The sequence below is a fragment of the Sphaerodactylus townsendi genome, linkage group LG01 (assembly GCF_021028975.2).
Source record: "Sphaerodactylus townsendi isolate TG3544 linkage group LG01, MPM_Stown_v2.3, whole genome shotgun sequence".
In the NCBI taxonomy this organism is placed as follows: Eukaryota; Metazoa; Chordata; class Lepidosauria; order Squamata; family Sphaerodactylidae; genus Sphaerodactylus; species Sphaerodactylus townsendi.
In genome coordinates this window covers 88,322,728-88,465,596 of record NC_059425.1, presented here as the reverse complement: position 1 = coordinate 88,465,596, position 142,869 = coordinate 88,322,728, and the positions used below count along the sequence as shown (strand labels likewise).

At 42.6% G+C, this 142,869-nt stretch overlaps 6 protein-coding genes across 17 annotated transcripts in view; 3 read left to right on the top strand and 3 right to left on the bottom strand.

Annotated features, from left to right (window-relative positions):
* Positions 1-25,977, top strand: part of FAM120B (family with sequence similarity 120B) — a 58,038-nt gene extending 32,061 nt beyond the window's left edge. For 2 of the 3 annotated variants that reach the window (XM_048486782.1, XM_048486774.1), the window contains exons 8-12: positions 14,065-14,271; positions 17,847-17,955; positions 19,628-19,792; positions 25,315-25,380; positions 25,934-25,977. In XM_048486782.1, the coding sequence (XP_048342739.1) occupies positions 14,065-14,271; positions 17,847-17,955; positions 19,628-19,792; positions 25,315-25,380; positions 25,934-25,947 (561 nt within the window). In that variant the 3' untranslated portion in view covers positions 25,948-25,977. The remainder of the gene's footprint in view (positions 1-14,064; positions 14,272-17,846; positions 17,956-19,627; positions 19,793-25,314; positions 25,381-25,933) is intronic. The other variant, XM_048486790.1, reaches the window with a different exon arrangement.
* A 37,043-nt stretch (positions 25,978-63,020) lies between these two features.
* Positions 63,021-69,561, bottom strand: PSMB1 (proteasome 20S subunit beta 1). The gene is made up of 7 exons (XM_048486763.1): positions 69,453-69,561; positions 68,096-68,330; positions 67,438-67,545; positions 65,218-65,299; positions 64,579-64,708; positions 63,857-63,963; positions 63,021-63,315 (listed from the first exon to the last, which is right to left on the bottom strand). The coding sequence occupies exons 2-7, from the start codon at positions 68,203-68,205 to the stop codon at positions 63,130-63,132; spliced, it is 723 nt and encodes a 240-aa protein (XP_048342720.1). The 5' UTR covers positions 68,206-68,330; positions 69,453-69,561; the 3' UTR covers positions 63,021-63,129.
* On the top strand, positions 68,647-81,547 carry LOC125427385 (TATA-box binding protein). Of its 3 annotated transcripts, none has more exons than XM_048486750.1 (8): positions 68,647-69,158; positions 74,071-74,297; positions 76,258-76,577; positions 77,928-78,015; positions 79,330-79,421; positions 79,730-79,897; positions 80,375-80,469; positions 80,796-81,547. In XM_048486750.1, the coding sequence occupies exons 2-8, from the start codon at positions 74,244-74,246 to the stop codon at positions 80,873-80,875; spliced, it is 897 nt and encodes a 298-aa protein (XP_048342707.1). In that variant the 5' UTR covers positions 68,647-69,158; positions 74,071-74,243; the 3' UTR covers positions 80,876-81,547. The 3 variants fall into 3 exon arrangements, with proteins under 3 accessions (XP_048342707.1, XP_048342690.1, XP_048342699.1); XM_048486733.1 differs by lacking the exon at positions 68,647-69,158 and adding an exon at positions 69,545-69,684; XM_048486742.1 differs by lacking the exon at positions 68,647-69,158 and adding an exon at positions 71,733-71,876.
* A 412-nt stretch (positions 81,548-81,959) lies between these two features.
* Positions 81,960-89,439, bottom strand: PDCD2 (programmed cell death 2). Its single transcript, XM_048505238.1, has 7 exons — positions 89,434-89,439; positions 88,107-88,578; positions 87,024-87,266; positions 85,821-85,973; positions 84,124-84,239; positions 83,346-83,462; positions 81,960-82,182 (listed from the first exon to the last, which is right to left on the bottom strand). Exons 1-7 carry the CDS (start codon positions 89,437-89,439, stop codon positions 82,024-82,026), a joined length of 1,266 nt encoding a protein of 421 aa, XP_048361195.1. The 3' UTR covers positions 81,960-82,023.
* Positions 89,440-91,339: 1,900 nt separating this feature from the next.
* On the bottom strand, positions 91,340-116,846 carry GNPAT (glyceronephosphate O-acyltransferase). Of its 7 annotated transcripts, none has more exons than XM_048486654.1 (16): positions 116,707-116,846; positions 113,940-114,128; positions 110,350-110,526; positions 106,330-106,459; positions 105,819-105,946; positions 105,069-105,144; positions 104,762-104,913; positions 104,015-104,145; positions 103,036-103,259; positions 101,388-101,633; positions 100,088-100,167; positions 98,049-98,189; positions 95,206-95,308; positions 95,026-95,119; positions 93,855-93,916; positions 91,340-91,930 (listed from the first exon to the last, which is right to left on the bottom strand). In XM_048486654.1, exons 1-16 carry the CDS (start codon positions 116,755-116,757, stop codon positions 91,887-91,889), a joined length of 2,028 nt encoding a protein of 675 aa, XP_048342611.1. In that variant the 5' UTR covers positions 116,758-116,846; the 3' UTR covers positions 91,340-91,886. The 7 variants fall into 7 exon arrangements, with proteins under 7 accessions (XP_048342611.1, XP_048342601.1, XP_048342630.1 ...); XM_048486644.1 differs by having other exon boundaries at positions 113,940-114,131; positions 116,707-116,845; XM_048486673.1 differs by lacking the exon at positions 116,707-116,846 and adding an exon at positions 116,476-116,563.
* A 57-nt stretch (positions 116,847-116,903) lies between these two features.
* On the top strand, positions 116,904-140,125 carry LG01H1orf131 (linkage group 01 C1orf131 homolog). 2 transcript variants are annotated; one of them, XM_048486721.1, is made up of 7 exons: positions 116,904-117,145; positions 120,828-121,102; positions 128,552-128,608; positions 133,467-133,562; positions 137,518-137,604; positions 138,800-138,852; positions 139,772-140,125. In XM_048486721.1, exons 1-7 carry the CDS (start codon positions 117,040-117,042, stop codon positions 139,899-139,901), a joined length of 804 nt encoding a protein of 267 aa, XP_048342678.1. In that variant the 5' UTR covers positions 116,904-117,039; the 3' UTR covers positions 139,902-140,125. The 2 variants fall into 2 exon arrangements, with proteins under 2 accessions (XP_048342678.1, XP_048342672.1); XM_048486715.1 differs by having other exon boundaries at positions 120,828-121,186.
* The last annotated feature ends 2,744 nt before the right edge of the window (positions 140,126-142,869 follow it).

Below are 142,869 nucleotides of genomic sequence, written 5' to 3'. Positions count from 1 at the left end.
GCGAAGTGCAACCCTCTCTAGGGCAGGCTGACTCCACAGTCTCAAAAAACAGCTTCTCCACTGACCAACACCACCTGGGTCTTGTCTGGACTGAGCTTCAGTTTATTGGCCCTTTATTGGCCATTACTTTCGCCAGGCACCTGTTCAGGATTTCCACAGATTCATCTAGTTTAGCTGATAAGGAGAAACAGAACTGGGTTTCATCCACATATTGGTAATACCTCACTCCAAATCCCCCAAAGGACATCTTGCAGTGATTTCATGTAGGTGTTAAATCGCAAGGGGGATAAGATACACATCATGGGGATAAGCAGTCTTCCCTCATCATTTTCTGGAATCGGTTGGTCCAGCAAGAGCAAAACCACTGAAGCACCATGAATAAATTAAGGTTCTTACTCCAGTTTGTCAAGCCTCAGATTTCTCTGAGACAAATCCTTTATGGAAAAAGTTAACACTTCTGTCCTGAAGATGGTTTGATGGTTTTAGTCCATGAAACCCTTCCTAAAGCCATTCAAACTCTTATATTAAAAATAAAAATAAATTAATCCACAGTGTTGTGTACTTTCTCTCCAAAATTTTGTGTCATGGTAAATCACAGCTCAAAATGTGGAGAATGAAAGCCACCAACCCTTCCCATTGGTCTTCATAATCAGTACTGTGAACTCTGTTCCTACAAGGTACAGTACAAATTATTTGTCATGAGCTCTCTGCAGCTATAGTCACCATCCCCTTTTCCTCAGTATGCTCATGAAGTGTGGAATATAGAAAAGGAACCATGGGCTCATCCCACAGAATGAGAAAAAAGATGTCAACTGAGAGGTAAAGTAATTGGTGCACAGTGGATTATTCCGTTCACTAACCAAACTCCTCTTGGTCAGTAAAATCTCTGTACTTTGTCTCCACAGTGACAAACCAAGGTCTGTGCTCTTCACCCAGTAGAGACTACAGCCCAAACAAACAAAATGCAGCCTCTTCTACATCATTCCTGGTGGCTGTTTCAGTTGGAACCACTACCCCCTGCTTCTCCTGTAATGTTCACCACCTTGAGAATGTGCACGCTAGAAAGGAAGTTTTAACACATTTATAGTACAATCCTGAGCACCATCAATGGGCATGGCATTGCACTGTTAATGGGGCACTTGCTTCTTAATTGGAAAGTTCCCTCGGCCAGTACATTAACATTTTTACACAGGTTGTATCTGGGTTCCCCATTCTGAATTTAATCAGATGGCAGCTGCAAGTGTGTAGAAGTCTGATTCAGGTTGAGGAAATGGTGGTGGTGGGGAGCTGGGGGGTTAAGCCAACACGCTTAGGCCTGATCTGAATCATTACCCCACACATGTGGGAATTTCCTGTGAGGACTTCATAGCTGACAGGCGAGAATATTTGACTAAATCAAGAATGTGAGAGAAGAAGGCCAAGCAGCCAGCTAGCTCAGGGGTCTGCAACCTGCGGCTCTCCAGATGTTCATGGACCACAATTCCCATCAGCCCCTGCCACAGTGGCAGGGGCTGATGGGAATTGTAGTCCATGAACATCTGGAGAGCCGCAGGTTGCAGACCCCTGAGCTAGCTGGTTAATGAGAGATTCTACCTGATGATCCAGAGGAGGGCAACCAAAATGGTCAAAGGTCTGGATTCCATGCCCTGTGAGGAGCAGCTTAGGGAGCTAGGAGTATTTAGTCTGGAGAAGAGCAGGTTAAGAGGTCACATGATAGCTATGTTTAAATATTTGAAGAGATATCATGTTGAAGAGGGAGTAAGCTTGTTTTCTGTTGCTCTAGAGATAGGACAAGGAGTAATGGATTCAAGCTTCAGAAAAAGAGATTCCACCTAAACATTAGGAAGAACTTTCCACCAGTAAGGGCTGCTTGCCTCAAAGGGTGTTGAAGTCTCCTTCTTTGAAGGTTTTTAAACAGAGGCTGGATAGCCATCTGTTAAGAGTGCTTTGATTGTGTATTCCTCCATGGCAAGAGGTTGGTTTTGATGGCCCTTGTGGTCTATTCAACTCTAATTATACCTGGGGTCATAACATGTGTAGATCTTACAGAATTAACAACACATTGCAGAACTGGAGATCAGTCTGCACTCCTCAGCTAGTTTTATAATCTTTGTAGTCTCCTAAACAGTCACACAGTTTTTTTAAGGAAGTAGTAGAATTGTCTTGCCACATTTGTGATTCAGAACGATGCTGCTTTCACTGAATATGCAAATGTATGTAGCCAAATGACATCTTGAAAGTATTAAGTTCTGCTAAGTTTGTTTGCATAACTTCTCATTTCTGCAGCTGGGTTTTAATTATTTCACATGATGGCAAAAGAACACAAATGCCATAATAAACTTGAATCATGCCATTTCATTGAAACAAACAGTACTTTTTGACACAGAATATAAGGAGTTGTACAGCATACACAAGACCTTCAGTTATTTTGATTTGTTATAATAGAAGATGAATTTGCAGTAACAAGAGCTCTTCTACTACTGGTTTACATAGAATGCATGACATGATATTTCAGTTTTCACTGTGGTCCAAACAGACTATACTATGGATAGTTAAATGTACCCAAGATTAGTAGTTTTATTTTATATGATGGTGTATTTCTGGGTCTTCATAATTGACAGCTTTTCATGTGCACTACATGTAAGGGAAGGAGGTTTTTTGGAAATAGAGGAGGCTTCTTTCGCAGCAATCTTGTGGAATGTTGGGTTGCTTTGAACAGAACCTAGTACTTTTTAAATACTGCTGATCCTGATAGCAAAGTAAATGGGCCACTTGCAAGTCATGTGTCTGTGCCATTTCCCATTGTTCATTGGTGCATTTGCAGTGGAATTCCAAGCATGTTCCGTCTGCCCTCTGTGTACTGTTGGTACCTGCCTTGTTCCCCCCCAGGTAAACCAGCCTTTTTTCCATGCCTGTTGAATTCATCAAAGAATTGTATTGCAAAACAGGATTAGCATTACATCTGCATAACCTAAAAGAGAAAACAAATACTGTAATTAAATCAGCACATCTTCTAACTGGAAATGTTTCTCTTTGTGGCAAAGTAATGTATGTGACACCAAACAGAAGATTTTACATTTAGAACCTTTGAATGCCTGGCTTTATGGTCTTCCACCATAAAGACATAAAACAAACAGAGCCTGAACATGACATGTTGACATGTGTTTTATAGGTTTGTTTATGAGTACTTTTGTATTGGTTTGTGAAGGAACTTTTATCTGAATTGTGTTTTTTTTTTCTGACTTACATATTTTTTATTCTGGCTCTGACTTAGGTCAGAGGCATGTTTGTGTATATGTGCACATACATACAAAAAAATGAGTAATCACCCATAGTCTACTCTAGAGGTTCCTTGTGCATTTTGCTTCTCTGATGTACAAAAGCCATCACATCCATCCTGTTGCCCAGAAGTATTATTTAAGTGGGCTTGTTTTCAAGGAGCAGTGCATAAAATGTTTTGTTTAATTGTATTGGTTGAAAAATGAATATCATCTAAATTGACTGTCAGATCCTCTGAATTCAGAATTCAGATCCTCTGAAGATGCCAGCCACAGATGCAGGCGAAATGTCAGGAGAGAATGCTGCTAGAACACGGCCATACAGCCCAGAAACCACACAGCACCCCAATAAATATCATCCTTTAAAATCCCTTATAAAAATAATTATTTGACCTAAAATAACAGATAAAAAGTATCACAAAAGTAGCTGCAGTTGCCCCAATCACCAGAAAGATCTGGCAGCAGCAAGACCCGCAAGTTCTGTCATTGTGAATCTCTTGCATCATTCAGTGATCTCTGTCCAACCAAACCAGTGCACAGTGTCTAAAAAAATCCATGGCAAGCCTCTTGTCAAGATGCAGGGGAATGAAATGACTCATGTTGATGGGACCTGGTTAAGGAAAAACTTATGTTTCCCTTTGTGGATCTGGTACTCCACATCTGTGACTTAGGCATAGAAAACTGTGATGCACCAGTGACCAGATGATATAAGTTGCTGTGGAATTTGCTGAAGCCATAAAGAAGTACAACGTACGAATTAAATGCCATGACCACGCCCAAAGAGAAGAGAGTAGAAGAATTCAAGCTGATCAGACATGGGGATCTCCAAATGGGGCAGTCAGAAACATGGGGGGGGGGGGGGCTGGCCACAGTGTTCCAGGAAACCATTATCTGCCAAAAAAAATATCTCCCAGCTGGTATGTGGAAGGGCAAAGGTCAGTATATGACAAAACAAAGAGCAATGCGTAGCACACTAGAGCTGCATAATTGGCTTACAAATATATATTTTTACTTGTCCTAACAACAAATATATATAAATTACAGTGCAATCTACAGATCAACAGGTGTATATAAAGTAATATCCTTACACTACTCAGTGTCAATATAAATTAATAAAACATGCGTCTTTGAGGATATTGGCATAGTCCTCCATGTTTTCTATGCTTTCCTACTTTTTCTACTTTAACATTTTCATTTCTTATTGTAGTGACATAATGAAATTACTGCTGAATCATTTCTTTGTTACTGCTGAACCATTTCTTTGTTAACAATTAGATAGTCCGTGGTGCTCATTCTCCCCCCTGACCAATAGGTGTATTCAGCTGGGTAATCTAAGTCAACCCTCCCATTCATTATTCTTAAATCCAGATTGTTTGTCATTTGAGCTAACTTATAGCCGGTGTAATTACATTTCTCATCTTTGAAACGTCTGCTGTAAGGGAAAAGGGGGGCATCAATATCAGGTACACAAGAGTTATATTTAAAATAAAGCGATTGGTCATCCAAACCCATTCTTGCGTTAAAGTCCCATAATAACCAAGGCATTTGAGTGAGCAATCATCAGCTCCGCAACATAGTTTTCTAGGCCCCTCCAATCCCTTCGGGGATGAGGCGGCCTATAAATTTAATAAATCAAATCAAATCAAATCTGACTGAGATATATTTTTGGCTGGAGGGAAATACACATTAATAATCAAGAGCTTGAACCTATTGAACCAGATTTTCATGAAAGGATATCAATAAGGAGTTACCTTTCAATTTGGTAGAAATTAATATGCACAGGCCTCCTTTAGCTCAACCATGAGTGGAGGCCTGGGCAATGGAGGGTGCAGCTCCTGAAAATTCATCTTAGTGAAGGTGATCAGTCCTCCATGTTTCTTGTGCTAAAATAAAATCAAAATCTAGCAGATATCTAAGTGTATCATTTTTGCACCATCTGTTAGTCCATCCCATAACATTCCAAGAGAGACGAGAAAACCCTTGGCTCCGAGACAATAATTCACTTTGCTTTTTCTCCTCCAGTCAGTCCACTGAGATAATATATAATTCCCCATTAACATCATTATAGATACAACCATTTCCTAGGCCCTTACAGTATGTCATAAGATGATAGTGTTTATCCAGGCCTGATTTCTCCCCTTCTACACCTGTGGAGTCTTCTCTGTCTTGGGGGAGCAGGGTCACCATTGTATCTTGGGCCTCCCATGGAAGGGCTGGATCACATTTCTTGTCCAAAAGCTTCTTTCTGAGATCAGTCAGTCTATCCACTATTATTGTCTGATCATTTGTTGGAAGTTTGGAAAATGACTGTATGAGGTCCTCTTCTATTTTGTTATCTAAATTAATATGATTGCCAAGAAGGGATCTCTAATTGTTCCATCCAGTTAATGAGGTCCTTAGTGTTATGGCTGTTTCTGTTATCTGCATAACATGTTTGGGAGTTTAAGTTAAATTTTCCAGTGTTAGAGTGAAAAAGTTGTGATATATTGGTATTTTGGAATACTCTGCTAGTATATATGCCCTTCTGTGCTAATCTTTGTTTCATTTTCAGCAGCTGTGTTGGAATAGATGGAGACCTGAAATGTAGTATCACCTTCTGGGTCTGCCTTGGGCCATAATGTCTGTCAAGTTCAAAATGCAGTAGGCGCCTCCCAAGTAGACTGCTTAGGTGTCTGATTGCATTATTCTTAGTGTTTTATCTGATTAGTTGATCTTTGTAAGGGAGGATTGTCAAACACAGTTTATTAGGTTGCAAGACCAAATTCTGTGTAGACTTGTGTCTGGTTTCATTGCCCTTTATGAAGCTCTTGTGATTAGTAGCAGTCGAGATCTGCATGTTATCTTTATCTGGTTGTAAAATTGGAGGTTGCATTAGTGCTTGATGAAGGTTGGCCATTTCGCTCTCAAGCCGATTCAAAGAGTTAAAAATGACCTTGACAGTTCTGGCAACCCATAGCAGTATTTTGGGACACTCATTTAAGCAGGTGCATGCATTTTCATCCAGGGCACTGTCTGTAGAATCTTTCCCTCCATTTCCCTCCAAGTCAGCTGAAAGGCTGGCCTCCTTTATTTCTTCATCACGTAGTCAATTAGAGGAGCGTAAAAGTTGGAGATTGGGAATCCAGACAGAGCCAGGCTGTCATCCTTACAAAATTCATCTATTTTAGTTTGCTTATTGACTGGTCCGCCTGTGTTTTCTTCTGTGTCATTTCCATCTCTGCGTCTCTTTCCCATAATGCTGGTTAGTAATCTTATGCGCTTGGCAGAGGTGCTTGGCAGAGGTGTGTTTCAGAGCAGGAATGATGGATAAAGTTGATTGTGCTATGGAAAATAACTCAACTCCCTCTCTGTTGATGGAATGTCAGTGGGGTTCTAAGGAGGAGTTAAACAATTCTGAACAGACTTTCTATAATGCCCTATCTTACGTCTAATGTTAATTATCTTACGTCTTTGTCTAATGATAATGATAGCCTACAGCCTACTACGCTATAATGCCCTTTCGCGTTATTATACTAATGGGATCTATAACAAAATACCCAAAGAGGGTAGAATCTGCAGCTGTCAAATAGGAGGTGTTGAAAATTCAGAACATATATTATTTGAATGCTCATTTTATGATGAGATTCGTGGGATGCTTCTCCCTTGTGACCAGGCAAACTCCTTTTCGAGTAAGAAAGAAAGGATTAAAATACTGTTATCTGATACTAATAACAATCTAACGTATTATGTTGCCAAGTTTGCCTGGATATCTAGCAAAATCAGGAAGGTCTGAGCAGAGCTTACTGGCACTCAAGCCAGCTTTAACTTCTTAATCTTCACCAATCTATTAGCTGGACATGTAACCCCAGTGACAGAATGGGATGACCCAGAAAGGCGTCCAGTCTGAAATGTAGTAGAATGCTGCAAAACTCCATGAGGCTTGGAGGAAGGCTAGCACTACCAGGCTGGGACCTTGATTGATTTTGTATTAAGCCCTTAACAACCTTGTTTAAGGTAACCGCAATTTTGTTGGGAACTAGTGGGAAGGTTGATTTTTTTTTTTGCTATATTGTAAATGTTAGAAATTCTAGAGTCAGGGTGTTTGTGTATGTAAATGGTGGGAGTTTTCTGGGAACCTTCATCTATCTTGAAGCCCAGTCTACCAAGCCTCAGAAGTTCTGTTAAACCAAATCCACCAGCAAAGAAGTATTAGAATTGGACTTGGCAATATCAGTAGGACTGTAAAATAAGGACTTGAAAATGCAAACTTAACAGGACTGCAAAGTGTAAATGTTAAATGTTTTAAAAGTGTTATTTGTTAAGTAAAGTAAACTGTTTTGTTTAAATTTGGTTCTTTGCAACTCCTTCCAAGTACTGCCCCACAGAACCCACAAGCTGAGGTTACAGACACACCACTGATTAGTCAGAACTTATGTCTTGAATCTTCCGATGCCTATCATATGCAGGAGCAGCAGTGGCAGAGGAGGTTAAGAGCTCGTGTATCTAATCTGGAGGAACCGGGTTTGATTCCCAGCTCTGCCGCCTGAGCTGTGGAGGCTTATCTGGGGAATTCAGATTAGCCTGTACACTCCCACACACGCCAGATGGGTGACCTTGGGCTAGTCACAGCTTCTCGGAGCTCTCTCAGCCCCACCTACCTCACAGGTTGTTTGTTGTGAGGGGGGAAGGGCAAGGAGATTGTAAGCCCCTTTGAGTCTCCTGCAGGAGAGAAAGGGGGGATATAAATCCAGACTCCTCCTCCTCCTCTTCCTCCTCCTCCTCTTCTTCTTCTTCTTCTTCTTCTTCTTCTTCTTCTTCTTCTTCTTCTTCTTCCTATCTGTTTTAACCTATATATTTTTGTAATTTCTGCAATTTTATGATTTTAATTTTTTGTACTTTGCTGGCCAATGACCCTAAATAAAACTGATTGATTGATACTGCCAAAATTAAACAATTTGTGCCCAATCTCACCATGAAAAATCGCTATCCTTCATTTGCTTTGTTTAAATCTTTACTTTGGTCAAGCTAATTAAAGGGTTAATCTGTAAAAATGTAATTATTTGCTAATGACAATCTGTCAGCTGACCTGATGAACTGAGAATATAATTGTAGTGCTCTAGAGTAGAAACAGGAACCCCCAAAAAGTTATTATTAGGTGTTTTTGGGTTCCTGTTTCTACTCTAGAATTATTATTATTATTCGGTGTTTATACCCAGCTTTTCTCCTAAACTTCCAAAGCAACTTACAGTTTTTTCGACCTCAAAGATAGCTTACAACCTTCATCCATCACCGTATTTTCACAACAACCTTCTGAGGTTGGTTAGATTAAGAGAGTCTGACAGCCCAAGGCCACCCAGCAAGCTTTGTAGATTTGAACCTGGGTCTCATTGCTGTTTGACAAATGATTTAAACTCTCTCCTTCAAGCCCAAGTGTTTGTATATCTAATTTGGCAAAATATTTCAAGTGTCTCCTGGCATGATTGGGAAGTCTAAAGTAATTTGAAACCCTGTATCTAAAGGATAACTTTCCAGTAAAAAGTACATGGTACTCTAGGCCTTGAAAAAAATGTATTTTGGCTTTAGGAACCAGTGACATTTTTCAGTCTTATTTTAATGACCATATTTTCAAATTATTCCTGCGTGTATGTTGCCATCAAGTTGCTTTTGACTCATGGTGACCCTATGAATCAGTGTCCTTCGGAACGTTTTATTGTTAGCCTTGCTCAGATCTTGCAAACTGTGGGCTGTGGTGTCTTTTATAGAGTCAACCCATCTCACAATGGGTCTTCTTTTCCTGCTGCCTTCAACCTTTTCTAGCATTATTGTCTTTTTCAATTACTCTTGTCTTCTTGTTATGTGACCAAAGTGTGACAGTCTCAGTTTAGTCATTTCAGCTCAGTTTAGTCAATTCAGGCTTGATTTGCTCTAGAACCAACTTATTTGTTTTTGGGGCGGTCCAGGGAATCTGTAACACTCTCTTCCAATACCACATCTATGCTTCATTAAATGTGAAGGACACACATGTTATATGAAAGGCTTATATTTTAAAAGCTCTAAAATGAACATAGGAAAGGAGTGGTTACCACTTGCGGGGGGGGGGGTGTTAAGGGCACTCCTTGAGCTGGAGGAACTGAGTACTGTGATAGAAAACAACCCCATGGAAGAAACTTCACCAACTATCCCAGCATCATTTGGGTCCTGGTAGACTACTGGGAAGCTAGGACTGTAAATTGAAAGAGATTGTGGAGGGGCAGAGTGACATCCCAGATGTTAGGAATTGACCCTTTAGGCATACTACCCTTTTCTACACTTATAGTGTAGCATATCCAATTAGGCACATGACCAGATGGTCCTGGCCCACTCTGACCATCAGCTGGTCTGCACAGCAGGTTGTGTAATGACTGGCTTCTTCCTTTTGTAAGGAAAAGGCCCCTATCATTTCATGGTGCAGGACTGAATCAGGAGTGCTGCCACTTCCCTTTGAACTATAGAAGTAAATGTAATTGATTTGGGTTTGATTAACAAACATGGTTCTGTTTGTAGTGAGTTTCTCATTCTGTTTTGATTTTCAGGTTCTTTTCAATGGAACACATAAATGTAAAGTGATATTGGGATCTTTGTTTAGGTTCCCTCTAGAGTTTTGGCTTACAGTAAATATCAGTTTCGTTCAACAGAAGTATCACTTTACACAAATCTGCTCCTGAAACACAGCAAATAAACTTTTCTGAGTATATAAACCCTAAACTGCTGAGCTGTTTACTGTTAAATATTTACCACAAAGCTTTAGGGACATTTAAGAACTGGTTATTCTAGTTTCATCCTCTCAGTGGATACCTTAGTTGGGAAGGCCCAGCTCTTCTGAGCCACACTGCCTTTGCTTGACTAATCAGGAAGGACTTAACTTAAGCTGTGGTCTTTTTAAAATTCATCTTAAGGGTGTTCTAAAAATAAATAGTATTTTCCATTCCAGCAAGTCAAGGTGGGCAGAAACATCATCTTCTGTATAAAGCTGACTGATGCCAGCTAAAGTTACCACTTCAAGGTGGCATCTCATTTATTAACAAGCTACAGTTTGTCAGCATTACGACTGTCAATTCAAGTCAGCTGGTGCCATCAGTAGTAAATAGGCTCACCAGGAAGAATGTAACCATTTAAATGTGTTCTTGTTCTTGGCCACCAGTGTTCACAGTGAAATAATTCTGTTATGTTGACTTAAGCCGTTTCTGCATGGGCCGAAATCACCGATTTCAGCCCGGTTAAACACCGTTTTGGGAGGGAGCCTTTGCACAGGCGCTGCCATCAAATCCATGCAGCATCGCTCCTGCCCCCCCAACACCAGATAAAAGTCCATCGCTTATGTGGAGGAGAGGGGAATCAAACCCAGTTCTCCAAATTAGAATCCAGGGCTCGTAACCACTACACCATGCAGGAAATCAGCCAGTTTTAAGGTACCATTGCAATAATTTGGAATGAATGGCAGTTGCTTGAGTAAGTCAGGCTTTTACTTAATTGGCTTTAATTGTTGTTCTTTAACTGGTGTAGGATTACAGTTAGATATCTAATCTGTATATGCTGTTATTTTGTAGTACACTAGTACTTTGGCCCAGTACACAGAGAGAGAAAGAGAGAGAAGAAGAGTTTGGATTTATACCTCATCTTTCTCTCCTGTAAGGAGTCTCAAGGGAGTTTATGAAATCCTTTCCCTTCCTCTCCCCACAACAGACACCTTGTGAGGTAGGTGGAGCTGAAAGAGTTCTGACAAACTTTGACTAGCCTAAGGTCACCCAGCAGGAATGTAGGAGTGCGGAAACACATCTCATTCATCAGATAAGCCTCTGCCACTCAGGTGGGAGGAGTGGGGAATCAAATTCTTCAGAGTGGGGAATCAAATTCTTCAGAGTGGGGAATCAGTTCTTCAGATTAGAATCCACCTGCTCTTAACCACTACACCTCACTGATTCCCCATATAACATATAGAGATAGGATACATTCTCAAGTAATCAAGTCTTGGCAAAAGAGGAAGATAAAAGTGTTTATGCAGCTTGTACTCTAGTACTGAGAAGCAAAAATCCCACAAAATACACATCACATTGGCCATATCTGTCCCTTCATATGTTTCTACTTTAGCACTGGAGACTGAGGGAAAAATCCCTGGAAATGAGGGTTATGTTGCCCATTGGTCTAAGAACATCAATTCTTGCGATACTGGTCAAATACAACATGTGGCTTTATTCAAGCGGTGTAGCAGAAAACAAATCCAAAAAAAGGAATAAATTGTGTAAAATATTTAGGACACCATGTTTTCTATCATAATATCATAATAGTCTCCTATGTAGTCTGCAAATTTTTGACTGAAGAAAAACTGGGGCTCAGTTGGTAGAATGGAAAGCAGGATAGCAGCGCAAGAAGCATTGGAAGCTTTGCATTCATCAAGGCTGCTAGGGCAAAAGACAGACCAATTTAGAAGGCCAGTCTTAATGCTTTCCAGATAAACCTGCCCCCCTGCTTTCAGTGTTCTGAGCACAGAACATTGTTATTCAGATAATGCAGTCATTTAAAATTGTTGTATAATCTGTCCTTAAGTTTTGCTATTGATATAGTTGTCCTCCCTACTCTTAGCAGTGTTTCCTTTAGCCCTTTGCCCACCACAGAGTTCTAGTTGTGGGCCTGTCTAGCGGTGACATTCTCTTAATTCTATCATGTGGAGCAGTGACGAAGGGAGAGGAAACTGCGCCCGGGGCATGAGCTGCCTGTGCGCCCCCTCCCTCCCCCACTCCACCCCTGAAATGCCCCGCTTTCGGCATGTGACAGCAATGGCGGTGCCCGGGACAAGCAGCCCTAAATGTCCCCATTGCTGCTACGCATCTGATGTGGAGTTTGTTTGGTCAGTGTTTTTGTGATATATTTCAAAGGTATTTTTCCCTGTTTGTCCTAGAAGAAATGTGGGAATAAAATGGATTTTACTAAGTAGAATAGCAGTGGTTGTCATTTCTCTAAAAGGTGGAAGAAGTTAACCAAACAAATCACATTTCTGATCAGTTCTTCCTTCCAGCTCAGATTGGGGATATTGAGTCATTTCATTTTTTGGTTTCATACTATTTATTAACACTGCTAGTAGAGTTGTACCCAACATTTAAAATCTGCGTAGTTTTCAAGCTGCTAAAACGAAGCCTGAGACTTTGGTTTGTAGGACTCAGGATCCAAAAAACCAGTGACTAAAAGAGCAAAACAAAATTCAGGGAAACGGGGTATCGAAGCTGTCTACATAACTACCTGTGGGATTTTTAAAAATTAAAAATACAGTGCAAAGTGCCTTCAGCTTCGTACTGTAATTAGAGATAGATTATTTAGAACTTTGGAACCTACTTGGAAAAATAATTAGTCCTCCAATATTAACATCTCCCATAGAGGCATACTATGATAAGAATGTGAGAAAAAAAGTAATGATGGGCATGCCTATCTAAAGCCTGAGGCTGCCTGGAACATTGCCTCTGCTGTGCTGCCAAGCAGCCTCCAGACAGCTTTCAGGAGAGGCAGGAAAAAAGAAAAGGTCTCTGACTCACTGAAAAGCCCTCCATTGTCTGAAATGACCTTTCACCACGTGAAAGGATAGCATAACTCTGAGACTTGTGCCACGGTGTTCCTGGCACCAAACCCCAGGTGGAAACTGATTAAAGTCTGCTCCATCCCTGGAAACACCCTTGCCTGCAACGCCCTCTACACACACACACACACACACACACACACACTGGTGTTCAATCAGACACCAGCATAGCTCTGCGATGGCAACTACTTTTGAGTTTTGCCACCACAAAGCTGTGGGCAGCCGAATGTCAGCATCCTCACCCTCTCCACTGGCGGGGGCATCCTTTGTGCTAGCAGTGGGGGCAAACATGCTGGTGCGAGTCTGCAATACATCAAAGCAGCAATGTCCCCCCTCCCCACAGGTTGGGCCTTTTATAACAAATAGAGATATGATAAATTCTCAAGTAATCAAGTCTTGACAAAAGATGAAGGATAAAGGCAAAAGCAATAATAGTGATCTTATGGCCTTCAACCAGTCCCTCAAGATTCAAAAATGACATCCACGCAGCAAGAGGCATAATGAGAGAATTGATTGAATGTGAAAGGGTGATAACCCAGAAAAATATCATTTAGTAGGATGAATTTATAAGCTATTACTTTAATGTGAGGCATGCACAATTTTGAGGAAGAAATATCTCTCCGACCATAAAAAAAACCTTATGGACAAAGGATATCAAGTTTACAATCAGTCAAATATTAAGTGAAAATTGATACAAGAGGTTTTATCAATGGTATATTACTCAAAAGGATATTGAGAAGAATTATAAACAGAAATGTTGGAAATGTAAAAAAGTGGATGGCATTTTTTATCATATGTGGTGGAAAGTTTTTGCAATACGCCAGCGTTGGGTTGAAAGAAATACAAGGTAAAAAATCCCTGGAAATCTGGGAAAACTAAAATTCGCTATGCGAAGTCAAGTAAGCAAGACATTAAGCATTTTGCCAACAAATATTCCTTAAAACTTGGAAGAATTTTTAAAATTTATGAATATTTTTGTGGGATCTAATTTTGAAAATGTGTTTTTTGATTTTTTTTTTACTGTCTTCTGGTACTTTTTTCTCAGGTTGGCTAAGACATTGTGCCGATTTATAATTACAACAATTGAAAAAAATTCACTTTTTTTCAAAAAATAGAATGTTCTTCTGCTGTACTAAGTTTAATGAAATGTTATGCGGCTACCAAATTAAGGCTTGTTCCTCGTCTTTTTGTTTATTTTAACAGCTTGCACATATTGATTCGAGAGCTGTACAGCTTGGTTCTCTTTTCGTCCGTGGCCTGGCCACATTGATTATGGGGAATGGTGCTTGTGGTTTCCCCTTCAGAATGGACAATTTAATGCCATGGCATGTATTTGATGGAAAACTCTTTCAAGAGAAATATCACCTGGCTCACAGAGGACAGCCTTTACATGAGCTTTTGGAAGGCAATGTAAGTACCAAGACTTGGTTTGAGAGAAACATTCTTGTTTGAAAAACGGGATGTGAACTCCTGGGGTGGGATAGCTGCACTTCAGCTGGAGATGGCACAGCCATAGCTCAGCTGTGCCAGTTCCAAAGAGGCTTGCTGTGCCACGGACAACAAGCCAAGAGCTTTGCTGCCCTTTCTCCCATTAAAGTGGCCTATTCAGCTCAGTTTGTTACACTACTGATTTTCTTGGTATAAGTCTGCCTTGGCAAATAGCGGCATTCCCAGGCTGGAAGGATTCAGAAAACCTGACTAAAGCTGGCCCCACCCCTTGGAATGCCACCTTTGGCAGTAGCAAATGTCTCCTTCAGCAATAGCCGAGCTCCTGTGCTGGAGGAACGCTGGAACAGCAGCTGCACTTACGCCTGGGGGTCACACTGACATGCAGCTGCCCTACACCAGCATAAGTGCTTTTGCGCAGGTGTAAATGTTCCTTGCACTGTTGCAAGTAGCATTTACAAACAAATACAACAAATGATAAACCCTTTAATCGGCATATATAGCGCAGAAAGATTTACACCCAACACTTCGAGTGCCCTTGCCACTCCTCCTGAGTGCAGTTTCGTGGGCCCTTCAGGATTGCGGACCCCTGCAACTTTCTTTACCAAGCTATTTTTTATTCATTTTTCTGGTGCTTTCTGGTCCTGTGCATCTCCCACAGTTTTCCTGCTCTCATTTCCTAACAGCAATAAAATTGAAAATAACTATCAGTTGGCATTGTGTCAGAATCCCAAAAACTGAAACAAACTCATGTATAAGAACAGCAGTTTATTGAGTATTGAGGATCTTCTCTGGTCATGCCAGACCTGAGGCTTTGGGCCCGCCAAGAAAACCCAGTAGTTAAAAGTTAGCTTGCACCCCCCCCATCCTGGGAAAGTTTTACCTAAAAGTTGCAAATGTGAGATAATAGTAGAGATGGCCAGGCACTGACCTTGGAGCAGCACCTGGCATACAGTATATACCATCATATTAAAAGACAGTTGAAAGTCAGTTAGAAATGCAATTAACCCATTCCACCATCTCCAACATACAGAAAGCAGCCATAGCAAAATCCCCATAATAACAGGCCTCCTGACACATTGCTTCCTCTGTTCAATAAATAAATAAGAGTGCAGATTTGCTTTCCTCCGCCAATATAGGGAAGAAAAGCAGCATTAGCTTTCGATACTAAAATAGTGTACCGTATTTTGTAGAAATTCATAGATAGAGAATTATATAGAGAGACTTTCCGGACAAGACCATCGATTAAAGACCTGCATTTGGATGTCACTGAAAAGTGTGGGGAAAGATGGCATATAAGTTAAGTAAAATTAATTAATTAATTTCCCAGCCAAAAAGTTTTCAGTCATGAGAGCAAGCGGTGCTTGGGCCCATTGTGAACAAAGGGGAGTTGTGACAATGCCATACTGTCTGGTATATCAAAATGTCCTGTTGGGGATCATGTTGTTTATGGTCTTCTAGCAGCTGGAAGTTATGTGATGCCATCTCCATGCATGCCATCAAAGCACTTAACTTGGAGGCAGCCAGGGGCTAGGAACCTTCAGCAGGAAATATGGCCAAAACTATAATTGACTTAAAGCACCTTGTTTGGTTTTGCCCAGGTGAGTGCTCAGAACTGTATTTTGCCAAGACAGAATTTGTGTTTATTATGAATCTGCTAAATAAGGCAAAGAGGTTTTCAATTTCACTAACAAGCAGCATAAACCAGTGTAATTCCTCAGGAAGTGTAATGGGGGGCGACCATGGTGGTGATCCAGTGGACTCCACCTTGACCAGTAAGAGGGTAAGTTGTCAGCAGAAGACTGGTAAATTGTGAAAAAAGAGCAGACAAGAGACTGTTGGAAGAGAAGAGCCAGGTGGGATAAAAATCTTGTCCAACCTGAAAGGGCACATCAACAACCAGTCGCCTGCCTAGGAGATCATTGAGGGTACACAGTACTGCCTTTGGTCTCAAGCAGCTGAACTCTCAGAAAAATAAAGGAAGAGAAAATAGGCTGAAGGGCTTTATTATCTTGGCTCTAATTCTAAAGAACCTGTAAGAGGAAAAACTCTAACTCCTCTATTGTGACTGGATCTAGCTCCAGCTGACAGCATCCCCCCCCCCCACACACACCCCTTTCTGAATTTTTGCTAATTTCTTCTTTCCGTTGCAATTTGTGTCCTCTCCCAGTGGTTCCTGAGGGTCCTTTGATCCCCAGGAGTAGAATTTCAGGGTACTCTGTGGCTTACTGCTGCTATACCGCCCAGGCTTCATATCACCAACAATTCTTAGGATACAATTAATTTCTCTTAATTTGTTTAAATCAATGTTAAGTAAGGCTACAGCATAGTTATTATGGCATGATGTCTCTGCACTGGATTTTGCCTCTGGCTGTCCCTGAAGAGATAGGAAATGAAAGCAGATAAGTACCGTATATACTCATGTATAAATCGTCCTGAGTATAAGTTGAGGCACCTAGTTTTCTACTCACAAAAAAACTGTTCATGAACGTATGTCATGTATAGCAGCTGGAGGCACAGCTGCACATGGTTGGTACGCCGCCGCCTCTGGCCCCAGGGAGAAGGCAGCCAACCTTTCCCCTGGGGGGCAGGCGGTGGTAGACATGATTTCCCCGATCGAGTTCCCCTGCCGCCCCATCGCTGCCTCCAGATATTTTGCAGTGCAGAACAAACTTACAGGCTTGAGAAGAGGCCTGCTGTCATGCCCTCCATGCTTACCTGCTTGACCTGATTTGTGGGAACCTCATTTCCTAGGGTCTCCCTGGGAAAGCCAGCCCCAGCCGGGCCATTTCAAGGCCTGGAAGCCAGCTTCTGTTCTGGCACATCTCCCCTGCTGCCATTTGCCAGTGACATTTGCTCTGCAGGCTCCAACTCTTTAAGCCCCTTTTCTAGCCCAAATGCACATAATTGTACTCAGCTGGTCCTGCTGATTCTGGCAATAGATAGTTTAAAAAAAACCAAATTATGAAGAACTATATTTGTAGCTATTCAGACACACATAAGAGAATCTTACATTTTACACTGCATGGGTCTGCTGCCCATTGAAAAGTAATAGGTTGACCTACCCTCCACGGGCTTACAGAAAAAAATAAGCTAGTCCATGGAGGCCAGATCAACCTGGTGCTTTTCAGTGGGTCATAGACCCATCTTCAAGCCTGGGGCTACCTTCAGCAAATGGTGGCAGAGAGAATCCCTTATTGCCTCAGGCAAAATGTCATCAGGTAAGCCAAGCTAGTGAAACTGACCAGAGACCAAAAGTGCCGACAAGAAATGTTTCTTCTCTGACGCCTTTGCTGTCTGGAAAGCACCAAGAAGCCGCCTTCTTTAAAGACGTCCCCTGGACATCTTATTTTGGGTGTGGGGCTTTTAAAGATGTTCCATACATCCCATGTTCTGTGTGGAATGAACCTGTGGATTCTGCAGTGTGGTTTGTGCAGCTCACAGGTTGGTATGAATTTAACAGAAGTTGAGCATCTCATTGGAGCTGATCTCAAAAAGAGAGTGAATTTGCAATTGTTATTTTTGCCTTCTGTCTGCAGGAATCTTGGCTTTCAAAGTTTCAGAATTTGATGTCCCTTATTTGCAAAGTATGCTCAGAAAAAGGTAGAAAAATCCAGAGCAGACGACGAGAGAACAGTTTTGTGCCAGGTAGGTTTTATATTAGCTCTTCTAATAAATCCATTCTATGGACAACATCTTGGGAGAAACAAAGTACCAATGAAGTTGCAAAGATGTAAGTCATAATCCAGTAAACAAAACAGATTAAAATACACAATTTACCAATTTAAAAACATTCAGACTTAAAACATGCAAGAATGAAAACATCTAGGATCAGTGTGGTGTAGTGATTAAGAGTGGTAGACAAATCTGGAGAACTGGGTTTGATTCTTCGTCCTTCGACTTGAGTGGCAGACTCTTCTCTGGTGAACCAGGTTTGTTTCCTCACTCCTATACATGAAGCCCACTGAGTGACCTTGGGCTAGTCACAATTCTTCAGAACTCTCTCTGTTCCACCTACCTCACAAGGTGTGTGTTGTGGGGAGAGGAAGGAAAAGTATGTGTTGTGGGGAGAGTAAGGAAAGAAGTTTGTAGGCCACTTTGAGACTCCTTACAGTTGAGAAAAGCAGGGTATAAAATCCAAACTCTTCTTCTAAATCCAAATCTTTTCAAACACACAGCAAAATACAGTGGAAAAATTCACCCTCCCCTGAACATCCTCTGGAATCCCACTGCCTAACATGTCTTCCTAAATGTAGCAAGGGAAGGCATCCTCCTCACTAGGGATGCCAGGAAGGACCTAGGGATGCCAGGGATTCCAAAGGGGACCTGGGGATCTCCCAGAATCATAACTCATCTCTAGGCTACTGAGATCAGTTCCCTGGAGAAAATGGATGCTTTGGAGGGTGGACTTGTACCGCCCTGTCCTCCCCAGGCTCCACTTCCAAATCTCCAGGAGTTTCTTAAACTGGAGATGGCAACCTTACCCAATACCCCACCCAAACTTGTGGCAAGGGAGGACCTGGGAACCCTATTCCTCACCCAATCTAACAGGCCTTTCTGAAGGGCTGGGCCTGCTACAGAGAAGGCCCCTAATCTTGCTGTAGCTGTATGGATAGTTCGATAGTAAGGGGGGGAAAGCTGTCTGAAGAACGTAGCTGGTGCAGGAGATATGATTTGGGAGATATGATTTGATAAATGTGAGGACCCTAAGCCACAAAGCACTTTAAAATAATAACCAACTCTTGGGATTGGGTCAGGAAGCAAACTGGTAGCTAATTGACACAACTAAATAAAATCCAATAAAATAAATACACACTTGAGTTGTGTGTTTTGAGTGGCTGTCCCCAGAGAGCAGCCTTTCCGCTGTATTTTGTACTGATCAGAGCTTCCAGAATGCCTTTGAAGGCATCCTAACCTAGATCACATTGCAGTAATCCAGTCTGGAGTTTACATTAGCCTGGAACAGCATAGCCAGGTCAGCAGAATCTAGGTAAGGGGTCAACTTGCAAGCTAGATGTAATTGAAAGAAGGCACTCCTAGGAACAGCGACAGCCTGCTTATCCATTGAAAACTCTGAGTCATGGATCAGCCCCAAGCTCTTAACTTGATCTACCATGGAAAGCTTAACCCCATCTAAGTTTGGTAAATCAACACCAGCTAAATATTCTGTCTTCCCAACCTCTGTCTTGTCTAGATTAAGTATGTTTCTATTACATGCAGTACAGAATAGGAATGGCTTTGTCATCTTCATTAAAAAAAAAGATTGTATCTAGCCTGTACTGAGAAACTGAGAATTTTAGATTGTCTTTTTTATTTACAGCATCAAGAGGAATAAATTATTTTTCAGAGAGAAGAGAAAGAAGAGGGGCTTCTCGCTTTCAGATCTCAGATAGGATTCCTTCTCAACCATATCATCATCCAAACCAGGGATGCCCATGGAGAGGACCTCCAACGCCTCCTTATTCATATGAATTCCGTATTCCTGGTAACTCTTTCCCCTGCGTACATACACATTTCATAGAAGAATAATGTTCCACAGTCCTATAAATGTATTTACCATAACCTTTTACTTTTTTCACATACAGAAGTTAGATCCAATGACCCTTCTGCTAAGTTGGATCCAATTTCATGAAATTTCCAAGAACTGAGAAAGCATTTTTGTGGTGGTGGAAGATTCAGTGGAAGAGAGTCACTGAATCTAATTTGGCAGAAAACATCATTGGTCCACCTTAGTATGTGTTAAAGACTTGATCTTAACCAATGTCATACACAGTGAAAAGCAAGGCTGTGCAACATCATCAGTTAAGGCTGCCAAGGATACTTCCCTTCCAAGTAGCTGGGGTAGACCTGACTGATGATTCTTGCCAGGAGAATGCATCTATGCTCATTCTCCTGGATCTGTTAGCAGATTTTGGTACTATCATCTATGGTATCCTGGAGCAGCTGTCTGGATTGGGAGTTGGGCCACCATGGATTTTCCTACCTAGTTCGCCTCTTTTGAAAGTCTTTATTGGGTGACTACTGCTCAGTCCTATGTGGCATTTGTGTCATGGGAAGTCCCATGGGGGCTTGATCTTGTCCCCATGCTGAGCACAAAATCTAAACAAATCTAAGTTGGCAGAGATCATCTGAGGGTATGGAGTAAGATGTAAACGGTATGTGGATGTCTCTCATCTCTGTTTCTCTCTAATCGGGATGCTGACTAGTTGATAGAAACACTGCTGTGCTCTGCTGGAGGCTCAGGTCTCCTTAATGGCATGATGCGCCTTTATCAGCTTTGTCTAATATGTCAGCAGTGGCCATTCTATGCTGTGATCTCACCTAGGTTAGGTTGCTGAAATATGTTGTACATGGTACTGCCTTTATAGGCTGCCCAGTAACATAGTCCAACATGTAGTGGGCCTAATTGTTTTTGAGGATGGGATACAAGGATCATATCACCTTTGTACTGAAAGATCTGTACTGGCTACCTAGGCATTACTGCATATAGTTCTGAGTGTTAGTACTTTTAAGGCTCTGGACAGCTTGAGGCCAGAATACATAAAGCACCTTTTCTCCCATACTGTCCAGTTCACCTGTTAAAGCACTACTCCTTGTGCCCCACCCACAGAAGTAATGTGGGTGGTCATTAAAAATGGGGACTTCTCTGCAGTAGCATGCCCCCCCATTAGTGGCATCTTAATTATGGGCTTTTAGGTACCAGCTCAACATGTTTCTGAGTACCTGGACTTTTAACTGACCTTTATCTCTTTGCTTTGGCTTCTCAATTTTATTTTGTTTGTTTTTATGTCTGCTTTAATGCTTATTTATTGACTGATTAATTAATTTCTCTGCTGCCTCTTTGGGCCTTCCTGATGATGTTAACAAAATAAAACAACATAAAAACAGGAATTCAACCATGAAGAAACCACTTGATTAAAAAAAAAACACAGCATGATAGTGCTGCAGGTTTACTGGTTTCTGTCTTAAATATTGTTGCGAAATTTTATCACCACAGTTTTAGACTTGATGGCCAATTATGCAGAAGGTGTTTGCTGTGTGGTGGAGGCGAGTGTCTGCCACGGCAAGAAATACGTCTTCTACAGATTTATTTCCTCTAGCCTCGCTTTCACTTTCCACTCTCTCTGGGACAAGCAAATCCACTTACAGCAGGATTTTAATTTTGCTTCGCTGCTAGAGCAGGACAGGTTTGCCAGTGGACACTGTTTTGCCCTGGACCTTTTCCCTCTGCCCACAGCCAGCCTCTCTAGTGTACTGATGCTGTATTCAAGACTTTTCTTTAACTGTTAGCCTTTTTTATGTTGATATATCAATCTATCAATAGATTATTAAATTTATATATCAATCTATTTATAAAGTTAAAGATAAAAATTAAAGATATTTAAAATTAAAGCACACATGCATGATAGAGGAGCTGTGAAACATTGCCCCCTCCCCAGAAACAAGCAAAAAGTCAGCTAGTGGGTCATGCTTGCCCCTCTGCAAACAGGGCCATTGGTAATAATGCTGAACATGTCCCCAAACAAAGACTCCCCTGCCAATTCTCTTTGAAGTCATGGGGACCTCATGGTTTGTAATTGGTCAATCTTAACCAGCTTTAATTTTTATACTCATTTTGTTTCATACTGATAAATGCCTCAGGCAAATTCTAAACTGCAGGATGTAAATATTTTAAATTACTAAATAAGGATAATTGCATAATCATATCATAACTACCTATTTCCATTCTCACTGAACTTGTACAAATAAGTCACATAATCTTTCTGCATTTGCTATGTGTTGAATTTTTAAGGAATTTCACTGGCATGTCATCGCTATTGCCTGTAGTTTTAGATTCTAATTTGTTCCAATTCAGAAAACCATGATTGAGTTTTTGTGCTGGATCTTTATTTAATGGTTCTTGAACCTAGTTAAAAGGGAACTTACAAATGGCAAGAAAGCCTTTTTCCTCTTTCAAGGCTGGGTTTTATTCAGAGTTTCAGTGAGACAATTAAAGTATCACACTTAATTGTCTATAATTTCCCCATCCCCATCTCTTCTAACAACAACAACACCTCACAGCTCTTCTGGCAGCCCTATATTAGTCCTCTTGTAAAGATCTAACTTAGAGCATCTGTTAATTTATCTACTGAAACAACAAAACTTTGCTCATATTTAGTGTATCTTTGAAAAGTACCAGCTAAAATTTCATTATCTAGTATTTTATCTTACCCTCAAGGAGAGAACAAGACCAGCTGCAATATCTCTTTCTGAATTTCAAAAATGCATGTGGGTTATCTCATGCTTGAACCTAGATTTCAGCCCAAACATAAGCAGATATGCAGTGATAAACAGGCTGCAGTGACTTTGTACTTTCAGCTGAGCACATAGTACGAGTTGCAGTATTCTTTCCTTTATTGTAGCTTTCAGGTACTTGTGGATTAGGTGAATCAGCCCTGATTGTTGGATAACATTGATTTCAGTTAGGGTATGAATATTTAAGACTTTGTGGTTGTAGATTCCTTAAATATTTCCCTCTGCATTTTCTCCTAATTAATCAGAATTCTATACTAGTCTTAAATAAGTAGTTTATTCTTCTCTTGTCACACATTTCCTTTGTCTCTTTATGAGGCATCAGTTCAGAATTGAGACAAATAGCAGCACCAGAGGTGTGAGTTGTCTATGCCCTATTATATTCTCTGTTGTGTCTGGTGTTAAACTTCTCATCTTATTAGAACTGTAGATTTAACTATTTGCATCACTTATTAAGGCAGATCACTGAAAATGTTGGTTGGAACTAAGGTAAGCCTTTCTTAACTCCTTTGCAGCTGTTTGTTGAATGTTGTTAAAAGGGAAAGAAAATTATAAACATTGTTAGAGATAAATTTACTTGCTGAAGTGTGGCCACATATGAAGGTAAAACTTGCCAAAACTTGCTGCTGAATGGGAGAATACTGCTGGGATCACACTCTGTAAGGGCTTTGACTATATTTCAGGCTAACTAATCTTATGAGAAGAAAAAATGAGGGTAGCTCCATGAATGTCACTTTTGGATGAAAAGCAGAATGGGAATGGAACTTTCTAACCACCACTGTCACATTCAAATCCTTCTGAATATTCATAATCCATATCGTAATTGGGTCTATCATTAATAATACAGAGAAGGAAGGCATGGTACAGCTTGATCTCATCAGATCTCGGAAGGAGGAGCGGTAGGAAGGGAGAACAACATCCATCCATCCATCCATCCATCCATCCATCCATCCATCCATACATCCATCCATCCATCCATCCATCCATACATCCATTCATCCATCCATCCATCCATCCATCCATCCATCCATCCATCCATCCATCCATCCATCCATCCATCCATCCATCCATTCATTCATTCATTCATTCATTCATTCATTAGATTTCTAAACGGCTTTTCCAGAGCTGAGGGCAGTTTACAGTACAGTAAAAATCACAACAATATGAAATTAAAAACCAATACTGATTCCAATATTACAGTATTCAGCACTGTGAATCAGAAGCATCAACTTGGCCAGCAGTTACATGGAGGGTAACACACCAAACCAGTGGCCTCAATCTGGAGGAAATCCACTTGTCAAACGAAACTTGTTATGCAGGCCCTGCAGAATTCGCTGAGATAAGTCTGACAGTGCATGGATTTCCCAGGCGGAGCATTTCACTGAGGAAGCAAGAGCTGCCACCAAAAGTAATCTAAATATGATGTAAGACCTGACAGACTTTACAGGGTCCGGCAACCAAAAAACTGCCTGATGGGTGTAAGGCAACTATAGGCGAATGTATGCCAGGAGATGGCCACTCAGGGATAAATTGGGCTCCAGGCCATATAGGGCTTTAACAGTAATAACTAACATATTGAATCTCACTTGGATCACAACTGGCAACCAGGTGCAACTGTTTCAATAAGGCAGAGAGTGGGTGTCCCATGGCAATTCTGTGGGGACACTCTTGCAGTTACGATGCAGTTTCTGTATCGATTTCAAGGGTATCCCCTATTACATATATGGATTACAATAATTCAATGTGGGAGTGACCATGGCATGAATTACTATAGCAAGGGTCCGGCCTGGAAAGAGAAATGGGATAATTGACAGGCATGGCAAAGATGAAGAAAGTTGATTGTACTCCATCACTGACACTCCGCCCAAAAGCCATATCTATCAATGTAAGCTTGACACCGTCCAGAGTCAGGTGCAAAGGTCCCTCGAAGTCCCAGGCTGGGTCTAGTGACATAACCTCCATCTTAGATGGTTTTAACTTCAGCCAAAGAAGACTCTGCAGAAGAAGGCAATGGCAAATCACTTCTGATGCTCACTGGCCTTGAATTCATCTTACCAGTCACCATGGTCCCTTCCGCGACATGCAGAATAATGTACCTTCAATCTAATTTCAATGCATCTCTTTGCAGCTGTATAAAATAGCAAAATCCACTTGCAAACAGTTGTGAAAGTGGATTGAACGCGGCATTATCTCTGCATAGTGTGGAAGGGACCCATGAGTCAATCCGGCTGAGACTTGATGGCACTTTTCACACAGGATACAAAATAACACAATAATAGAATAATAAACACATAACCATGATCATTAAAATATAGAGATGCTTAAAGAACTTTTTTGCATGTAGGATGTTAGTTTTATTGTATGTTGTGTCTGTTTCTTCCTCTGTGGGTCCCCAAACTATAAGCATCTTTTTCATCAGATCGCGGATCAGATGTTGGTTTTATAACCACTGTGATGCTCAATGATAAAAATGCATTCTCATCCCATTTCCCATCCTACTTTTAGCATCATATCCCTGGAAATGTTTTGTGACTTATGATAAACCTTTGTAGGATATATATGTGAAACAAAAAATAGCAAAGAAATTGTAATAGTGGCTGATAGAGACATGCTGCGCTTTCAAAATTATGTGGACAATTTCTGAAATACTGTAAGGGTGTAATCTTTATTTTCCCCGTTCTCTGGAATGCTAAAAGCACACTCTTTGCTTCATAGGTCCTGGATATAGGTCACGACGCTTCAACGTCCGGAAAATGGACAAAAGACTCCAGTTTGCCTCTCGTAAATATCTACTACAGAGATTAGTGGAAAAAAATATTGAATTCATTAATTATTTTAAATTAAAAGTTGAAAATACTCAACATGTTTTTTTAATATCTACACCCTATAAAGACAACTTAACAGCCCAATCTAGATGGGAAGGTGAATCCCCTTGAGGAGGAGGAGGTCACGAGGGGTTGCATCTGACAAATTTGCCTCCCTCCACCAGAGTTACAGGAGGCACCCATGCTGGTGGAGGAAGCAAGGCCAAGCCAACTGCCCTCAGCCTCTTCTGGTGGTCAAATGTAAGTCCATTAAGCCCCATGGAGGGCTTCTTTCCAGCAAGAGGGGATGGCTTTACATCGCTTCCCCTGTGCCACCTTAGATTGCCAAAGTATCAGTAATGGCTGGCATTTAGAATTGACATCTGTTTGCACATATTTGAAAATACTTTGCATACAAGAAGCTTATTTGAAACAAATAATCACACAACAACTAACAGGCAAATATTCCCAGAGGTCCTGTGTGTTCATGGTTTTTATTTTTAGACTCACTTCCAATTTATTTGTCTTTAGATGGCCCAGATAACTTTCTACCTGAATGGAATTAACCAGAAAAAAAGTAGAAGACAGCAAAATGTTTTGATAACGTATGATGATAACAAATCATCAGAATTATTTGACTTCTTTGTACTGCAATAAAAACACAGCAACTGTTCTGGAGATTAAAAGTGCTATATATTTTGTTCTGATCTTACAAGTTAACATATCTCTCATTAGTGATTGCAGAACAGAATACAAGGCTCCCTCAAGGAATGTAACAACATTTGATAAAACATTAGTCAGACTGGGAACAGGCAGCAACCCGGGTACTGTACAGAATCAATTTGGGTTTTCCATCAACAATCAGTATGTTCACTAATGAAGCATCGAAGGGTATTCGAGGCAAAGTTCCAGATGGCACAGAAGAGGGTTTAACAGCAAAAGCTGTGAGAACAACTTTCACTTTCAAAAATTACTTTGATCCAAAACAATCAAATTCAACATCAATAAAGCTAAATTTTAACCTTTATTATACTCGAGAAGGTAAAATCTTCATTGGAAACAAAGGAAAACTGTCTTCATTATTCCTAGTCTTTTCTGCCTATTTTGGTGCTTTCGATGAAATTATAGTTTTGTTAATAACAAAGTAAAGTATTAGTTGGACAACTCTGAATGCATTCCCTAACTCTAATAGCAAAGGCTGACCTCACTTGGACAGGCAGCCCCATGTAACAAACCAGTCATATTATGAAAAACTTTTAAAACCCAAAACACTCATTAATTTATGGATTTCAAAAACCCAGGAACACAATAACAGCAATATCTGCAGGCATCACACAGAGGGACAGGATAACACAGGATTAGTGCCATAGCAATACTAAAGGCAAAGTCTTTATACACCATCAGAGAACAGGGAGGCAAAGCCAGAGCCAGGAGAAAAGTTTCTTTCTTCCTGTGACTTCCTAAGCTCCATCTGGTCCAATACATAAAAAGACTGATAGAAATATTTAAGTGGCCATGAAATGACTCTAGGAAAAAATTTCACAGAATTGTATTCATTTAAAGATATAGAGATAGTGCCAGGAAGTATGTTGTATGGTTTAAAGTAGTATTCTCCTGACGCTAAGCCAGAGTTTGTGGCTGGCATCTTCAGAGGTGATCGAAGATGCTAATACAGAGGATCTGAAGATGCCAGCCACAGACAGCTAAACGCCAGGAGAATGTTGCTATGAACACGCCATACAGCCCGAAACCACACAGCACCCCAGTGATTCCGCTGTGAAAGCCTTCGGCCAATATGTATATACTCTTTTTTTGTCATTAACTCCAAAATGGCTTTCATTTCACAGACAGTACTAGCAGACATTAAAAGCATTAAGAAGACAGGGTTTTTTTTGGTTTTTTACAACCACACAGATAAGCATGACAGGTTTTCATAATTTTTTTAAGTGTAAAGTTAGAAGCAAGTATAGAGAAAGAAGCAAGGAGGAATGATGCAAATCATCCAGTGGAATCCTGCACTGTCATAGTATTGCATTTTTATATATATATAAAGCATGAAAGAAAACATTTTGCAAAAGAAGATATACATAATAAAAACCCCTGAACAAATGGAGATAGATGTGCTCTGTACATGTCTGTCTCTAAGGAAAGGAGAAGAACAAACTAGAAGGTCAAAGCACTTTCTGTCAGTACATGAGTCCCTCTGACAGAGAAGTTTCCGGTGGACTTGAGGCTGATAGAACACTCTGCCTTTTAGCTGAGTAAGATGTTTGTATACAGTTTCATCCACTCTTCTTCTGCTGCATCCAGGTCCAGGGGAAAATAAGTTTCTTTCTGTGCTTTTAATATCCCAAGAAATGGTACTTGTATGCTTGGGGCATCCAAACATTTGGGAATACACTGGCTGAAATGGTTTTCTCCTGTCATTATCATTATGATATTCTTCCTCCCTTACATGCATTGGCCAAAGTAAGTCTCTTGGGTTGACTTCCCATGTCTTTCAACATCAGCCTCTCAGGATCCCAAGTGTCTCTGCTCTTTGTCTGTCATGTCATACTGGCATGAGCCCTTTCTAGCTGTTAGTTACTTTGAACAAGTTCATATGCAATTAGCTCCTCCTCCTCTGCATTCCTGCCACTTCTCTCCCCACAAAGTCTTCTGGATCTCGGCACAGTAGCCCATTTTGTACTGCCTGCCGCTAGCTAAATCTCTGTTCATGGCCACAAGGGGATTTTCAATGGATGAGAGGAGAATTTGTGCAAGGTGAGAACTGGCAACTTGGTTGGTAGACAAGCCCTTGCAGAATTACAGGATCATATAACCCTGTAGATAGAAAGAATATTAAAATACATGTAAAAGGCTGCTGTCTTAAAATACTCGCGTGTCAGTTCAGTTGAGCTCTCCGTGAATTACTACCAAATAAACATGTATAGATTTATAGTGCCAACCTAAATACAGTTACACCCCTCTAAGTCCACTGAAGTCTGTGGAAAGTGTTATTCTGTTTAGGGTGGCACTATTGTACAGTCAGCAGCGTAAATACTGAACAATATTCAATATTGCACAGGTGCTCTGTACATCCAGGTGGTGCCCACTGTCATGCCTCCTAGCACATTATGGTTACAGTTCCCATACAATCTCCATTTCAGTAAGACTTACTAAAGCCCTCCTGTTGGATTTTATCTTGTTCCAGGATTGTTTCTCTATACTGAAAAGTCCCCTATACTGAAAAAGACTTTAGCACTTCCTCCCCAAATCATTTTGCTAACTCTTTTCGGCACCTTTCCTAGCTTTACAGTATTCTTCAGCACTGTTACTGTTTTGTTTTCATATTAGTCTGCCATAGTGTAGACCTGAGCTAGGGTTGCCAGCCCTGGCTTGGGAAATTCCTGGAGATTTGAGTGTGGTACAGGAGAAGGGCAGAGGGTGGTGAAGGGAAGGAGCTTAGCAGAGATGTAATTTCGTAGAACTCACCATTTCCCCCCAAGCCGGCTGATCTCTGTAGTCTGGAGACCCCTTGTGATTCCCAGCTGGGCAGAATCTCTTCGCACTAGCCCCAGTGTTGACCACATGCAAAGGGCATTGTCATGGACCAACGCCCTGAGCTTATGTTGTCCTGTCTTCTTTTGCAAATGGAAATGAGATCAGATGCATAATTGCTGTGTGGACACTTTAAACAAAGTCGTAGAGACATGTTAATATACTTATATTGAATATGCTATGGCAGTTTATGTCTGCAAGTGAGGCTGAAAGAACACCTCTACTGAGCAACCGCCAATCCCAAATCATGAATTTCGTGCCAGAGCTCTTAGTTAAGAGGTGTGTAATTTTGTGTAATTTCAAACCTCACTCCACATACCATGGGAGAAGAGAGAAGCAATGCCTGGAAATCTTGCTTTGTGGCAATCAGCACATACAAATAACATGATCAGACTACATTATGATCTACCAACAAAGTGACGGTGACTGCTTAAAAACTGGTTTGTGAAATGCTGGCTTAGAAATTCTGAAATCCCTTCTGTGGCCCGGCATAGTGCAGCCGCCCCCCAGCCTGTATCTGAAAAAGCAAAGGATCATTCCCATTTTGTAGCGACGCCCTCTTATTAAATTTTACCAGTAAAGCAACAATCTTGCCACAATGGAGGAACAAAGCTGCCATTTGACCTAGAATACAATTTTCAACTAATTAATAAAGTGACCATTAGCTCATGATGTAATAACAGGAGTAAAGGAGCAAATTACTGTGCTAATTCACGCTTGCTAAGGGTAGTTACACACTGTCATTGTATTGCAAATGTCTTGAGGCTCTATTCTTCTTCTCTCTTTCACTAATACTCTTAAAGTGCTCCCACCAACACTTGTCTTTCTAGACCCTTTGCAAACAGGTAAGAATTAGCCCTTCAAAGATCAATCAGGATATAATTGTTGCTAACAAAGTGCCACCTGGTGAGAAATGTTACAATATACCATCAGTACAAAGCATTCAGTCTCTTGGCTTTACAACTACTGTAAAGGAAGGGGTGGGGGGAGTTGCCCCCACTGTTTTCGGGCACCTGCAATGCTGGTGTTAATGGCTTCAAGGCAAAGAAAAATGTGCTCTCTGCAGTGCAGGGCTGAGTTCGCTTTTGCCTTGCCAGTATCTATGATCAGTTTACAGTGACCGGAGCAGCAGTTGCATGTTCTATACCAAGAGTTTTCCAGTGATGTTAGCCTCTTCAGACCTGAGACATTTTTAATGTTTAATGCAGTTCACTGCTCAAAAGAAAAAATGGGGGGGGGGGGGGGGTTTACTATTTTTATTTTAAAGATAAGAATAGTAATAAGACAACAGTAAGAACATCAAAAACATGTCCTCTGGGGATAAGGCGGTCTATTTAATGATGATGATGATGATGATGATGATGATGATGATGATGATGATGATGATGATGATGATGATGATGATGATGATGATGATGATGATGATGATGATGATAAATTGGTGAATTAAAAAAAGAAAACCAAAGCTCCTTCTGCACAGGATTTCCCCCCATGTGGAAAGCAGGGAGTTCCTACATTTAAAGGAACACACCAACATTGTGTTTATTCTGGAGCATGCTCCATGGCATTCCTCTCCATTCATGGCATAGACCCTCTGAACCAAACTTCACCAAACCGGGGTGGTATCATCAGGAGAATCTCCTAAAGGTACCCTGAATGTTTGGTGCTGCTCGCTTAACAATTGCACCCCTGACAACAGACACCCCCCCCCCCCAGATTTCCCCAGATTTTCCTTTTAAATCCACCCCTTTGGCATGGATTTAACGGGAGAATCTGAGGTCCCCTAGTTTAAATGTTGAGTGATGCTGTTTCAGGGTGGGGGAGAATCCACCCCAAAACAGCATCACTTTTATTTATTTATTTATTTTATTAGATTTGATGAACCACCCACCCCCGAAGGGCTCTGGGCGGTGTACAACAAAACAACAACTAAAAACAATAGTGCACAATAATTAATTAATTAATGATTAAAATTCATAATCCTAACTCAGCATAACATAAAGCAAGACTTAAAACTAATAGAGGTGATATTTTCAACGTTAGCTTAACCAACCCCAGATTCTCCCCTTTAAGATGGATTTCAAAGGAGAATCTGGCTCCCTAGTTTAAACACCATTGAAAGTGATGCTGTTTGGGGGGGGTGTTCCAGCATCACAGCAGCCGTCCATGCCCCCCCTCCTCCCCGAAACTCCCAGATTTCCACCGGGGCTCCATTCCCCTAGCTATGCCTCTGCCTGGAGCGGAGGGCAGAAGGGTCTGCCAGCTGAGAGCCCAGCCGGTGGGGGGGGGGCAGGGCAGGGTAGTCTGCCAACCCTGGCCTCGGAGAGCTGCCTCGATCTTGTTGCCACAATTGATACAGTATGTGAACTCGAAACTCCTTGGCTGTCTTCTGGTCTGGACCACTTAAGACTGCTCGAACCCACCGATGTTGGACCACTTAAGACTGCTCAACTCCACCGATGTCAACAGAACTCTGGCTGCAGCGTTCATTCTATCACTCAATTCTTTTGATTTGTACCCCTCCTGGCTGATAGCCAGTGGGAAGTGCTGTGGGACTTCTGTTGAAAATTATCAACTTCTCCTTGAGCAAGGAGAATTTTCAGGAAGCAGCGAGGCAGCGGTCCAACCCACCTTGAAAGACCATCTTTGATCCTTAGATTCACACTACCACCCAGTTTCAAATCTGTTCTGGGTAAGGTAATTAAGAGTACAGAGAAGCTTCAGACTTACCTGATGATGCTAAGGTGTTGAATCCCTTCCAGTCTGGCTTCCATCACAGGATGGAGACCATGCTGGTAGCCATCATGGGATGAACTGCCTCCAACTTGATAGAGGTGGGTCAACACTGTTGGTCTTATTAGATCTGACCGCAGTGTCCAGCATTGTCAATCATGACTTTTTGGTCCATCGCCTTGCTAGCATAGGAATTCAGGGGTCAGTTTATCTTGGCTGGCCTCCTTCTGTGGTCAGAGTTGCAGGTGGCATTGGGGAACGGGTCTAAGCAGCATCACATAGAATGGAGTGCAGGTCTATGCTCTTCCTAACATTGTTTAATATCTATATGCGACCCCTTGCTCAGCTGGGGTGGAGTTTTGAGCTTGGGTGTCATCAATATGCAGATGACACCCAGTTCATTCTTACAATGGAAGGTCGGCCAACCTCTGCCCCTGAGGCTCTCCAGCATTGTTTGGAGGCCATGGTGGGTTGGTTGAGAATGAGCAGACTGAAGTTGAATCCAGTGAAGACAGAGGTTCTTTGCCTTGGTCGGGGAGAGAGACCTAAGGATTTCTGGCTGCCTACCCTGTTTCCCGGAATATACATTATCCCAAAAAAAATAAGACATAGAGGTTTTGCTGAAGTGCAAAATATAAGGCATCCTCGAAGTAAGACATAGCAAAGTTTCGAGCCGAAGTATGCCCGATGAACAGAACACAGAAAATAAGACATCCCCCCCGAAAATAAGACATACGCATCTTTGAGAGCGTATTCTAATATAAGACACTGTCTTATATTCGGGAAACACGTGTACCTAAAATTAAAACTGTCTACATCAGTAGCCCGGGTGACTCTGACCTGGCTTAACACTGAGGAACAGGTCACTAGGACAGCCCAGACTGCAATTTTTTCATATCTCTTTGTTAGGTACCTGCATTATTCCATACCTCTCCAAACCCGACTTACCGTAATCCATGCAATGGTCACTCTTGATAATAGACTACCGTTACCACTCTACACTGGCCGCATCTGGTTCCTTTGATCCGAAAACTGAAACTTATTGAGAATGCAGCAGTGAGGCTACTTACTGGGGCAGCCAGTCATGATCATAAAACACTGATCATGAAAGAACAGCACTGGTCAAGTACCATGTTAATTGTGTTCTCGGTGGGATGCTAACGTAACCGATACACTCATTCATATTATTCTTCACTGCCCCTACATGAAGAAGTCCAACACTTGTCCTCCTGAAAATTACTTGAAAACTGTACTGGACCTCGGACAGCGTGGATCGCGGTGAAGCTGTTGTTGATGAACAGGAAGGAAACACAACTCACGATGCATTTATTTTTATCTACCATAATGGCTGACAGATCCTGCTACACCTATTCCAACATCAAGCTAAAGACATAAGATGCTCCTTGTTGTAAACAAACTTTTAACCTACACATGATTTTAAAAAAAATATTCCCTTTATATTATTTGTAAAATGCCATGGGCTAGTTTTTTTTATTTGATTTGAATAGACCAGAGAGGCCATTTTTGGCCTCTAAGGGGAATAGGATGATGTGGAGGGGAATTTTGTTCCGCCATCTGTTTTGTTAACTATTCAACATTATATCATTGTTATTGGTGTTTTTATAGTCCTGTTGTTTTAAATTTTGTATGGTTTCATTTTAGATGTTTTAATGGATTGTTGCTAACTTGTTGTGACCTGCCCTGAGCTCTGCAGGGATAGGGTGGGATATACATTTGAAAAATAAATAAATAAGCTCCCTCTGTCCCCCCTGCCCCACCCCTCCACGCAGTGGAGTCCACAATTCCAAAGCACCCATTTGCACCAGAGAAACTGATCTCTGCAGGAGATCTCCAAACCCCATCTGGAAGTTAGCAACTGTAAGAACAGTCCTAGTTAGTATGGAAAAAGGAACGTGAGGTTTCAGTGTCACTGTGAGATGGTATATTGGTAAAATCACCATCATGCCTGTGAGCAAGGCCGTCTTAATGCATGAACAGGCTAGGATGTTGCTTTGGGCCTCACAAGTGCAGGAGCCCCATGCTAATCTATGTATGTTGTGATTTGTTGTGACAACAAATAATACTATATTATACTAAATTATAAATATTTGTTATTGGAAAATGAATATTTAGCTTGTGTTTTCCTAATGATAATGAACAATATTAAAAATTTTTCTAAGGGGTTGCATAGGTAGGGAGCCCAATTCACTGCTTTGGCTGAGGGCCTATATCGCTATTAAGACATTCTGCCTAGGATGAGGGAGGAAAGGGAAGAATGGCAAGGGCACTGGCAGTAGCAAATGGTATGTAAAGAGTGGATTGTGAACAGTCCTGGAGCCTCTAGAGACTCTTGGGAACAAGGAATGGCGGGGGAGGGACATGGCACCATGTCAAGCAACACTTTCAGAATTTTTCCAATCTCTATAGTTGTCCGCTAATATAGTTAATCTTCTTCCTCTCCAGTCCACCCTTACCTCTCTACAAGCCTATCGCTAACGGTTAGCGAAGTGGGTAGCATGGCCAGGAGGTTTTCTGCTATGTGCCAGTTATGGCAGAGGCGTTTTGTGCCCCATTTGATGCAGCCTAAATCACAACACAGTAAAAGCAAACAGTAGCAACCAAAACACAAAATGAAAGTAAATAAACCTTTTCCTGTCAGAACTATACACAGATCGCATCAATTCCACTAACTAAATAAATATGTGTACATATGGAAATGTATATATCCATCGTGAAAAACAATTATTTCCACCCTCTGCTCCAATTTTTAAACAGTTACCAAATCATGTAAGGACATGATGACCTCATATTTCATGAACATTAATTTTACTAAGGAGACTTTGATGCGGTACCTTATCAAATGCTTGAAGTGCAAAAGAGAAGTGGTTGTAATTAGTGGCAGAGCATCTGCTTTGCATGGGAGGTCTCAGGTTCAATGCCCAGTATCTCCGTTAAAAGGACCAGGCAGTAGGTGATGTGGACACCCTGCCTAGTAAAAAACACGCCAATCTACAGCCAGTATCACTGAACTAAGGGTCTGATTCAGATAAGTCAGCTTCATGAGTTCAAATGAAAGTTGCTACAATTGTTCATTGCTTCATCTGTTCACACTTGTTGAGATGATCAAAGAATACTAAGAGGCTGGTGAGGCTCTCAGTGTTACAGCAGCCTGGGAGTTCTTAACATATGAACACCATCCTCTCACACACACTGGGAAAGCTTTTCAACCCACTGAATATTTTTTTTCAAAATCTCAGAATCTTTCTTTACAAACCTTAAAACATCAATAATGTATATTAGGGTATGAGTCTTTAGATTTTTATTTTCCCCAGCTGTCTACTCCAAGAACATGACTGTGACTGCCTGAATGGATTATAGGTACAAGCAGTTAAATAAGTATTTGAGAGAAGCAATAGCAAGGAGTAAAGCAAAAGCAAAATAAGAGTAACTCAAGAAATTATTTTATTCAGAAAAATATTTCACGACATCACAAGCTAAAATAGCATCCTTATGAACTGCTATGTACTTTGTAGTTAAGCAGATAGATATTGAGATTTCTATCTTCAGTTTTGCAGAATCATGGGAACCTTAACCTTTATTGTATAGGCAGAGTAGATCATATTCTAGTATGTACTTTTACCGCTAATAAATGAAGCTTTGGCTCATTCCGCCATTACGCAGCTAATCCACTTTCAAAATTGCTTTCAATGCTCTTGAAGTTGTGCGACAGCAAAATCCACTTAAAACAGCTGTGAAAGTGGTTTGAAAACGCATTATTTCAAGGGCATGAAGGCTTTATGTCAGCGAAGTTAGGGCCCAAATCATGTAGCTGTCTTACCAAATTGGTGTGGCTACCAAGTGAGCCTCCAGGCCAACCTACTTGTTGCAGCTCAATGCTCGCCACTTAGTAGGATTCCCAGCAACCCACACTTTAATATCTTAATTGAGCTTAACCTATCTGTGCCTAACCTTCCTCACTCAGTCCACTGAACGTTTAGTTCAGAGGTCTCCAACCTATGGACCTCCAGATGTTCCTTGGATTCTACCATTCCCATCAGCTCTAAGCACCGGGCTGCTGACAGGGCTGATGCAAACCATAGTCCATGAACATCTGAGGGTCATAGTTTGGAGACCCTGGCTTAGCTTGTTCTTTCTGGGCCACTCCGCTTCTTTAGAGCATCCATTTTTGTCCTTTTCATCTCTCCGCTGCCAGCTTGAGCAGCTGCATATATTGATTTATGTACTTCCATGCTCCAAAATTCTCCATAGTGTTCTATGCATACATAATGCATTACAGCTTACTTTTCAAAAAACTTCTTTATCCCATTCTTTTGTGTTTTCAAACAAGTCTGTGGAATTGCTCACTTGAAATGCAAAATCTCTCTGTCTTTACTATTCCTTTACTGACTTCTAGCTTTACGGATTTTTCAAATCCAGAAGGGTACATATCTTGGAAACACTCAAAAAAAACAAAAAAACCTATTGAATTGAGTGTAAATAAAGTTGAACACGTGCTGCCCAACAGTAATTTGCCCTGTTTCCATGCTTCTACATTCAGTCTTGTTATATTAGAAAAACATTAGAGCCTTCAGCAGATAGAGCCCTGTGATACCATGGATATAAAGTCCAAAAAATAAATAAATGAATTTTAAAAAATGATAATGAGAAGTTGTTTAGTCTCTATTTGCTGTACATTTCCAGGCCATCGTGCCTTTACTATATATATGACTGTTCACATCCCACAGGCCAGGGCTATCCCCTTCTCATCTTCTAAAATAATTTTAATGCTAATAATTCTATAAAAATATGCTGGACTAAGAGTGAAGTTGCCGCTGGCCTTCGCTCTGTCTGCCTCATAATAATGTTGAGTGTGTGTTGATGCAAAATATTCCCCACATTCCTGCACTATCAACACATCTTGTAGATCAGTTCTGAAAGTCTGAATATGTAATATATGATGAACGCCTATAGATGATGCAGACCTAAAACAGCACATCCCACTCTAATGCATTGTTAATGTTAAAATGTGAGCATTTTGACAGTAACTTCACATGATGCTTCAACTTGATAGCAATTGCTTTGTAAAGAAGAGAAATTTGATTCCTGGCGCTATTGTTTGGCAACCCCATCCTCCCTGACAGAAATTCTAATTGCTCGCCAGCTGCTTATGATCACCTTTGAAAATCATGTTTATAAGGATTTTGGCAGCAAATCCGAAAGTTGGTCAACCACTTTTATTCTTGTTAGGGCGGTTTTTAAAGAAACCATTCACTTTTAATGATAAATAAGGCATGTGTGATGTGTTAAATCCCACAAAGTTATCCCCTAGGAGAGTGCCATGTAATTTACATTTTGAGAAACAAACACATCTCTCTTTGGGATTTTCCTTGTTGGCTCACACAATATGCTATATAGCATATTAAAATTTCATGTTATAGCAATATAGCATATAGCAAATTCTATGCTATAGCAAGAGAGCCGAATGTTTCTACAGTTCCATGTTGGGAAGATCCAGGTCTTTAAAAGGCACTTTCGGCCTTATTTTCATAGAGTACGCTCTCAGTTTTATTGTTGCAACATTATCAGGAAGACACTCCGGACTACTCAGTCTTTGGGATATGTAGCTTTGAAGGAAACCATTGTTGTTGTTTTCCCAGTCAAACTGGAAGGGGTAAGTCAGATGTATTTGTAGCTCAAACTGCCATTGACCCATAGAGCATATTTCATTAATTAACTGCATCAGTTAATTGGTAGCCCTGTAGAAATCTAATACACCCCAATGCTGTTTCTCCCATATCTAGTAGTTAACTACCTTGTGCGTCGAGGATGAGCTGTAGATGGGATGCTGTGGAAGAAAAAGAAAAACCAATCAATGACATGCCAAGAGTTCAGGCGATGAAAGACCGTGTTCCTTTGCCCGTATTTGACCTTTTCGCCAGTTCCATAGAATCCTGTTCGACTTTGGGGACTTTCCGGGTCCTTTCTTAATAGTCTCCTGCTTTGGGTTTATTGTTTTTGCGAATTCTGTAGACAGGAGATTCTGGTTTCACAGTGAAGCAATTTACCAGCCAGCTTCATTTTAGATTGTCAGCCTGGTCACTCGTTGGGTGTTCATCATCTGCAGCCTGAAGGTAAGTGAATTGTGTGGTGACAGATATAAGCAGTCACTCTTGATTTTACACAATGCTTCATCCATGCTCACTTTTACTATAAGAATAAGGGATTTAATGAATTCATCCTATGTACCTGCATTGGCTCCATTACTGGTGATATTGAGAGGTAAGCGCCCAAAATCGTTCCCTACTGACATAGAAGATGGATGGAAGTAGTCTCATTAGCATTAGAAGTGCCTGTGAAAATCTCCCACACATCATTGGGAGAAAGGCAAGCACCGTGACACCTATTAGAGCACATCAGAGAGCTGCTATCTGTGAATATTTTAGTTACTCTTTTCACATTTTCTGCTCCTACAGCTGTGTAGGAGAAGGAAAACATGCCTCTGGTTGGCAATCTTCTTCCAGTCAATGTTGTTTTGGGAATTAAAGACTCCTCGCACACCATTCACCAGCAACAAACACATGCTCACTCATCTTTCTCGCTAGAAGCCCTTCGGTTTTCAATACGAATGGCAACCGCATGCCATATTTCAAATCCGGCCCCAACTTTCGCAACCAGCTTCCCATAACCTTCCAAGCAAACAGCATCACAAAAGCCAAACCCCACACCATACCAAGATCTGTTCAGTCATTGCAAGCCTAATAACCCCACGCTTCCACACCTAAAACACCTGCGTCAGCGCTTTTTGGATACTGGCACAGAAAACTGAAGCCTAACCTTAGCTGCCTATCAAATATGAAACAAATATTACCTCTGCTGCAGGCTTTGAAAATCCATTCAGGTCTCTGATTTTCACAGGTGTGATGGTTGTTTTAAAAAAATATTTTATCCGCAGAAATTGGAATATTTACACAAATGCATTTTTTTTTTAGGGGAACACAATTGCTAAAGTTGTAGAGAGAGTAGGACACCTAGGACTTGGCAATCCCTGTTAATTAGTGTCTTTGGAAAAACCTGCCTGTGATGAAAATAAAACCCCTGTCGTTAAACCCACTGCATTTCCTTTGTGGCTGAATGCTGCCAAATAATGTTGTACCCGGCTTAAGTAAAATCTAAAAACCCGTACCAAAGCGTTAGTAATTGGTTCTGAGCAGATTCGTTATTCACTTTTCTTTCCCGCTAATCTTCCTGTGAGCTTGGTAACAATGCAGCACCGCGAGAAGATGGTGGTTATGCCAGGCCGCAGCCTCGCTCACCCTTCCATCTGTGCTTATGTCAGTGCTGCATTTGGAACATATGCTGCCTGTTGCTCACTGACCATCTGTTAGCCGGTTTGATAAGTGTTCCGGTTACTGCGCACGCAAACCATCAAGCAGTGGCAATGCCATTTCGTCGGGTTTAATTTTATCCCTGCGTTAGGAAATGCGTGCGAGGAAGGCGTAAGGTATACTTGTATGCCCAGTCGTTCTGGTACCAATTTTCAGAGACCCAAAATTAAAATAATAAGAATTTTATAGTAATTGTCTTTGTGGCGTCCTGCGGTCCTGTGATTAAAACAATAACTGGTTCTAAATCAGAGCAGCACGCGCTTTGTGCGTAAGGGTCGCGTAGAATAGCCAAAAAAAGTTGGTTTCTAACAGTAACATTTTTTTGTTTGTTTGTTTATTTCAATCTCATAAAGCAGAACAACAGTTATCATCATCTTCGTGAACATATAAAACTAATGAAACTTTACAAAGCAAATGACTTCATGACTTCGCCTCTTCACCTGGAAACCCATCAATTCTATCCATGGAGGTAGAGCTTTTGTGTGCCGTTGGAGAAATATCTTCGAGTTCAAATCCATAATGTTCGACTAAGAAAAAAAACGACCAACAAATTCCCGTCCAGGTTAGGTACATAATGTTCCTACATCCTGGCGAACAACCTCGCAAAATGATAATAAGTGGAAAGTGGATGATGATGGATGAGAAAGGGGAAAATAACTTTCAGTATATCTTTCGGTGGAAGCAGACCACGAAACCCCATTTCAACATTCACTTTCTTCAGTGTAGAGTCCTACGGCCGTTCTCGGTTCTCAACCCAAGTGCACTGGTTTGTCTAAGCCTACCAGGCTCCACGAATACGCATCACGCAAGCCATTAATGCATTATTTAAAATCCGCATGCCACCGTGGCATGCCATTTGATCGTTAATGGGCGCCAGGTGTCGCTGGATCTCCTTGCGTGGACCTGGTCAACGCTCAGCAGCTTCCCTCCATGCTGCTCAGAAGGGCACCATGATCGCAGGGTTGCTCTACCCTCCCTGCCTCCGCCACAGTGTTGGAGGTGTGGATTGCATTGCATACTATATGATTCATGCTGAAGTTATAAACAATCATAGTGGGATGGGGATTCTTCCACGCTAACGGCCATTGCATATCGCCTGGGATCAGTAAGGTTTCTCCTTGGGAATGAGATACAACAGCAGCCATACCTTTAAAAAAGATCATTCTTCTTGATTGCTAAGATCAGATGTATTGATAGCAACTGGGCGTAAAAAATGTGATCCTCTCAACATTTATTTGTATGCGGTGTATTGTTCAGGGTGCCATCAAGCTCATTTTACAACCTCATGGAAACCCTATGAATCAATGTCCCTCCGGAATGTCCTATTGTTAACAGAAGAAGAAAAAGAAGAGCTTTGATTGACCTTAATCTTCTCTCCTGTAAGGAGACCAAAACAGCTTACAAACTCCATTCCCTTTGCTCCAAATGTTGCGCAGGCGGAGCTGAGAGAGTTCTGAATGAACCGCATCTGCCCAAGGTCACCCAAGGTGGCTCATGTAGAGGGAGAGGGGGAAAACAAATCCAGTTCACCAGATAATAGGGGTCCGCTTTCTGCTGATGTGGGAGGGAGTAGGGAATTAAACCTTGTTCTCCAGCCATTAGAACTACAAGCAAAGCTCAGAAATCACCTACCACATTACCTGCTTGAGGCCAGTGGACCCAAAGCAGCCTTTGTAATCATTCCTCCTCCTCTGTTTATCCATATAGCAAGCTTTCCTGCAAGTAGGTTAGGCAGGAAAGTGCCTGATGGGCCCGCCGGTCACTCGCCAACATCCTCATGGCAGAGTGAGATTCAAGCCTGGGTTTACTCAGTCCAATGATTGAACCACTCAAAATCCTAGTAGTTTCAGTGGAATTTTTCTTTTAAGATGTGCCTCCCTTTACTATCCTTTATTTGTCAGGAAAAAAATGTTCTTTTATTTCTGCCTTGCTTAATTTCCGCCCTTTTACAGATTAATTGTTTCATGCTCTTAAGTAGTGTAACCTTTGTGAAGGGTGTTATACATAGTTTATATTTACATTGCTAGTTGGTAATTCCTATTAAGTTCTTGAAGGATTTTAAAATTCAAAAGTGCGTGGCGAAAAATGTGCGGGCTTTCAAGGTACTATAATATAATATAAAATGCCACAAGTACTTTAACAATGATACGTAAGCGTTTAATACCTTTTATTCATTTGTATCCCACTTTTTATTCCCTGTGTAGCACCCACAGATCAAACTGTTAGTCATAATGTTTTAAGCATTTTATAAGTAATTGAACTGAGATTGATAATTTTACCCAGGGATGCTTTGTCATTGCTACTTTGTAACAACATATTTCTACCTATTGCTGCCAATTACTTGTTAGGTGTCATGGCAATTCTGTACTGGGTCACCATTTATTGATAGATTCGATGGTTTATTGACAGATTTATTCAGATTACCGGATAGATCAATAGATATTTGAGACTAGTAGCACCTTTGGTGACCAACAAGAATTAGAGTACAAACTTTGGTCAAAGCTTCCTCAATTGTGGATGCAATGTTCTAGGAAGGGCACTCACTTCCTACATTTAAAGCTGCCAGTGACAGCGATTTTAAGATAATGGTGGAGGGGTTAGAAAGTACCTTAGATGCTTCAGTATGACAATATGAATCAAGAGATAGAGAGAGATCTGATTGATGAACATTGACTCTGGTGATTGCTCAAACTTTACTAGAAGATATGTTCTATTTATTGGTCGGCTAGCTTTCAACGTCGAATCACTAGTGCTTGTATTTCCGGTGTTGTGTTAGAGCAGCATTCTCCTGATGGCTAAACTTCAGGAGAGAATGCTATGAAACGCCATAAGCTGTTTCCTCCGAAACCACACAGCACCCTATGTTCTATTTATTTGTTGTTGATGCTCTTTGAGGTCTCTGTTCAATTTTGCTCCTTCCCTTTTCCTCTACTTCTGCCCTTTGTTTGACCTCTGTCTTCAGATGATCCTCTTCTGCCACCACTTTTACTGATCACTCTCCTCTTTGCCTTCATGCTGGGTTCATACACCAGGTGCTCAATTTTATTTCTACTCTTTCTCTGCCTCCCCCTATTATTAGAAGATACCATTTGCCAGACTCCAATTTCATTTTGTCTGGCCACAAGTTGTCTTAGATGTGATAGCTATTACAGGATTGTGCTGTATATGCACAACTATACAAAGGCGCATCAGCTAATGGGGACATAAGTATCCCATGCTTGGCTCATGCCATTTGATCAAGGGGCCTGCAGCCCCTCCATGCTCAGGCAAAGCCCACACAGGTCGCTCCTGCACTTCCCCTCTCCTCCTTGCTGACAGGTGTTGCCCTGGGCATCATTTCCCTCAGCATGCTTCTGCAACTACTGCAGTTTCCTAATATATATTGTGCGTCTTATATTAATTTTGCTCCCAAAGATGCGCCATGTCTATTTTCAGGGGATGTCTTATATTTCAGTATTCTTGTCTATCAGGCATGCTTCCAAGCAAAAATTTTGCTATGTCTTACTTTTGGGGATGCCTTATATTTTGCACTTCAGCAAAACCTCTGCTATGTCTTTTATTTTCCTCGATGTCTTATTCGGGGAAACAGGGTATATGTTGCCATTTTGTGCATTTATGCCCCAAATATACAAGCTAGGAATATATAAATATCAACAATGTAGATGAGTCAGCTTTAAACAAATGAACATTCAGTAGTAATAGTTCTATTGTGGGAGAGGGAGTAGGACTTAGACATTATACAATTCTATCTGAATTCCATAATGGCATATCCCAATGTAGTTTCTGGAACTTTTTTTAAAAAAGCAATTGGGAGGGGGGATCAGGAGCCATGGTGCTATCAAAGGAAGGTGGAGACATGGGGCTAGCCAAAACTCAAACCCTTGATATAGTTGTGGGAGTCACCTCCTCACCCTATACCAGAATAATCCCAGTGCAATGAACTGAGATATCAGGAACTGGTGACAAACTCTTTATTTGAAGTGCTGTTTTACCTCAGGTATGGATAACTGTGTATTATAGCCAAGTCCTCCAATATTCAGAACTTAAACAGGGTCGCATACGGAAGGACCACCAAGGAAGACTCCCTGCAGAGAAGCGCAATGACAAGTCAACTCTGCTTAATCACTCAGCCTTGAAAACCTACAGGTACAGGGTCACTAAGTCAGTTGTGACTTAATGGAACTCCACATACGTATACACATACAAATATGCTGCAAAGTAGATATTTATTATTAAAACATATTTATGATAACATTTCCAATTTTCTATTTCTGAAGTAAATACGCATTGTGATATGACTAATTGGGTCTCTTCAGCTTGATCCGCATCAGAGTTTGCTGTATATATGATAGATAGATATTTATTATTACGGCCTTTTGCCAGCCAATATTTAAAATCAGAGTACATGTGAATACATAGCACTCCACTTATACAAAAATATAATATAACAAAAAATCCATTATAAATCTACACAAATAACATTAGCTTCAGGCATTATTACAGTCCCCATCACACAGTGCTCTTTGTTTTAATAAGGAACTACGCTTGTTGTGTACCAGTATGCAAAATTTAGCTACCTTCTGTGAGATGGCAGAAACACGATCTTCTAATAATATTCTTACAGAATTCAGATCCTAGTTATCTATGAATGGATATACATGACGAGTTAACAATGGTTGATCAACAGCTTCCTTTTCACCTCTTCATAACTTGCAATGCAGTAAGATATGTGACATTGAGTCTAATACTTCTGAGCCGCACACACACAGGTTCCTCCTGTGCCTTGAATGTTTTAGAATCGTCCCATCAGATTAGCTGATGGGAAGCTGTATATATGATGTTATACTCCAATCTGTAATCATTTGCAGCAATAAGCTAGAAAGATTAAACTTGTGAATAGCTGCATAGTTCTCCAACATATATTTTGAATTTTGAAGCAGACAAATTAATTTCGATCATTCAGATTTTCATCTAGTTTATTGTTTCTCATCCTCATTCCAGTAAAATATCTAGGTGTGGCTTACCCAGTCAAGTCTTATATGCCTTCTAAAAATCCTACTCTCACATATCAAACCAGGATTTTCAAGCCAAGCAAGCTTTCACATTATTGCCTCTTGATTCTGCCAAGCAGTCAACTCAGGACATCTTTATATGTTACAATAATAAATTAATCTCATTTAACATTTAGTCTGTAACTTAATCTGTAAATTCAACTAAAAAGGAAAGTGGTAGAAACCCCGGAAAACGGCCTGAAAGAACAGGAGTTTTCTCAAAGGATACAAAATATTGAGCAATTAAATTTTTTAATTAAAGAAGGGAAAGGAGAAAGGGAAATAGCTAGCCTTATTGTGGGAAATACTGTAGGTGGATTTAGAAGTTGGTTTTATGATCCAAGCTGAACTGCGATGGAACCTACTTTCACAAGAGGGAGAGTTTCACACTTCACAAAGTCACTTTTACACTGTTTCCAGGATGATAACAAAAACATTTCCTCCATGGAGTTCCACACTAGTTTTCCCATTTGTCTCTGAAACATTTCCAAGAAGCTTTTTCCAAATTGTTTCGGAAACACTTTACCATGTTGTTTTGCTGAAATGTTTCCAAGCTAGTTTCCTCATGGTGCAAAACATATTTTAGAAACATTCTTTTCTTGCCAAAATAGTGGGTTGCTATCCACACACCCTGTGTATGCTGCCCAACTTCCACTTCAGAGCTTGCTCGCTCCTCACCATTAACTGCTTCACCCCCTCTCCTCTCTTAATTTCTAGTTCCTTGTCGCTTTCTGTTTTTTTTCTGTTTTGGGGACCATAGAATCAGTGATGCTATATTTTTTAAATGGCAACTAGGAAACAATCGCTTGAGGAGGCAGGGACTGCAGAGAGTGTGATTGTTGTAAATGATGGAGCCGGGTGCAGGAAAGGCCAGAGTCCACTGGATATACACGCTCTCTAATTTAGTCATGATTACAACTCAAACATAGAAAGAGGCTGCTGCGCTCACTGAAAAGAGCTAAGTCTCAAGACAGGTCAGTTCATCTCTCTCTCCCTCTCCTTTCACAAACAAGCAAATATACCCACGCCATTCCACACACAAGAAAGACATTAAAGTCCTCCTCTTACGCACATATAATCACACATTGGCAGCACACAGAGAGAACACTTCACATAAATGGTGCTATAGAACAGAAGTAATTCACCAGGAATTTTATTAATTAATTTATTAAAATATTGATATGCTTCCTTTCCTCTTGGCTCAAGCAGCAGCTCAAAGAATATAGATCATGAAAGTCCCTTCATTCCATGTTAACATGAGAAAATGATGTATCCCTGTCATTTCTCGTATTGGCATAGTTAGGAAAACCCTGATTTGGCTACTTGGAGATTTTTTTGAGATCTGTGCTTGTGAGCGATTCTTTAGAACATTTGGTTTGAAGCAGATCCAGAGATTATTGTCTTTTTTGGTTCATCTTACCTGACTTGGCATAAGTACTCCAAACAAAGTTGTCCCATACCTATAAGAGTATATTTCTGCCCTTTCAGAATTTGCAGGTATATCCAGTGATGTAAGGAACACAAATCCTTCCTTCTGGATTTTACTTTGTAATTTAGCATATCCATTAGTTCCCAATACTTACTAACTGCATCATGGCTCTCACTATTTCTGTGTCTCCCTCAGAGGCGTAGCACCAAGGGGTTGGGGGGGGGGGTTGCACACGATGCACCAGGTGCAGTTCCCCCTCACTCCAGCCCTGGTGTCCCTTCCTTTTTTTTTCTCATACAAACATGAAATGCTTTTGGTATTATTAAGAAAGCTAACTACAGTGTGATTGATCCAAATGCAATTTAGAAAGAATTCATTCAAAAAAGTGTGCTGTCCTCAGACTGGAAACAGTTCCAGTAATCTCTCAGAATGTTAAGGGGGATGCTAAATTTATAGGAACTAAGCACAGAACTCAACAGCCAGGTTTGACATAATATGTTGTGGCAGGCTTTAAATGAAATGAGTTCAAGCCTTGAGAAGGGCTCCTATCAAAATGAAATATACAGTTCTTAAATATTATGGGATAATATATTTACTACAATATTATACTTGTTCATTTGTTATTCTAAGCCAGCTCTGAAGAACATGAAACATATTTCTCAGAGCTCACCCAAAAGCCAGACCCAAAGTCCCTCTCTATTCCCTGTATGCATTTTTTTTTGCTTAGCTTCAGCAAGGGCTAAACTTTGCTCAGGACAAGGCCTGGAAGGGAGAAAGAGGCAAGATGAAAGAAGGACTTTTTTTGTTCATAAGATGTTGTGTGCCACAGCTATACACTCTGCTGCAGGGGTGGGGGGGGGGGAGAGAGAACAGAGAGATCCCAGTGCCACCTATTGCTCCTCCTGGCAAATGGCAGATGACCAGAGCCCCCTGAGAGTTTATAGAATTTACAACACTAATCTAAGAACTAAATGGACATCAAAGATGATAACAACTTGCAATATTAGGCAATATACATATATTTATTAGAATGTCCTTGCTTGTTAATTTATATTGGAATGTCATCTCACCCTGTCAGAAATAGCCTGATTGAACATAAATCCAAGATTCATAATAAATATCGATGCCCTCAGTCCAGCATTTTATGGACAAAGGACATGTTGACACTGATTTTAAATTTTGTGTACTATATGCTTATAAGGGGTCCATTTATAACAGTTAGATGTAAGAAAACATCTTCTTAGGATAGAAGGTCTTAGGGTTCATTCACACATTCTAAAGTCTCCAGAGTGACTTCACTTGTTTTTTATAACGATACTGTTTATTTACTCATGTTTATCTCTGTGATTGTGGATGTTTCATTTTCAAGTGTACCCTGCAAAGAAAAAGAAAATAGCAACAGATGGTTAGAGTTCACATACATGAGTTGTATCTCTTTAATATCATGTTGCCTTTTAAATTAAACAGCTGTTTGTATTTTACAGTATTTGTAATGCTGGCACTTTAGTTGTAAGCATGAACAATTTTTCTAAGCATGTTCTAATTGCCTAGCCTCTAGAAATACTGGGATTTGTTCTGCCCCCCAAGTGAATCTGTTTTTGGTGCCCTGAACTTGGCTAGGACAGAGTGGGGGCAACACAAGCCAGGTTCAACAGTTCAACAATAGATTTATTACTTAGGAGAATCAAGACCCTAACTCCTCCCTTGGGTCTATCTAAATCAGAGTATTTGCTTGTCTTGAGCAGATTTGAAGCTGTAGACAGAGGGCCTTTCCCCACTTACAGTAAGCCCCGCGCTACTTGAGGAGAGTAGCACGGGGTTCCTCCTCCCTCCCCACGGCAGGGGCGGCCACAGCGCAGCCGCGCCGACGCTGCCGCTGTCGCACCCCCTTAGCGCGCGGCATCCCACCCACAGGCCAATCTATGGTGCTCCTGATGTTCATGGACTACAATTCCCATCAACCCCTGCCATCTAGAGCACTGTAGGTTGGCCACCCCTGGTATAGGCTATGCCCTTCTCTCAGTTCATGGCAGGCATAGGTGGGTTTGTTAGATTTCTCCATTCCCCTTCATGAGATGGAAATGTAACCTACAAGGTATACTGTCAGGGTCCCCCTCCAGAGTACCGCGGGGGAGCCCTGATGCCTTCCCTCCAAACCCTACCCGGGGTTCTTGTTCCCGGCCTCACCCCTGTTCTAGGGAGGGGTGGTCAAACAGTGGGGCCTAAACCCCCTCAGGGCCCGCCTGGCCTCTCCACACAGTTCCCCTTGGAGAGCCTGTTCCTCCCACAGGACTCCCCTTTGTTTCCCCGAGGGAGCTTGTTTGCTCCACAAGTCTCCCTGTCACAGAACTGGGGGGCCTGTTCTCTCCACAGGCCTCCCCCACTCCCCTCCTGTCCCTCAGCTGGCCCTTCCCAACCTCTCCTTCTCCTTCCGCTCTCCAGCCCCTCTCTGCACACCCTTCCTTCTGCCTCCTGTCCCACAACTCTCCCAGCTGCTGCTGTTCTTCTCCTTTTATCCCCTCGCCGCCTCCCACACTCCTTAAAGGGCCCTCTCCTTGCCGGCTCTGCCTTCCTCCAGACCTCCGGGCCCGCCCTGTCATGCCGGACGAGCCCGGGAGGGCCGCATCGCCGGCGCCGTCGGTGGGCCGAGCCGCGAAAGTCCCGCGAGGCTCCCTCCTGGGGAGCGGCCGGCCAGCAAGTCCCTCGGCGGCAGCGCCGAAGCGCGGCGGGGCGTCGCTCCCTCGTCGCCGGGGCGAGCCCGTCCGGCCGTCCCCGGTCGCTGCCTCCCCCTCCGAGCCAGGACTGGCCGCATGGAGGCTTAGTACGGCGGGCGGGCCGGAGCCCGCCGGAGCGTCCAGCGCCGCGCCGCCGGAGGGCTCTCCCGCCCTGACTGTCTGCCGCCGCCCGAAGCCCTCGGCCGCCCAATCCAGCCGCTGGGGAGGCGGCGGGCGTGGCGGCGAGGCGGCCGTCGAGTCCGTGGCCAGCGGCGGCGGTAAGTCCGGGAGGGGGGGGCTCGCCGCTCCCGGACACATACTAAACCCCCCTAAGATTGTGCATTGCAGGGGAATGCATTCAGGTGGGTAACCTTGTTGGTCTGAAGCAGCAGGGAAAAAAAAGTTGAAGTGGCACCATTAAGACCAATAAAGTTTCATTCTTAGTATAAGCTTTCATGTGCAGGCACACTTCTTCAGTTACAGTATCTGAAGAAGTGTGCATGCACATGAAAGCTTATACCAAGAATAAAATTTTGTTAGTTTTAAAGGTGCAACTGGACTCAAAACTTTTTATTGAAGAGGAAGACTGCATAATAGGGACAAGTTGTCTTTTAAAGAACCTTGCCCACCACTATTGACCTTCGGGTCAGGGAACACTTGTTAAGTCGAGGGAACGTGCAACTTCTGGTCTAGGATGTTTTATCTGTGATGGCTCTTTTCTACAAATGCAGCTCATCAGCTGGAAACACTGATGAACAGGGCCTACGAAAGATCTGAGAGACAGAGCAGAAGTGGTCATTTGTAGGACTGCCCTACAAGACACAAAATAGATTCTCTCTTTGGGAAGAGGGGAGTTGAAAGCTTTAACTGCTTTGCAGACATTAAGGCTGGGCTGAAGTATAGAGCTAACCATACCTTAAATACCTTCTCATTGTAAAAATTGCCATTAAGTGTGATGTCTCTGCCATCAGAGAAAGGGAAGTGAAAACCACTGGTTCACACTGATGGCAGGGACTGGACTGTATTTATTTCTGAGATTTGTGTGGCCTCTTTGCCCACCTGGGGAGAGCTGTAGCTCCTTGCTTCCAGAGGTCTTGAGTTCAGTCCCTGGCATCTCCAGATAAAGCATCTCAGGCAGCATGAAAAGCCCCTGCCAAAGGCCTTGGGCAGATGTTGCTGGCTCTGTCGAAAGCAGCTACAGCTATGCTCATGTGCCTAAAGGCTCTGATGATGATTTATTGTCTAAAAACCAGCATCACACTTCAGTTGAAAACGACATGTTTAATTATATAGCACAATCAACTGGGAAATCATGGCATGTACTGCATCAGATCTACACAAGAGGAATGCTATGTGGTTTTCAGGAGAACCTCCGAGAGGATTGTTTCCATATTTATACATCATGGAGAATCTTGAGACTTTTGTGCTCATAATTTGAAATAATAATAAGAAGAAGAATAGGAGTTTGGGTTTATACCCCACCTTTCTCTCCTGTAAGGAGACTCAAGTTGGCTTACAAGCTCCTCTCCCTTCCTCTCCCCACAAAAGACACCCTTGTGAGGTAGGTGGGGCTGAGAGAGTTCCAAAGAACTGTGACTAGACCAAGATCACCCAGCAAGAATGTAGGAGTGCGGAAACGCATCTGGTTCACCAGATAAGCCTCTGCCACTCAGGTGGAGGAGTGGGGAATCAAATCCAGTTCTCCAGATTAGAATCCACCTGCTCTTAACCACTAAACCATGCTGGCTTTTCCAGCATATTTTTATCTGCTGTAATTCATACCATTGGTCCATTGACTGAATTTGAACATAAAACCGCCTTATACTGAATCAGACCATTGGTCCATCAATGCCAGTGCTCAGATAGGCAGTGATTGTCTGAGGTCTTTCACCGCACCTAGTCTTTCAAGTGGAAGATGCCAGTGGCTGATCCTGGGACATTTGCCATGCCAAATAGATGCTCTGCTGCTGTGACATGGTCAGTGGGATTAAAAGGATGTAACTCAGTTTAGGACTGTGCTATCGAAGTGTCTTTACAGGGCCTTATTTTACCATTGCAAGGCTCTACTGTACAGTTGCCACATCCAGTTCAGGCGATGGCTTCACTCACCGGCCCACTACACTTTCCACTTTTGAACTTTTCTGGGATTAGGTTGACCATCAAAACAACAGAAAGATGGGTTCCATGCAGACATGATCTGTAGGTGCCTCCAAAGCTCACATCTCAAACTATCAACCATTAATATTTGGATCAAAATCAGGAACCCTGAGTTTCCTGAAAGCATTTCTAATTGGGTACTGTGGAAAATGGCAGGGTACTGGCCCAATCTACACCGTTTTCAGGATAAAGATGACAGGAGATTTGTGAATTCATCCGCCATTCCTTGGACCGCCTTTTTTCTAGAATGCTCTGTTTGGATTTGCCTTGGGTATAGAACTAGGTAGGCACTAGGACCCAAGCAGGGCATTCTAGAACAAAGATGGTCCAGCAAAGGGTGGATGAATTCACAAATCTTCTGTCAACTTTATCCTGAAAAGGGTATAGCCAGAGGTGGGATTCAGCCAGTTTTGACATGTTCTCTAGAACCGGTAGCTAAATTTATAGCTAGTTCGCTGAACCGCCTGGGGCTAGCTGGGACTTCCTTCCCACGGAGGCCATCTGGCTGGCTGGGAGGCGAGGATCCTCATCTTGTCCCCCAGCTAGCCAGGCAGCCTCTGTTCAGGGAGGAAGCCTCTGCCAGCCCCCAGACCAGGGCTGGTTTCTGGGGCTTCCTTCCTGCCCTCAGAGGCCACCCGGCCGGCTGGGAGGCTAGGATCCTTGCCTTGTCCCCCAGCTAGTCAGGTGGCCTCTGTGCAGGGAGGAAACCTCTGCCAGCCCCCAGCCAAGGGCTACTGTCTGGGGCTTCCTTCCTTCCCAAGGAGCCACCTGGCTGACTGGGAGGTGAGAATTCTCACCTCATCCCCAACCAACCCGGCGGCCTTCATGCAGGAAGGAAGCCCCAGCCAGCCCCCAACCAAGAGCCTTGACCTTTGGGCAAGCGGGCATGAGCCTTGGGGTGTGTGGCTGGGGCTTCCTTCTTCCCCACGGAGGTTGCCCAGGACTCTCAGCCACTGCCCTAGTCTGAGAAGGCCATTGCAGCATGGCCAAGAGGCCTGGGGAACCTCACACCAGAGCTGGAGGCTCTGTAGGTTGCCCAGGCCTCCTGGCCGTGCCGCTGTGGCCTTCTCAGACTGGGAAACCTCCAGCAGGGCTCCAGTCTCCAGCCCAGGTGAGCGGCCCCTTTGTGCCAAGCCATAGCCGCCACCTTCCCTTGCCTCCCCTCAGCCCAACATGGAAAAGGGGGGCGCAGCAGCCAGGTAAGTGGGTGCTGGCAGGGGAGAGGAGCATGGCAGCGGGGAGCATACAGCAGGGGGGGCACGAACCAGTTGTTAACAAATTAGAATCCCACCACTGGGTATAGCAAAGCTCTTCTTATGAAATACCAAGAAAACTGCCATCAGATAAATCTACCCATTCTGTTGTTTCTAGAAACTTGGCAATTCCCCTGCAGTATGTCTGTGACAACTGTTCTGGTGCTAACATCATGGAGTTTGTCCATAGAAAGGAAATAAGCACATGTTATATAATCAACAATTTATTAATGTATAATCCAAAAAACCAAACATGTTGGGTGAATAATGTTAGAACTAGTTGGCTGATACATTTTCCTTGGACATACGATAAAAATAAATAACCCCCACCCCCTACCAATTAAGCCCAAGAATCATTTGTCCCCCTCAGTTCTGAAGCTAGCTTTGGCCTTTGCACCATAAGCATGCAAATTGGTACAATAATGTAAAGAAAAAAATTGAATGTGGGTGATATCCAAATAAAAATGTAAAATTAATGTGTGAAAATATACTGAATTTTAAGAAGAGATGAGCTGCAAGTCTCACTCGTTGTGTAAAATGGGTTTGGCAGAGGTAAGTTGGTACCACAGCTGACATCACTGAAGTAGCATACATTCATCAGCCTGTTTTGTTGATGACAAATTTATGTTGCAAATTTGAGATCTACTAGATTTCTGACCTGACCCACTTTTTGGCAGTTCATTGTAAAAGATCTGTTGCATTGCCAGAAAGGCAAAAGTCTTTTTTGGATAATATTATCTGAAGTGTTTTTGAGAATCCCACATTCTTTTTTGTGCCATGAATGAATGTCATCAGTGTAGAGCAGAACAGGAAGAGAAACTGAATATTTTAACCAATATAGAGCCTGCATTTACTGTCCAATGTAAGGCAAAGTGTTATGAAAGATCCCCAAGCTGGGCAAAATGGGGAAGCAAACAAAACGGAAAGGAGCTTTTTGAATATTGGACACAGTGCAGAAATGTTTCTGAATGTCGTTCCAGCAACTCAACGCTGCCATCTGTTGCCTCTCCTGATAGTGCACCTGTTTCAAATGACCAGATTCTGGGCAGAATGTTTGAATGGACTTCATTTAAAAGCACTATTTCATTTCATTTCATTATTTGATTTATAACCCGCCCTCTCCCCATAGGGCTATGTCCAAGATGGCATGAGTATGCAGTCTGTGCAGCTGTATTTCTGATAGCTCATTTATACCTAATATTTAGCATCAAGACCTGGCTCAGACATGCATGGACATCATTTTTCTACCCTGATCACTGTACATTTGTGAATGGTTCATCCCTTGATGACTACAACATCAAATATTGGCTTGCAGGTGTGAATGGGCCACCACAGTTAGAACTTTGAAATGGAGTTACCTTAGTCTTTCAACCACTTCCTATCAAGATTTCAGTAAATTAAGTGCAGAGAAATCAGTGAGGTACATGAATGTACCAGGGCTTTTATGACTGTCAGTGAGTGTTTGGGACTGAATCCAATTAAAATGTTGTGTCTGAGGAAATGAGATGAGATCTGAGATGCTGTTTGCAGAGTTATATCTGTGCTAACCACTCACTGACACATGCGAGCCATCGCTTGACATCATGAATTCAAGAACAAGCTACTTATTATCTTTGCTATACAGATGCTATAAAAGTAGTCTTCCTTTCTTCTTTCCTTTCTTTCAAAGCTCAAATGACAAACTCCCTATTAATAGCAGCACATTTTATTTATTTATTATTTATTTTCACATTTCTACCCTGCCCATTCCCCGCAGGGCTCAGGCACAGTTTTGTTGGGACTGGCAGCAGGATCCATGGTTATTTCTAGACATCCACTTTATCGTTCAGTGCCAAGGTTCCTTCTCCAAGTCCCTTCAGCACTTTCTGCCCTCAATCCCCAACTCACTGTCTGGGCCTGAGCACCCCTTGTGGCTCCAAACTGCTGACTATCTAAGGCCCCTTTCTGCATGCCACTGCTTCCCATTCAAAAATGCACTCACATGTCAGGGTTCTCCCCATACTCCCCAAACCATCCTACTAGCCTAACTTCCTTGTAATTCTAACTACCCTCTCCACTAGGGTTACCAGCTTCCAGGTGGTAGCTGGAGACCTCCCATTATTCAGCTGATCTCCAGGAGATAGAAATCACTTTAGGAGAAAATAGCCTTTTTTGGAAGGTGGAATGGATGAAATTATACTCCGCTGACATCCTTCCCCTTCCCAAACCCCACCCTCCTCAGAGTCCACCACCAAAATCACCAAGTAGTTCCCAGCCCCCTGGTGACAACCCACTGCTTTCCCACATCCATTCCCTACCTTTCCACTTGATCACAAAGCCAGGCAAGTGGCAGTGCCCCATTTGACACTGTAGTGTTTACATTCCCCTAAAGTGTTCACATCTCTTGGCATCTGCACTGCTAGCAAGCAGTGACTGCTATGATGTTTCTGCTGTGAAAATCACTCACTGTCACTGTGGGATGATTAAGACAAGTGAGGAAAGCAAACTTTCACCAGACACAGCTGAGATGAGGCAGGTGGCAGCTGGAGAGCATTTTAACACCAACTTCTTAGCTGTTAACTGGCCAGGAGATATCATTGGAAGTGAAGGACTTGCGCTGCCTCTTAACCTCAGACATCGGAGGGGGACTTGACTAGTGAGTCAGAGAGATAGAGCGGTCAAGTCACAGCACATCCTTTCTCTACTGCTCTGACATTATCCCTTTGATGTGTAGATTGTTCCTCTAGGAACTCTTCCTTGCACCTATCAAAAAAACCTCTGCACACCACTTCTCTATCTTGCAACAATGAGGCCAGGCAGGGCACATCTCCCTCCATGCTAGTCAGTAGTCAGGCAAGTTTACGAAACTGTATTTACTCTATCCTATCCAGAAATGAAGTTCCTACAGTAAACAAAGTATATTAGTTTGAATAGACAAAAGGCTCTGAGTTATTTTGTTCCTGGAACACACAGCTCTGCTGCCTTATGCACTCTGTGAAATTACTGGATCTATTCTAATTAGATCTTAAGGGACCAAGAGCCTTGAATTCCAACAATGCATCCCACACTGGGGGAGGGGCGGGTATTCTAGCAAGTCAGCAGCCTCTGACTTGCAAAGTTTTGAGGTGCCCCCTGCCTTCATCCTCAACTCAGCTCTCAAACATGTTTGAAACAGGTATGTGTTCCTTACCTATCTCAATTGACCCTGCCAGCAGTATGCCTCACCAGTTGCCACTGAAACAAACAGAAAGCAAAAACACTGATGATGTGGCATGCCATGTCAGCCCTTGCTAAGGCATCTTGCCTTGCCTGAGATGCAACCCCTGAATCCTTGCTGTTACACCAGCTACATTCAAGAAGGTTTGCAGGAGCAGTGTGCTTAATCCCATTGCCCATAATACAAGCTGCATGGTGGTTTGTGCCACTCCACTGCAGCGGCCGGCCTTTGCACCCCCTTCCCCTGGTTTTGCAAAACAAAATAAGTGATTCCACCTTTCTTTCACCTTCTTGCTGCAGGGTGGGGGGCAGAGAAGAAAGGGGAGGTGGGTTGGAGCCAAAATTTGAGGGAGGTTTTTTCCTCCCCAAGCTACTCCCCGGGGGCTTCCCTTCAGCTCTGGTGGTGGTCTCAGAATCTGGGAAGGGGGCTGCTTCCCACTCCTGGACACCAGGTGAGGGTGGCCCAGTAACAGCCCCACAGCCACCACCACCACTCCCTGGACACAGCCCCCCACGTGACTAAATGGCCTCTGCCTAGCCCTAGGGACATGTGACTCCACATGTCCCCGTGGGCCCTACACCACTGAATTTCAGCATACTGATTTGGAGGGTAAATTTAAAAGATTTGTTGAATGTTTCAACCTAGACTGGAGATCTGTAGTTGGCATCCCGTGAACAAGGAAGAACACAATGCTATTCCTATACCAGATGGCTTCCTTAGGAAGATGATCCATTAACTTAAAACAAACCTATTATCCAATTAAAAAGAGGGGTTTCTCAGCACCGTGTTTCATAACTGTGATGAGTTTGCTTTGGTGTTGACATAGGACAGGATGACCTAAGTCATTCAGGCACTATTAGCTAGATTTGATAACTTTAATGGCTTGATGTTTGTTTGAGGAGCAGTGTTGCCAGGTGGTGGAACTAGTCCTATTTAATGTTTTATGGCAGCAGGCAATTGCTGAGGAACATTTTCGTTGCACACTACATATAAGTCACTGCAGCAGTAATGTAACATATAAGCCATTGCAGCAGTGATGCAAAATCATGCACAGTTACTATACCATTTCTTCAGATAAGCCATTTGGCAGGATGTTGGCCTGAATGTGAGAAATAACGCCCTCGTGTGCATTGCCATATGCCTCCAGAATGAAAAATACCACTTATAATCTGAACGTTTGGGCTGAGTTGTCATCAATATGTGAATCTAGTCCTTCTAGCTGCTCCCAGAAGGGAGGCTTTAGAACTCCTGAGCCAATGGCTGGACGTGGTTTTGGAATGGATGCAGTCCAATAAATTGAAGCTTAATCCTGACAAAACAGAAATGCTACTGGTGAATGGAAGATCTGGTCCTATTGCTGGATAAAGATATGGCAGTTGTGGCCAGGAATGTCTTTTACCAGCTTTGACTGGCTTTCCAGTGCATAAAAGATTTGGCTACTGTGGTGCATGCCCTGCTTATATCAAGATTAGATTAGATTACTGCAGTGCGCTCTCCATAGGGCTGCTCTTGAGAAGTGCATGGACACTTCCATTGGCGCAGAATGTTGTTGCCAAAATGCTTACTTGGAAGAGGTTGTAGGGACCATATCACTCCTGTCTTGGCTTTCCTGCACTGATTTCCAGTTTGTTCCTGGGCAAAGATGATGGTGTTGACCTTTGAAGCCCAATACAATCTGGAACCAACATATCAGAAGGACTACTCACTCCCTTATGAACCCAACCATCCATTGTGGTCATCTTTCGAGGTCCTCCTTGGATGCCTAGCCTTGTGAGATTAGGTGGGTGGCAATATGGAAATGAGCCTTCTTAGTCTTGACATCAAAACTCTGAAAGCCTTTCGCCAGGAAGATTTGTCTGTCCTCTTTCCTTGCCGTTTTCCACCAGTGGGTGAAGACTTTTTTATTTTGTTTGGCTCTCTATGAGTGATTTCTCTCTCTTTTCTCACCAAATGTTTTAATAGTTATTTTTTGTTTTTGTACTTATTTTAGCTCCGTTTGTAATTGTTTGAATGTTGTCGTTAATGGTGAATGCTGACTAGAGTGACTGTACATGTGTAAATTACAGAGGGGTTGGTATAATAGGTTATTTTCTAACCCTGGAAAGAGTACTGCAATTCATCACAGATGAATTGTGATTGATTTCTTGGGAAGTAGACATTTTCCTTTGGGCTTAGTACTCCAATTATCACATACATGTGTTTCACTAAAAGAAACTCACACTAGTCTTGTATGTGATTCTCAATTAAAGCTCAAAAGAGACAGAAGCAACAATCGGAGAAATGTATGTCCTCTGAACTTTGTAGGAACTTAATTCTGTCAGTTAGAACAAAGTGCCAATATTTCCAAATATGGAAATCTTTGGTTGTCTTTTTGATTTATTCAAACCAGCTATTTTAAAACATATTTAGGTGATTTATTCCCAGAAATCTTTGGCTTGATAAGGATTCCAGGAAACTAAAACAACTCATTGGGCAGATGCAACATGAATTTTGAAATTATAATACTGGAACCAATCCAACCAAACTGCTACAGCTAGAGCAGGGTTTTGAAAATTTAATTGCAAGAAAGGAAAAAGAGGATAAGATTCATGGTTGGAATGAGAACGTGTCTTCTGGAAAATGATAAATGGGGCAACAAAATTCCATGCTATATACCTTTATCTGAATGGAAACATTACTTTTTAACATTGTTTTTTAATCTGTTCCTTCCCAGTATTAGATGAAGGGAATGAAATGCCAGAAGTCCTATAATGGCCACTGATATCCACTAGGAGGATGTTAGGGAAAGTACCTTTTCCATAATGTTATTCTTTTTTTATTGCCTGCTACATGTTTTACATACAAAAATAAGTTAGCTAACTTAATCACTTGAAATAAAATTGCAATTATCCAATCCACAGCACAGTTTAGATCAAGGGTATCAAATGCATTTGTTTCAAGGACCCAATAAGCCCTTTCAAGGGGCTGGACCTGGCCCCTCAGCCACATTTGACATTCTTTTATGGATAATTAAGAGAATTAATATAGTTTTGGTTAAAGTATTTATTGTAATGGTATGTAATATAATTTGTATTTTTGAATAATATATTAAAAATGAGTATCTTCTAGCTCACTGCTTCAGAGTCTTGGCTGAAAAAAACTTAACTTAAAAGGAACACTACTGCCATCTAGTGGTCAACTGTGTCACTAAGTTTGGACTGCTGCTATTAGGACTGCTATTAACCAGTTTTGAGAACTGATTTCTACAGTATTACTATAAAAGACTTGGTGATGAATTACTGATTAATCCAATCTCTGTAAAAACGTTGGAGGCTGACTGGGTCTTTTCTAAGTCATAATCTGTAATCCAGGGGACTGTAAAATATGCAAAACTGCTGCAACACAAATTAAGGATAAACCAGCACAGGGCACTGCTCACATTATCTAGCGTACTACGGGCCACACAAATTATTGCACTTAAACCATTCCAGACCACCAACCATATGGTAGACGTAAGAGAGAGACTAGAAAAACTAGTCATACCCAAGGCACAGAACCTGAAATGCAATTTTACATTGATTAAACAAAAAAAGATGCTGGATTCATTCATTTTAGTCCTTTTACTAGACCAGCACTTTGTCCTCCTTTAGATTACTGTGTCAGCCTCAGCATGTTTGGGGCTGAATCCATCTCCTCTTACAGATGGCAGGATGAGTATGATGGAAAACACAGGAGATTGTGGGTTAGGTTTTCTCTTCCTCATGCAAAAATTTCAGGTATTTTAGTGCTACTAATCAGCACTCTATGCTTAATTTATTTCACCAAAACATCAATGCGTATGTTCATGGCTAAGATATATTCTATACATATATTCACATTTGTTGTTTCTTTCTCAGAATGGAAATGAAAAATTTTTTTGCATCAAAACTTACTTTGGATATGCCTCAGCCCACTTTTGAAGAACAGAGGTGAAGAAACAAAGCCATCTTCTGCCACTTTGCTGGGAGTCAAATCAGATGTTTTAGTGAGAATTTTGTGATTAATGTATTGAGTCGAGAGAGAGAGCTTTCCATTTTGAGGCGGCATCAGCTTGGAGTAAGCTGTATGTGGTTTCCGGGCTGTATGGCCGTGTTCTAGCAGCATTCTCTCCTGACGTTTCGCCTGCATCTGTGGCTGGCATCTTCAGAGGATCCTCTGAAGATCCTCTGAAGATGCCAGCCACAGATGCAGGTGAAACGTCAGGAGAGAATGCTGCTAGAACACGGCCATACAGCCCGGAAACCACACAGCACCCAAATTTTGTGATTTGTTTCCTCAGGCAGTAGTAGTTGCAGGAGTTCTCCCCCACCCACCCCTTAGGATTGACATGGGGTGAAGGTAGTGTTAACCCTTCTAGCCATGCAATTTGCAACGTTACCTGCATGAGCTGTACCTTTTCTTTTACATGACAAACAGCACCTTGGCAAGGAGCAATTTGCACCAGGAATACAGTACGGGTGGTGAAAGAATTACTCTGCCCTATTTACTATGAGCAGTTTTACAATTTTCAGGACATTCACAATACATCTCATTTCACTTCAGGCAATTTGAAAGGAGTTTTGTTCTAGGATTCATCATTGTTTTCTCTTTGCTGAAAGCCAGAGTGGTATTATGGTTAGAGTATCAGCCTAGGATTTGAGAGACTGAGGTTCAAATTCCCACTCTGGCAGAGAAGCTTGCTGGGTGATCGTAAGCCATGCATAGACAGGGTCAGCCTAATCTCCACCATATGATTGTGGCAGATAAACTGGAGGAGAGAAAAATGATGGAAGTTGCTTTGGTTCCTCATGAGGGTGAAAGGCAGAGTATAAAATACATACAATTAGGGCAGCCGCAATTACACATGCAGGAAAATGAAATGGTAGAATGGATCGCACCTTCAGGATCACTGAAAATCAGCACACCTAGCAGAGTGAAAAGGGCATGAAGCTACATTACAATGTACAGGCTGTTTTATTAGGAACCAGCCCTATTTTTCTTTTACTAATCAACACCTGTTGCTAGTTTCCTTCTGGAAAAAAATTTTAGCGCAAGTTATTAAGACTGTTTGTTCTTCAGCTTCCAATGGTCTTCCCCAAGATTCTAAAATTTGAATCTTGAAGTGATATCAAGTAATGGAACACTTTGTCCTATGGTTGTAACCAAGATGTGCAATTTCTCAGCTATTCAGGTGTTGACCAGTTTAGCAATACAAGGGAAATTACATCACTATGAATTACTGCTATTCTTGATTATGTTTGTATTTTACATTACATTTCAGCATGGTCATTTTTCTCCACAATCATACCAGTTTGTCTAGTGAAGAACTATCATGCACATTTAATAAAGTGGGCAGTACATGGGTAAGAACACTTTTCAAAGTTCTTGAGAGTGGAAGACCAATGCATCATCTTTTAGACAATGAATAAGCAATTAATGCACCATGAAGCATTTCACACCACACAATTTAGGTCTTCTTTGATGTTCTTTGATGTTGATGAGAACAACATCTTTGATGTTGATGAGAATTGTTCAAAAATAGTTTATTTTCAAGGGCATGGTCTGAGCAAGATGGCTCGAGGTGGTTTCCAACAAGTAGAACCACCTACATGTAGTTTAGTGGAGTTTAGACAGCCAGTGTGGTATAATGGTTGACAGCAAAGGACTCTAATCTGGCGAATCAGGTTTGTTTCCCTGCTCCACATAAAGCCTGCTGGGTGATCTTGGGCTAGTCACAGCTCTCACAGAAATCTCTCAGTCCACGTAGAGGCAGGCAATGGCAAACTCTCACTGAAAAACCTACAGGGTCGGTGTAAGGCAGCTGTGGCTCAATGGCACTTTCCACCAGTGTAATTGACAGAAGACTTCACTATTAAGTGCGTGGGAGGCAGATAGTTGCAGAATGAATTACTATAAGAGGAACAGTAGAGCCTTTCTCAATGTGTGACTGGGGGAGGGACACTTTGTGCAGTGATCCATGGCATGTTCCAAGTATTTCAATATTTTCATCCATCTGAAATCTTTGAGGTACAGCATTCTTTTGACATTGGTCCTGTTAGCATGGCCTTCATCGCCTGCCTTATGAATTATTGGATTTTCATATTATTCATTACTGTGTGCTGCAAAATGCCAGTTTCCATGTTTGTGTGGGTGGATAGCAGAGTGTCCAAGCTGAAAGCAAGCCAAAGGCAAAACAATCTGTTTGCAGAGATTAAATCTATGAGTTTCTCCAGACAATACTATCTGGATGCCTCATAACAAGGACATGCATCTTTGATTATCCCACCCTGCCAGAATACTCCGTTACCATAATGGAATCTGTAGAACTCATGAGCACCACACCTTGCTAAGCTGTTTTTGGAAACTCCCTGATACTGTACTCTTGAGAAAACATTTCTCCAAACAATTGCCTCTTCCATGCATTTCCCCCACCTCTCAGATACGATCTCCCTAACAACAAGATCCCTTCCTGATTCACGCAAGCCTCAGCCAAATTTGAATACTTAAGTAAAGACTTTAGGAAGTACCTCTGCATAAACCATTCAAGGTTTCACTGATATAATCTAGGACCAGTTGACCCCATTGTCCCAGGATTTAGAACAATAGAGCTGTTAATTAGCTCAGCCCTGCAACCCAGCACAGATGCAAGAAACGATACCTATTGCAAAGGCAGAGGTGGGATCCAACCAGTTCTCACCATTTCTCTAGAAGTGGTTACTAATTTTTTCTGAGTGCCGAGAAGGGGTTACTAAAGCAACCTCCCTGCCCAATAGGGACTGGAGGTGCATGTTGTTTGAATCCCACCACCATTGGAACCTGTTATTAAAATTTTTGGATCCCACCACTGTGCAAATCTACAGATTCTTTTCCCGCCAAACTAGCGATCCACCCTATAAAACTCCTGCTCACCTTAAGCCCATTGCTCATTACTAGCCTGAACCTCCCTTGGTTAAGTTGGTGTGAGACATGATATATCGTCCTTTGCTTGGGTCCCTGTGCTGGCATAGAGATCCTTGCCTTCTTCTGGAACTCCTCTGCAGATCTTTGGTAATGTATAAGTCCCCTGCTTCCCCAAATCCCATTTTATCATCCAACCTATCTTTTCCTCCCTGTTTATATGCTTAGGAACTGTGTGTATGTGCCTTAACGTCTCACTGTGTGATTGTTTGCAACCAAAACTTATATAAAAATATTTAAACTGCAATTTGGTCTTTTGTGAATTCTCTGCAGATACGTCTCAAGCCGTTTCTGGTATACATAGTCTAAAAAGATCCCCTCCCAGCCTACCTCTAGCATTGTCAAGCCGAGTAATTCCCCATTGCTCTATAAAAATAAGTTTATACACTGTTAAGCTGGCTAACAGTCCATTTAGCAATGTAAGATTAAAAAATAAGGCCAAGGCTAATAGCTCAAAATAGGTAAAAATATATTTATTAGTTAAAACTCGCTTTGCATTTTGCCCAAGAAACTCCTTCAGGGTAATCGATCATGCCCCTTCTGCACATGCAGAATAATGCACATTCAATCCACTTTCACAATTGTTTGAATGTGGATTTTGCCACTCTGCACAGTAAAATCCATTTTCAAATTGCATTGAAAGTGGATTGAAAGTGCATTATTCTCTGTATGCAGAAGGGGCCTTAGTCTTGCAGTGGTTTTCCAAAGAGTCTTAGGAAAACCTCTGCAAAACTGATTCTCCAAAAAAAGCCTCTTGGCCAAAATGCAAAGGAAGTTTTAACTGAGTACTAAAATGTGAGAGCCAGAGTGGTATAGTGGTTAACTGTCAGTTTAGGACCCACGGTATTTAGGTTCAAATCCTCACAAGCCCCATGGAAGCTTGCTGGGTGACCTTGGCCCAGTCACTCTCAGCTCTTACCCTGGCTAGTATTTGGATGGGAGACCTCCAAAAAATACCAGGGTCACCATGCAAAGGCAGGCATTGGCAAACCACCTCTAAACCTCTTCTGCCTTGAAAACCCTACGGAGTCAAATATGAATCAGCTGTGACAGCAAAGTAAATAACATATTTTAACCTATTTTGCACCCTTGACATTACTTTTAATCTCTATTTAGCAGTGTATAACCTTTTGATTACATAACTGACCCAGAATCATACAGTACAAGGACATAATTCTGATTACATTCACACCATATAAGCCCAATTAAGACAAATTTGTTCCTTTTTAATACAGCAACTGTCATAATGCCAGTACATAGCATGCATAAAATTAAGATTACAGACTGAAGACTTCAATTGAACTAAGCACAAATTTAGTCTCTTCGTAATGGAACAGTTTCTTCTTTAATTCCATCTTTTGTGACGATGCAGATTTTCAGTGCATCCCCAGTGTATACATCTCTTTCCGCAGCAGAAATGAAGACATCCTTTACAAGCTGCAAAGCCTTTTCCAAGGACAAAGGCACATGCTTCACATTTTGCATGTTCTTGAAGCCAACCTTTAAAAATAAGGACATAAATTTATAATTCTTCAGTTTCATTTAATAGGTAATAATCTATGGTTCATCTACAAAATATTAACCCTCTGTTATATGAAAACTGTTTACAAGGTTTAAAAGGTTATTTAGCTTATTAATACTTGCTGCATAAAGACTCAAACAATGAACGAGGAAGCCCTTACAACATGGAAGAGGATGCTACAATCACTGACTACCTTGACGAAGGGGGCAAGGAAGAAAAATAAAGGCCAAAATGGGCTCCGGCCCATGAAAGCTTATGTCAAACAATGGTCTAAAACTACCCAGTATCAGCAATTTGAAGGCCATTTATACTTGCCATAAGTTTTCAGGCAAATAGTCGTTTTCAGGTGTGTACAGAGAGTTGCAATGCTAAGCTTTTTCATTCTTTATCACTAGTTAGAGCAAACCACTGAAATCCAAATAGGCCACTGGTAGCCTATAATACACTTGAAATGTTTCAGACAACTAAGCTACCTATTTGTTGATGTACCATAAGGCAGAGTCATGACAAAACTGTTACCTGGTTGTCGAGCAGAGGTTGCAGCATAGCACTTGCTGATCCTCCAGCTTTGAAAGTATCTCTCTGGTAGGAACCTACTGGATCAAAACTGTACACAGCACCTTTCCCTTAAAAAGTGGGGAGAAATGACATTAGGCCAGATTCAAAGAATAATGAAGATGACCTCAGCTCTTGCGTACTACTATACATGTTACACAAACATTTTTTTCCAGCAAGGAGAGATGAAGCACCTACTTCGTACTTAAGATTTAAAATGATGGCGCACATAATCACAAAGAGACCACTATTATTGTCCAAAGTGAGGACTATATTACATAAACACCAAAGAGTAACAGGATGGTAGACATTTGCATATTGGTCCTAATGCCATGCACCTGGAGAGCCATTTTTATCCAGAAAACTGTATTAAGACTCACTTCCCTAAGAGGCAGAGTCTCAATCAGAATTCACTCTTCTGTGAGAGTCATATTACCATAGAACTTGAAAGCCTGTTTTAATCTTCTCTAAAAGCCTGCATAGAAATTTTCAACAAAGCTGTCACCATTTCTCAATAAGCAACATAAGAAAAGGACTGCATGATGGTGCTGTGATATCTTCCAAAAGTACTACTTGATTGAATGCTGTATTCATCTAAATAATACAATATTCACTAGCATTATCCTTTCCCAACCAAATGGAGAAACATTTCCTCATATCCTAATTAAGAGCCCATAAAAGCTTACCTTCTTCATCCAGTCCACCAATTATGTTGTAAACATAGTAAGGAAAGAAGCGTCGTGAGTATAGAATTGTAGAGAGCATTGCTGCAATAGCCCCTGAACTCATAGTCTTGTTATTGGAATGCTTGTACATCTGGAACCAACAGTAAGGCTGTCAGAATGGGCAGAATATGATATCAAATGCTTTACTATAATCATCAGCAGAACATGCAAGGGACCTAGAATGCAGCTACTCATCAGGAAATATTAAGGTGTCACATCAAATAAATATGATTAAACAGAAATCTGTCATTTTGCTGTGGTTCTTATTGCTGGGGAACAAGCACATTTTGGTTGTAATTTCAGCTCTCCCAGAAAAAACTTTTTGAAATAACTGTTATTACCAGGTACTGCAAACCTTACAGTAAAACAATGTTCTAAATTTCGTTTCAAAATTTTTAAATTATCCTTAAATCACAAAAAAGTCCCAGTGAACTAACAATGCAAATCTTCAATATAATGCTTCAATATAGCTGTACAGAAGGACATCTCAAAATGATGTTTTGAATTAAATTTTATCACCATGCCAAAACTTCTAGACTTCAACTCCTGTTCTATTATCTGATCTTTGATCACCTTCAGACATACACAATAATAATCTACCTTTAGTCTGGCTTCAATAATTTTAGTAAGAGTAAGACAATCTCCATGAAATCCACTGCAACCAATGACTGTTTTCTCTGTCCTGTAAAACAGAAAATTTGTGTTCTTGTAAACAATCTTTGTAACATGTTCTTAAACAGAGGTTTTTTGCTAAATTGATTAGATGTATCGCCTACAAACAATGTAATTAAGCATTCCTCTGAGCCAATATTTCATAAGAATTACAAGTTTAATTGCTAAAATGCTGGACTAAGATGGGCATACATGTGGATGAATACTGCCTTTACTGCATGTGAAAGTATCACCCTTATGTCCATGATCACAAAGAGGCAATGCTGTGTACACTGGAAGAATCTGCATATAACACACAACTGCAGCAATTCCAAGTACAATTGTCCATGTCTGCATACGGTTCACATATTAATAGCCTTCTCTACACGATCACAGTCATCTGCAGACCCAAGACTTGAGGCTCCTGTGAAAGGCAAAAATTAGCTTTCTACATTTCAGCAAATCTGAGGGGTCAACTAAGCCTAAAACATCATAAACACCGTGAGAGCTTTTCTACTGTAAGGTTAAAACAGTTGGATTAACTGGCTAAATTTACAAATATCTACTGGAAAAAATAGTATTAATGAATCACACCAACTGAAAGCTAAGTTGTGTAAGAACAGATCCCATCCAGCACATCTCTATTAAGAAATAAATGAAATGTAAAATATTTGGTACCTTGAACCATCTACTACATTTATAAATATGTAATGGGTGGTTTTATTTTAAAGACTGTCAGGCAAGACAGAAGCACAATAGGACGACACGCCAAGGCACTGATGCAAAGTATATTGTAGAACAGGCATGTCTCTTTACCACAGAAACTTACTTCAACTAAGATTGGTCTTCTCAGTAGTTCCCTCCCCACACCCACACCCCTGACCCCAAGATCTTTAGACGAAATATTTCCGCATTCAATCCCTGGCATTCCCATTTTTAAAAAAAATCTCAGCAGACAGCTGTTCTAGAGGGCTGCTCTCTACTTGAGCCCCAGGAAAGATGCTGCCAATTAGAAGAAACAATATTGGGCTGGATTAATTAGTATCTGATCCACAGTCCATCTTAACTATATTTATTTGTTTATTAGACTTATCAATATCCTTTCCTGGGAGCTTCAGGGCAGTTTTGAACATTTGATAAAACAATATGAAAACTGAAATAAATACTTTAAAACAAACCTATCAAATATTTACAATATAGATGTCTCCCACAGGCCAACAACTGATTTAGACTTGAGTCCCTCCCTCTAATATCCAATGTTATGTGATTTAAGCGGGACCCCAGCAGAAGGATCACTGTACCTGCCTCAATTGTATGCCTGGTGGAATACCTCTGTCTTACCAGCCCTGCAGAATTGTAGTAGATCTGCAGGGTTCTGGTCTGTCCAGTCAGAGCATTCCACCAGGCAAAGGCCAGTGCTGAGAAGGCCCTGGTTGAGGCTTGCTGGACTTTGCTCGGGTCAGGGACCACCAACAGATTTTCATTTGCCAAACTCATTGGCCTTTGAGGAACATAAAAAAGGCAACTTGACAGTAAAAGTACTGAGAGTGTGATGGCGTTCTAAGGCACTTGCATGGCATACTAAAAAAAACAGGACCAGGACTTAAAAGTTATTTAAGGCACATGCCCAAGTATTTGGGAATACACACCTGATGTTGCCTTCCTCTGACCACAGTACAACTGACTTTTAAAGTATTTTCTGTTTCAGAGGCAGTTTGCTGCTTGACTTAGGAAAGGTTGCTGTATGAGATACATAACCTGCAGAACTCCCTGGGTTCAAGTACGTTGCATTGATATTTGGAATCTGGTTAGAGAATATGACCATATCTAATCTAAGAGTATATAATATACTAAATATGATATAATAGAGCAGTTTTACTTTCATTTAAAGACCATTATGTAGAGAGAATCAGAGCACAGTGGAACAGGCAATAAATTACCATAATAAATTACTTTTGCCACCAATACTGCAGTTAGTCATCCAAAAAGAGAAGGAATGAAAGACATATTCAAGCTGATCAAAGAAACCAAATTAAAACATCCTGCCAATAAAGCTTTACTTTCAAGAGATTTTTAAACAGTACTATAGAACCATGTATACATTTAAGACAATGTGATTGTTACTCCTACAGGCAATGTGCACTTTTAGCTTTCAGAAGTGAAACTTACAGTTTGTAGCATTTTGGACTGTCCCGGGTATGAACTGCATAGTCTTCACTCAGCCGAGTGTCTGAGGCAACAACAGAGAAGTCTTCACCAGCAATTGCCAACACAGTTCTTTAAAAGAAGGAAAATAATAGCAGGGCTTAGCTTTGGGTTAATTGTAGCAACTGTGATTACAACACTTTCATCTAATTTATCAGAATGGAGTTACTGATCCTACCAGCCCAAGCCAAGAAAAAAGAACACAAAGAAAACAGCCTTGGGTTGATAAATAGAAAATAATGATAAAACTGATTCTGTAAACACCAAGACAACTTAAATTGCGAGGGAAGAGAAAGTGAACAAGAGGCAAAAAAGTGCTTTTGGTGGCGCCTTATGAGTAAACGTGGGCAACAGGAGAAGAAGTGTGTTGGGAAGCCAGATCTGGAGTTATCTTGGGCAACAGATGATGGAGAAATAACAGCCCCGGGTGGGTAAAAGGAGATAGAAAGAGGAGAAGGACTCTGCTTTGCAGCACCTTCAGGACTAGCCAGCTGCTCGCAACTTCTCCAGCTTTGGTGAACAAGAGGCCAGAGGGTTCCCTCCATGCACCTGACGAAGGGTCATTCAGCCCACCCCATAAGACTTCTTGTTCGGGCCAAAAAGCGACGAGGCAGCGACTCACCCGCCGTTGAACGTATAAGGGGAGAAGCGGTGCCGCGTGACTGGGCCCCCGACAGCCCCCTCACACCCCAACCCGAAGGCCGGCTCGACGTAACCAGCTGTGGACAGCATCACCGCTTCAAGAACCACCCGCTCCTCGCCCCTGCTGCTGTATCACTGCGAAATGGCAGATCAGGAACCGGAACTAGCGGATCCCACAATTCCTCCTCACGGCGTACCATAGAGGCAGAGGTAGCCTAGAACAGAAGGAAAAAAATACCAGCAGGACTTCCGGGAAACGTTTAAGGCCCCCTGCTCGCCTTGGGTAGTGAGACGCCGTGACATCTCTATGGTTACAGGCCCTCCCTGGTTTGCTTTGGAAGATGGCGGTCATACCCCGTTCAACCTCACACAGAAAATGCCATTCTAGGGTTTCTTAGGTCTGCCGCCGGCGGCCCCAGCTTGTGGGAGGTCACGTGGTGGTGAGGGTGGCCGCGTGCCAACCAGAGAGTCTCTAAACCAGATGCTTCTCTTTTCGAGGGTAGGGGATTACTGGCAGTTTCCCTTCTTTCTTCTTCTTGGGCTGTATTTCCCTTGAGGGGGTGAGGACTGACATTTTCTTCGCCAAATAGCTCGATTTGGGGCAGTTTCGCTTCACTCGCTGACTTGGAAATGCAGAGAAGAAACGGGGCCTTTCTGCAAACTGGCGAGCTACTCTTTTAAAAAAAGCTTTTCGAGCGTCAAAGCTCCCTGCTCCAGACAAAAACAAATTAAATAGCAGTTTTAAAATGGCTCAGATCTTCCTTCTTACGCATGTCTGACAAAGAGAGCTTCGTCTCTTGAAAGCTTGAGCCCTTCGGAGGAGGGCGGTATACAAATTAAAAATTTAATTCCATTCCTGAAATGTCTGTTAACCTGTAAGTTACTCCGGGACTCCACTGTTCTACTGCAGACCAATACGGCTGCCCTCTGAAATGTTAAAGATAGACTTTATTTAATGCACGTGAACCTCGCATTTCTCCTACCAATGGAGCTCAAAGCGGCTTACGTTGTTCTCCATTTGAACCTCTCAACAACTCTGTGAGGTAGGTAAAACCAACAAGAGTGTGACTGGTCGAAGCAATCTTCCATGGCAGTTATGGGGATTCGAACCTGAGTTCCCAGATACTAGTGACTAATCCGACACTCTTAACCACTTAATTTCTATTTGAATTAAAAACATAAAAGGAGGATAGGAAAAGAGGACCAGGCCTGGTTCGTCCGTGGTGCCATTTGCTTGCCGTTGAGGGTGAACATAGTGCTGCTACTTAGAACTGGCGCCTCCAGCAAGCTGACAGCGCTTGGAATCCCGTTAATGTGGGGCTTTCTCTATGACTTACCCCACATCTCTCTGGTACGGCACGAGGGCGTCGGGTCCCTTTAGTGCGCCTGCGCGTTTTTGACCTTCCTTTTGCGTCAGTTTCTCGCGCCTTTCCCGCTCTGCTGCCCTTAAGAAAGCTGGTGCCCGCGGTGACCAAAAAGGAGAAGCTGCGGCTAGCTCAGATGACGCATTAAGAGCGCGCCCCCGCCTCTTCCGTAGGTGCTTGTGTCGAGTGGAGAACTCCTGGAGCGGTAAGTCTCGGCCTGGCCCCGTTGCCCTTCCCGCGACGCCTTTGAGTAGTGGTCCAGGATGCGGCTGCAGCGAAGGCATCCAAAATTGAGGCCGGTGGACGGAGGAGCCGGCGGCGCCGACTGGCTCTTAGTCCACGTTATTCCCGTATCGTCAGAACGAGGATGGCTGCGCGCCTCGCCTGCCTTTTTGAACCGTGCCCTTTGGTGGCTTTTACCCTCCCGCCGCGTCTTTGCAATACGGGAGGGATCGGTGTTCTTCCCGGTAACGGTAGCAGATCTTGAGCATTGAATGAAGAGCTCTCTTACAGGAGCCAAAACAAAACAGTTGGATCACTGAACCTCCTCACAGGAAAGTGTGTGCAATATATTGACCTCTTGGACAAGTAGTGTGGTGGAGCTCCTGTTAGTGCTGTTGAACACAGCGGGGATTCATTTTCGGGTGAAAATGTACATGAGGCTGTTACAAGAGTTTTGGTGCACCCACAAGGCTGACAAATATGCTGTTGTGACGCATATCCCACCTTGTCAGCTGCTCCTGTGTAATTTTGAGATCCACTAAAATCTATTGGGAGTGCAGCAGAGTTTGGATTGGGTTATTCCTCTGAATTTAGTGGGTCTGAATCAGCTTATGTTCAAGTGCTCAGCTGATTTGCCCTTCTTTGGGCCAACATGGATTCAAGGAGACAGGTAAGGGGTCCCTGCTGTTGGTCAGTAAATTTTGAAAAAGGGTAGTAGTAGGTGCCATCATAAATTGGCAAGGCCAATCATGAGTAGGTGCCACAGGATGCTGTCCAAGTATACAATGGCTGTCATAGGGGAAGGAAAGAAACCACAAAATGTCAGGCAGTTCCAAGCCTAGTGTCCTCTTACTGCAGGGGTGTCTGCTTCCAGATTGGCACTCTGTGGGGATATAGAGACTGTCTCCTGCGATGTTCTGAACCCCTGCCTGTTACAAAAAGTTGGGTCATCATTCTTTGGGGAAGTATTGCTCAGTTTCAGTGACCAAAAAAGAGTATTTGCTGGCTATACAGCCATTAGGAGAGGTTGCCAAGCCCAGGTACATATCTGTTGCCAAGAAAAAGGTTGAACTCAGCATTTTCTTGTCACTCATCTGGTAGGAGATAACCTTAAGCCCCTCCCCCTTTTTCTTTTCATCCTCAGACATGCAGTGATATGGCAGGAAGCACATTGATAGGTACCATGATGCCTGTGGCCTCCATGATGGGGATTGGTGGTATACACCTTAATCCTATTTATGATCCAGCTGCATATTTAAATTATATTTGTGAAATCTCTCTGGCATCTTGGGTCTCAGAGCTTTGAATGTGACACTTGCAAGCTGGTGTGTGATCCAAGAATAATTCTAAGTAGGTGTGCTCCAAAGTAAGTCCCAAATAATTCAGTGAAGCTTGCTTAGTTAGGATTCTAGCTTTAGCCTTGACTTGTGTATATAGGAGTACAAAGGAGCAGAATACAAAGGTGGCAAAGGGAGCAAGGGTCATCCGTCTTGAATATATTAAATCTGAGAGTCTTAAAATCCATTTAATAACACTCCAACAGCTTTTCTTTCTTTCTTGGTAGAAATTTTTTTAAAACAAAAAGTAGTCCATCAGTGCTGCATATTTTGCTGCATATCTGAAAAGAAAACTTAAACAGAGAAAACAAAAGTAGGAAACTTAAAAGAAGAAGAGGGGGAGGGTGAAGAGGCAGTCTCTTCTGCTGAAATGGCATACTTGCAGTCACTTATCCTAGATTTTATCAGAGCTAGTGGGTCAAAATAAACACAAACTAGCCCACCTGTCGAATTGAAGGTCTTCAAAAAAAATTGGGGAGGCCAGAGTTTATTTATTTTATTTTTATTTATATTTTAGATTTATAGGCCGCCTCTTCCCCGAAGGGCTCGAGTTAGATCCAGTCTATTCTTTAGCCAGCTATTTGTCCCTTTCAGTGAGTGCAGCCAGGAGCTAACAAAAGCTCAGACTGAATGAGATGCCATATCTTCTGGAAGTCCACAAGTTGGCTTCATTGAATGACCCTTAATTCTGTAGCTATGGGAGAAGAGAAGAACTTGTGGGCTTGGATCCACTGTTTCAGCAGGATTTCCTCCCTTGTTACCTTTGCCTGTGATCTGCATGTGTTTTGTAACCACAAGAATGATGTTGCGGGAAGAGAGTGTCTGGAGGGGGAAGAAGGTAAATCTTATCTCTTCACATTCTGCTTACTTTTGTACTTCTGTCATGTCTTCTTAGTTCAGTCTTCCTTCCTGACTTAAAAAGTCCCAAATGTGTTATCCTCTCCTCATTGGAAAGTGCCCTTGGTTGTTTTAGTTGCTTTCTTCTGCGCCCTTTTCACCTAGAACGTATTTCGTATTCCAAATGTGGGCATGTGGCACTGGCCCTTTGACTTTCCATTCCTTTCCCAATGACATGGAATTTACTTTTTCCAGTGGCACTGTACATGAATTATGCACCATGACTCAAGATTTATTTCCTGATTAGTATTGCCAATGTGTGCTCCATTGATATGTGTATAAATTTCAGATTTTTGGTGTTCCATGATGCATCAGTTAATGCTTACTTATGTTAAATGTTATTTGGTTGTTGTTGTTTTGTCTATTCATTTAGTTAGAAGATACCTTTTTTGTTTGAGTTTTATCATCTTGAATAATTTGTTGTCCCTCACAAAGTTTGACCTTGTTTCTTCTCCCATCTGGTTCCAGATAATTTGTGAACAGGTGAAATATTATTCAATATAGATTATGTTACTTATTTCACAGTTTGTGAGGAGTGTTCCTCCTATTCTGTGCTTCTTGTTTGGTCAGCTTTTAACCTACAGGAAGACCCTTTCTCTTATCCAATGACTGCTAAATTTATTCAGGCACCTTTGGTGAGGAACTTTTGTCAAAAACTTTTTGGAAGATCTAGCATAATAACATCCATTGTGACAGCAATGCCACATATTAATTTGATTATTTCCAAGAACTTCAAAATAACTTCCTATAACAAAAGCCATGTTACTTCTTCCTATGCAATGTTTGTTATTCTGAGTTCTTAATATTTCAATAGTTATTAAAGCTTTTCACTAGTATGCATGGAACAGAACTTAAGCTAGCTGCCTTTAAGTTCCTTGGTGAATTCCTTTTTAAAATGGTATTATGTTTCTCCAGTAAGAAAGCCAACTTCAGTGAAGTTGTGTTTTTCTCTTAAAAGATTTGACTTCCTATATGAATGCTTTAAGAAGTAATTTATTTTTATTTGCCATGTAGTCACCTTTTATGTCTTAGAGCTGAATCTGGCATAGCAATTTGTCCATTATTCTTTGCAAAGCACTCTCTCAGTTTCTCTGCAATCTCTATGACCTTCTGTAGCAATCCGTTGTCATCTGTAGGTCCAACTGTCTTGGGTTCCTGCACTGAAGCTACAGCATATTTTTAGGCTGAGTTTTTTTGTTGTTGCTGCTTTGAATAACATGGAAGGTTTTTAAAAAGATTTGACCCTCTTCAGTCTCTCCCTTTCAACTTCCTTTTGACTGATCACTTCGTTTTGGACCTTGTGGTTCATTCCCCCCACCAACACTCATATAACTCAAGCACCAGCACAATTGAAAGGGAGTTAGCATATAGATCTAACACTTTTGTCCTCTAAGCAACTCAGGACAGCATGCCTGGTTCTCGAAGGGCATTTCTGTTTGGAGCTTATCTCAAGGAAAACATACTTGATTGTCTGGCAATTGCTTGACGTTAGCCTGAAAACATTAGAATTAAAAAGTTGAAACAAAAGTAATTTAGTATAACTAGTTCATAATTTGAGCTGTAGGAGGAAGGAAGTTTCTTACAGTTACATTAGTTAATTGATGTTTGGAGACTTGTATTTTTTGTTGTGTGGCAGCTTTAGAAACAGATTTGCCAGTGCAGTTATGTTTGATAGGAAAGTAAGCCTAGCATATATTTTATCCCCCAATTCCTTTTTCTGAAAAGAGATTTGGTCAGGGACTTCAACATTTCCAGAAATATTACATTTTTGGTAGTAACTAGTAAATATTTGGGTTAGCTGCTAGAGTCCAAGAAAATTTGTTTATTTGTTTTATTTGTTTTATTTATTTAGACTTTTATACCGCCCCATCCCCAAGGGGCTCCGGGCGGTGTACAACATAAATCTCAGTACAAATAAATATAGTTAAAACCTTTAAAAACAGCAGTAAAATAATAATAGGCGTCCAAAAAACCCTAATTTTAAATCCTCCTCAAGAGGGAGAGAACGGCGAGTCCCATTAGATGGAAAGGGCCCAGATGTTAAGAGCTATGTTGTATGATATACATGACTAACAGTATTGAGTAGTTTTACTCCAGAATGCTGCATGCATTGTGATACTGTTTTTCTCTTTCAGGCTTGGAATCTTTGATAGAGTCATCTAGAAGCTGATTCTTCCCGAATATGTCATGGCTATTCATTAGGATGCTTTAGGCAAAGATACTTCCTCAAGGCTGATGGTGTAAAACTGCTTTTCTGGGCTGCATTTGTTGAAATACTTAGCACTTGACCAGACACGTGATTTGTGCCATGGATCAAAACAACAGCTTGCCACCCTATGCCCAGGGTTTAGCATCCCCTCAGGTAAAAATACTGAAGCTCATGAGTTTGTTGAAAAATAGGGTGTTCAAAGCAAATTCTTTGTTTGTACCCTGGCAGGGCCTTTTGAAATCCATACATTTGGAGTCTAGGCCTCCCTCCCATTTGTGACTGGTTGCTTCTTTCTCCTTAGTACTCCAGCTACTGTGCTCACCCTGCTCTTTATCTGGAGAGATCAGGGTCTTGCCCTGCTTTATTCTACCAAATCCTTGTAAATGGGAGGCTCTCACAGTGGAGAGATGTCAGGAGTGGTGTCCCCCAAGGATCTGTTTTGGGACCAGTGCTTTTTAACCTATTCATAAATGACCTGGAAGTAGGGGTGGTAGCATGGTGGCTAAGCTTGCAGATGATGCCACATTATGTAGGGTGGTGAGAATCACAAAGGATTGTGAAGAGCTCCAAGAGGACCTTGATAAATTAGGTGAGTGGGCTAAGAAATGGCAAATGCAGTTCCATGTAGCAAAATGTAAAGTGATGCACATAGGGGCAAAAAATCCAAACTTCACATACACGCTACAGGGGTCAGTGCTGTCAGTCACAGACCAGGAAAGGGATTTGGGCGTCTTAGTTGATAGTTCCATGGGAATGTCAACTCAATGCATGGCAGCTGTGAAAAAGGCAGACTCTATGCTGGGGATGATTAAAGAATTGATAATAAAACTGCAAAGATTGTCAAGCCCTTATATAAAGCAGTGGTGCGACTGCACTTGGAGTACTGTGTTCAGTTCTGGTCGCCACATCTCAAAAAGGATATCAAAGAGATAGAAGAAGGGCAAAGAAGGGCAACAAGGATGATTGAGGAATTGGAGCACCTTCCTTATGAGGAAAGGCTGCAGCGTTTCGGACTCTTTAGTTTGGAGAGGAGACGTCTGAGGGGGGATAGGATAGAAGTCTATAAAATTATGCATGGAGTAGAAAATGTCAACAGAGATAAATTTTTCTCTTTTTCTCAAAATACTAGAACCAGGAGGCATACATTGAAAATGCTGGGGGGAAGAATTAGGACTAATAAAAGGAAACATTTATTCATGCAATGTGTGATTGGTGTTTGGAATATGCTGCCACAGGAGATGGTGATGGCTGCTAACTTGGATAGCTTTAAAAAGGGCTTGGACAGATTTATGGAGGAGAAGTCGATCTATGGCTACCAATCTTGATCCTCCTTGATCTCAGATTGCAAATGCCTTAGCAGACCAGGTGCTCAGGAGCAGTAGCAGCAGAAGGCCATTGCTTTCACATCCTGCAGGTGAGCTCCCAAAGGCACCTGGTGGGCTACTGCGAGTAGCAGAGTGCTGGACTAGATGGACTCTGGTCTGATCCAGCAGGCTTGTTCTTATGTTCTTGTGCTCCTTTACCAAGACTCCTGCCATGGGTGAAACATTTTTGATCTGGCCAGCCCTATCCCAAATTTACCAAGACAGTAACCACAGTCTGCTGGTAAAGGATGGTTTCCTTTTGTCTCTGCCTCTGCCAAGTTGTTTGGGTGTGAATCTCCAGAATTTGGGTGTATTGAAGAAGATCTGCCAACAGATCATACCTTCTGTTCATACAAGTGAAAAATAAGCACTGTTCTCCCTCATTTCCACCCATCCTGAACAGTATCATAATATAGCACAAGAACATTGCCCCTTCCTATCTATCAAACCACAGAGAAACATTCACATAAAACAGTTAAAAGTGCCAGTGAAGTCATATTTATGAGAGATCTTGTTTTTATTTTGTAAATGTTAACAAGTTGATTCTCATTCCCAGGAATGTGAATTTCAGTTCCCCTGTTTGGGTCAGAATAAAATATTATGGATCTAATTATTGAAGTGGAATGCTCCCCTCCCCACAGGGGATGGTCTTGCTATGGCTAATATTGCGAGTCAGTATAGTATTGTTCTTCATGTGATTGTTCACAGTGAATCAGATTCACCGTGTAATTTTTTTGGTCTTCTTATAGGGTGCAATGACTCCTGGCATCCCTATTTTCAGTCCCATGATGCCTTATGGCACGGGGCTCACCCCGCAGCCTGTTCAAAGTACCAATAGTCTGTCTATTCTGGAAGAGCAGCAGAGGCAGCAGCAGCAAGCAGCAGCACAGCAATCCACGTCCCAGCAGGGAGCATCTAGTCAGACGCCACAGCTCTTCCACTCTCAGACACTTACTACTGCTCCTTTGCCAGGAACCACGCCTCTCTACCCCTCTCCAATGACTCCCATGACCCCAATTACTCCTGCTACACCTGCTTCTGAAAGCTCAGGGATTGTACCACAGCTTCAGTAAGTGTGTTCTCACTTCTTTTATTTCCTGCCATCATTCAGCAGTGTTTTCAATTTGTGATGGTATGATCATCTACCTCTGAATCTTCGCAAATGTGTCTGAGTAGCTGGCAGTGTTTTCTCCTGACTGTTAGCTAATTGCTTTTAGCAGGGAACTGTTGCTCTTCCTTCAGAAGCTAACCTGGCTTCTGGCTACTGTAATGGAGAAATGGGATCTGCTGGACTAGATGGAAGCCATTGTTACTTTAGCTTTTCGAGTGGGTCTTGGCCAAAAAAGTGGTTCTTGATTGGTGTGGATCAGTTTAAATATTAAAATGAAGTACTCCATAAAACAATGTGCAATCACAGACTATGTGCAATCCTAGCCCCTGCCTCTGAACGGCTCTATCTCAGTGTAACACAGAGAGATATTAACATAAGATACACTAGCATATCTGGAGAAGCACTGGTATAGAATTGGGTGCTTTCAGGATTATGTTGGAAGAGGCATGGACTTAGTATCCTAAGGCTCTGCAGCTCAGGTCCTTCTCTGGCATACTGCAGAAACCATGCTGTTACTTGCAAAATGAAGTATGAAAATTAAACTGTTTCTCTCCTAATCTCCAGCTATGCCTCCCAGTAATAGTCTGGCTTAGGATATGTCCTAAGCCTGAAGCCAGCCATTGCTGTCCCATACACAGTGTGTTGGATTCCAAGCTACTGTTCCATGAGTGCAGATGCACCTCCTCTGACAGAACAGCATTTTATTACCACCTGCGGGGCAGGATGGGGGGCTTCTTGCCATGAATCTACAGGCCTGATCCACAGAATGGGCTTCTGTAGTTCTGATGCAGCCGTGTTTCATTGTGTTCAGAACCTTGGCAAACATTCTCAAAAGAACAGCAGGTTTTTCCCATATTAATACATGTTACAACCTTCTGTGTTTACTGGTTCTGACTTAATGGCCCCAGCTGTCTGAGGAGCTCTATGTTTCAGCATATTTTCTACAGTAAAATGGTTGTTTATCATTACAGGGATGCCTATCCTTTTTGCATTTTATAGGAAGGACTTGTATCAGAAACTTTATAAACTTGCTTTCTGAATGTGTAATAAAAATATCCAGGTTCCCGTCTGTATCCCTAATTTTCCATTAATACTGTGGCTACAGTCTTGTGACAGATATGTTTATGATTGCTATAAAATCAAAATAAGTAAGTGGACACTGTTGAAATGGTGTCATATGTAAATCTGGCATGCTTGAGTCATTTTGTGCTGGCTTTTGAGGTGCCTCCAATACAGTAATAAAATGGGGGACAACTTCAAAAATGAAGGAGTCCTAGCTTGACTAATATGTTCCTACATTACTTTTAGGAATATTGTATCTACAGTAAATCTTGGCTGCAAACTGGACCTGAAAACCATTGCCCTTCGTGCTCGAAATGCTGAATACAATCCCAAGGTGAAGGACAATGAACATATGTCTTATGTCTTGAAAGGTCTACCTCTCAAGTTATCCTTTAGTTATCCTTTAGTTCATCCTATGTTAAGGGCATACAGGTTTCATGGCAACTCCTGATCAGAAGTTTTGCCAACTGCAGTTCCATCCTTAGAGGGATCATGCCATAATTTAAAAATTGCCAAATCATAATAAGGAAGTATCTTAGGTTGCTTTTCTTGGAATTGTTATTCAGTGTAACATCTCTATGTACTGCAGAAATAAAGCTAATAAAAATCAGTATAAAGAGCCTTATGACAGCTTGATCTAAAATTTGCTGAGAACTGAAGTATCTTTTTGAAGGCAGTAGTGGTTCTCTTTAAGTTCCTTGAAAATGTTTTCTTCTGTACTGTGTGTAGAATATTGCCTTTTTATTTAGAATATATTGTAGAGGAAATTGGAGAATTGCTTTGCTGTTGGTGGGGAAAGAAATGATCAAGTCTGGAGCTTTTTGAAACTTACCATTAAGCTTCACAAGGTGGTGAGATGTAGGGTATTCAAATAGGAAGCTGTCTTGCTGGTTATCACCACATTTTAAGAGGTCTTTGATAAGCAGTTGAATACTAGAGCTGTAATTTGTTTGCCTCAACTAGTGTCTTCCCTCAGCATTGAGTCTAACTGTTAGGGGCAAGGTTTCAAAAAATAAGTCTGTTGCCCTTCTGGAGTATTCTGCTTGACTAGTGTTGTAATAGTCCCTCTAGTACAGTGTTTCTCAACCTTCCTAATGCCACGACACTTTAATACAGTTCCTCATGTTGTGGTGACCCCCAACTCTAACATTTATCCATTTTACAGATGGAGAACATTGATGCAGAGAGTCTTAGGCGACCCCTGTGAAAGGGTAGTTCGACCCCCAAAGGGGTTGCGACCCACAGGTTAAGAAACGCTGCTCTAGTATCTGCTGTTCATAACTGATCTGTCCACAAGGAGATATTATGTTTACACAAGACAGAATGGCTATCTAAACTGCCTGTCCTACAGTGAAACAGATTAGGGGTCAAAATGTGGCTTTCTAAAATGGAAATAATGTCTGTCTAAGTTATCTGTGAACATTCCAGGATTTACTTAACTGCATTTGAGAGGTTTATATAGTGCCTGCTTCCTACGTTGTATTATGACTTTTATTCCTAAGTATAAATCAGAATTAAGGTGACTAAAGAGCAAGAAATAAAATGCGTAATGCTTTTTTTAAAAAGAAAAGATTTGTTAATATTTCTTGTGGACTTCAAGAATGTTTAAAAGGTGGTTCTTCTAGTAATAACCTTCTCTGCCCTTCAGCGTTTTGCTGCTGTGATTATGAGAATAAGAGAACCACGTACCACTGCACTTATATTCAGCTCTGGAAAAATGGTGTGTACTGGGGCTAAAAGGTATGTGAGGTGATTCAGTGTCTCTGATTAAGAATAATCAGTTGCTTAGCATGGTAATTGCATGCAAATTATTCTGTATGTGTTCTATTTTCTGCATTGTTTCACATGGCATGTCTAATAATTTTGCTTTGTTTCAAATTTCTCTGAATCTAGTTCTATTACATTGTTTCTTAGATGTCTCATCCTACTGATTGCCTCAGTGTACCCTCTGTAATCTGCCTCAGTGAGAAAGGGAAACTAAATAAGAACAATTAAAAGACAATAAGTACTTGCTTGGTTAAAAAAAGCTGCTTTTTAATGTTTTCCAGTGAGGAGCAGTCAAGATTGGCTGCCAGAAAGTATGCCAGAGTTGTGCAGAAGTTGGGCTTTCCAGCCAAATTCTTGGATTTTAAGATTCAGAATATGGTGGGCAGTTGTGACGTGAAATTCCCTATCAGACTTGAGGGACTGGTACTTACTCACCAACAATTTAGCAGGTAAATTGAGGATTAATGCTGGTTTTGATAAATACTTCTTGATAGTTCATTCTTTTTTAATACCCTCTGATCAGCTTAGCCTTACGTTGCCCATCTTATTAGTCTTCCTTAACATGTTTCCCTAACTGTAGCATTACATCTGCCAGCATATCTTCCCAAGATCAGACAGTATTTTGTATTTACAGAGTTCTCTAAGGAGGTCATACAAGACAACAAACCTTCTCTAACATTCAAACAAAAATAGGACTCCCTTTTTATTTGCTTAGTTAGAAAATTTGTCACACCAAAATAAAAATTGTAGACACTTCAATCAAGTAACAAGTGCACAGTGCAAATAGCTAGCAGAATAGCTGGAGAACTAGAATCTGTCAGACCATCTTAAATATTGATTATCCTACAGCAGTAGCTAATGTTTTATTTGTTCAGCTTACTGAATCGTTTAATCTCGAATTGTTTCTTGTTTGTCTCTTCTTTCAGTTACGAGCCAGAGCTTTTTCCTGGTTTAATTTACAGAATGATCAAACCGAGAATTGTCCTCCTTATATTTGTTTCTGGGAAGGTAGTTTTAACTGGTAAGCCACATATTAAATCACTGTGTTAGTTGTACATAAAGGGCTAAACTGTAGTGCAAAGAATTTTTTTAAAGTAACAATTTAGAACAATTCTGAAGTGTTGAGGTGTTGACCTAGCCATTTTGTGCTGTTAAGTATTTGAGACAGATTCTAATATCTTGTATTGATATTATTGTATTGATATTATTGTATTGATTAACACCAATAATTATTTAGTACTTGTAGGAAAATAACAAACCAATGAACATCGGTAACCATATAATCTGAAATACAATGTAATATGTGTTGTTAAAACACGGTTTAATATCTAGTGCAATTTCTTTCAGGTGCAAAAGTCAGAGCTGAAATTTATGAAGCATTTGAAAATATATATCCTATTTTAAAAGGATTCAGAAAGACAACGTAACAGTACTTACCAAAGAAGCTGGCTCATTTTAAAAGGTATTGACTATGGCACAGCAGTAAAAGGTGAAAGATTTATAGACTGCAACAGTCCAGACTTGGAGTGTTTTCCCAGTTAGTGCCTATTCCCTGATCTTTATGGGAAGGGAAGTATTTGTGTATTATGTCTGTACTGAGTTTCTGTGAGTTGCTTTATTGGGGCTCTCTTTGGAGAAACAGTTGTTTAATTTATGCTTTAGTTTTTAAACAGTTTTAATGTCTAATTGTTTTATTTGGAAATCTCATGCTGGCAAGTTGGTTCAAGAGAACACTAAACCATATTATCCAATATTCAACGCTTTGATTACAGTATTAAGGTCTTTCAGCCACTGATTTTACAATCAACTTTTAATTCAGCATGTCTTGACCTACTTTGTGCCAGACAGACACATTCCCAATTTCCAATGTTCAGCAGAGCAGGAAAAAATTGCTAATAAAACAGATGACTATTTGTTTTAGGAAACAATCTTTTTTGAGTTTTAAATGTATAAGAAATGTTGTTTATAAACATGGGGATTTGATTGGTCTATGCTGCTGTTTGATGTACTAAATGCATGCTTGTAGAATGCTTAAATGTATTGAAATGTTTTTTATAAGCTTTTCTTAACAACCCAGTATTAAAATCATGTGTTTGCCATTTGTCTGTTTAATTAAAGGACCCACCTTTTAGGTGCCTCTGATATGCTCCTAGGTGTTGGCCAGAGTGGTATTCAAACTTGCAGTGAAGATTTTGTTTCTTTTCCCTCATCTCACAGCCTCCAGATGAGACCCTGAAATTTTGGTGCTAGTAGCTTTAAAAAATATGTCCCTGACAGGCACCCCCAAGAAATTTGCCCAGATTCTCTGCTCTGCAGTGCCTTGGCTCCATTGTATCCAATGGGGAATTTCTGAGTGTGTAACAGGCTGCACATTTTTGAAGCATGAAAGCCTTCTTTTGTAGACACTGGACAACTTGGTAATTACCCCTACAGTAGAAGTGTGAGTTTATTCTGCCTGTTATGTTACATGTTTTAATGCAAGCATTGAGGAATAATACACCTGTAGGCTTGTTCAGATGACAGTTTTAATATACTTTTTGAAAAAAGATCTAGTTGAAGGTGAGATTTGAAGAAATTAAATAGAGCTTGATATGTTCTGTTTCCAGATGAACTCTTCTGTATACTGGTTGCCCAAGTTGCAGTTATGAGCACATGTGTAGATAGCTATAGTTCCCCAATCAATGCTTTCTCCGAGGCTGTCAACTTTTAGGTGATTCAGCAGTTGCGGCATAACCTTAGGAACACAAGGCACAATTAGTTAAAATGACTGGGTCAGACAGAGCCAGTTACTGGCTCACTTTTGAAAATCCACATTAAATCAGTTCATCTTTCTTCTACGTACTCCAGAAAAAATATTTAGCTCATGTAGCTAATTCTGATCATAATGTTCAACAACAAATGCGCAAACAGGAATCAAACTAACACAAGCTAGCTGAATCATATCAAATTGCTTGGCTACAACTTTTTGTCCAACTTTTACAGCCTTTAATTTGATCGTTTGAAAGAAGAGCAGCCTCCGTTCCCATCTTTTATGGACATCTGATAGTCTCCCCTCATTTCAAGTCAGGTACCAAATTTGCTGGTAGAGAACCAGACATTTGTTACATATCTGTGCCATTGGTTTCCTTTCATTGAGAGGTGTCTGTGGCAGGGCCAGCATTTTTAATTCTAGCATCACAGGTGTGGAATTAATTCAGTGTCTTCTGTTCTTTTTCTTTAGCAAAGCTAGCAACACTGGGCTTTCCAATAAGGGCTCTGAATAATTTCTGGACAATGGAATATTTTTGAGCAGGGAATAAGTTTGTGTACTGTGTTTTAGCTCAAGAAATGAGAGATCACTGTCAACTAAGAAGAGTGTTAGATTTGTACATAAAAGAAGTGTTAAATTATGGATGGGACTTATCTTTGAAAGAGCAGGAAAAAAACACATTTAAAAGGAACAAAGGTCCTTCCCACCATTCCAGTATTTGAAAGTGTGACTTTATTTGACCCTTAGAAAAAATGTTATTGGCCTTTAGTCTCTGAGACAGGAAGAATGGCATCCATCCTCTCCTTTGGACTGCTCAAGTTCCTTCTGCCTCCCTTCTGAGATCCCTTAAATATGTCAGGAGGGGAACATGAGAAATTTGTCAGCTGTACTAACCAGTTATTCTGTCCTCTTTCCTTGAAAAAGAGTTACAGGCATGTAATAGAATGTTTGTTAAAGATTAGCTGGAAACTGTTTCTTTAGTGTTTTCTGTACACTTAGTTAAAAACAAACAACTGTATCTCATGAGCCCAAATAACGTAGGTCTCACAGTAGTGGAACATAAACAGATAAGAAATGAGTAGTAGTTTTTCTTGCAGCAGTAACAAGGGGGTACATGCACATGACTTTTAAAAGCCAAATGTAAATACCTGGAATTCAAATGCTCTTTTAGCACCACATGCACAATTTGGGATTTCTGTCTCAAGAGGAATATTTCCCCCTGAAATCCAGATGGGACCTTCTCCATCTCTGCAATATCTGATAATCTGAAATCCAAGAGAAATTAAAAATTGCCAATTAAATTACATAGAAATGACTTAAACCAGGAGAAGCAAATTTCATTTTAGTGCCATTAAAATCAATGAACTATGATATTCATAGCTGCCACAGACAATTTTGTAGTGTGGAATATAACTAAATACAACTTTCTCTGGGGCTGAGGGGTTTATTGATGAAGATGCAGCATAGCAACATCAGATCTTCTTTCCCCAGGAACTCTGCTGTGTGCACCAGCACCAATCATGCAAAAATCCTTTAGCTTCTCCACAGTGATCACATAGCTGCTTGCTTCGTTGCATTCAAAAGTAATCTCTTCTAGATATATCAAGAACTCAGATTCTTCTACTCAGACATATTTTTTGTGGAGTGAAATGGTAACATTACGGACTCCATTTATTCTTAGTTAATCTATCAAGATCTCATTTGGACCAACTTATAGGCTCATTTTTACATCCAAATACTTCAGTGGCATGAAAATACTATGGCTGTAAACTAGGGGTTTAAGCTAGACTCGTACTGCCATCAATATAAAAAGCAAGGTTTACACTACCCAAAATTAAACCTGGCTGCAGCATTTGAACGAACAAATGAACACACACACACCCTACACACACACAAGCAGAGCTGTGAGAAATGCAGTTTTAAAACCTGTTCTGGTTCCAAAGAGATCCGTTCTTTAAACTTCTGAAAAATCTTGTCCTCTTCAGTTTCATGTTTTGCCATTGCCTCTAACAAGTTTTCATCTAAAGGTTCAACTGCTTCATCTGAAAATGCACGCACAAACAATATACAACAATCAGTAACAACAGGCAGGATCTGATGTTTTACTGAATGGACTTCTCCCATCTTTCCCAGTCTTTCTTCCACCAATCGCCTGTAGACATCACAATTAAAACAAGATGTCAGCAGTCATCCACTCATGATGGCTTGGACTGAAAATCACGTTAGAGGTACACTTTTCTCTCTGAGCCTCCGTTACACAGCCAACTGATATTGTCAGGCCGCGCCATTCTCGGCCTGGCAGTTCACACGTCCACATGAAGGCCACAGCTGGCCCAGCCATTATCATCCTCAAGGCTCTCCCTCGGTTACACGTAACTAGTCAATAGAGTTTAACCGTTCACTCTTATCTGCCTTCTCCTGAAGGAGTGAACCGCCTGTCCCTAAACAATGCCTCTGTTCACACCATTCTTTATTATGCTGATGTTATGGGAATGCGAGGGTGGGGGGAACTTTGGGATGAGCCGTGTTGTAACTTACAGGTATATACCAGAGATCAGAGAGCCAAACTTCAGTTTTGGCTACCTGAACCTCAGGCTGACACAGTTCCAATAAAGCTCTTGAAATCTTCATGAGTCTCGTTTGTTGACCGGAGTACCAGACCCTTACAGCTATGGGTCTTAATCTGTAGCAGAAAGCACAGAAGGCAGACATTCTGTTCCAAACCCAGCTACACATCCCTTTCCACCACAGCAGGAGGCTCAGAAAAGCAGTCATCCTGCCTACCACAGGAACCAGTGAGCACTGCAGCACTGCCAAGGGAAGCTCCATGCTTTGGCAGTGCTGCAGGCCCCCATATTGGGGTTCTGAGGACAAAGGCAGGGTGGACCTGCAGGGATAGGGAAGAAAGATTTCCTCTCCCACACAAGTTCTCTTGTGTCTCCATTGGGCTGGAGAGCATTCCTGCTAGGGTAACCCCAAGGGCAAAGAATGGCTGGCAATGTGTAGAGCAGCCTCCCATTCCCGAGCATCCCCAGTCTATGAGGGTACACCTGGTAGGCCTGCCCAGCAGGTGCACTATCAGAACTCTCAGAATGCTGGGAAGGGGAAAACACGTTGTTTTTAGCTTACCCAAAGATAGCTGGGACTATTCTCACTTTTGCAGCCAGCTGTGGGAACCCAAAAGCAATCTACAACATATTGTAGTGCCTACTTATTATAATCCAGTGCTGATGCACCACTCTTTTCACAATTATTGTTTGCTGGTATCATTTTTATAGTAGGTAGGGCCACAAACTTGGATACACACATTAGAAAATCTTGCACAGCAAAAATGCAAATGCTCATACAAAGTGGAAACTCTTTGCTGAACTGGGCACCAAAAAGCCTGCACAGTAAATAACAACAATTGAAAAAAATGTAATTAGGACTAACCAAATATAAAGCAATTTTAGTACTTATTGCACACAAGACCATTAAGGGCAGATTTTGTATCAATATTGATACTTTATCAGGAAAACAAATGTACCAGGATTCTTCTCTTAATTTTAATACATTAAAGAATATTAATATTCAAAAGTATTTTAATTTGTGAAACAAAGCAGACTTATGGAAACATTACTTACATGTACTATCTGCAGCTGCTGAATCTTCATTTTTGTTTAGATCTTTCTGTTCTGTTTCACCAACAATGGAGGATTCTATTTCCTCAGGTTCTATTACAATTTCATATTCGGGAAAAAGACATTTATGATCTGGTATAGCAATATCCATCTGATCTACAAAGCACAAATCAAAAATGCTTCCAGTTATTCTTCCATATTCTCTTTCAGTTATATATATTTTAAAATGTTTTTGGAGCTGGTTGTTAGACCACCTGAGTATAATTAGGGGATCATTAATGTGCATGTCATGTGGAATAATGAGGAAAAATAAGGCAAGCTTCAAAATAAATACTAAACGTTATTTTATTTTTACAACTATTAATTCCAATGCCCTGACCTGGATAGCCCTTTTTGTAAAGTTGCGCCCACTATTTTCTTTCCCCTGGCTCTGTTTTCAGTGCAGATAATAATGGTTTTGACGGAAGCAGTGCTTAAATAAGATTTTAAAACGCTGCCAAAGAATCCAGACTTCTTCACAGTGTGGGTGCACACTGCTCCAACTTCCACCAGAGAATACACAATCACACTGTCATCTTTATGTTTAAAAGGGTATAGTATTTGAATGAGAGACACCCCCCCCCCAGAACATCAGGGTCATGACACAGAGGTAGGCAGGTAAAGGCAAACCACCTTGAAAACCCTATGGAGTTGCCATAAGACAACTGTGATTTGATAGCCGAAAAGAAAAACAATCGCAAGTCAACCAGTATTCTTCTAAATGATTTGTATTCATAGAAAACTGCTTGGGGCCCCAAGCTTTTTGAGTCTGTGTGGGCATATTTGGAATTTGACATGGCTGCCATAAAGTGACTGCCACAGCTTAACTTAAGTAATGCAGGTATACTTAAGTAACGCAGCTGCTAACCTGAGGTATAGCAGCAGCTGCCACCAAAGCACTGTTTAAAAAACTGCAGTCAGTCAGATCTCCAAGCCTTGCTGGGCAAAAGCCCTCCTTGGCCCCATCTACCTCCTAAAAACACCTGATGGGCATCAGAAAAGGTGTTGGCAGGCACCATGATGCCCATGGGTACCATGCTGGGGATGCATGGTGCAAACAATATAAATCCGGGTGGTATGCATTGACCTTATGTACTCCTTTGAGCATCAATCTGGAACCATCACTTTTCTAAATTCATATGGGTTTCTTAGGTTTCAGTCACTCACCTGACTGTGTACAAGATACTTTGTGTCCTGCTTGCCAATCCCTAACCTGATGGTCTTTGCTACAGTAATAAGCTTTGTGGCATTTAGAGCATGCTTTGGGACCCAGACATCCACAGACTCTGCACAATTTTGCCCCACATTTCAGCTGCAGAAGTGCACCAGCCACCTCTTCCAGGGGTGGCTCTTCAGAAGGAGGCTCATAAGAATAAGTGTCATTTTTCCTTGGTAACTGATTCCTAAAAACTTGGAAGAGAAACAAAAATCAAAGTGAATATCCTTATAGTGAGAGTATAACAACTGTCCCCTTGTGCTATATTTTTATCTGTCTGTATGTAACACAGTATGGAGTGTGTTGTCACCACATGCTTTAATTGTTTCTTGAAGGAAGATCCCATAATCCCGAAGTTTTGCAGCTCCCTGGGGTGGCAAGGAAGGAATATGTACTATTTCTGTGACTTGTATCAGCTTGACAACAGTCTTCATGAGGAAGTAACTGGAGCTCTTTGAATAACAACAGATCTCTAGCAGTGGTGGGATTCAAATAACTTAATAACCGGTTCCAGTGGTGGGATTCAAATAATTTAACAACTGGTTGTTTACAAGCACCATTTTAACAACTGGTTCTGCCGAAGTGGTGCGAACCTGCTGAATCCCACAGTTCCAGTGGGAAAAATGGGAGATGTGGACTGCACAGCATTATAGTCCCTCCCTTTCTCAACCTCCCGCTCCGTCCTCCCCAGACTCCACTTTAAATCTCCAGAAATTTCTCAGTCAGGAGCTGGCAACCAAGCCACATTTGGGTATCCATGGGCTAATCATTCTCTCAACCTAACTACAGAACTGTGGTGAGAATAAAACGAGGAGGTGGACCTCTGATTGTGTTTTCCTGCTTGTCAGGGGGTTGGACGTGATGGCCCTTGAGGTCTCTTCCAACCCTATTATTCTATTCTAAATGTAACCGATGAGCCCAGCACGCACATTGGCACACCCGGAGCCTAGCTGAAGTGCGCGTGACTTGCAGCCACTTAGCCGCGTGGCTCCACGACTCGAGGCCGCCGCCGAGCTTCTCCCGCCCCTGCTTACCTCTCAGGCATCCCGGAGCGGGGCCCTGGTGGCGGTGGCAGGCAGGCTGGCGGCAGGCGAAGAGGAAGAGGCCCCGGTGAAAGGCGTCGGGCCGGTCGGGCAAAGGCGCGTAGAGCTGCAGGAGGAAGGCGCAGGGCTGTCCGCAGGCGCCGCACCGCAGCTCCGCCGGGCCAGGCAAGCCGCTCTCCCCCAGCCAAGCCGGCCGGCCGCCCACCTTGGAGGGAAACTGCTCCCTGCGGAGCCGCCAAACGTCGGCCGCCTCCTCCGCGAAGCCCAACTCGACCGCTCGGGAGCCCATCGCCACCCTCCCTCCCCGGGGCCGGCTGGGGAAGCGGCGGCGGCGGCGGCGCTGCGGGTGACGCTCTTCAGCCAGGCGCCAGAGGGAGGACAGCGCCCCTAGCGGTGACGGAAGACTATTCCCCGGCCTCTGTTCTTTAAACGGGGCTGTGCATCGGAAACTCACTTCAGGCGCCTGAAATAGCGGGTTACCTCTGTGCTATTCACGCCTGCTAAGTCCTTGCGCGGTCGGATCAACTGCCAGACTCGAAGAAAAGAGTTTCTTAAACAGACCCACGGATGTGCAGAGACAGAGAAGAGGAGGGAGGGAGAAGAAAAGATTTTGCCCAATCTCGCCTGTTATGCAGGACTCAAACAGGGGAAAGCTGCACTCAACTAAAAAGAATATAATCTGTAACACAAGAATACTGAGTCATGTAGTCTCCCTAACAGCTGACTCCGACGGTACTTTGCCACTAGCTGCAATATGCGGTGGTCTCTCTAGGAGACCTAGGAAGGCTTGGATCCTGTGAACTGGCCGAGGCCTCCAGAAAGCAGGCATTTGTGGGAACCCAGAGGTGTAGCTAGGGGAAATGGAGCCCGGTGCAAAATCTGAGTTTTGCGCCCCCCTCCCCACCCCCCGGTGTGGCCACCCTCACCCACTATGACCAAAAAACAATTTTTGCACCATGTCACCTCAAAGTCACAATCACATTATAGAGCATGCCCCAACTCACAAATCTGGGCTCCCTAGTTGAAACAACATTGAAAGTGATGCTGTTGGGGGAGGGGGGGGAGTGGAACAATCCACCCTGAAACAGCATCACTTTTAATGTTGTTTAGACTAGAGAGCCCAGATTCTCCCTTTAAATCCACTTTAAAGGGAGAATCTGGGCTCCCTAGTTTAAACAACATTGACAATGATGCTGTTTCTGGGTAGATTTCCCACCCACCCCACAAACAGCATCACTTTCAATGTTGGTTGTTGTGTGTTTTCCAGGTTGGCAAGGGATTCAGTTCTGGTAGGATCTTTTGTTCCCATTGCTCTCACCTGCATCTGTGGCTGGCATCTTCAGAGGTGTATCACAGAGAGAAGTCTGTTATACACTGTGTCCAAACTTCTCTTATTACAGACTCCTCTCTGTGATACGCCTCTGAAGATGCCAGCCACAGATGCAGGCGAAACGTTAGAAACAAGATCTACCAGACCACCGACACACGGCCAGAACACCCACAACAACCAGTTGAATCCATCTGTGAAAGCCTTCGACAATACTTTCAATTTTTTTAAATCTAGGGAGCCCAGATTCTCCCTTTAAATCCACTCAGAAGGGGCCAGAACCTGGGGAAAATTTGAATGTGCCTGTCAGGGGAGCAATGTTTAAGTTAGCAGTACTAAAATTTGAGGCTACTTTCAGGAGACTATCCTGATGATACCACCCAGGTTTAGTGAAGTTTGCTTCAGGGGGTCCAAAGTTATGGACCCTCAAAGGGAAGCCCCATCTACTATTAGCACCCATTGGAAACAATGGGGGGTGGGGCACCCCCTTTGGGGGTCCATAACTTTGGACCCCCTGAACCAAACTTCACCAAACCTGGCTGAAATCATCAGGAGTGTCACCTGATGATAACCTGAAATGTTGGTGCCGCTAGTCTAAAGATTGCCCACAAAGTAAAAACACTAAAATATTTTTAAATGAATTTTTGAGGTTTTGGCGCCCCCTTCAGGCGTGCACCCGGTGCATCGCGCACCCCCTCATCCCCTGGTGGCTACACCGCTGTGGGAACCCCCTACTAACGCTCAGCGAGTTCAAAAGATTCAGCACTGGAGAGTGAGGGAAGTGCAAAATGAATCCACTCCCATTGACAATATGCTGTGTGATCAGTGCAGGTCAGTGGAAAGCTGGATCAGTGCAGGTCAGTGGAAAGCTGGAGCAGCAGTGGCATAGGAGGTTAAGAGCTCGTGTATCTAATCTGGAGGAACCGGGTTTGATCCCCAGCTCTGCCGTCTGAGCTGTGGAGGCTTATCTGGAGAATTCAGATTAGCCTGTGCACTCCCACACACGCCAGCTGGGAGACCTTGGGCTAGTCACAGCTTCTCGGAGCTCTCTCAGCCCCACCCACCTCACAGGGTGTTTGTTGTGAGGGGGGAAGGGCAAGGAGACTGTCAGCCCCTTTGAGTCTCCTGCAGGAGAGAAAGGGGGGATATAAATCCAAACTCTTCTTCTTCTTCTTCTTCTAAACAAAAGAATGTCATTTTTCCTCCATTGGCACTAAGTATTATGAAAATACCTACTAATGGCTCTATCCCAGATCCATCCGATTAGATTACCCTTCCCCGCCTGAAGAAGAGGGAAAAGTACTGGAATTTGACTCAAGCATCCTACAGGGGACAGAATCTTTCATTAACAATCTGCTATGCAGATATGGGGGGATTCCATCTGGGTGCTGCTTGTAAATAAAGCAAATGCAGCAAGAAACAGAATTGGTTCTTGTAGTACGTGCTTTGTTATTTTGGGTTGCCAGTTTCAATCGTGACATCTTGCAGTGAGCATACTGAGAACCACAGGGACCCGGCCTCAAATCCCTTGCTTCAGAAGCTTCCAGAGGTTCAAACCAATTTAGACCATGAGTTTATAAACAAGTATTTTCATCTTTGTGGGTCATAGGAATCCACTCGAACTACAGTTACGGGTAAGTGCAACATTGTGTTTCTTGTTCTCCAAGGGAAAAGGATCCCTTGCCCTTATACTTTCACTTCCGACCATGAATCAAGAATAGTGTAGCTTGATATTGTGCATATTTATAACATATTAGTATGTTGAATAAGACCTATTCCCAAATAGGCATGCAAGGGCCTAAGAAAATACCTTTGAGGAAAAATATTTACATAAAGGAAGAGAAAACTCATGTTATCAGTAAAAACTGTGTGTTCATTGAAAGCCACAAAAAAGGGATTCTTTTTCTGCTTTTAATTCTGGAAGAGTTGCATATACAAAATTTTAAAATCTGTTAATCACAGAACTGACATTTGGGGGCAGTTAATACTATGTTAGGAACAGGGTTCATCTTATCATAAATAGTAACCAATGAGTTTATCCTTAAATATGCCTTTCCATGTTATATCTTTAGTTGCTTAGTTACATTTTTCCACAAGAACAAAATCATCATACAAAAGCAACTACTTCATTTTCATGACAAACTTGTCAAATCTGGCTGTGCAATTCTGTCAAATACAAACTGGCTGGAGGAGCAGGAACAATGTTTATTAAAGGAGAATGTAAGTTTACAAATAATTTTAATCATCAAGGCTAATAAAAGTTCTTCGAGTGCTGATGAAAATGTCCCAACTTCTGGAGTTCTCCCCATCCTTAAGTGGTAAAACCTTTCAAGGGGGGAAGTGTGTTTTGTAGCTTCCTGTAACATTTTCTCCACAATCTGCTTCACTTTTGACCCTTCCCCGTAATTATAGTGTGCAGAGCCAACCATTTAAGCCTCCTCCTGTTAAAGTCGGGCAGCTACTGGTTTCCTTACGGGTATCCTAGATTCTAAAGGAGAGGACAAGAAAGCACAACAGTTCTGAAGAACAGAAGGGCCCAGTCAACATTCCTTTACAAATCTACACTAAAAATAAGACTTGCTATGGGGAAAAACCCTACACAGTCAAACTGAGATTAGTTATGTGGCCATTAACCTTGACTCATTCATTCAATTATCACATTATCAGTTATCAAAACTGAAATCTTGAAAAACTGTGCCTGGGGCAGGCAAAGGCATTATCCCAAAGGCCCAGTTTTCAACATTCTTAATTTTTCCTTTTTTACTTGAAAAGAAGTCAACGTCCTGCTGTGGGCCAATAACAAACAAAATGTAGGACTGATGACAGAACCAATACATAAGAGAACAAGAAACTGCACTATGGCTCCTTCTGCACATGCAAAATAATGCACTTTCAATCCATTTTCACAATTATTTGCACATGGATTTTGTTATTCCGCATAGCAAAATCCAGCTGCAAAATGCATTGAAAGTGGATTGAAAGTGAATTATTCTGCATGTGCGGAAGGGGCCTAAGGGACTCAGTTTCTTAATAGTAGCTACACAGAACTGAAAATTCGTAGCATTTATACCTGTAGAACTTGAACAAGCATTTCATTACATTTTTTGCATCTCATTTGCCACCTGGTTTTGTGCCCCGCAACTTCAAATAAATATAAATAGCTGGAGCTATATAAGTGGCTCTCTTTCAGAGGCTAAAATCTGACCTACCAGCTCTGTCAGGAAGGAGATGTGTGGAATGAATCCGCTTGCTCCTTTGTGAAAAGGCTCCCCACAAGTAGCACCCCAGGGTCCCTTGGAACAAGGCCCTTGCATGCTCAACTGGATTGCAAATACGGGGCGGGGGGGGGGGTTATTGTTGCTTTTCTTCAGAATCATCCATGTGCAACAAGCTGGGAAAAGTTACGTGGCAGTCTGCTTCCACTAATGGATCAAGGCCCACAGTTCTACAAACACTGCTTGAATCAGGGACATCTAACTCTGGCCCTCCAGATGTACATGGACTATGCTGGCAGGGCCTGATGGGAATTGTAGTCCATGAATATCTGGAGGGCCAGAGTTGGACACCCCTGCTTAAATGAACAACGTGACAGAGATAATTTTAAATAATGCAGCTATGCTAACAAGGGAAAGTGGAAAAAGGAGCAGACTCTGCAGAAATTCTAACACTTGCCCAAAACATCCAAGTTCTTTGCAAAATCCATTATTGCAAGTAGAACAAAGTGGACAGATGGCACAAATTCCTTAGCAAAAATTTCTAGCTTCCCCTTTCTGAGATTATTTTTTAAGGTTTAAGCAACCTTCCATTGCTGGCAGGAAGAAAAGTGCCCTAGTGCAGCACTAGTAGCATTGAGCTACAACCCTGCTACAACTCTCTGGATTCTAGCTACAGATCCACAGATTGGTAGCATTGTGCTTAGTGCAAGGTATGTTATAGCCATTTTCAACATAAAGATGACACTTGATTCTGAGGAATTCCTGAGGAATCCACTCGTTATTTCCTGGACTGTCTTTGTTCTAGAATGCTCCATTTGAGTCCTGGTGCCTTGGGGACAGAACTAGATAGGCACCAGGACTCAAATGAAGAATTCTAGAACAAAGACAGTCCAGGAAATGGCAGATGAATTCTCAGATCTGGTGTCATCTTTATGTTGAAAACGGTATAGCTACCTTGCTATGGAAAAGCAGTATTATTAGAATCCACAGAGTTGAAGCAGTCAAGGTACCATATCATCACTACTATGTAGAATGACATTCTAAAACTGCTTTAAAAGATGCAGTGACAAAAGATTCAAAGCCGTATGAGAAAATAGGGCATTCAATATTTACAGAAGAACCAGTGCAAACTGGTTACCAAAATATATTTATATCAACCTTTACAACAGTATTCTATCAATTAAACAGGACACTTACCGAACATTTCTATAGTTTTACTCAGAGCCTCTTTACTTACACTGTAAGTAAATCCATCAGACCTAGAAGGGAGGGGGAAAAGAATCAAGCCATGAAGTCTTCCAGTTATCCATTCCAAAAGAAATAGGAAGTGAAGAATATCATATGATTCCCCATTTTCCATTAATTTCAGACCAACCCAACGCTATCAGTACACTTTGGACAGCCATTCCTCTTAGATTTAATTATGTTTACTGTATATACATTATACATTTCAGTATATAATTAAGAAGCTTTGACAAGATAAAAGACTTGCCAATATTAATTCAGTTCACTAAATTTATTGCTTCGTTTTCTTAGCCAGTCAATATCACTTTTTAATGTGGGTTCTTTATCATGAAAAGAGGAAGGCATAATACAACTATTGATTTAAATTTGGAAATGCTCAGCCAAAAGTGCTCAATTTGTCAGTTTAAGATTGAATCAGACCTTGTGCTATAAGAACATACTTCTTCGCTCTAGTAGTGTTAAACATGTTTACAGCACATTGCTTGGGGCTTTTGATGGCAAATTAACCAACCTGGCAATCTTCTACTCCGATTTGCCAAAAATGGTCTCTAAAATGCTCTTCAGATCACCTGGATTTATTTTTCTGGGATACTTAAAAAACACCAGGGCCAAATAATTAGTAAAGAAAAGGGAGTTACTCAACGATCTAAAAGCAGCATCTGTCATTGTTCATCTGGTTCCATTGTTCCTTTCACGCACTCACTTTCCATTCCCAGGAAATTTGATTTCCCCAGGGCTGCCCCAAAGGAAAAGGGAGTAGAAGATAATTTTGTCCACCTTCCCTCTCTTCAGCATAGCCTACCCCCACTCCATGTGGCTATTAGTCCATATGAGTCCTGTGACCCTCAGAATCAACTTTTCCAGGGTCAGAAACCATGGGGAGGATGGGAACAATGTAAAGACCTGCATGAATCAGTACCTTCCACTGACAGACTGGTATCAACAGCCCATCGTTTCATACTTGAGGACTTATTTGTATTATTCACAGGGGACTTATGGTGGTATTTTCCAATAGTTTGAAGTGAAACTGTAATAAGCCTTATTCTCTGATTTTATTCTCAGTGCTTTTGACTATTGGAGTTGGGCTTTATGCCCACTTTTGCAAATCCACAGTCATACTCACATTTTTGTCCTCTTTGCAACATCTAATCGCACAAGAGCTGCCAAAGCATTTTTCTGCATATCTGAAGACAGCACCTCATAACACTGTGTGCTTCCTGAACAGGAGGAAGAAGGATACTTCAGTCCTGATACCAAAGTGCTGAAAAAATGAAATTCTGCAGTGCCTGTGATGAATATTTACCTGTCTCTAGAAGTTTGGAAGCAAAACTTCGGACTCCAAATATGAACTGCTTCTCAGAAAAAGCCTCTGTTGCTGCCTCCTTGGAAAGGTATCTGCAGATTATCTGGAGGGGGGGATCAAATACTTTTGCATTATCATAATTATTTCATGAATAATCCAATGGGATAGAATGGCCAATTATGACAAAGGTGACATTTCAGTTTTATTATTTATTTATTTATTTATTATTTGGATTTGTAGACCGCCCCATCCCCAAGGGGCTCTGGGCGGTGCACAACAACATCTGTATATATACAATATATAACCGTGGTGGCGAACCTTTGGCACTCCAGATGTTATGGACTACACAATTCCCATCAACCCTTGCCAGAATGGTCAATTAGCCATGCTGGCAGGGGCTGATGGGAATTGTAGTCCATAACATCTGGAGTGCCAAAGGTTCGCCACCACGGTTATATATAACAAAGGATCACAATAGTGACCACATAAACAATTGTTACATTTACTAAAATCCATTAAATCCATTTAAACAGCGATCAAAATAATAATAACGGGCGTCCCATAACCCAATTTGTTGAAAGCCTCCCCAAAAAACGGCCGGACTCCTCCCTAGGAGGGTAATAAAGATGGAACCAAAAATAGAATAGTAAAAATAAGTGAGTAAAGGGGCGTCCTACTCAGCGACTGGACACTCCAAAGGCCCAGCGGAACATCTCAGTCTTGCAGGCCCTGCGGAATTCACCAAAGTCCCGCAGGGCCCAGACAGCTGGAGGAAGAGTGTTCCACCAGGCCGGGGCCAGGGCCGTAAAGGTCCCGGCCCGTGTGGAGGCCAGCCGCATCATTGTGGGGTCAGGAACCACCAGCAAATTGGCCTCTGCTGAACGTAGAGGCCAAGTAGGGGCATATGGGGTAACGCGGTCTCTAAGGTACAAGGGTCCCAGGCCGCATAAGGCCTTAAAGGTCAAAACCCACACTTTGAAGATGATTCGGAATTCCACTGGGAGCCAATGCAGCTGGCGCAACACAGGCTGAATATGATCACGAAAGGGGCCCCCTGTGAGCAAACGTGCCGCTGCGTGTTGGACCAGTTTCAGTTTCCGAAGCAAACGCAAGGAAAGGCCCACGTAGAGCGAGTTACAATAGTCTAGCCTGGAGGTAACCGTTGCATGGATCACAGTGGCTAGGTCTGCCTGAGAGAGGAAGGGGGCCAGCCGCCGGGCCTGGCGAAGATGGAAAAGCGCAGTCTGGGTTACAAGGGCCACCTGGGTCTCCATTGAAAGAGGAGAATCCAGGTGGACCCCCAGACTGCGAATGGAGGAGACCGGCCCCAAAATGGCCCCCTCCCACTCCGGCGGCTGGAAATCCCCCACCTCCCCCCTGCAGCCAAGCCAAAGGATCTCCATCTTCGATGGATTCAGTTTCAGCCTGCTCTGCTGCAACCAACCAGCGACCGCCTCCAAACAATGCTGTAGAACTGCAGGGGCCGTGACCGCTCCCCCCTCCATCAACAGAATGAGCTGAGTGTCATCAGCATACTGGTGACAGATCAGCCCAAAGCTCCGTACCAGCTGAGCAAGTGGTCGCATATAGATGTTAAATAATAGCAGGGATAGTAAAGCCCCCTGGGGTACACCACAGTGAAGTGGGCACTTCCAGGAGGCTTGATCCCCGCACCACACTTGCTGATGTCGGTCCCGGAGGAACGAGACAATCCACTGAAGGACAGTGCCCCGGAAACGGCCAGGTGGTGGGCCAAGAGGTCATGATCGACCATATCAAATGCTGTGGTGAGACCTAACAAAACCAGCAGCGCCAATCCGCCTTGGACAAGCTGCATACGGAGCGTATCTGTGACGTCTCCGTCCCATGCCCAGCACGGAAGCCGGACTGGAAGGGATCGAACGCCGATGTGTCATCCAGGAAACCCTGAAGCTGCTCCAACACCACTCTCCTCTCTCAAATTACTCTCTTCCCAGAAATCGAAAAGATTCTAGACGGGCGTAATTGGCCAGATCCCCCCAGATCTAATGAGATGGTCTTTTTCAAGAGTGGGACCATCTGCCTCCTTTCAACCCATCATCCCAAACTCCTTGCTCAAGGGAGCTATTGATGATATGCAACAGATGGGGTCGTAACTCCGCCCGGCAAGTTTTGATAAGCCAGGAGGGGCACGGATCCAGAGGACAAGCAGTAGGTCTAACAGCAGTTAAATAATAAATAGGAAGAGTTGAACTAGACAGCTTTTTTTAGACATTACCTAAGGACTTGGACATTCCCAGAAGGATTCTTCCCCCACCTGCTCTTTGAAAAATCTTGTAGTACCTTAATGAATTTATCATGGCATGCATTTTTGTGAGTAAGAGGCCAGCTCATCAGATTCATTAGGTGTTACATTTAGCTTGATAAGATATACATATGTACACTGCCAAACACACACTACAACAATATTCCACTTATATTAAGTGTACTTCTATACCATATCACAATCTGCTTTTGAAATCCTTCTTCATTTCCAAAGCAGACTGTACCTCTCTCAATATCATATGTTTGAACAAGCACAAATGCATTTTTATGGCTAAGCTGCAAGGCATAGATAATACAAGTATCTGCTTACTTATTCTATTTTGGGTTCACTATATAAAGGTGGTAGTATAAAATAACAAGAACTACCCAGAAGCATTTTAAAATTAATGAATGCAATCCTGCATAATCTTTTAATTCCATTTCAGTCACATCTGCACTAACCTGAGTGTTTTCTTCTGTCACTGAGCTACTTTTTATCACTTCCCACAAAAAGAAGAGAAGAGAGGCTAGAGAAAATAACTTTACAGTTAATTTTGTACCTGGTAGCCTTCCACAAAAGGTCTGAACATTCCAGACAAAAAAGACATGATAGTACTTCCTTTCTCTGTGACAAAGATTTGCTGTGGAGTGACTTGAATTGCATCACATTTTGAAAGCAAGTAACAGCCTTCTTCAAAATCCTAGGAGTTAAGCCAAAATAATTATTCTTTGCTTAGTGAGCCCAACGACATGTAGACAGGTAAACAAATACTCATATTTCTACTACTGTGATAGAATAGGTAAAACACATCATATATATTTCTAACTTTTAATTATGTCTAAAACATTATCTCATAGATACATTGTTTCAGCAATGAAGAAAAAATTAGGATTATATTAGCTATCTTGAGAAGTGTAGGCAATTTTTAACATTCCACAGTGGCTGGCTTTTTGAGTTGTCAGTTGTATGATAAATGGTATGATGCGTGAGGCAAGAAGTAGATAGTGGGAATGGGGTTTGCTTACCAATTCCAAAACAAAACCTGCTTTTCAAGATAAGGGCTCACATCTACCAGAGTTTCTGCAGAGAGAATGATTTCTGTCCACAGTGTATTTATTACTTTCTGACCTGCCCTGCTCCAGTACAAAATATAATTTAAAATGCCCCCAATAACAGCCTTTTGCAAAACATTAATATGACATCTATTATGATACACACCTTTACACTTTCAACCATGCAGTGGATAGTTAACAGACGAGAATCTTCAACACAAGAAGTTTAGAAAATCCATGACAAGGTACTACGATACACATCAGATTTTGTCATCGTTTTCACCATTATTTATAGCTGTCAGATATTGTAGTGATACTGAAGTATTTAGTTAACAAAAATGAAAAGTCATTGGGGTGTACTTGTCACTATCCAGCAGGGACAGAGCACCTATGGGGGCACCTACGGGGGCACCTACGGGGGCACATGTCCCCAGGTGCATGCCATCCTATCATGTGGGGGGGGGGCGCAAAACCGCCCCCACACCCCTTCTCTCCTGCGCCGACTCAACTTCCAGGTCGGCGTGGGGGAGGAGGAATGTGCCATGTGGGGGAGTGATTTTGCACACACACACCATGCCTCCCCTGCGTTGACTCGGCTCCTCTGAGTTGGTGCGGGGAAGGAAGGGATGGCACCCGTGAGGGGGTGAAAAATCACCCCCCACGCCCTTCCTCCCTCGTGCTGACTCAGCTCGTCCTAGCAGGACTGCCGCAGGTCACCCCTTGGCCCTGTCCCACCAGGCTGCCTGGGACTGCCGCCGGCTCATGTAAGTGGGGCGCGGAGGGGAGCTACACCAGGGGGGCCCATTTTGCCCCAGGCACCATTTTGCCCTGCTACGCCTCTGCTATCCAGCACTTCAGAGAGCAAAATGTGAAGCCCTCCTCCAGTCCAAGAAGCCTCCTTCCAAGAGAAATGGCATTTCTGTTGGAGGAAGAACCCATCTCAGTTGGAGGAAGGCTCCTTGAAAGATGGATCCACCCTATTAGCTACCAAATGTTTTTCAAAAGAACTATTTGAATTATGGTATTATTAAAGCTTGATTATGACAGGACTGAAATGCAACAGGACATTAGGTCCTGGGTAGCTATGTTGGCCTGCAGTAGAAAACAAGGGTCAGGACCAGTAGCACCTTAAAGACCAAGAAGATACTGTGAGTATTTGATAGACGGAACTTTGGACTTTCCAATGCTTTGACCCTGGAAATCTCGTCTGTCTTTAAGGTGCTACAGGACTCAAATCATAATATTAGGTAGTTTTACTTGAACCAAAAAATTACAAATATTCTGAATGTCTATTAATATGCTATAAAAGGAACACTGCATTCATTGGACTTTGTTTAAATCAAGTCAATATTTGCACTTACTGCATGACATATTCCTAGATTTTAAAGCCAATATTTCTTCTTTCTTCACAAACTGATCAGACATTAACTCTTACTATAGGCAAAAAAAAAGTAACTGTTCAAGACAATCAGCTTCAAACAGTTAAGCACAACCTTCCTATTTACACTGAGCAGAGTCCCAACATGCCAGTGAAGATACTTTTTACCTTCAGGGGTACTCCAGGCAAAAAGATGAACTCGTCAGAAAAAACATCAAGCCAGAAAGCAAAACTGCTGTAGACTTCCTCTGGAAAACAAACGTGAACCAGGTGCTGTTTTAGTACCTCAGTATTCTGAAGGAAGAAAACCTCTGTAAAATGCGATTTTAAGAAAACAGTATTTTTGACCAAGAATAGTAAACATTGAATGTACAAGCCAGCATCAGCATTACTAGCCCCATGCTGAGTCACTGAGAAGGTTACAAGATGGGTTATGAGCACACTGGCCCTGCACCCACCCACCCACCCACCCCGCCCCCACCCTCTCTACATGATCATTGTTGTCTGCATTGTACAGACACACAGAAGAAGTCCCTGAATGCATGCCCCCCCCCCTTTCCTGTGATTAGCACCTCTGCTTTCTGAATGCTGCAGACACGGGACTCCTCCTCTATATAGCTGCCACCATGCAGAGAAAGTGGCAGTTACATGGAAGAGGGGAGCCGGCATGCTCATGCCCACACAGTAAGCCAACACAAAGACAGATCAGCTACACTGGGCTCCTCAAAGACAGCAATGCTGCATAGAAGCTGCTCTAGCACAACAGCCACTGAACTAAAAGGGAGTTGCACAAGAGCTTATTAGGGGTATGGCTAACCATCAGGCAAAGTGTGCTGTGGAAGGTGTGATTATGCATACCATCGTCTTGAACAAGAAGCTATTGCAGAATGACTTGCTAAATCGAAGCTGGAACTTTGTTCATCCTTGCACATGTCTAATTTCTGTTGAACTTAATGGGGCTCATAAGAGCACCAGATGCAGTCTGAACTAGTTAGGGCCACAGGAAGGGAACCTACTAAGCACCAAGGGCCTATGAAGGCAGATGTGAACAACACCTTTTAATTACACTGAACTAAAACACTTTGCATGCAAGAGAAACACTACCATGTGGTAAATTAGCATATCAGATATACAAATATCTTAGAAAGTGCTTTTGTAGACTATAAAATGTTATCAACATACTCTTGCTTGCCTTAAAAATCAAACAAAAACACAGTGACAGATAGTGATCCAGTGAAGCGTACTAGAAGACTAGCATGCACAAAAACATAATTTTATGGATATTTCCACTCTTTGTTTACCCAGTCCAGCTCCTGCCATACATAGAGTGCCCGGCAAAGGAACACATACACACACACGTAAAGTGCCCACATTTCCATACATTCAACACTTGCCAGACTGAATCATGGGAGTATACAAATAATCTAACTAAACTTTCAGATTTATAATGAAATATGGTAACATTTACCTTTTCTGGAACTGTGTGTCATTTGCAATGCCAGTGCTACAAGGGCTGGCCGCACAAAGACATTAAGTAGCTGGTTCTTGTAGGACCCAAGTAGGAGGATGGAGAGGGCTTGCTTAAAAACAGTCTCCCCGGCAGCACCAGATCCCATTTCTGTGTCATTGAGAACCACCTGGCCATTGACAAGGGTTGTAATATTGGAGTGTAGAGAAAGGCTGGATCTTACTGCTTTGCTGGCACACAGATTATCTAGTAAAATGACAAATTATGGACCTGCATCAATGCCTATAACCAGCTGCATTGCAGTGAAAATGTCAGAATTGGTGAAAGCAAGTGGCCACCTAAGAGCATAATGCACCACAGAAATCCCACGTTATTAATGAGTAACGTCTCAAAGCCAGAGAGGGAAAAATTTGTGCAAATAATCAGTTATGTAAACCCTAAAGGCAATGAAACATTATGCCCTCCAAACAAGAAAAGATAAAAACATTGCATTTTAGACCTCAGAAGCCAGCATAAGTGGCTTAACACTGGAATTATAATTGAACTGCAATGGAAAGTATTAAAACAATCAAGAGTACAACAAAATTATGGGAACTATTAACTAATAATGAGGTAAAAATGGAAGTTTGTTGGTAGGGAGCAAACATTTTTCCTGAAAGTAGAAGATGAACTGCAAACTTTTAAATATTATTTTCATTTCATGGTTTGTAAACATAATTTGCAGCACAGAGCAGCTTTTGGGACTAACGATAAAGATCTTTGCTTCAGTACCTGGCCTTCCAGTTGTTGTTTTTAATGTCCTAGTTCCTGAGGCCTGGAATTCCACACAGTTGTGTGTCCTTGTGAAAAGTAAAATAGGTAGCACCAGGTCAAGGGACTATCCACCACAGTACCAGCAATTAGGCATTATTTTGAAGGCTTGAGGCAAGTTAAAACGTAAAATCACATGGTGGGAAGGCCTCTGCTTAACCTTGCTTGAGAGGTGTTCTGAATCTCTGTAGCACATCTGGCTTAGCTTTAACAGCCACATGCCAAACTGAAAGTGAAACTTGCTATCAAACTGAATCAGTTCCTTGACTGTCAACCCTAACAAGGATCTTGGCCAAAAGACTGATTGACAGCACGCCATGTGACAGTCACTTAAACTTTAAGTTCCAAAGTGTGTGTGTGCGCACGTGCAGGATGATTACCATATTAGTCTATGGCAGTCAGAACAAAGAGTTTTGTGACACCATAAAGTCTAATGCATTTGTTGTGGTGAAAACTGCCATCAGTCTAAGAGGTATGGAGTGCCATACTCAGATTTACATCCAAAGACTCATCCAGCTGAAAGACTTGGGGGGAGGGATGAAATTACAGAGAGATTTCAAAAGGTCCATTTTCCCAGAACCAGCTATCATATATTCATGAGTCTTAAGGTGTCACAAGGTTCTTGATCTAAACGGATCTACTGTATACCTAAGAAGGACCATTGTTACATGTTGTTTCTAGCAGTATTTGTTTATACAACTTTTTAAGTCAGTCAGAGACAGACTTAACAAAAGGAGACTTTATAGCAGCAGTGCTACTAAACCTACTGTCCTAAAATCTAGTAAACCTAACATGTGCTGCCCTAAAAAAATGAAATGGATGATATTTCACTGCATACCCGGCCAATTAAGGAATCCTCCGAAGGACTGAGTTAAACCTTTCAACCAAAGGGTTTTTTCCACCAAAAGTTCAAAATGTATAGCCGGTAAATTCTGGAGGAGGATGGTGGAAATTAATATCCATGGATTCAGAACCATGTTTTCTATCTGAAGGAGTTCTATTTTGTAGGCTATGTCACTGACAAATTCTTGGATTTCCTCAGATGGCTTTTGTGGAATATGCCTGAAAAGAAAAGTCCAGTCAGCACAGGCATTCAGACCAAGCATCTCACTTTCCCCTTAAGGCCACTGAACAGCAATTCAACATCTGCCTACGGTAGTTGTCCCATGCATTACTTTGCATGTTGGTGGTCATTTGTTTCTTCTGAAAGGATTTTGTGACCCTCCCTTGGGGGTCTGTGTAAAGTGCCATCAAGTTGCCAAACAGTGCCAGGACTGAATGTCATTATAAACAAGTCACAAAAAACTGAATGTCATTGTAAACAATGCATAAGCAATTATAAACAATGACATTATAAACAATTTAAAAGAACAGAAATAAAAAATAATGTCCCTATGAGAAAGAAGGTACCATTGAGACTTCTGAAGAACCTTAACAAAGTTGTCCATACTACAAAAGGGATATACAAATACATGACAGCAAAAACCACATTCATTTTTGTTGCTTTGGCATTTTCAGCAAATGAATATTTGTCTCATTCTTTATGAAAGAAGCCTTCAATAGGAAAGACATTAGTAAGATTTAGGGGCCAATATACTCGTGATTTGTTTAAGCTAGATTTCATGGTCATTGCATCAGGTTTTAAGCATCCAGATCTAACACTAAGTTTGGCAGGCCAGGAGGAATTATCTGATTGTTTTGTCTAATAGAGCACAGTTATTATTCCTAAACAGAGCAGAAGAAAAAAGAAAACACTTTGGTGAAAAGGAACCTAAATGCCAAAGATGTTCACAAATCACTGTTAAACCCCATGGTACCTTGGAACCAAGTTATACGGACAGCGGTTGATTCTCCCAGCTGCCAATGTTCTAAGAGACAGAGGCTGTCCAAAATATACATGTATGCTTCCAAAATCTTCACTCAGAATTTTCCTGGCTTTCAATAGCCCCTATAAAATAAATGACGAAAACAAACTGAGTCATTGCACTGTGGAGACTGGCAACATTTATTATTTTACCATAGCTCTACTACAGTATCTATAACATTTTTATCTCACAATTCCTTTAAGGACCTGAGGACCACATACATCATTATTTTTTCTTCCATATAATCACCATGAACAACCCTGTTAGGTAAACTAGGATGAAAGAAAAAGATTAGTCCAACTGTATCCTATAAGATTCCTGACATAGTGAGGTGTAAACATGAGTCTCCCCAGTTCTGGACTAGCACTCAAACAATGATGCTACACTGGCTCTCACTGCCTTCTATAGTTCCCCACATTTCACAGAAGGGCAACAGGCTGGTCAGAGGGAAGGTGCCCAAAGCACATAGTCAATTTATAGCTAAGCAGTTTTTTGAACTTGGGACAATATCATTGATCAATCAATAGCCTTTATTGGCATAATACATTTACAAAACAAATAAATAAAATGCCCCCAGTGAGAGAGAGAGAGGGAGGGAGGGAGGGAGGGAGGGAGAGGGGGCAGGCAGGCAGGCAGGCAGGCAGGCAATATCTCATTTTCCATCCATGGGACCACAATAAGTTAAAACTGCTTCCTTACCGATGTAGATTCTTTTGGTTTAGGAACTCCTAAAAGTTCATGTGCATAAAGTGATTCTTCTAGTACTCTCTCATAACTGATACTAATTGGGACAAGGTAAATGTCAAACACTTCCCTTTTCAGAAATGGATCCATCACAATATTGAGGAGACCTGCAAGAAGGGGGAAAAACCTCTACATTTTTATTCAGAATAAATGTATAATTGTTACAGTTCATGATATATTTCTAACTTGGCCTGTAGTGCTGAACATAGTCTAATATAAATCATCACATTCAACAAAGGCTGTGATTGCCTGACCTACTTACCAAACTTTGGAGCCAAAGTCTTTGCAGTGCGACTCCTCGTCCCCTCAAGATAAAACTCAATGGGAGCATAGCCATTCTTCAAGACAAAATGCACAAAAAAGTATCAATGAGATATAGATGTTCATTTTTAAATAAAAAAATGTAAATGTTTGTAAAACAAGAACATTTCAAACCATAGCTACATGAGTCAAACAGCAAGAATGACAAATCCAGCATCAACCTCAACCAATATAAAATTAGTTTAATTTAACATAAATAGTTGCAAGTCCTGAAATGTGGGGAAAAGGAGTCCCCCCCCCCCGCCCACCAGGCCAGCCTCCACTTCTCTCCTCTTGTTTGCTAGCCTTCCTTTATTGTGAGTCCCCAGTGTTTTATTCCCTCCACATACTTACCAGTTATCAGGCATCAAAAGAGTGGTGTTTGGGGTTTTTGTTTGTTTGTTTTTGCAATGTCTTCACATGTTCAGATGGTTGCTTCTACCATTCTGGGATGTTTAGTTCCCAATTTTAAAAAATAACTTGGAATTTTTCTGTGACCTTAAGATTTCCCCTGGGTTTGCAGAAATACATACTTTAGCCATACACGGTACACCCTGCAGATTTTTGTTCTGCAGGGCGGTGGGAGGTGTGGGGGAGAGATAACTGCACTTGGCAATTAGATTTATGACAAGAAGATATGCACACTGATCACAGCTGCTAAGACCAGCAAGTCTTAAAACAAAACATTTTAGCCAATTTTGAAATGCTTTACCTTCAACATTGTTTTGACATACTCAGCAAACACAGCCCAATAGAGTTTGTTGCCACCAAATGTACGTCGCATAAAAAAGGCACCTGATTTTCGTAGGAGCTCACCAACTACTTTCATTCCCAGGAAATCTAGCAGAGGCAGAGAATGCAGAGTGGCAAAGTTAGTCATTGTCCCTTAGAGTAACTCCTTCAGTACCTAATTATGGATTATCTAGCACGTTAGAAGCAAAACTAAGTTTAAAAAATCTGAATGTTGTGCCAGCTATCCATACATGCATGATACAGTTACATGAAGAACAGGCAAGAATTGGAACCATGGGGCTATTGTCATATTACTTGCCTTTCCACAACCACTCCAAGTTCTATGCACAGTTGGAGCAGATCTGGGTAAACTAATGGCCTTAAACAGATTATTGTGCATGCTTCCCTGGATCAGAATCTGTTCTTTTTTTCTCTCAGCAGCACAAAAATCTGGTTGTTGTAAAAGTAAACTGTGAAAGGGAAATCCTCACCTATTCCTGCAGCAATGACAGGCAAAGCCAAGTCATAGGCATACAGCACATAAGATAACAAGAGAAAATCCACGTAGCTTCGATGACTGGGCAGCAGCACAACTGGATGCTCCTGAATTGCCTGTTGTAGCTAACAAAGAACAAAATTCCATTCATTTCTTTAAAAACATATACCTTTGTTCAAGGCAGTTCATTTAATAAGAAATAATACAAATATACAATCTAAAAGCAGTCAAAATACTTGTAAAAATGTAAATTAGAGAGCATAAACTAGAGACTATTCTCGAAAAGGCCTCTGGAAAAGCACTTCTTACAGCTGCCTGCATGTCACAGAACCCTTCAAACCTCCTCTTTCAGAATGTTCCCTAAGACCACTGAACAGACACAAGATCTTGCTGCAGAGGGTGCAACCAGCATAGGCTGCTGGAAGGACCTCAGCTCATACATGGGCTCAGCAATGTTGATCCCAGGTCAAGAAGTTCAGAACCAGCACTTCAAATTGAGTCTGAAAGCAAATAAGGAGGCAGGACAGCTCTTTTAAGGCTGCCATGATACGCAAATGCCTCTTCACACCTATCAAAAGGTAAGCAACTGCATTCTATACCAACTGAACTAAGTTTCAATTGTTGTGACCCAAGGACCCAAGTTGCTTGCAGGGTTGCAGCCAACCATCTGTTCTTGGATCCTTGCCCATCATGGCTAATTAACTCTAGCTGGGAAGGACTGGCTGGGTGAGTGTTGGAGGAGGTGAATGCCTCCTTAGGGAACGGGGAGGTGTCTCGTGCCTTAGAGGAGATAGCGGTACACCTCCTTGGACCCAGAAGATCTTGACAACTATTGCCCAGTAACCAATTTTTGGAGGAGGTTCTGGAGCAGGTGGTGGAGGTGGCACAGTTGCAGGCACACTTGGAGGAAACTGATTTTCTAGATCCATGTCAGGTGGCATTCAGGCGGGGGTTCAGGACACAGATAGCCTTGGTTGCACTGATGAATAACCTCAGGAAAAGGGACAGAGGCAAGTTATCCCTGTTGTTACTTCAAGATCTTTCAGCAGCCTTTGATACCACCAACCACATTATCCTTCTGAAGAGGCTGTGGGGGTTAGGACTGGTGTCCACTGCAATACAGTGGTTCTTGTCCTACCTCAGTGGCAGGCTCCAGAAAGTAGAGATGGGGGACAGATGCCTGGGGTCCCTGGGAACATTCTTGTAGAGTTCCTCAGGACCTGGTCCTGTCTCCGTTATTTAGCATCGAAATGAAGCCACTGGGGGAGGTCATCAGAGGACATGGTGTGGGGTGTCACTAATATGCAGATGAAACCAGCTGTCCCTCTTGATTTCATCTCCATATGTGAGGCTGCCCAAGTGCTTGACTGTTGCCAGGCAGCTGTCATTGATTGAATGAATTGAATAAATTGAATCCCAATAGAACAGAGGTGCTCTGTATGCCAAGCTCCCTGAGTTCAGGGAATTGAGGGAGACCTGTTGCTGGAAGGGGTGGTTCTACTGGGTGCAGGATCTTGGGGTCATCCTGGATGGGGCACTGTCTCTGGAAACCAAGGGGGCAACAACAGCCAGGAAGGGCCCATCAACATCTCCAGCTGATCCACCACCTCCGCTTTCTCCTGGACCAGGATGACTTGACCACAGCTATCCATGCTCTGGTAAACACCAGATTTGATTAATGTAATGCACTATATCTGGGGATGCCTTTGAGGATAGGCTGGAAGCTCGAGCTGGTGCAGAATACAGCAGCTCATCTGCTGACAGGTGCTTTGCACCAGAATCGTATCACACCTATTCTGAGGAGTCTTCCCTGGCTTCTGGTGCGCTACCACGCTCAATTAAAAGTGCTGGTGGTAACCTATAAAGCCCTCTATGACTTTGGTCCTGAGAGTGTGCATCCACCCATATATTTCAGGGGAAGGCTTGAATGACTGTCCACCCTGTCAGAGGTTAACGGCAGCCTGGAGGGCACCCCATCAGAGGGAGCAGCCTGGAGGGCCTTCTCCACAATGGCCCCTACGCTGTGGAATGTCCTCCCACCAGAGGTTTGCTGGACACATCCTCTCTTGGAGTTTCAGCACCTGGCAAAGACTCTCCTCTTCAGCTGGGCATTTGGCCAACTTGCCTGCTAGGAGGGCCTCCCCCGAGATGTCCATATACCCTTCCCTTTTTTGTAGGTGGGTGGAGTGGGAGATTCTAAGTTGTGTCTGGGTTTTTAGAATGGGGTTTTATTTTACACAATTTTAATGTTCCATGTCTTATTATCTTGCGACATGAGGTGGGTAAAAGGTGGGTAATAAATGTAAATAGGTGGGTAAAAGGTGGGTAATAAATGTAAATAGGGGTGAATAGTGTAGTGACCAAGTTTGCATATGACAGATAATTATTAAAGATGACTGTGAAGAGCTCCAGGAGGATCTCCACAAATTGAGTGAGTGGGCAACAATGTGGCAAATGAAGTTCGTTGTCGGTAAGTATAAGATGATGCTCACTGGAATAAAAATATCCCAATTTCAGGTATAGGTGTAAACGGGGTCTAAACATGCTGAGCCTGACAAGAAAAAGAGACCTTGGGATCAGAGTAAATAACTCAACAAAAATGTCAACCCAATGTGCTATGAAAAAGGCCAGAACTATGTTGGGGTTTATTAGGAAAGGGATTGACAGTATTATATCCTATTTCCCCCATACAGATCTACGGTGTGGCCCTATTAGAAAAACTGTGTGCAGTTCCAGTCACCAGATCTGGAAAAAATACAGAGGAAAACAACAAAGATTAACAAGGGGTTGAAGCACCTTTCCTATACAGAAAACCTGAAGAATCTAGGACTTTTCAGTTTACAAAAGAGATGTCTAAGGTGCTGATTATTGAGAAAGGGGTAAAGAGTGTGGATAGAGACAACTTTTTCTCCCTTTCCCAAAATACTAGAACTTGAGGGCATCCAATGAAGCTGATAGGCAGTAGATGCAAAACTGGCAGATATACTTGTTTACACAGGATTGAAATGTGGAACTTGCTGCCAGAGGATGCAGTAACAGCCACAGGCATAGACAGCTTTAAAATGGGATTAGACTAATTCATGAAGAATCGGTCTATCAGCAGCTACAACTCATAACAGGAAAGAAGCACTATATGGAAGCACCCAGGCAACAGCAATTGAAACAGACTATCCCACCCTTAACCCCTGCAATAAATAGCAGTAGCTATAATCTCTGTTAGAGAAGCTGAACCACAGTACAAGGAGACATTTAGGCAAGGCCTCCATTCAGTCTACCAGCTGTCACTGGAACAGGACTTGTAGGGATGCAAGGAATATCAGGCTGAGGACTGGTAACATCAGAATGAAAATGTGTACTCTGCTCAAATACCCAGACATTGTACCCATGTCCTCACAACCAAGCAGGAGGAGAGGAAGAGGCATATGGGAAAAGAGAGAGAAGAACATGCCCTGGTTTGAAATGGGACAAGCACCCAGACCTAAAGATCCCAAAATGCTGGATTCTCGCAAAGTTCACTTACCTCCAGCTGATCTGTGGCGAGAATCATTTTTAGTAGCATATCTAACTACATCAGTGCAGGATGCAGGACTGCCAGTACAGTCCTAAACAGAGTACTGGATTTTTTGGCGGGTCAAACAGTGTTGATTTCAGTGGACTTAGATGAGTATACTGTGTTTCTCTCACACATGCATGCATTCAATTGCTTTAGTTTATCGCAATGTATTTTTCAAGTTTTCAAGTACCTCTGCTGCATGCTGAGAACCCCATCTTTGCTCCATAGTGCTGTGAAACCCAGTGTTGACCAGTAAACAAATACGCACATCCATTTAAACATTACCAAACTGAGCATTCCAGGGTAATTCTTAGTACCTTTTTCATAGGATTATCATTATTACTAGGAGGACAAGAGCTGAACAGCCAGGCTAGCATCCAAGTACTCTGATCCACATGCAAAAACAAGCTAACAAAAAAGTCACCCCAAACATGTCAACAGAGAATTCTAGCCAGTACTTACTTTTTGCATGCCCTCTTCATTTACACAAATGCTCTTAAACAGGCTTTTAAATAATTTGCTCAGTGTGAAAGCAAAAAAGCGGATGGCTCCCATGTGCATGCTATGTGCCATCTCATCCAGAATTTCTGCAGCTTCTTCCTGGATGATGTCAGGAGATTCTCCCATTTCCTTTGATAGCTATATAAAAGATTAAGAGCAGAAGTGAATGAGAAACTTTTCACCTATATTTTGAAGGGTTTTCATCACATAGTGGCCTAGAACAATAACCAGGCTCTGAAATGGCACCTTACAGTGGCCAGGCAGAGAAGCTCCACAAACCATCAAAGTCCACAAATGTACAATACAGCTCTACTGGGCAGCAAAAAAAAAATTGCAGACTTCAATGTGAAACCAGAATGTTCCCCAATTTCAGCAGGCCCAAATATGGGTTAGTACATACTGCATATAGTTATTTTATCACGTTGAATACAGCAAAATATTTCATACATTAATTTAGGACAATTGAATGTACTTGTTCTAGGATTTTGGCCTTCATCAAGAGCCAGTGTGGTACAGAGTAATTAGATTAAAGCAGGGGTCCCCAAACTTTTTAAACAGGGGGCCAGTTCACTATCCCTCAGACTGTTGGAGGGCCGGACTAAAAAAAACTATGAGCAAATTCCTATGCACAAATGATTGTAAAATGTTTGATTTCACCTTTCAGCCTTTCTGTCATGGACTATTTTTAGAACAGTGACCAAAGTATGTCAAGTACAGGGTGGGCTCCAAATATTGTTGGGGAGGCTGTGAAATACCTTCCCCTGTTAAAAAAAAAAAAGCAGAATTTTCCCAATGAAGCATTCCATCTAACCCAGGATCAGGTATCTTCCTGGGTTCTTTCCTCCCTAGCAGCCAGCGAGTGATTCACCAGCCTGGCTGATGCCAATGGGAGTGGGGCGGAGCAGAAAGCCTGAGAGCAACACATGGAGTAGCCGAGAGGGAAGGGAAGAGCAGGCGTTGCCACATGTAAGGTTTCCAACTCTGGGTCAGAAAATTCATGGAGATTTGGGGGTGCAATCTAAGAAAGGCAGGGTTTGGGGTGGGGAGCCCACCGTCCAAAGTAGTCATTTTCTCTAGGAATTGATCTCTGTCACCTGGAGGCCAGCTGTAATTCTGGGACATCTCCAGACCTCCCCTAGAGGTAATATCCACAAATATGTCTCCTGACTGTGATCAGCAATGTTTAGAAAGCAGCAACTCCAGTCACAGAAAAAGAGCAGACCTGTGGGCATTGCCTTGTTGCATAGGCTGGTTGGGGAGAAAGGAGCCCAGGAGCCCAAGGGAGCCGATCTGGCAGATCCTGAAGGCTGCAGGTATCTCCAGGGCTCTGTTTTCCCTCCAGCAGACCCAACAGTCAAAGCCATGGAGACCCGTTCACTGCCTACCAGCCAGTCCCGCAGGGTGGGGGGTGGGGATCGCCCTGCTTGCTTTTCGCTGGCCTTGTTGCCAGGGGCACTGAGCAGGTGTGTGTGGCCCCATTCACAGGTTGTGGGGGGCCTGAAGGCAGACGAGCGACTGCAAGCACAACAACCCAGTGGGAAACCCTCCCATGCGAGCCCTGCAGAAGCAGATGGCGAGACCCTGCCAGTTCTCTGGAAGCGCTGTGGGGCTGGGGAATCCAGGTGGATTCAGTGCCCTGTTCGCTCAAGCAGTCGTGGATGACTGTGTGTTTTGGGGAGCGCGACATCTGTTGCCCCAACCTCGAGATAGAAAGCCTGCCCCAACTGGGGCTCAACAGTCACCTGTCCTCTCAAAAGCACGTTTGTTCTCATTCCCCCACCTCGAGCCTCAGGGCCGTCCTGGGCATCCAGGGACAGGAAATCCACACCCGCTTTGCTTCCCTCCCGGCCGACTGAAGAGGAGTCGCCCTCTTTGCTCCCCCGAACCCGATTCCTCCTCTCCCTCGAGCCCCCACTGCACGTGAATGGAGCCATCGCCGCCATGCCTGGCGGGCCAGATAAATGCCTTCAGGGGGTCACATTTGGCCCCCGGGCCGTAGTTTGGGGACCCCTGGATTAGAGTAATAGACTAGGGACAGAAAGATCTGCGTTCAAATTCCCCCTCAACCACTAAGCTCAATGATCACCATAGTGACCTCAATCACTCTCTCTCAGGTTAACATACCTCACAGGCAGGGTTGCCAAGTATCAGGTTCTCTGAACTCCCAGTTTCCATTTTAGTAAAAGTCTCTAGCCCTTTCACCCCTGTAACTTTGCAAAGGAAGGAGCCAGACTTCCTTTTTTTCAAAATGAAAGCTGGAAATTCGGAGAACCTGGTACACATATTATATTGATATAATGATGTTCTAGTGCCAATTAAAAAATTTAAACCTCCTATGGAAAGAAGAAGAAATGGCTACTGTGGTGGCAATCTCAGGGAAAATTTATGTAGTATGAGTGAGGAAAAATTCAAATGAAAGGGTGATTTTTTTTCTCCCCCTTTTTCTTTTATGGTGATTTGAATGTTCATATGTGGAACAGTGAAAGCATTTCTGGATGCTTAAACAACACAAACAATACTGTAGTTTAAGTATGTGACATGGCATTTTGACATTGTTGTTCAAACTAAGTTGTTATCCATTTTGGCCTAATTCCATGCCAAGAATTTGAGGATGGGGGTTTCAAATAGCATTTATATCTATTTATGAACTCTACTAAAGCCACTGCGGGGGAGTTGAAATGGGTCCTAGCAAAGGGTTGAAGAGGAAACATCTCTCCCGCAATGGGCTTTAGTGGGGCTGCAGCAGATCCCACCCACCCCCTTTCTCGCAGCATGACACTTACCTGGTTGTAGGTCCATGGTTTGTGGGTTGGAGAGGTTGGCTTGGGGTAGATTGGAAGGCGAAGATAGGGGGAGGGTGGAGAGGAGTGGCTTGGGATGGCAGGAGGGTTGAATGGGGAGGCTTGGAGCGGCAGAAAACCACTGCCTTACATTTGGCAGTTTGCAAGAGTTTTGATCTAGTTAGTATTCACAGAACACTGCAGCAGGAGCAATAAGAAACTACAGGATGGATGTACCAGAAAGTGTTCTGCTGCACTGTGACTAAAAAACTAGCAACAAAAAGCTATGGGACATGCAGCTCTTCAAGAGAAGGTGGCAGTTTCCAGGCCCAGCGATGGGGCTTCTTCCAATGAGGCAAACGTTTGATGTCTGTGTTAGGATGTTCAAACAAGCATAGAGACAGATACAATTCAGTATCTCATACCACTGAAGCAAAAGAATAAATTATGGCACCGTGTGTTAGGTATACATACTGTAAGTTTGAGTAAAATAGCACCTTGAAGACCAACCAATTTTTCCAAGATCTATACTTTCATGAGTCAAAGCTTACACTGTCTGATACCACTAACAAACAGAGTTTCTGGTCACAAAAGTTTCACCCTGGAAAAAATTCTTGGATTGTTTAAGGTGTTTCTGGACTCAAATTCGTGTTCAGCTGGTAAATACTAATGCAGCTGCACCAAACACCATAAGTTTGGTAGAGCAAATGCATTGGCGTGCACTACTTATGCTGTGAACTAGAAATACACGAACAAAGATCATTTTCTCACCTCTCTGATGACATACTGTACTTGTTCGGAATGCAACACAATAGTTTTAATGGCACTTGGTTTGCAGGGAGAAAGTTCTTTATACACAACAGGAGTGTAGCATCGCATCGCATATCTGAGGTCACTGGACTGCCGCCTCTCCTCCAAGATGTCTTCAAAGTCATATTTTTTCTTTGATGTGAGATTTTTCTGCTGGGAAGATAACCAAAGAAAAATATGACACTCTACTAAGCCCTGCAATTAACTTTTTAAGGCATGTCAGAAAAGATATATCTATGTGATATAATAGTGATTTGTATATCGTAATCCAGCCCCACTAATATGTAATAGCACATAATTAGCACATCAGTACAGTGTATACAAGATAAAGTTACTGCAACCTAAGGCTTTCCTGGCTGAAATAAACTGGCTGTGGTAGACTTTAAAAACTGTATGGCCGTGGTCTGGTAGATTTTGCTCTTAACATTTTGCCTGCATCTATGGCTGGCATCGTCAAAGGTATGTCACAGTTAGATCTGTTTCTCTCGCTGACATGGTGTGGAGAGGAATATATATATATTTGTTCTCTTCACATGGACAAAACATATCCCTCAATGTGAAAAAAGGAAATATATACAGCCAAAACCCAAGCTAGAATGACAATACAACAATGAAACTGTATATCAATATATGACAAGGCATATGATGTAGATACCTAAATATATTATAAACAATGCATAGTACATAAGCTAGTGTGCAACAATATAACTAAATAGATACATTACAAAAAGCCAACCCTGTGAGGTAGTGCTGTAATTTATGTCCACTCTATTTGAATGGCATTGCTATCTTGTTTTGCTGTATATTCTAAAGTTCAATGTCTTTTCTTGTCCGTTGTAGATTCTTAGGTTTTGTATAAAAACACAGTCTGTAACTTGAGCCAAGCGTGAATTAAAACTAGATGGTAGGCAAGATAGACTAATGCCTCATAGTACTCACTGTTGCACACATTCAGGTATGATGCCAGGTGCTAGTGTAGAAGCTTTGGTTCAGGTGTATTCAATTAATGGAAACTTGAATGGTGCAGCAAAGGTGAGCACAGCCAGATCACTGAGAATAATGAGAAGCAGCATAAGGGCGAGCCAGATGAATAAAACCAATGAGAAGCAGCATTGTACAGAACATCCTCTGGCTAACAAGAACTTTGCACAGAACATCCTCTGGCTAACAAGACAAATATGTTTCAAGTTGGTGTTATGTAAAAACCAAGTTGATCAATATTAGATGTGTTTGCACTGAAGAAGAAAAGTTGAAAGCGTTGTTTAGCACACAACACATTTTGCCTGCATGCTGCTTCTCAAGTCTATCTTTCCTACCATCTAGCTTTGATTCACGCTTGGCTCAAGTTACAGACTGTATTCGATTTGTTTTAATGCGTTTGTTGTTTGTTTTGTTGTATACCGCCCTGAGCCCTTCGGGGGTAGGGCGGTTTATTAAATCAAATAACAACAACAACAACAATAGGGAGGGAACACATCTTACGGTGACATGCCTCTGAAGACACCAACCATAGATGAGGGCAAAGCACTGGAGCAAAAACTACCAGACCACTGTCACACAGCCTGCAAAACCCACAACAGCCGGTTAAAGTAGCCTGTTTCTAAGATTGGTGGTTAAACATTGTATTGCCACCATCACAACCAAGAATAAGGTGGGGTTATGGAGATGTCACGCCAATGTGTTTTCTAGTTTGCTACAGTACATTAGAAGAGCAAATATCTACATTATAATTGGCAACTTTGATTCATGTGATAATTTGTTTGGACAGCACAATTAAAAGTTTAAGTCATGCTTGAAATTTATTTTAAAAGACCACCCCCACCCCCTAGGAAAATATTTTCCACTTTCCACAATAGATAAGAAGATCCTCCCCCTCTTTACAGACAGAACTAACTCAGCTCTCTTTGCGCAATCAATACACCTGTCCAACATGCATGAAATTAAAGCATTACCCAATCAGCAACGACTACACAACTCAGGTTTATACCCACACAAATCTTTACAAACACCATACAAGAAAAACAGATAGTTTCGTTCTATGGGTGGAGTCTGCATGGTGGTCCTAAGCAAACCAAATAAGGGAACTACTTCCATAAAGTCTACTACTAGTTTTGGAAATATACCCCAAGTATGTGCATAATCCCTTCCAAGTAAGTGTACTGAAGTGTTCAGCTTTAAGGTCACGTTCAAATTACACCCTATGTCTCAACCACATATTTTGATGACATAAAATATGAAGGGGTTAAAGCAGGCTTCCACCCACACACCAGACATACTTTTCTGAGCGAATCATGATCTAAAATTCTCAGATTGAGGTTGGATCGCCAGATATTGTAGCAGCCTGTCAGACCCACGAACCGCCACAGCCTGTTTGCTGATGGATACAGGCGCTGGGGCTTTAACAAGCAATTCCCCAAGTGCAACTTTCCTCGCACCCATCAGCTTCATCCCAAATGAAAATGCACTTAAATCAGTTTTGGGAATGCTCCATCCATACATAAAAAGTGACGGCTCCATCACAGCTGCCCATCGCGGTACACAAGCGGGCGCAGAGGACACTTCACGCTGCCTCCCCTCCAGAGGAGTGGTGGCAGAAAAAGGGGTCGCCACCAATCCCCCAAAAGGAGCTTTCACACTCAGTCAATCAGGCGCGCTGGCCAATCAGAATGCAGCACCGCCATCTCCTCGCGCGCTATCGACCCACCCACGCCGTGTAGAAACCACTTACTGAGTACAGGGGGGTCCCTCTCCGACTGCTGCCCCCGACCGCCGCCGCCATCGCCAGTTGCCCCGCCGGCGGCTGCCCGGCTAACCTCGCTCTATTGGGCTTCCTTCACGGTTTCAACGGGCGACCGGCTGCGCCCATTGACCAGCCTCTATCGGTCCCTTCCTGCCCCGGCGGCTCTTCGAACCAAGCCCGACTGAAGGCGGGGAGAAGGGCGGAAGCACCCGTGGGGGCCGCCATCTTGGCTGAGACGGTAGTCGCGTGCGACCAAATCTTCTCGGGCTTTTTTGCGCCTTGTGCTGAGCCTTCTGAGTGGAGCGGAAAACGAGTCGCCGCATGGCGAGAAGCCCCGTGGACGCGCACAAGGTGGAGGAGGGGGACGAGGATCCCAGGGTCGCCGTCGATCTGTTGGATGCTGTCTTGGGCTCCTTGTACGATTTTGGTGCGTAAAGCGTGATGTCTGCTCCTGCTAGGAAGTTTGCGATCCGCTCCTGACTTCAAGCTCGTTTGCCCGGGAGTTTGTACACTTGTCAGCCGGCTCCTTTTCTCTTAACTATTTCTTGTTCTTGTTTCTTTTACTCACGATTATTGCTTCCTTTGTGGATTGAAATGACAGGAAATGATATGCCCCTTTATAAGGTATATTTGAGAGGTAAAATGCTCTGCCCTTAAGTTTACGTTCTGTTATTATTTTAGTGAAGGTGTATAACAGTGATGGCGAACTTTTTTAAGACTGAGTGCCCAAATTGCAACCCAAACCTCACTTATTTATCACAGAGTGCCTACCCGGCAATTTAACCTGAATGCTGAGGTTTTAGTTTAGAAAAAACGGTTGGCTCCCTCTTCCTCCCCCCCACCTGCTCGAGCAGGGGCCAGCCTGCTCTAGCCACCAGCAAGTCCCACGCTCACCGCTCTGTGCCTCTCTAGCATTTCTGCCTCCTCTGCACCTCCCCCCCCCCCCAGGCAGCAGCCACCTGGAGCGCAGGCATCAGGCCCGCCAGCCGAGTCCTCCCTGCTCACTGCAGTGTGTGCACGTCATGCTCAGTGGCCCAGGCCAGCTTAGATGTGTGTGGGGGGGTGATTTTCCACCCCCCACATGACGAACTCTGTGTGCACGTGCCCAGAGAGGGCTCCAAGTGCCACCTCTGGCACCCGTGCCATAGGTTCGCCATCACTGGTGTATAAGGTCATAAGTCACGTTGAGCGAGATAAGCGTGAGTAAACGTCGTTTAAATGTCTATGTGTTTTTCAAACCCATCCCATGCATGTTTGCTTGGAAATAAACTTCAGTGTTCCATGAACAATATCTACTTACTCCAGTACCAGAGGCTGTATGCCTCTTTATATCAGCTGCGGGGAGCAGGGACATGAGGGTGCTGTTGCAGTCACAGTGTTGGCCACTGTGTGAACAAAGTGCTGGGTTTGATGGATCTTTGGTCTGATCCAACATGGCTCTTCTTATGTCTTTTGTATGCTGGTCTGACCTCACCTGGGCTAAATTGTGCAGTACTAGGCACTGTTCTTCAAGAAAGATGTAGATGAACTGGAACAGGTTCTGAAGGAAAGCAGGTCACGTGAGGAAAAGATGAAGGAATAGGATAGATTTTGCTTGAAAAAGGGACATAATCACTTTTTATCTGAGGTGCTGCCACATAAAAGAGGGCACAGACTTGTTCTTTGGGGCTCCCGCACCTATTATCCTTTGACACCTGGGGAGAAAAGCTGTTGTTGGCCTTGGCTGGTCTCTTGTGCCCCCATCCTTCTCACCTTATGCTAGATATACTTCCCCACCACCTGCCGGCAGGAGGTCAGCCTTACCTTCACCAAGTGCCTTCTGTGTGCTTCTTTTGTCTGTGGTTAGCCTGTTGCCCCATCCTCCACTTGTCCAACCTGATTGTGCTGTGGCTAGAAGAATGTCAGTAGCAAGCCAGCCTCACTCCTGACCAAATGAGAACAGACCAGTGACATCCCAAGGGAGCTCTGCCTGACTGGTGGTGCAAGAGGGATATTTTGGCTGTCGGTCAACATTGTAGAAAAGGAAGGAGGAACTTGTGTAGGTGCTGCTGAACCCAGCTTCTAGCTGGTTAGGTCAGGTAGGTTCTTCTGCCTGGCAGTGGTGTTACCCACCACCTTTTCTCAAAATCTGAAAGTATCCACAGGCTGAATGATGTTGGGGACTGATGCTGTGATGCAGTAGAAAAAGGACTGTTAACACTGGCGTAATGCCCATTGGGCAAGAATTACAGGCAGCTGCCCAGGGCATGCATCACCTTCCTGTAATGGGGGGGCATCAAAAAATCTGCTGGAGTCTCGGTTTCTTTGGGAGTATTTTAGTGGTTTTCCATTTTTGGCCTGCAGGGGGCACAGTTTTTAGGCTAGCGACACCAAAATTACAGCATATCATCAGGAGACTGGCTCCATATGCTACCACCTCCAGTTTAGGTGAGGAGTTTGGGTTCAGGGAGTCCAAGAGATTATGGACTCTCAAAGGGAGTGCCCCATCCCCCATTGTTTCCCAATGGGGAAGACTAACTAGGAGATGGGGGCTACAGGTCTTGAGAGGTCCATAACTCTTGCCCAGAACCAAACTCGTACACCAAACTTGGGGTGTATCATTAGGGCAGTCTCCTGATGAGACCCTGAAAGTTTTGAGACTGTGCCTTCAGATATGTGCCCCCCACAGCCTGCAACCCCCATTGACAGCAATGCAGAAAACTCAATGCAGAACGAAGATTCTTGGGCAAATTTCTAGGATATTCCTGCAGGGGGTGCATTTTTTGGATGTGGGATCCCGGTACCAAAATTTTCAGGGTATCATCTGGAAATGATGGCACTCCCCAAGTTTGGTGCAGTTTGGTTCAGGGCCAAAGTTATGGACCCTCAAAACTGTAGTCCCCATCTCCTATTAGCTCCCATTGGAAACAATGGGGGATGGGGAACCCCCTTTGGGAGCTCATAACTTTGGACTCCTTGAACCAAACCTCACCAAAGCTGGGGAGTGGCATAAGGACAGTCCCCTGATGGTATGCTGAAAGTTTGGTGCTGATATGTCTAAAAATGCACCCCCTGCAGGCACCAATGTCCTGGTGCAAAAAAAAATGGTCGTGGTGGAGTGGCCGCCCATGGGGGGGGGGGGGCATCCAACTCAGGTTTTGCCCAGGGCTGCAGTTTGCCCAGGGCTGCCTCATTACGCCCCTGACTGTTAATGTTCTCTGTGGAAATCAACATGGCTTAAAGGGATTAATCTCTACCAGAATGTGAATATTATTTATTTACAAGTGGGTCTGTGAAACTTACAAGGGAGGGGAGTGGAGAGAAATCCCATCTTCTCCCCCATCACAGCTCCAGGTCTTCTCCTTCCCCATCCGTCTTTCTTGCCAGCTCGCCCAGCACTGCGCTGGACAAGAAGGGGCAGGCCTCCTTCCCTCCCACCAACTACTTACCTAAAAGCACGGATCTGCCCCAGGTGTCCACTACTACCACAGGCCTGGAGTCACTCCTGGTGTCTGCTGCCAATGGTGTTGGGCTCAGCTCTCTGTGGCAGTGACTGAAGACTATTGCCTATGCATGTACAGACATTCTCTTTTAACAATTGGGGGGATTTAAGACCCTGTCCCTCCCTCCATTTGTTTTTTTATTTAATTTCAGATTTTTCTGGAGAACCAGGAGTCCCTTGAGTCTGCCAAAAAACCTGTTAGGGGTTTGTAAAGTTTGTATGACTATGAGCCCCTGACAAAAGGCAAGCAATTGGCCATTTCTAGATAAAAGTACCTCATAAAATTTTTGACTTGATTGCTTAAAAAATGGAAACTGGGGGAGTTATGTTTTTTAACAATTTACTTCTGTCCCATATTTTTTTAAAAAGCAAACTCTTGATTTATGAAGGCAAATGGTGAATGAAATGAAATGATGACACAATATAGAACAGTTTAAAATATTATTATAGTGGGGAAACTTGGTCTGTTCCAAACACTTTTTTAAAAAGGAAATATTTTGTAAATACTTTATGTGAATTGTAAGTATGGCATCTGTAAATATAAGCATTTCAATTCAATCAACTTTAAATGAAAAATATATGTGTAGTTGAAAAAGGGTACTGCAATATGTTTGCTTTAATACCACAGGTGAGTCACAACATGAGGGAAACAAGAAGAAAAGGAGCAAAAAGAAAACATCACAGAAAAAGTTAGGAATAAAAGCCAGCAATGCTTTCCTAGAAGATGACAGCATGAAACTTGAATACAGCACAGTAACAACAGTCAAGAGGCAAAGTGCCTCCAATTTCTTTGAAAATTTGAAAAATGAACTGGATTATGAGTGTATTAATCTGAAAAGATCTCTCCAAGAATTGAGCACCTCTGATGTTGTCCTTCCTAAACCTGCCCATCCTGAAAAAAAGGTAGAAATAGAAGTTGTTAATTTCCATAGTTACAAGAGAAAGAAGAAACGTAAACTTGAAATTGCTGAAGATTGTGACTCCAAGGTAAAGTGAGCACAAATTGATATCAAATAATTCAGGTAATCCAATGGTTTATATTTCTTCCTCAGATATTCTATGGAATTGGGGTATAGAATTGGTCTGTAGAAAAGTTCCAGATATTGTTTTTTGGGGAATGTGCTTCAAACAGACAAATCGGCTAACTTGAGAATAACGCTTCCCCATATAAAAGACTCTGCCCTTATAAAAGACTTGTGAAGCATCAAGGATGTTGGGACCACATTTTGAGAAACTCTGAACTAAGGTCTTGACCAGTAGAAAGCATCTTTAGGTAGTATTTATTTATGTAGTTATTTCATTTATAGTGCTCATTGGGGACCAATAGTGGCTTACATTTTTTCCTCTCCTCAATTTTATTCTCACAACAGTCTTGTGTGCAATTGGCCCAAGACCACCCAGCACGCTTCCATGTCAGAGTAGAGATTCCTGTGGCATAATTTTAATAGTATAATCTCCCAGGTGACAAGCCCTTTTCACCTACTGAGGGGACACACACATGCTCCTAAGATTTTTGGGATCTGGGTCACTATTTGAAATTTCATTACTTATGGTATCAAATTAAAACTTCATTATTTTCAACATTAAAAAGGTGGCAGAACAGCTTTTAAACTGATCACTGGGGGAAAGCCGACAGGAGCTGAGGTGACTTCGGTTCGGAATACAGTATCTATGGGGATGCAGACAGAGAGGGAGGTTTTTCTAAATCAACCACATACAAGCGAGGAACATAGCAATGTGCATGTGACAAGGGATAGTGTCTACAAAAGACTTGAGGGTAAAGCACATAAATCCCAGGTTAAGGACAGAGACAGGGTATACAGGTGTCTCTATGCTAATAGTAGAAGCATTAGAGTACAGAGTTTTGAAGGAGGACTTTGATATAGTGGGCATTACAGAGACATGGTGGAATGAGGAGAACCAGTGGGATGCTGTTATACCAGGCTACAGGCTCTATAGGAAGGATAGGACAGGGCGCATTGGGGGTGGAGTTGCCCTTTACATCAAAGAGAGCATAGTATCACATAAAATAGACAATGCAAGGGGAGCTGGTTCCCCTACAGAATCACTGTGGATATCAATACCAGGTGTGAAGGACAGTTTAATATTAGGAATATATTATCGTCCCCCTGACCAAAGTGCACAAGAGGATTCTGAGATGGAAAAAGAAATTAGAGAGGCCAACAAAAACAAAAATGTAGTGGTAATGGGTGATTTTAACTATCCCCATATAAACTGGAAAAATGCATGTTCAGGTCATAGTAAGGAGAGAGCATTCCTGGATATGCTAAATGACTGTGGCTTAGAGCAGATGGTTGTGGAACCAACCAGGTGATCCTAGATCTAATTCTATGTGGGACCCAGGACCTGGTGCAGGAAGTCAGTGTTGTTGAGCCAATAGGGAACAGCGACCACAATGCTGTCAGATTCAGTATCTCAGCATGCGAACAAGTGGCAACTACTAATGTAGTTACATTCGCCTTCAGAAAGGGAAATTTCTCAAAGATGAGGGGGATAGTGTGCAGGAAGCTGAAAGGGAAAATCAAGCGAGTCAAAACTGTCCAGGATGCTTGGAGGTTATTTAAAAACACAGTAATAAAAGCTCAACTGGAATGTGTTCCTACAGGTTAGAAAAGGCAGCACCCAGTCCAAAAGAAAGCCACCATGGTTAACAAGAGAGGAGTTGAGGGAAATTATCAGAAAAAAAAGAAAATGCTCTTTTTAGAAAATGGAAGTCCAGTTTCATTGGCTGATATGAAGAAGAATATGAGAGGAACACAAAATGGTGGCAAAAGAGAAGCAAGGGTGTAGCTGTAAGGGGAGGCAAAAAAAAGGATTACTATATGAGGAACGCATGGCTTATGAACATCAAGACCAGCAACAAACAGTTCTTCAAAGTACATCAAAAGCAAGGAAGCCAGCAAGGGAAAGCGGTAGGCCCGTTAGATGACAAAGGAACAAAGGGGTGTGCTAAAAGATGGCAGGAGATTGCAGTAGAAGGAAGCTGAATGAATTCTTTTGCATCTGTCTTCACTCCAAGAGGAGGTGAGGAACATTCCTGCACTGCCCTGAACCAAGCTTCTTAGGAGGCTGAGAATCCGAGGAACTAGCTGAAGATAGTGGTAGACAAGGAAGAAGTTCTTGGCAGCCATTGATAAACTAAATGTTACCAAATCCCCTGGGCCCAAGATTGCATTCACCCAAGAGTTCTTAAGAGAGCTCAGAAACATGGGAATTGCTGATCTTTCCTCACTTTAATATGCAACTTATCCACTGAAATCGGGGAGGCTCCATCCCTGAAGACTGGGAGAGATGGCCAAATGTCACACCAATCTTTAAAAGAAAGGATCTAGGGGGACCCGGGAAATTGGCACAGGCCAGTCGAGGTTTATTTGACATCTGTTCCTAGTAGAATTAGTAGAGATCTATCATTAAAAGATTAAAATTATAAAACATGTTGAAAAGCAAGCACCTGCTGAGAAAGAGTCCAGCATGGCTTTTGCAGAGGCAAATCCTGTCACCTTACAAACTTACTAGAGTTCTTTGAGGAGGTGTAAAGCAGGCATGTGGACAGGGAGTGAACCAGTGGACATTGTCTACTTGGATTTCCAAAAGGCTTTTGAATAAAAGTTCCTCACCAGAGACTGCTGAGAAAACTCCAGCAATGAAGGAATAAGAGGGAAGTCCTCCTATGGATTAAAAAACTGGTTGGGAGAAACAGGAAACAAAGAGTGGGTGTAAATGGGAAGTTCTCACAATGGAGAGATGTCGGGAGTGGTGTCCCCCAAGGATCCGTTTTGGGACCAGTGCTCTTTAACCTATTCATCAATGACCTGGAAGTAGGGGTGGGTAGCGTGGTGGCCAAGTTTGCAGATGATACCAAATGATGTAGGGTGGTGAGAACCACAAAGGATTGCGAAGAGCTCCAAGCGGACCTTGATAAATTAGGTGAGTGGGCTCAGAAATGGCAGAATGCAGTTCAATGTAGCAAAATGTAAAGTGATGCACATAGGGGCAAAAAAATCCAAAACTTCACATACCATCGCGCTACAGGGGTCAGTGCTATCAGTCACAGACCAGGAAAGGGATTTAGGTGTCTTAGTTGATAGTTCCATGGGAATGTCAACTCAATGCATGGCAGCTGTGAAAAAGGCAAACTCTATGCTGGGGATCATTAGAAAAGGAATTGATCATAAAACTGCAAAGATTGTCATGCCCTTATATAAAGCAGTAGTGCGACCGCACTTGGAGTACTGTGTCCAGTTCTGGTCGCACATCTCAAAAAGGATATTGAGGAGATAGAAAAAGTGCAGAGAAGGGCAACAAGGATGATTGAGGGACTGGAGCACCTTCCCTATGAGGAGAGGCTGCAGCGTTTGGGACTCTTTAGTTTGGAGAGGAGGCGGCTGAGGGGGGATATGATTGAAGTCTACAAAATTATGCATGGGGTAGAAAATGTTGACAGAGACATTTTTCTCTCTTTCTCACAATACTAGAACCAGGGGACATTCATTGAAAATGCTGGGGGGAAGAATTAGGACTAATAAAAGGAAACACTTCTTCACGCAACGTGTGATTGGTGTTTGGAATATGCTGCCACAGGAGGTGGTGATGGCCACTAACCTGGATAGCTTTAAAAGGGGCTTGGACAGATTTATGGAGGAGAAGTTGATTTATGGCTACCAATCTTGATCCTCTTTGATCTGAGATTGCAAATGCCTTAACAGACCAGGTGATCGGGAGCAACAGCCGCAGAAGGCCATTGCGTTCACATCCTACATGTGAGCTCCCAAAGGCACCTGGTGGGCCACTGCGAGTAGCAGAGAGCTGGACTAGATGGACTTTGGTCCGATCCAGCTGGCTTGTTCTTATGTTCTTATTATTTTTTTCCTAGCTCCATTATTCAAAAGGGGTATTTGTTTTTAGGTAACAAGTATACGCCAGTGAGATTCGTGTGTAATACAAGGCATGATTTAAGTTTTCCTCTCTGAAATTTCTGCGTGTAAGTTCAAGGATTGGATTGACTGGAAAATGGAACTCTACTCCTGCATTAGCTTCTTATACTACATTTTCTCTGTGTCAGTAACTTTATAACCTGTGATGTTTCTGTAGCCTGTTACTAGCTTCTGATCCATTATTAGAAATATTTGTGTATAGAAGGTTCTAGTTACAATGAAGCGTTCAACTTGTGCCTTTGTCAGGATCCAGCTTTAGGCTGAGTTTGCATGTGGAACCTGCCTTTTAACATTTAGCCTATGGGACTTGCATTTTAACATTTTAACAGATGCTTATACTTTCTCTCCGTTTTTGTTTTTTACTTTCTTTCCTTTGCATTCTTGTACTTTCTCATTTTTTTCTCCTTTCCTTAGTTTCTCTCCCACTGTTTCTTAATTTTTTTTGTTTTCAAACAAAAAGTAAACAAAAACTGTGACGCTGCCTCTGGCAAAGTCCACTTGTGAGTCCTCCTGACCCATCCAGTGTTGTAGAAACCTAACTTTGCGCACACTGGCAGGAGAGAATCTTTCAGATCTAAATGGCTAAAGAAGTACTTAAGGATGAAATCTATCTTGAAGGCTGTTTTTTCCCTACTGGGAAACTAGTTGTGGATTGGTTCAGCAGTATGGCATCATTTTTGGTACATTGCCAAATGGCAGCATTGCTTAATTCAAGAGATAAGTAGGCACCAAGTGAATGTATAGATTTATTATCAGACTGCATTACACAAACAGGTCCCACAAAACAGTGTTTAGGATTCATGCAGTAATGCCCCAAGTCACAGTTGTAAGCAGCACTTGAAAAGGCAGAATGGATTTTCAGCGGAAGAACAGCTGGACAGTTGGAAGTGAAGCAGCTTTGTACAATGAGTGTTACTGCATGCCATGTTTCATACATTTATGCAGGTCAGGTGGCAATACAGGCAATGGCAGGATAATACTTTTATTAGAAATAGCTAAAACTTGACAAGGCTTTAAAGTTCTCTACATTTTTCAGGTTTTAAAGTTCTCTACAGGATATGATTTTACTGGTACTTTTCAGAATACAAACACTGATCTACGATTTCACTCAGTACAGAATATCCCATTTTCAGTCATTGAACTTTCCTAGAGGATTTTTTTTAAAGCCTTTTAGCAATATACATTGAACCAGGTTGTTGCAAATGAAGCATACTGATGGAGAAACCTGGTGATGCCTTTTATAATTCATTTCACACATGAGCAGTTCCCAAGACAATGGGGAGTAGCATTTCTTTATCATAATAAAATCCTTATGAGGCAGATTATTACTATTTCCATTTTATAGATGAGCTGGTTTCTGTGACCATGATAGCTGGAACAATGAAAGTCAGCCTTTTATAGATGAGCAACTGAAGCCAAGAAATTGATTTGTGCAAAGTCACTGAGTCTCCAGTGAGTCAAATTCCCGAAGGGCAGGAATGTTGGTCTGTTGCAGTAACAACATAAATATATGTATTGTCAAAGGCTTTCACGGTTGGAATCACTTGGGTGCTGTGTGGTTTCTGGGCTGTATGGCCGTGTTCTAGCAGCATTCTCTCCTGACGTTTCGCCTGCATCTGTGGCTGGCATGATCCTCTGAAGATGAAGATAATGATCCTCTGAAGATGCCAGCCACAGATGCAGGCAAAACGTCAGGAGAGAATGCTGCTAGAACACGGCCTTACAGCCCGGAAACCACACAGCACCCAAACATAAATATATCTTGCAGCACTTGAAATTTTAATAGGTTTATTGTGGCATATGTTTTTCTGAACTAGAGGTTACTACTTCATTTGATTCCAGAAACGAATTCGTCGATATATAGTCTGTCAATTTAGTGTCCTGTTGCTTGTTTCTGTTGGTATTGAGCTGTTTGTCCTATGTAAGCAGTAAAATAATATTCTTGATAGATGACTGCTTTGTCTTGTTGAAGGATGAGCAAGTAAATACATCCCCTGTTGGTTTGGCTGACAGTATCAGGTCATGTTCTATGTAAGTGGAGACTGGGACAGAGTCAGGATCTGAATTTGCTACAGGTTCTGTTCCTTGAGCTAATTTCGCTGTCAGTGATGCATTGGTGCATTGAATAACTGTTGCCAATCAGAAAGCTAGCTCTTTGTAGGCAAGGAAAAGCCCTGTGAGTGAAGGAGAAAAGTTTAATTGTCCAGGTTGGCTATTATTTCTGACATGCTGGAATGGTTTTATTTGTGTGGGAACAAGTGGTTTCTGTCACTTTCTGGTTTGGGCTAGTTTATGTGTAGGTTCCATACTGAGTCAAACCTTAAGGAACATATGCAGATTGAGAATTCACTTCATACATCTATTGCTCTATGTGAAAGCTTATGTTGCAGCAAAACTGTTTGTGCCCAAGACTCCTCTTTGTTTTGTTGTTTTTCTAGCATGGGAGAAATTTAAATTGGATTCCAAGGTGCTGTGTTTTATTTCTTTGGTACCTGGTACCTTTGGTAGCTTACATTACTAAGTAGGACCTTCACTTCTCTGTCTCCAAGTAAGTCACTATAAGAATGAATGCTACAAATAGATATCTGTCAGTCTGCATCTGTTATGAACAAAGAGTACTGTGTTAGTAGCAGAGAGGTTAAACTGTAAGCTTTGGCTCAGATGGCTTTTTGAAATAAAGTCAGGTCATGGAACTGCTAGGCTCTTATCTACTTGGACTGGAAAAGGTTTGTTTTTGTTTGTTTGTAGGGCCACTAAGCAAAAAAGATCAGACAGTTATGGTAGCTTAAGACATGTCCTCTTCCAAAGTACAAGGTAAAGAAGCAGTGCCTGTTTGGCACTGGATTGGTGCCAGTTCCTTTCAGGAGGCCCAAAAAGCTCTCCAAAGCATTTCTCATTTTGCAGCCCCTTCTGAAAGCTAATACAAAAGGGGTTTTCTTCCTGTCCTCATGGAGATTGTTCCAAAGCTTGGGGGCAGCTACAGAAAAGGGATAGTGAGATGGCACTATTGGGGTCTGCAGCCTGCGGCTCTCCAGATGTTCATGGACTACAATTCCTATCAACCAATTGGCCATGTTGGCAGGGGCTGGTGGGATTTGTAGTCCATGAACATCTGGAGAGCTGCAGATTGCAGACCCCTTGCAACAGTGACAACAGGTTGTTGATTAGAAATTAGTCTTTGAACAGAGTCTAGAATTGATTATATATAAAAATAAAAGTTGTAAATCATTCCCAAGGAAGGCTTAATTGAATTTTCTTACTACAGTATTATTGAAGTCCAAAACTTAATTTTGGATTGCACCATGATCCCAAAATAAATTGAGTAGTCTTATTGTATGGCATTAGTTTCTTTTGAAATGGAAAAAAATACTCTCATGGTTTTGTTTTCTCTATACAGGCAAAGAAGACTATTCAAGAAAAGAATGTGGATGGCCAAGATTTTAATTTGGAAAAAGTAAGTTGTCAGTGCGTTTGAATGCAGGCAACTTCTTACTGTTTTAAGAGTACAAATCATCCCAGGTTTAATTATCTAATGGTGTCTCAGCCTTTAAATGCTTTTTTGGTGAATCAAGAGGTGCTGTCCTCTTGGTTCTTGCTTGGGCTTGCATGTATCAGTCCTTGTCACAGATGTCGAAGTCTAAGGACATTCCATTAAAAGGGAGCCCCAGAACAAAACACTTGAAATCCTGAGGTCTGAATCCACAAACCCCAACTTGGTAGTAGCTGCCACCAGCCCCTTTGTCCCAACTACTAGAAGGTGGGGGAGGGGCAGAGCAAACTTCCTGGGAGTACAAATAAAAAAGTCACCCCTGTGAGGTAGACCACAGTTAACCTGGTAGTATGCAGCCACAAGGGTCTGTAGCCACCTAAAGACAAAGCATTACAAAATATGATTAAAGGAAATGTATTAAAATTGAGCAAGAATACAATCGAGAGATTATTTGCAGTGAGGAACAAAATAATAAAACCTAAACTGGACTAACCAAACAGTAAAATAATATTCGTGCAAAAGGCAAGATTCAAAGCATTACCATTTACAGCTGCAATCCTTCAATTTCACAGAAGGCCAGAGCAGAGTCCCAAGGTGTCAGGGAGCCATTAGGTTAGAACCCAAGAACATTCTCGTTCAGGTCCAAAATGGTGACTCAGAGAACCGTAGTGAAGGATACCATGAAGCACACTTGGTTAGGCTGAATAGCCAAACTTTATGAACAGAAGACTTGAGATGATCTAATCAATGACTAATCAAATCCATGCCTGGCAATCTAAGACAATCAAACAACTCTGTTGCCAACCAAGTGACTTAAGGGTCAGAAGGAGATAACAAGATAAGATCTATTCCGCAACCATAAACCCTCCCTTGCTTACATGTGGTGCCTCAATTCTGTGGCCTTGGTGACCTAGAGAGTCAAGTGTGAGACCGTACTTGACCCCCAACATCTGGTTGCATATCAGTTTCTAAAGGTTAGAGCTCTGCTACATTAGAAACACCAGGCACAGTTAAATTCCACTCTATTATTTTAAAGTTGGCCTGTAAGCATGAACTAGTAGAGGGAACAAGAAACTGTATGGTGGAACTCAGTTTCTTGACAGTCCTTTTAAAACTTTAATAGTGATAAGTCAAGAAAAATACTTAATAAAAGGAAGAAGTGGTTTTTATGCCCTTCATTTTTTTTTCATGTAAGGAGTCTTCAAGCAGCTTACAAACCCCTTCCCCTCCCCACAACAGACACCTTGTGAGGTAGGTGGGACTGAGAAAGTTCAGAGAGAACTGTGACTAGTCCAAGGTCACCCAGCAGGCTTCACATGTACAAAAAGTGGGGAATTGAATTCGGTTCTCCAGATAAAGTCCGCTGCTCATGTGGAGGAGTGGAGACTCAAACCCAGTTCTCCAGATTAGAGAGTCTGCAGCTCTTGATCACTGTATATAGCATGCTGACGCTGAAGCAGAATGGAACAAAGCGCACATGTGCCTTAGAGTTTCCCTCGAAATATATTGTGTGGGTCAGACTGGTCCTGCCACACATACTTGCAGTGGATTAATGCAGGATGTTTGGGTGTTTTGTAGGGGAGGGGGGGAAGAAACAAATTTGGTAGAGTAGATTGGTTAGAGGTAGAGTAAATTGGCTATGTAAATTAAGAAGAAAATTCCAAGTAGGATATTGCCCTGGAGGGCTGCCTTGCCCTGAACTCACCCCATGTGCCTCAGTCCCATTTCTTTTTCCCTCTATGGAACACCTCTGATCCCAGTGCTAGCAGCACTTCAGCCTCAGTTTGCCCCTCTACAGCAGCCCTCCCCAGCCCATTCAAAGCCTCTTTATGCAGGAAAGAGGCACATAGCTTTGCCACCATCTGTGCTTATCAAAGTACACTTCAGCTTCACTGGCTCCTGCCACCTCCAGCACCATCACACCCTCTGCCCCTTCTGCATGCTCTGTGGCGCTCTCAGTGGAAGCAGTCAGTTTTCCATGCTTTTCTCTTGCCTTCTGTGTCATCTCACTTAGCTGCAAGATTTGCACTTGTGGGGGTGGGAGGCAGAGGGCGTGCTGACGGATTCTCTTTAGGACTCTTCTTAGTACCAGGGTTGTGTGACAAGGGGACCATGTCCCCTGAGGCCATCATTTTTAATTTTATATTACATGTAAATGCATCTCATCCCCCTCCGACTCAGAGTTGGTCAAAACAACTACCTGGCTACTCAAAACACTCCATACTGTGCCACACAGAGAAACACATCCTACCATGACATGCCTCTGAAGATGCAGGAGAAATATTTGCAGCTAAAGCTGCCAGACTACTGCCACACAGCCCAGGAAACCCAGTATATGATTCAATATAAGACACCTTCATGTGATCACTCTGTCACCTCAGGCCGGGGGGGGGGGGGCTGTTGGGGGGGGGGATAGGGAGTACACACAATCCCAATCCTGTCTTTTAGTCCCAACATTAGATAGTTTCTTGGATGGGGCACTGTGCTGGAGAAATAGAATCCTTATAGACTACAGCGACATTACCTCCCCACCCACCAGACCCAGTTGACCCCAGTTGGGGAGATGTTAACTCCTCCCCCAGCTGAGCTATAGCCTTCTGGGTTGTTGATATAGTTAGTTACCAACATCATCTCAGCTCAAGAAGAGACAACAGCACACAGACGTTTGCTGTCCTTTGTCTTCACCTGGGCTGTTCTTCTCCAACTACCATATCTCCCCCTACTATTCATCATGGCACCATCTCTCACCCTATTCTGTCCTTTTAAACATACCTTTCCTACCAATAAACGGTACAAATAAAGGCACACCCACACAATATTCTCTATACAATAATCCTTCTCTCACAATCCATTGTCCTTTCCTCACACACATTCACAATGCTATCAGTGGTGGGATTCAAATGATTTAACAACTGGTTCTGGTGGTAGGATTAAAATAATTTAGCAAGTGGTTGTTTACAAGCACCATTTTAACAACCGGTTCTGCTGAAGTGGTGCGAACCTGCTGAATCCCACCACTGAATGCTATGAAACTCCCTGGGAGTAAATAGCCAGTGCATCCTCCATCCTTTCCTTTCCTCTCCCATCTCTTCGTTCACACATGAAGCCAGATTTTGTCACTGGAAAGGAAGAGATGGGGAGTAGAGAAGAAAGGATGGAGCTGTTTATCCAGCTGTTTCCCCCAAGGCCACTTCATAGTACCAGGGGGATCTATGGCACTAGAGGGGGACATGTGCTTCTCATCCTGTCTTGCCTTGGGCTGTGGAGAGTCCTGGGCCATTTTGAGGGTTTTTTCTCTGGGACCAGCCTGCTGCCGTTCAGCAGCATTTTTATATGCTCAACCTGGGAGAAAGAGACAAAAAAGAGAGGCACAATTCCGGGGGCTTAAGTAGGAGCTCAGTTTAGAGAAGGATTTCCTCTCCTGCCTTGAACAGAGAGTCTCAAACCCTGGAATACATGACACTGTTTTGAGGAGGTGGTGGTAGCAGTAAGGTGATACTTGGGCTCGCTACCACATCAAGATATATATGGGTGGAGAAGGGCCAGTGCTTCCCCTAACAATTTCCGGCTCCTTTCTACAGTCTCCACTCATAGGTTCTGGCAACATTTATAGCTGGAAGGATGCCATGGGCTTTAGGCCAGTTGATTCCTATAGTTGTGTGCTCTGTAGTCTGGGTGGGGCTGTTTCCTTAAAAACGGGTACAACCACATTACTGTTGTACTGAAGGTCACTGTTGCTGAATGTCCAAATATGTGCCCCACCTTGGATGAGCATGTTGACTCCATTTCCATTGCTTTTGTGGGGAGTAAACTAATCACCACTAGTAGGGAAAACTGGGATAGTGTGGGAGAGAGGAATTACAACATTTGTAATTTTGTTGGGGGGATGAGATTAATTGCAAGAAATGTTTATTTCTTTCATATATGTCTAATTGTTTATAAAACACTGGGAAACAGCTGTTGCAAATATACTGGATAGTTGTGAATTTAACATGCTATCAAGTCACAACTGATTTATGGCATCCTGGCAGGGTTTTCAAAGTAAGAGACTAAGGGGTGGTTTGCCATTGCCACCTTCTGCATAGTGACCTTTAAACTTCTTTGGTGGAACTCCTAGCTTCTGAGATCTGACAAGATCAGTATAGCCTGGGCCATCCAGATCAAGGCACTGTATAGTTACCTGCAAGGAATTATTTGCTCTTCATCTACCTCTGCATTCCCTACCTTCTTGCAGCCTTCAGTTTCTCCTGTTCTTCTTTCCTCCCATTTGTCTCTTTCCCCTCATTCTTCCTTCCCTCCTCCTAGTAGCCTCTGCTGTTGCTCCCATTTCCTGGTCCTTTCTCACCCACATTTTACATTTCTTTCCTCCTTCCAATTCAGCTTTGCTTCCCAGTCTTCGTCATCTTTCCTGCTGTTCATTGTTCCTTTCCTTCCCAAGTCATCTTAATTTTAAAAATGAAATTGCGGCAGTGATTTTGGATTACCTAGGCAACTACGGGCAACATTAGGGTATGGCAGCTTAGGCAATTCAAAATGATTTCTGAGATCTCGTAAGATTGCATGATCTCAGGATTCAGAACTTAGTTTTATTCTCTCTCTTTTTAATGAAAAGAAAATGAAGATTTTGCTTCCAAGTTTGCAGAAACATCTGTACATGGCTCTATCATATGGATTTTTAATCTGCATTCTGGGTTCAAGTTCAGAACTAGATATGTGATTAATAAACGGTAAACCTTTATTAGGCATAAATATATGTGATTAATACTATTTTATAATGTTATTTATTTCTATTTGTAAGCTTACAGTTTTTATAACATTTTAGGCCCGTTTGGAAGTGCACCGGTTTGGAATCACTGGATTTGAGAAAAAAGAACAGCGGGTTTTGGAACAAGAACGTGCTATTATGTTAGGAGCAAAGGTAATGTATTGAGGAATGCCATACAAAGAAACAAAGAGAGCATACGAAGAGGTAATATTTTTCTAACAAGGAAAGGTAAACCAAATAGAGTTAGAATTGCATACATGGTTGAACCAGCAAGATGTTAATATAAAATATGAACTGTGTTGTGTGTGTTAAGTGCTGCCATGTCACTTCCAACTTATGACAAGCCTATGAATTAATGCTCCCCAAAGGTCCTATCGTTAACAGCCTTGCTCAGGTCTTGCAAACTGATGGGCATGGCTTCCTTTCTTGAGTCAGTCCATCTCATGGTGCGCCATCCTCTTTTCTTGCTGCCTTCAACTTTTCCTAACATTCTTGCCTTTTCCAGTGACTTTTGTCTTCTCATTAGACGACCAATGGACAATCGGTCATTTGAGCTTTGGAGAGTGCAGGCTTGATTTGATCTAGAACCCACTGGTTTGTCTTATGAACAACAGATTAACTTTCTTGACATAATCGTTTATATCAGAGGTAAAACTGTGTTTTATAAAAAAGCCCACTGATAAAAATTGCCTTCTAAGATTTGACAGTAACCATCTTTGACATAGCAGAAGCAAATTACCCTACAACCAGTTTTTGATGTTGCAGAGAAATTGCTCAGAAATGGCAGAATCCTCTATCTTAAACAACAGTTTAAGTAAAACAGGATGCCTTAGGCCAGTGATGGCGAACCTTTTCGAGACCGAGTGCCCTAACTGCAACTCAAAACCCACTTATTTATCGCGAAGTGCCAATACGGCAATTTAACCTGAATACTGAGGTTTTACAGGTTCTGGTGGGTTTTCCAGTCTGTGTGGCCGTGGTCTGGTGGATCTAACTCCTAACATTTCACCTGCATCTGTGTCTGGCACCTTCAGAAGTGTATCACAGAGGGAAGTCTGTTACACACTGTGATACACTCTGTGACATCCCTCTGTGATATACCTCTGAAGATGCCAGACACAGATGCAGGCCATGGACCCTGTGATCCATAAAAGCTTGATGGGGATTGGGGGTGGTGGATGGGAAAGCTGTCACTGCCCATGGACCCTGTGATCCATGGGCAGAGAAAGCTTGATGGGGGTGTGGGGTGGATGGATCAAAGGAGTCTGGAGCGCCACTCTCTCTGAGAGGTAGCCTCTCAGGGAAAAGGGGGCTCCAGCTTTTCCTCTCAGAGAAGGGAACTCCAGCCTCTGCATTTGTTTGGGGGTTTTTTATGCCGACCCTTTCTCGGCTTAAAAAATACCCAGGCTGAAGTATTGGAGGCCACCGAGCAGGTCGCCGCCACCGTTTCCCCCTCTGCCCGAGGGAGAAAGCAGCCACCATCTCCCTGGGGCAGATGGGGTTCCCTGCTCAGTGCCGCCTGCCCCTGCGCCGTGAGAGCAGGCGGCCCTGAGCAGGTCGCTGCTGCCTTTCCCCCCCTGCCCGAGGGAGAAGGCAAGCACCTTCTCCTTCGGGCAAAGGGGCTTCCCTGCTCGAGGCCGCCTGCTCCCGCAACGCAAGAGCAGGCGACTGGCTGCAACCCATAACGCCGCTGCCATATTCTTCCCCTCTGCCCGAGGGAGGCAAGCACCTTCTCCCTCAGGCGGGGAGGGGCTTCCCTACTCCCTGAGGCCGCCTACTCCCCTTGGCAACGCAGAGAGCCAGAAGTGGCCCCGAGCAGCCTGCTAGCGCCCGCTGCCATTCTCCCTTTCAGCCCGAGGGAGTAGGCAAGCACCTTCTCCCTCGGGCAGAGGGGCTTCCCTGCTTGGGGCCGCCTGCTCCCGTGCTATGAAAGAGCAGGCCCGGCCCCGAGCAGGCCAATGCTGCCGCTCCCCCTCTGCCCTGAGGGAGAGAGGCAAGCACCTGCTCCCTCGGGCAAAGGGGGGGGCGCTGCACCGCTCGAGGAGCCGCCTGCTCCCGCAGCGCCCAGAGCAGGCGGCCCCGGCAGAGTCGCTGCCACCATTCCCCCTCTGCTCTAGTGGGAGAAGGCAAGCACCTTCTCCTAAAAGTGGCCTGAGTTTGACGTGTTTGAGCCTACCAAGAGGAGTGTCTATACTGTCGCTTGATTTGCCTCGGGCAAGGGGGCTTTGCATGGCCTGCAGAGGGGAATGAAGGCCTGCACCTGCCCCATAAAGAGCAGAAGGCTGGCTGGAGTGGCCATCGTCCCCCCTCCGCCCGAGGGGAGAGGTGGCTGCCTTCTCCCTCGGGCAGAAGGAGAATGGTGTGACGTTTCTCGAGGCTCCCTAACTCTTTCATGCAACAGTGAATAAGCGTGACAATGCTTCTTTCGGGGAGGGGAGATCTGGGAACTTTCATGCAAGTTACTTGGCCGAGGAGAGGCCTCCACAGGCCATGTGTGGCACGCGTGCCATAGGTTCGCCATCACGGCCTTAGGCATTTCCTTCAAGACACACATGAAAAAGCTCTTGCAAAAAGCATTTGCCATGGCAATAGAGGGTATATAGAAGGTGGAAGCTGAGAGATTCTTGTGCTTTCCCCTCCCCTCTTTCTGCTGAACTCATTTCCATATCCTGAAACCACCCAGAAGTAAATGGTAGCAAGGGGAGTTTCGTAGGGTGGAAGGGAATAATTCTTCCATATTTTCCCATAAACCTACCTCACAGGGTTGTTGTGAGGATAAAATGAAGACAAGGAGAACAGTGTAAATTGCCTTGACTTTATATTGTGGAAAAGGGTAGGGTGTAAATAAATAAATAAATGTCACTTTCCTGCTGAAGATTGCCTCTCATTGTGCCACTTAACGGTAACAAATACTTGAAAGTACGAGCTTGCCAGGGCTCAAGACCATTCTTCTTTGGTAGAATACTTCAGTGGTGATGGGAAAGGAGTCTGAGATCTTGGGGTGCTGTGGGGTTTCCGGGCTGTATGGCCGTGTTTCAGCAGCATTTTCTCCTGACGTTTCGCCTGCATCTGTGGCTGGCATCTTCAGAGGATCTGATGGTAGTAAAGAAGTGGAGTATATATACCTGTGGAATGTCCAGCGTGGGTGAAAGAACCATTTGCATTGATTAACAAATGTAAAGGGTGCAATTAGCAAGTGTGATTTGCATGTGTTGCGTGGAATCCACCCATTTTAGCATACATAAGTAACAATGAAGTTGCCTAATCAATTAGTGAGGGCATCTGCATAGGTTGCCTGGCATCTGAGATCTTCTTTATTTTTGCTTCATATTTTCATAGAAGAAGAAGAGTTGGATTTATATCTCTCCCCCCCCCCCTTTCTCTCCTGTAAGGACACTCAAAGGGGCCTACAAACTCTTTTCCCTTCTCCCCTCACAACAAATACCCTGTGAGGTAGGTGAGGCTGAGAGAGCTCTGAAGAAATGTGACTAGCCCAAGGTCACCCAGCTGGCATGTGTTGGTGTGCACAGGCTAGTCTGAATCCCCCAGATAAACCTCCACAGCTCAATCGGCAGAACGGGGAATCAAACCCGGTTCCTCCAGATTAGAGTACACTTGCTCTTAACCACTACCCCACTGCTGCTCCTGGTATTCCACTAGAGCCTGGTATTCAAAGCAAATTGCAGGATTCTACCCTGTTCAGTCTGTAGAGTCCTGTCTCTGTAGAATTTGCAGCACCAGCAAATACTTTTTAAAAAATGAGAAATGAAAAGTCTTTGTTTGTATTTCTGACAATGGAGGCCCCAGCCCACTTTTGTCATTCTGAACCCATTGATTCAGTCCAGGTGGTTTGAAGACTTCAAATCAGCTCACATGCACGTTCCCTATTCCACCCGCTGCCACACACATCTATATCAGTCAAGTCTTATCACCAATAGTATTTCTGCGGAAAATAATCATTTTGATGTATTTAAAAATGCCTACCCTATCTCTTCCAGAACAGGATGAACAGTCTGTTATCTTTTGTCTTCAGATGACCTGTGCTTTTGTGTCTATATGCGCATTCTAAACAGTTAGTAAAACAAGACCTTCTGAAACTGTCTTTCAGCCTCCAAAAAGGGAATATTTGAACTACAAGATTCTCCAAGAAAAAATCAAGGAAAAAAAAGCAACCAAGAAAGAAGAAAGCACAGTGGTGAGTATGAAACATTTTCTGTAAAATGGAAAGTCCCAACAGTTCTGTCAGGGTCCCCCTCCAGAGTATCACGGGGGAGCCCTGATGCCTTCCCTCCAAACCCTACCCGGGGTTCTTGTTCCCGGCCTCACCCCTGTTCTAGGGAGGGGTGGTCAAACAGTGGGGCCTCAACCCCCTCAGGGCCCGCCTGGCCTCTTCCCACAGTTCCCCTAGGGGAGCCTGTTCCTCACACAGGACTCCCCTTTGTTTCCCTGAGGAAGCTTGTTCGCTCCACAAGTCTCCCTTTCATATAACTGGGTAGCCTGTTCTCTCCACAGGCCTCCCCTGCTCCCCTCCTGCCCCTCGGTGGGCCCTTCCAAACTTCCCCTTTGTCCTTCAGCTCCCAAGCCTCTCTCTGCACACCCTTCCTTCTGCCTCCCGTCCCACAACTCTCTCAGCTGCTGCCGTTCTTCTCCCTTTATCCCCTCGCCGCCTCCCACGTTCCTTAAAGGCCCCTCGCCTTGCTGACTCCGCCTTCCCCCAGACCTCCGGGCCCGCCCCGTCATGCCGGACGAGCCCGGGAGGGCCGCATCGCCGGTGCCGTCAGCTGGCCGGGCCGCGGAAGTCACACGGGGCTCCCTCCTGGGGAGCGGCCGGCCAGCAAGTCCCTCAGCGGCAGCGCCGTAGCACTGCAGGGCGTCGCTCCCTTGTCGCCAGGGAGGGCCTGTCCAGCCGTCCCCGGTCGCTGCCTCCCCCTCCGAGCCTGGACTGGCCGCGGGGAGGCTTAGCGGGGCGGGCCAGAGCCCGCCGGAGCGTCCAACGGCGCGCCGCTGGAGGGCTTTCCCGCCCTGACCGACTGCCGCCGCGGGAAGCCCCCAGCCTCCCAATCCAGTCGCTGGGGAGGTGTCAGGTGCGGCGGCGAGGCGGACATCGGGTGCGGGGCCGGCGGCGGCGGTAAGTCCGGGGAGGGGGGGCTCCCTGCTCCCGGACAAGTTCCTTATAGAAAAATTCACAAGACAGTTTGGACATTAGAAAATTTCCAAGGTTGCAGTTCCTTACTAAAGCATAGCAGGAAGCTAGTTTGCCTAGGCTGCGTAGCATACCTAGCATAGCTTAGCATATCCATCTCTTATTGTATTGGAAACCTTGTTTTGTTGCATCTTGTAGCTATACAGTATTTGTTGCTATACACTATCCCTGCTGTCTTTATTAACAGGACAATAAATCTGATTCCCTGAAGAGGAGGAAGAAAAAAGGGCAGGAGGCAAGGTGAGTGAATATTTACAGGCCTTACTTCAGTGAGGAGTAACAAACTGGATCTGTGTTTGGGTTTTCTAACACAATCTTTTGCATCCAAGGACTCACAGACTGGCTTGGTCCATCCTTAAAATGCAACTAGCAGCAAATGCAGCTTCAGCTTACCGTTGGAGCCTGCAGGAAAGGGAAAGGGTCGTTTGGCTCTTCAATCACCACTCAGTTTTATTATTTGAAACCAGATCCCTTGCTACGCTATCGGCATGTTAAGGGAGACAATATGTGTTTTTAAAGAGCACAAATGTTTTCCTTTAAGATGCTAACAGTCAACCAGGGGAGTCAGTTTTGAATGGTGAACTGATAGATGACTGATGCAAATTGAGTCAGCAGCAGTTCACTTTGCACTTTATTGAGCAGGCTTAGGTATGTACTCTTTATCTGGCCTCTTTGAATCTTCAGTGTCAGGCTGGAATCCAAAGCTACTTCAGACATGCCCAGAGGCCTTGGAACACTCAGTGAGATTTTTACACAGTAACATGACACAGTTTGCTGTTTGGAAATCCCCAAAGTTCAGAAGTGAAGTCCCTTTTGACATATAAAACTGACGTTTAAGAAACACCAGAACAAAATCCTCTCAGGCATGTAAAGCTAACTGCGTGGTTTTTATGGATCACAGGCTTTAATTTTTGTTCTTACAGTCCTGTATACCAAAGTAGAATCACTTTTGAATTCAGTTCTATAGATAATTCTATTCAAAGCTGTAGTATTATGCCTTCTACTAATAATTTCTGCTTTGCAAGCAGTTAATCCCAGCTTTAAGTCATTTGTCCTGGTAGAAATGTGTCTCGTTCAAAGTATCCTTTGCAAATGCCAGAAATTAATAGGAAATTCGTTTTGTGACTTTCATAATGCTGTTTTATTTTTCTTTTAAAAGCACAAAATCCAAGAAGAAGGCAAAGCCCAGCATTCTGCCAACAGGGCAAGTTGGAAAATTTAAAAACGGGACCCTTATTCTTCGCAGCTGTGACATAAAGAAAATCAAATCTTCCAAACTGATTAAATGACATCACCAAATCATGTTTGTACAGAAAATGACATGAAGACACTTTGTAGCCACAATCCTTTTTAAAAGGCTTTCATTTAATTTTTGTAAACCCTGATTTCTCATCCCCTGCTCTGCTGTGTAGAAAAGTGTGATGTAGTACCACAAACTGAACTGGGGGGGGCATAACTGTGATACCGTTGCTGTCATCCAAATTAAACAGTTGCCAGTACTTTACAAAGCTAATTGAGTATTCTGTTCTTTATATATATTTTTAATTGTTCGTCAGGGCACAATAATTAAAAGTGTATCAGAAGAATAAGTAAGTACTACATTACCTAAATTTCCCAATTCTGTGACTACTGTGTACACTTAAAAGAGCCAGAACACACAGTCCTAGGTGGGTGCACTGCACAAGTCCTGGTGATACTAGTGGGACCTTGAATAGGAAAGAGTTCATTTGTGGATTGGTCCCCAAATGCTTTTTACTTGCCACAACTTACAGAAAATCATTTCCACAGACTTTTATGCTGAAAACAACCATCCTGACACTTTTCGGATCCCCACACATTAGCTTGGATTCACCTGAGCATGTAGAAGGATTGCCTCCCAAGGAGCCTCACTTCCTCGCCTCCCACTTTGGGATGCTCAAAAAGGAGGGGGGAAAGTAAGAAATCCCTCTTTCTGCAGAAGTGCTGTTGTAGATTCAAGCCATTTGTTTCCATGCTACTCTTGGGGCAAAGTCTGTAAGTCTTCTGGGTTTTTTTCCCCTCATCAAATAAGCAGATGTCGAAAACAAAGTGAAAAAAATCTGGTTTTATACAAGTTTGCCCTATCTAGACATGTCAAGCTGCCTACCAACAATGGCAGGTATAAATTAAACATCTTTCTACCCAAGCTGTAAATTGTGCCTTGGTTTATCAGTGAGGTAAGAAGTTATTTCACCACAAAGATTTCTTAGTAAAAATAACTGTAAAATAATAGTAAAATAATTCTGGGGTGTTAATTATTATCTCCCAGAAAAATCAAGGTATAATCCAGAAATGATTAGTACCAGATGGCTTTAGGCTTCTTGAATCTCAGTGCATGGATTTTTACATAACTAATCTGCACTTTGAACCACTCTTTTCAGTCACAAAACCCCGTTTATAGACAATGCTAGGCTAGTCTACACCCCGAAGAAAATCTCCCATTTCAGTGAGTTCAAATATACCACTCCATGAATTGTGCCAGAAATTTTTCTGGTCCATTATTGCTTTCTTTCCATTCCAAGACCCACAGCAGCTCACAGCGTACCCATAGTCTTTGCTTGGTTGTCTGCACAATAACATTCTTTTCAATGGAACTAGGTCAAAGCCCAGCCTAGAAACGCATACCATTTCCACCTCCCCCTTTTGTGCAGGCTTCTTCAGCCTAAATGGACCTAGTGCTCTGTAGTGGAAGGAAGTAGTTGGTATAAGCATGACTTCATAAAATAGCACATCTGGACTTATTACAAGGAACTATCTCAAGCAAGACCTTAGATCAGTGTTTTTTATAGAAGATTATTTATGAGATTTCCCTTCTCAGATGATTGATAATGGTGGACATTCTTCCTTGAAACAGATCTTGTCAACTGTTAGCTTAATTTTACATATTCCCCTGTACGGTGGTTTGTGTTCCACATTTGTTTCACATACAATAATTCCCTGTGGATCTCTCTGATTTGCTTGGTTGTTTAGATGTTTCCATTTAGGCGTGTATTGTTCTGTTGCTTTTTCCTATCAATCATGATCTATTCCACTTGCTCTTTCTCTAACACTTTAGCCCTTTCTTCAGTTCCTATGCTTTCCTTTGTTCCTTTCATGGATTTCAGGGGCTTGCTGGCAGGAAAGAATCTGCCAAATTGAATCCACACAGTCAATGCTAGCATGCTAAACATCTGCAGCCCAGATTTGCGCATGTAGCAAATCAGATGCTTTGGCATGCTACTTCATGGAAGGAGGTTCTTAGCCAATGAATCACATTTAAATAAACCCTCAGATACTTTACCCTAAGGGAGGAGGAGTCACTTGTGGAAATTTCCACCACAATTTATAAACTCAAATGTGGAAAAGCATTGACCCAGACGCCATTGCCACATGGCCAGAAAGGACTAAATGTACTGTCGAAGGCTTTCACAGCCGGCATCACCTGGCTGTTGGGGGTTTTCCAGGCTATGTGGCCATGGTCTGATAGTTTTTGCTCCTAATATTTTGCCCGCCTCTATGGCTCGCATCTTCAGAGGTATGCCACAGCGAGATATGTTTCTCACCATGTCATGTCCCTCTGAAGATGCCAGCCATAGATGCAGACAAAACATTAGGGGCAAAAACTATCAGACCATGACCACACAAGCCTGGAAGACCCACAACAACCTGTAGAGAAATGTTTATACCCCAGGATTAGTGCAAAAGTTTGCAGCATAATAGGAGATAAATAGTCCTGCATTCTGTACAGGTTCCAAGTGTATAAAGTACCTTTGCTTGCTGGCAAAGAATGAAAAGTAGGAATTGAGTCACTTCATCAAGAGTCATTGAGTGCTATAGAAATGTGGATAATCCTCACCAGAAGAGATAAAAAAGCAGACATCATCACACTTCACTCATAGCCACACCTTAAGCTATAGGTGCAGGAAACCAAAGTAGAGCAGAATGTTGTTAGGTTGACCAAAAGCTGACTAGCATACCCCAGGGAACTGGTCTATTTAGCTCTGAGCTTCCCTGTATGGATAATGGGGATATTAATGTAACAGACTTGGATAGCCCCAGGCTAGCCCAATCTTGTCAGATTTCAGAAGCTAAGCAGGGTCTGAACTTGTCTGGTTCAGAAGCTAAGCCTTGGCTAGTATTTGGAAAGGAGACCTCCAAGGAATTTCAGGGTTTGTGACGCGAAGGCAGGCAATGGCAAACCGTCTCTGAAAGCCTCTTGTCTTGAAAACTCTGCAGGGTTGCCATACGTTAGCTGTGACT

Excerpts from the sequence above, each read along its gene's own strand:
- PSMB1 (XM_048486763.1), bottom strand. The coding sequence starts at position 68,205 with ATGCTGTCCACAGCTGGTTACGTCGAGCCGGCCTTCGGGTTGGGGTGT. Across the intron at positions 67,546-68,095 it reads CCTTATACGTTCAACGGCGG|AACTGTGTTGGCAATTGCTG; the intron begins GTGAGTCGCTGC and ends CTTCTTTTAAAG. Across the intron at positions 63,316-63,856 it reads AACCTCTGCTCGACAACCAG|GTTGGCTTCAAGAACATGCA; the intron begins GTAACAGTTTTG and ends TTATTTTTAAAG.
- LOC125427385 (XM_048486750.1), top strand. The coding sequence starts at position 74,244 with ATGGATCAAAACAACAGCTTGCCACCCTATGCCCAGGGTTTAGCATCC. Across the intron at positions 76,578-77,927 it reads GGGATTGTACCACAGCTTCA|GAATATTGTATCTACAGTAA; the intron begins GTAAGTGTGTTC and ends CATTACTTTTAG. Across the intron at positions 79,422-79,729 it reads GTGTGTACTGGGGCTAAAAG|TGAGGAGCAGTCAAGATTGG; the intron begins GTATGTGAGGTG and ends AATGTTTTCCAG.
- PDCD2 (XM_048505238.1), bottom strand. Across the intron at positions 87,267-88,106 it reads CGCTCCGGGATGCCTGAGAG|TTTTTAGGAATCAGTTACCA; the intron begins GTAAGCAGGGGC and ends TTCTCTTCCAAG. Across the intron at positions 84,240-85,820 it reads AGCAGCTGCAGATAGTACAT|ATGAAGCAGTTGAACCTTTA; the intron begins GTAAGTAATGTT and ends GTGCATTTTCAG.
- GNPAT (XM_048486644.1), bottom strand. The coding sequence starts at position 116,757 with ATGGCGGCGGCGGTCGGGGGCAGCAGTCGGAGAGGGACCCCCCTGTAC. Across the intron at positions 105,947-106,329 it reads TGTCATTGCTGCAGGAATAG|ATTTCCTGGGAATGAAAGTA; the intron begins GTGAGGATTTCC and ends TGCCTCTGCTAG. Across the intron at positions 105,145-105,818 it reads ATGTCAAAACAATGTTGAAG|AATGGCTATGCTCCCATTGA; the intron begins GTAAAGCATTTC and ends TTTGTCTTGAAG.
- LG01H1orf131 (XM_048486715.1), top strand. The coding sequence starts at position 117,040 with ATGGCGAGAAGCCCCGTGGACGCGCACAAGGTGGAGGAGGGGGACGAG. Across the intron at positions 133,563-137,517 it reads CTATTATGTTAGGAGCAAAG|CCTCCAAAAAGGGAATATTT; the intron begins GTAATGTATTGA and ends ACTGTCTTTCAG. Across the intron at positions 137,605-138,799 it reads AGAAAGAAGAAAGCACAGTG|GACAATAAATCTGATTCCCT; the intron begins GTGAGTATGAAA and ends CTTTATTAACAG.